The sequence below is a fragment of the Solanum lycopersicum genome, chromosome 12 (assembly GCF_036512215.1).
Source record: "Solanum lycopersicum chromosome 12, SLM_r2.1".
In the NCBI taxonomy this organism is placed as follows: Eukaryota; Viridiplantae; Streptophyta; class Magnoliopsida; order Solanales; family Solanaceae; genus Solanum; species Solanum lycopersicum.
The window spans coordinates 43829339-43973517 of NC_090811.1; positions in this window are offsets into that span (position 1 = coordinate 43829339).

The following is a 144179-nucleotide window of genomic DNA, read 5'->3' on the forward strand; positions in this document are numbered from 1 at the left end:
CATGAACATATCCCATCTTATGGTGCATGAATGAAGGGTTGAGGAGGCAAGGGTTAAGAAAAAGATTAGAGTTGTTAAGAGAACAAAGTAATATGATGGAGGTTCTTCAAAGAATAGGCTTGAAATACAAGAAAAACCTAGATTTGAGAAGTGAGTTTCTAATAAAGTACCTTAAAAAATCTCAAAAACTAGTGGTTATTGGGTGTCTAACCCTAAATTCATGAAGGAAAAAGGTACTAACTCACCAAATGGGAAGCCAATTTATTGAAAGTGTGGTAAAAAGCACTATGGTGATTGGCTTAAGGGGACGGGTAATTTGTTTAGTTGTGGCAAGAGTGGAGTGGTCAAGACAAGGTTAGCTGTCAAGCTCAAGAAAGTGGTTCAAGTGACGCTCCAAAGAAGAGCCGCTTCTATGATCTCCGCTCTAGGGGTGAGAAACAGACTTCTCCGAACATGGTGCCTGGTGTGTTTAAAGTTTTTTCTATTGGTGTATATGTCTTATTTGATCCCAACCTAACTTTATCATTTGTTAAACCTCTAGTAGCTAAATTTTTTTATATTTTACCCTATATTTTGCATGACCCTTTGTCCTGTGGGTTGCAAAAAGAACGTATAACAATTGTCCAACAATGTTTCCCAATAGGGTTTCGTATGTTGATCTAGTAGAACTCGATATGCTTGACTTTAATATTATATTTTGTATGGATTAGTTACATGCATGTTTGGCCTCTATTGATTTTAGAACTAGAGTTGTGAGGTTTAACTTCCTTAATGAACCTGTTGTTGAGTGGAAAGGGGGAAATTCTATTCCTAGAAGTTGTATCATCACGTTTCTAAAAACATGCAAAATGATCAAACGTTTGTCTATATTACATAGTAAGAGTCAAATATTTAGACTTTTAAATTGCTCACATTGAGGTCTTCTCTAATGACCTTCCCGATATTCCTCCTGAATGAGAAATTGTCTTTGGCATTGATTTTCTACCGAATACAAATCCTATATCAATTACTCCTTATTGGATGGCTCCGGTCGAATTAAAAGAATTAAAGGATCAACTCAAGTATTTAATAGATTAGAGTTGTATTAGGCCTAGTTTTTCTCTTTTTGTTGCTTCGGTTTCTTTTGTGAAGAACAAAGAAAGGTTCTGGAGGATGTGTTTTGATCACCGCAACCTCAACAAGGTCACCATTAAGAATAAGTACCCTCTCCCTCGGATTGATAACTCATTTTATCAACTCCAAGGGACCAGCTACTTTTAATAGATTGACATGAGGCCTGGTTATCACAAACATTGGGTGAGAGGTGAGGATATACAAAAGACGAATTTTTGGAATAGGTATGGGCACTATGAGCTCCAGGTCCGTATATGGACCTAATGAATATAGTTTCTCGTAATTACCTAGATTAATTTGTTATTGTCTTCATAACGATATCTTGGTATATTCAAAGAATGAAGGTGATCATATGGTTCATTTGACGGTGGTATTGAGGTCAATGACTTTTCTTGGGCACATCATCTTTAGAAAGGGAGTTGACGTAGACCCAAGGAAAATGGAATCGGTGAAAAAGTGGCCTAGACCATTGACTCCAATAGACATTTGGATTTTCTTGCGTCTAGCGGGTTATTATAGAGGGTTCGTAGATATTTTTGCATCTATCCTTTGACTACTTTGACCCTAAAATTTAAGAAGTTTGAGTGGTCGGAGGCATGTGAGAAAAGTCTCTCATTGGTAAAAGATAAGCTCACTTCTGCTACAGTTTTTACATTACCGAAGGGTACAAAGGGTTTTGTACTTTATTCTGACGCATCCCGAGTGGGTTTTTGGTGTGTGCTTATGCAACACGGAAAAATGATAGTATATGTCTCTAGGCAACATAAGGTACATGAGAGAACATATCCCACTCATCACCTTAAGCTAGCGGTCGTGGTGTTTTGATGTGAATATTTGGATGCATTACTTGTATATAGTTCATGGTGATGTATTTACTGACCATAAGAGTCTCCAATATGTGATTACCCAAAAAGAGTTGAATCTCTGCCAAAGAAGGTAGCTAGAGTTATTGAACGATTTTTATATGATTGTCCTTTAACACCCAGACAAGGCTAATGTAGGTTAGGATGCTCTAAGTCGTATGACTATGGGTAGTGTATCCCTTCTTGACGAAGCCAAGAAAGACCTAGTATGATAAGTACATAGGTTTGCTACGTTGGGGGTGAGGTTTGAAAGATGTAACAGATTGGAAATCCAAAACTCATTGTTGAGACTAACATAGGTTTCATAAATTCTATGCATTGTTTCTAAGTTTATTTTAGTTAATATAGGTCATTTAGGAGATTTAGGAACCAAAATTTCCAAAATGTCCGGGAAGTTCGTACCCAGGGATGTTAGTGTCCCATGGCCTTTTTGACTAACTTTTAGGAGTCAGAAATGTACAAACAATTGTGGTAAGACAATTAATGGGTGTTTGAGTTGCTCCATGGTTGAAACATCCGGGTATCACTCCGCAGGAAGAAACTAAGGGCCTTTGAGGAGGACCCCTACAATGTAATGTAGCACTGGCTAGTAGTGTGCATTGACAGGACAGAAGACGGCCGCCTGTGTGTGGATCAATGGAGCGCCGAGGCCACCATCGTCCAACACATAGGCTTATTCTATCATGGATTGAGTGTGGAGGTTCAGGCAACGGTCCGTGTCCATGTCTGGAGAAAATCCTCACCTTCACCTGTCTCGGACTGAACTTACGGATGTGCATCACAGACCGTTGGTGGACCAACAGTTCATTGATCCAGGTCTCATCGATGTGGTCTGCAAATTCCTGCACATTTAAATACCCTCAGCCCTCATTAACCTAAAGATAACTCTCAAAATAAACTCTCTTCCTTCTATCTTATTTCTCTCTCTACTTGAACTCACCATTGAAGGATAGCAAGAACTAGGATTTTTTGTCTGGAAAAGGGATGAATTCTTCATCAAATTGTTGGGAAACATTACTGTATGTGTTCTATTCTCATTTGAGATCCTTTCCTCAAAGGTTTCCTTTTAAATAGATTTCAAAAAGTTGACTTTTGTTATGGTATTCATTCAATTAAGCAATTGAAGTTTAGGATTGGGTTGTTAATGAATTCATAGGATTATGTTTAGTATATTAACATGTAATTCAACTTTTTTATGATAATTGTTGATGGTTTTGTCTAAATTGAAGAGTATGATCCTCTATTCAAAAGTCTAGGTAGTGCTCTTCACCTATGTTGTATTGTGATCATTGATTTTAGTGGGTTGTTTATTAGATTACTATCTCATGGCACTATTTTGATAAAATAAAGATGAATTATAAGTCTACAATGCTACTTCTTCGGATGTGATTTAAGATTATGAATTTTAACATGAAATAATCCCATGTCCATTGTATCATGTTGTGATCTAAAGATGAATTGTGTAATAGAGATGCAGTTGGAGTTGTTATCTTATTTTTTATAAGTGTGTGATGATGTTACTCAAATGTTGGGATATGATATGGGTTTATGGTAAGACATTGATGATAGACTATGAGGAAGGCTTGGTAAGTCTTAGAATTTCTATCATTAATTCCAGATGTGATTTATTGTTGTTAAGTAATGATATTGCATTTGAAATATGCCTCGTACTAGCATTATAGGGTGGTATGATATTTAATTTCAATGGATTAATGATGTTGTGAGGTTGATTAACGTGTATGTGCTATAATAATGTGAAAACTATAAATGTTCCTTTATATGTTATGTTATGCTAAAGTGTTAACCTCACTTCTACGAATTGTGATGAAAGGACTTATACTCATAAAATTCTTATCGATATGATGAAGATTATTATTATATAAGGGGTATATCATATGGTCTCAATTAAGTTATGATTGATAATAAAAGTCTTAAAGACATTTCAAAAAGGGACTCTAGCATAGCACCGATTGAACTAGATAGAGGAGTGTCCCTTCGCATAGGGAAGGTAAGAACACTACATTTCTCTTGACATTGGAGACTATAATGCATAACGCATAAAGAGGGTCCCAAAAAAATCTCCTAGTTCTTGAACTATGTTACCTTCAAAGGAATAATAGCAAGTTAATCCACGTAGTTACTATGTTTCATGTATTGGTACTACCTTTGCAAGTAGTCTGCTTTGTTTTGGTGTAGGGTTTTATGATACCGAATTCAACACTAACTCATGTTGTCTATGTCGGTTTGGACAACAGGTTCCCAAAAGGTAAAGGGAATTAAATGATTTGATCCCTAACTTGGATAACCTAAGGGGTCTAGGTTAGTCTAACTAGTGGTTGGGACTCAACCTAAATATTGAACTCGTTATCCTTGAGGGGAGTCTCAGAAAGAGGTTGTTATATGTTTATTTTATGATAATATATGATGTATATATGATGACCATGATACATTGTTTAAACTATATGGTGTTAGTTTATGTATGAATATTTCTTGGTTTATAATGATAATATATGATAAAATGCAAGCCTAAATTCCATGATAGGTAAAGTTGGACATTGGTCATGTTTTCTTATTGAGTATACTTACTTGAGTAATGCAATGTGGCTTTGCTTGGTCATTGCATTAATTGACTTGATAAGGACTTGTGAGTAGTTATCTTGCTTATTATAATATGTTTAACTCTTATTAATTCTTGTGATATTATTCGTTAATATTAGAGTTGTAGTAAATCATGGTTTAAAGTATGTTGGGGTAGGTATTGCATGTTGAGATAGTAAGCATGTTTTGGTTAGTTGATATGACTTCCATGACCTTGCATCAGGCGCCTAAAGGTTTAATTTGACATGTTTTTTTATAAAAAGACTCTTTTAGCATGTTTTACTTGTCTATGTGAATAAAATATCATGCTTAGTACATGTGAAGTACTAACTCCATTTTCCTCCCTTTTCCCAAAACATTTTAGTTTTCGATCGTTGAGGAGTTTGGGTGGAGATATTATTGAAGGCTTTGATTCTTCCTTTCATCCAAGTAGTGTAAGTCCTCAACTTTTGAGGGCAATGCCATCTTGTGGCATTGGATTTTTTTATGAGCTTATTGACTCTATTAATTCTTTCCTTGTTATTTGAATATTTTACTCTCCTATGAACCATGCATGCTCTTATTGAATTTATGTAAGGTTTATGCCCATATTGTGATATCCGTTTAGATGGTACGAGTTGAGACCATCGTTAATACTCTTTCTACATTCTTATATATGTATGTGCAATAAAATAAGAAGGCCATGTAACCTTCCTATATGAAGGGTATATGTATACTCTATATGAGTATATATATTCTCTGTATGTACAGGTCTATGTAAACCTTTAAGTAGTGAACATGAAAGTTTCAAATTTTTCCTTATTTTCCAACCTATGAATGTAATTACATGAAACTAAGAGCCTAGTCCTAGTCCTTCAAAAAGATGAAGACGCCGGGTACATCTAGGGCGTAATTCCAGTTGTGACAAACTCATGGCATGAGGTTGAATATTGTTGAGTTATGTCTCTCTCTCTACCACGTCTCTGTAGGTTAATAATTGTGATGTGTGCCACAATAATGAGCAGTAACCTATACGATGGTTAGGAATCACTCTCTTTCTTGGAAATCTTATATCGTGCAAATAGAGTATACTTATGGTGTGTGCTTGCATTTAAGACTATTGTTCTCCTTATAGGAAGCATGAACACTGAAAGGAATACAACTCGAACACTTGAGGAGGAAGTTGCTAATATGAGAGCTCCTCCTCATGTTGACCAAGTCCCTCCACTTGAGGAAAATGCTATTATTGATCAAGCCCTATCTAACCCTCCACCTATGACGGAGGTGGAGATGAGGGATAATCTTTCTCAAATAGCTCAAGCCATGACCACTCAAGCAAAAGTCGTGGCAGTTCAATCCCAAGCTACGACGGCTCAAGCCAATAGGGATTTTCTCCTCGTCCTCATCAACAAGTCACTACTATGTCTTTCCATCTAAGGGACGTCACTCGAATGAACCCTTCTAATTTCTATGGGTCTACGGTTAATGAAGACTCCTCAGAATTTCTCGATGAGCTTAAAAAGGTCCTATATGATATGGGGGTTTCTTTAAGTGAAAAGGCTGAGTTTGCCTCATATAAACTAATAGACGTGGCTCAAACTTGGTATTTACAATGGACCGATAATAGGACTTTCAGGGTTGGTCCGGTGACTTGGGAGATCTTTAAGGAAACTTTTCCACGATGGTTCCTCCCTAGAGAGATGAGGGAGGAGAATGTGACGTAGTTCATATATTTTAACCATGGTGGGAAGGGTTTTCATGAGTACTCTTAAGTTCATTAAGTTGTCCAAATATGCTCTTTCTTTAGTCTCAGATCATAGAGACCAAATGATTCATTTTGTAATAGGGGTCTTGGAGGACCTATATGAGGAGTGACAATCGGCTATGCTACATGAAAACAAGAATATTTCCCGTCTTATGGTTTATTCAAGAACGGTTGAGGAGGCAAGAGCTAAAGAAAAAAGCAGAGATGCTAAGAGGGCAAGGTCATTTGATGGAGGTTCATCAAAGAATAGGCTTGAGATACAAGACAAGCCTAAATTTACGAAGCGGGTTTGAAATCAAGTCCCTTCAAAATTCCCAAGATCTTGTGGTGATACGGTCAAGCCCTAAATTAAAGAGGGGAATAGGTTCTAATTCACCAAATGAGAAGCCGACTTGTGAAAATAGTCATAAAAATCACTATGGTTATTGCCTTAAGAGGACGGATAATTGCTTAGTTGTGGAAAGAATAGGCACAAGATGAGAGATTTTCAAACATTAAGAGTCAAAGAAACGTAGTTTCAAAGTTCAAACAAGTGGTTCTAGTGATGATCAAAAGAAAAATGGATTTTATGCTCTAAACTCTAGGGGTGGTCAAGAGACCTATCCTGATGTGGTGACCGGTGGGTTGAATGTTTTATCCCTTGATGTATCTTCCTTACTTGATCCCGTCGCTACTTTATATTTTGTTACACCTCTACTACCTAAAAGGTTTGAAATTTTACCATATATTTTGAATGAAACTTTTGTAGTTTCTACTCGGGTGGGAGAGTCGGTTGTTTCTAAAAGAGTCTATTGAAACATTCTTATTTCATTGGCTAATATATTTTCAAATGTTGATCTAGTTGAACTAGTTATGCTTCATTTTGATATCATTTTACGTATGGATTTGTGACATGATAGTTTTAATTTTATTAATTGTAGGACAAGAGTTGTGAGGTTCAATTTCCCAAATGAACCCGTTGTTGAGGGGAAGGGTGGGAATTCTATTCGTAGAGTTCGCATCTTTTTTTCTAAAAGTATGTAAAATATTCTCAAAAGGTTGTCTTTATCACATAGTAAGAGTCCAAGATATGGATTCCAAAATTCATCCTATTGAGTCAGTACCTGTAGGGAGTGATTTTACGGAAGTCATTCCTAATGACCTTCCCTATATTCCACCTGAACTAGAAATTTATTTTTGCATTGATTTGCTAAGGTATACAAATCCCATATCAATTCCTCCTTATCGGATAACACCGTCCAAGTTGAAAGAGTTGAATGGTATTTGAGAATGTATATATACTACGTCACTCGACAAAGTTACCCTTAAAAATAAATACCCTCTACCTAGGTATTAATGACTTATTTTATCAACTAGAAGGGGAGAGTTACTTTTCAAAGATAGACTTAAGGTCGGGGTATCATCAACATAGGGTGAGAGGGGAGGATATACCAATGCCGATCTTCCGTAGTAAGTACGGGCATTATGAGTTCTTGGTCATATCTTTTGGTCTCACTAATGCTTCGGCGTCATTTATGGATCTAATGAATAGAGTATTTCGAAATTACCTAGATTAATTTATCATTGTCTTCAAAGACGATATCTTGGTATATTCGAAGAATGAGGTTGGTCACACGATTTATTTGAGGGTATATTCCAAACCCTTAAACTGCATCAATTGTATGCAAAATATAGTAAGTGTACGTTTTGGTTGAGGTCAGTGACATTTCATGGGCATACCATCTCTAGTAAAAGAGTTGAGGTAGACCCAAGGAATATAGAAGCTGTCAAAAACTAGCCTAGACCATTCACTATGAAAGACATTAGGTGTTTCTTTTGTTTACTAGGTTACTATCGAAGGTTCGTGGATGGTTTCGTGTCTATTGCGTCTTCTTTCACTACTTTGACCCAAAATAATAAAAAGTTTGAGTGGTCAAAGGCATGTGAGAAGAGCTTCTGATTGTTCAAAGATAGGCTTACTTCCACTTCGGTGTTGACCTTACCAGAGGGTATAAAGAATTTTGGGGTTTATTGTGACTCATCCCGAGTGGGTTTGGGGTGTGTTCTTATTCAACACGGGAAGGTTATAGCTTATGCCTATAGGAAACTAAAGGTACATGAGAAAAACTACCCTACTCATTACATTCAATTAGCGGCCCTTGTGTTTGCTTTTAATATTTGGAGGCATTTCTTCTATGGAGTTCATGTTGAGATTTTTACTGATCAAAATACTCTCCAATATATGTTTACCGAAAAGGAGTTGAATTTCTTACAAATAAGATGGCTTGAGTTGTTGAAAGATTATGAAATAAGTGTCATTTATTACCCTTACACGGCTAATATAGTTGCGGAAGCCCAGAGTTGTCTGATTATGGCTAGTATATCCCATCTTGACAAAGCCAAGAAGGACCTAGCTTGGGAAGTATACAAGTTTTCTAGGGTGGGGGTGAGGTTATAAAGTTTTCGTACCAGGATGCTATAGTTCAATCATAACTCCGAATCATCTTTATTGGCTGAGGTGAAGTCCAAAAGTGAAGTCCAAACAACACCTTTATTTAGCCTTAATGGTGTTTAAAGAATAGGTTCTCGGAAAGTTTAATGAATTATTCTCCTAAGGGGAATGGTGTATTAAGGTACCAAAGGAGATTATATGTTCCTGATGTAGATGGGTTGAGGGATCTAATCCTAGAAGAAGCACGTAGGTCCTGCTACTCAATTCATGTAAGGTCGACACAAATGTACTATGACCTTAATGGAAATATATTAATCGGGAAGTCTAAAAGGGGACATAGCGGAACATGTCGCTAAGTGTCCAAATTGCCAACAAGTAATGGCCGAACACCTAAAGACAGCTGGCTTACTACAATAGATCCAAATTTCTACATGGGAGTGGAAAAACATCAATATGGACTTTGTAGTAGATTTACCTCGGACCCAAAAGTCCTATGACTCCATATGGTTGGTTGTGGATCGACTGACAAAATTCTCTCCCTTTAGTTCCGTCATGTTTTCATATTCGGCGGAGGATTATGCAAGAATCTTCCTAGATTTGATTATGTTCCGCCATGTCATTCCATATTCCATCATATCGGATCGGGGAGCAAAATTCACATATAGATTTTTCAGGACATTCTAAAAAGGGTTAGGTACTATAGTGAAGTTGAGCACCACTTTTTATCCCCAAACGGATGGGCAAGCGGAGCGTACGATACAAACCATTGAATATATGCTTAGAGAAAGCAATATTTATTTTAAAGGTATCCCTGATAGGCATTTTATTTTATTTAAGTTTCCCTACAATAATAGTTTTCATTTAACCATTTCCATGACTCCCTATAAAGCCTGGTATGGTAGGAGGTGTAGGTATCTTTTTGGACGGTTTGATGTGTGTTAGTCATCGCTTCATGGTCCCGAGTTGATTTATAACACTTTTAAAATGGTTCATATCATAAGGAACTGGTTGCAAATGGCCTATAGTCGGCAAAATATTTATGCCAATCACAGGAGAGGGGATTTTGAGTTTGATGAAGGTGATAAGGTGTATTTAAAAATTTCACCAATGAAAGGGGTGATTATATGGAAAATTGAGTCCTTGTTATGTGGGTCCGTACGAAATCTTGTGAATTGAAACTTTCTAGTGAATTAGATTGGTTTCATCCGATTTTCCATGTTTCTGTGTTGAAAATGTGTATTGTTGATCCGAGTCCATCCTTCATATTAAGGGTCATGGTGTAAATCATAACCTCTCTTATGAGTAAGTTCCGGTTCAAATTCTTTATAGTCAACTAAAAAAATTTAGGAATAAATAACTTTTTCTGTAAAGGTGCAAAGGAAAAATCATCTAGTTGAGGATGCAACATGGGTGGTCGAGGACTACATGATGTCCCATTACCTTCATATTTTTGAGAACTAAGGTTAGTCATTCTTTTTAATGATATAAATATGACTTGAAAATTGAAGCTTCTTGATTTTACGGTGACATTTTGCACATTATGCATTTTTGGAAAAACTTACAGTTAAGTTATTTTTTAAAAATAACTTGAAATTTTGCTTTTTGCTTGTTTTGAGTTATATTGTGCATTTTGATATGTTGAGTCTTCATGAAATGATAGGTAGCATCTTGTTAAGTTGAAGTTTGCGCTAATCAACTCATGTATTGTATGTTGAGCTCATAAGTGTTGTGAGTAGAAAATGCCTCATAATTAAGTGTTTTGAGCCTTATGTGTGGTAATATGAGTTTTTATAATTTTCTTGTTGAACTGACATGTTTTATGTTTATTTGATATTGTTGATTGGCTGGGCTTTTTGTCTTGGGTCAATTATTTCCTTCAAAAGAATTTTTGTATGATTCGGGGATGAATGATTACTATGGAGAGGATAATGTACCACCTTTAAAATCCAGGACTCGTTGTTAAGCTTAACATATTTGTAATGAATTCAAAACAAATTTTGTAAGTCCATTTTTATTGAATATATGTCATTTTGGAGATTTAATAAGGAAATTGTCTAAAACGTCCGGGAAGTTGGTGCAAAGGGATGTCGGTGTGCCTAAGCCTTTTTTACTATCTTTAATAGTCGTAAATGTACGAAAAGTGGTGGAAAGGAAAATAGTGTCTGTTTGAGTTGTTCCATAGTTTCTACGTGCAGTTACGACTCCCCAAGGTCCAACCAAGGGCCCTTGAGGAGGACCCCTGCAATTTAATGCAACACTCCTGGAACTGTGCATCGACGGGACAGACGACGGCCCATATGTTGATTGATGGGGCATCGATGCAACCATCGTCACACACTAAGAAAATTAGAGAAATACCTCTCCTGCACCAATCTCTGATAAAAATTTACGGATGTGAAGCACGGACCATCGGTGGACTAACGATCCGTCGATCGAGGTCTCATCGATGGGGTCCGCAAGTTCCTGCACGTTTTAAATTAAATTGATTTAATTAATTAACTAGTATAGGTTTAATTGGATATTAAAGGAAGAATAATTAAGTTATTTTAGTCCCACTATAAATACCCTAAACTCTCATTAACCTAAAGACAACACTCAAACTAAACTTTCTTCCTTCACTCTTATTTCTCTCTACATGAACTAACCATTCAAGGTTAGCAAGAACTAGGGTCTTGTGTATGGAAAAAGGATGAAATCTTCACAAATTTTTTTTTAAACATTATGGTATGGGTTCTATTCACTTTTAAGATATTCTCCTCAAAAGTTTCCATCAAAATAGGTTTCAAAAAGTTGAGTTCTCTTATGGATTTCATTCAATTACAAAACTGAAGTTATGAATTGAGTTTTTCATGAATTCATAGGGTTATATTGAGTATATAATTCAACTATTTTATGGTAATTGTTGATGGACTTGTCTCAATTGAAGAGTATGGTCCTTTATCCATAACCCTAGGTAGTGATCTTGACATATACTGTATTGTGATCATTCAATTGACTGGGTTGTTGATTAGATTACAATCTCATGGTGCTATTATGATCAAATTAAAATGTATTATAGGAATATAATGTTATTTCTCGATATTGGAGACTATAATCTCCTAGTTCTTTAACTATGTTGCCCCTCTAAAAATACTAGCTAGTGAATCCACATACTTGCTCTGTTTCATGCGTTTGGTACACCTTTGAAAGTAGTCCGCCTTATTTAAGCATTGGGTTTGATGACACCAGATTAAACACTAGCTCATGTTGTCTATATAGGTTAGGGAAAGATGTTCCCAAAATGTTAAAATGAATTAAAGGATTTGAACCAAAAATTTGATAACCTAAGGGGTCTAGATTAGTCTAGGTAGGGGTATGGGACTCTGCTTAAACATTGCACTAGTTAGCCCTGAGGCGAGTCTTAAGAGGAGGTTCTTATATGTTTATTTAAAAATAATATATGATGTATATATGATTACCATCACACTTTTTTGATACTATATGTTGGTTAGTTCATCTTTTAATCTGCCTTGGATTATAATGATAATATATGATAAAATGCAAGAAAAAATGCAATGATATGTAAAGTTGGACATTAGTTATGTTTTCATGTTGAGGATACTTGATTCAGTAAGTTATGGGTCTTTGCTTGGTAATTTCTCTTGTTGACTTTAAAAGTACTTCTGAGTAGTTGTCTTGCTTATTATGATATGTTTGAATAATATTCATTCTTTTTTTATTATTCCTTAATGTTAGGGTTGTAGTAAATCATGGTTCCAAGTATGTTGGGATAAGTATTACTTGTTGAGATAGTAAGCATGTTTTTGTTGGTAAATATGACTTACTTGAATTTGTATTAGACCCCTAAAGGGGTAATTTGGCATGTTTTAATACAAAGTCCCTTTTAGCATGTTTTGCTTATGTATGTGCATAAGTTTCATACTTAGTAGATGAGAAGTACTAACCCCATTCTCATCTTTTTTCAAAAACTTTTTAGGTTTCAGTGGTTGAGGAGTTTGTGTGGTGATATTATTGAAGGCTTAGATTATTTGTTTTATCCAAGTAGGGTAGGTCCTCAACTTTCGAGGAAAAATTCATCTTCTAGATTTGCATTTTGGTATGAACTTATTAACAGTTTCATGTCTTTCCGTGTTATTTGAACATTGTACTCTTGTATGACCTATACATGGTCTTTTTGAATTAATGCAAGGGCTATGACCATATTGTTATATCCGTTTAGATGGTATGAGAAGAGAAAATCATTTAGACTATTTTTATATTCTCTTATATGTATGTGCAATTAATGTAGAATTCTATGTAACCTTCCTATAGGAAGGGTCTATGTCTACTATATACGAGCATATATATTATGTGTATGTAGAAGTCTATTTAAACCTCCAAGTAGTGAAAAGGAAAGTTTCCAAAAATTTCCCCATTTTTCAACCTATAAATGTAATGCCATTAAACTAACAGGCTAGTCCGAGTCTTTCAAAAGGACGACGACGCCGATTACGTTTAGGGGGAAAAACTTAAAGTGACAAAAGTTCTATTGATGTGGGGGCTATAGTTCATCATAACTCCAAGTCTCTAGTGGTTGAAGTGAAGTAATAAAAGACTTAATGGAGTTAAACGAATCGGTTCCCGGCAGGTGGAATGAATCATTTGCCTTAGGGGGGGATGGAGTGTTAAGGTACCTATGGTGATTGTGTATTCCCAATGAAGATGGGTCGAGGGATCGTATCATAGAAAAGAGTATGGGTCCCTCTACTTAATTATCCTGGGTTTGATAAAATGTACCATGACCTAAGGGAGATATATATTTGTGAGAAGGTCTAAAAGGGACATATTTGAGTTTGTCGCTAAGTGTCAAATTCCCAACAAGTAAATGACGAACACCCAAAGTCGGGTGGCTTACTACAAGAGATCAAAATTCCTACTTGCAAGTGGGAAGACATCAAAATGGAATTTGTCGTAGGTTTACGTCGGACTCAGAAGTCATATGATTCCATATGGGTGGTTGTGGATTGATTGACTAAGTACGTTCACTATATTCCCATCAAGTCTACGTATTCAGTAGAGGATAGTGAAATAATAATCCTAGATGAGATTGTCTGCCTCCATGGCATTCAATCATCCATCATATCAAATTGGGGCGCACAATTCACATCGCGATTTAGAAGGTCGTTCCAAAAAGGGTTGGGTACGATGGTGAAGTTGAGAATCACTTTTCATCCCCAAGAAGATGGTTAAGAGGAACATTTGACAAAAACCCTTGAAAATATTCTTAGGTCATGTATTATTGAATTTAAACGAAATTGAGATAAACATTTATCTTTGGTGGAGTTTTCCTTCCATGGCTCCCTATGAATTCTTGTATGGTAGGAGGTGTAAGTCTCCTATTGGATGGTTTGAAGTAGGTGAGTAATTGCTTCTTGGTCCCAATTTGATTTATAAGACTCTGGAAAAGGTTCATATCATTAGGAACTAGTTGCAAACAGCTTAAAGTCGGATAAAGTCTTATGCTGATCAACTATATCTCCTAGTTCATGAACTATGTTGCCCTCATAGAAATACTAACTAGTGGATCCATGTAGTAGATATGTTTCATGTTTTGGTACATCCATGGCAAGTAGTTCGCCTTCTTACGCAAAATAAGGCCAGCATATAAGAATACATTATCACGTCTAAAAGGCTAACTTTAAAACATCTTGATCGTTTAAAAATAATTTTTTAACTTATATAAGGACCTCATGATCCCATGACACACACATAAGAACATAAAAACACTTAAGGCTCTTTGGTAACTAGTTATCGCACGTATTGGTCGTCCCTTGATATTTAACTTCCAAATCACCTCAAATGAATTATTCATACTACAAATAACTTTATGAACATAGTTTAAAACTTTTATACACATTTGAGGCTATAATAAACAAAATTCATTTTTGGGTCTTACAGTCCATGACGTCCTGAAGATATGCCTTATATTTTGTTTGTCTTTCTTCATGTGTTTTTTATAGTTTTATGTGTTTATTTAAATCGAAACTTGTGTGGAACGTTCATAACACATAGATGACTATATTTAGGGGTTTAATATATTGTTATGACTCCACTTAGTACATACGAGAATCCGTAGAAGAGGACCCTATGTTTTTGGAAGGGTACTACCTAATGCTGACCATCGATGACAACAAGGGATGGTCCGTTGGTCAACAAATAATCCTTCTACCTTGGGCATAAGCTGGACCTAAAAGTCTAGAAAAGACTTCAAATGTAGGAGTCTCTGTCCCAATCGACGGATCCCTAGCAACTGTGCGTCGATTGGGAAATGAACCATTTGTGGTAGCCGTTGCTGCTGCCCGCAAGAGCTCAACAAAAAACTGCCTTGGCTTGCGGTGTTTGGTATATTAAGGTTCTTCAAACCATAATACCTAATTCTATACTTGATTTCCTAAAACCCAAAATATATTGCCTCAAGAAAACTCTCTCATACATCCATAGAAGCTAGAAGTCAAGAAAAAACTAGGAGGGTTTGTTGGTTGACGTTTCTTCATAAAACATCATAGTGTTTTCTTATATTTGAGGTATGGTTGTCATCGTAAAACTCTTTTTCTATTCAAGGAGTCCTTTCTAATAGATTTTCAAAAACAGTTTTCAACCATAACTTCTTCTATCTTTAACTCTAAAATAAGACTTTCGTGAATACATTTTAAATAATTCAAATATTATATTTCTTATGTTTGGCGGTGATTTTAATATTATAACTTTAATGAAAATACTTTAAAGATTTTAATAAAATTTTGCTTACGGAATGGATTAAATGACCATGATTTTGTAGTATTTGAGGTTTTATTTCATTGGGGTAATGTTGAGGTTTAGATACTGCCCTAATGGATATTTTATGATGAATTATTAATTATAAAGAGGTATCAGAGCTTTGGAAGAATGTTAAAATGGAGTCATTATTTACCTCTCTTTATGAAATGCTCTTGACTGGTATGGTCCATATTATTGGTGGCAGTGTTTACATGATAAATTTGATACACATGGTATGCATTGTAAGTGTTTCATTGAAGGCCTTATGTGTGAAATGAAGTGATAAGGAAGAGGGTTCTTTCAATGTGTATTACGAATGTTGTATTGTATTTCTTGTTTATGTTGTGCCTAAATGAACTAAGTGTATATGTTTAGCATGCTAGTGTGTAATACATGATAAATGAAGGTATAAGCATGTACAGATCAGTTAATGTGGATCAAATGATTCTTATGTGCAAGGTGTGTTCACATGTATTGACACACACACATGAATGAATGAATAAATCTAGGTTAAGTCAAAAGGAGAATTAGGGGGTGAACACTCTTCGTGATTTGAAACGATGTGTTTAGTAGAAAACTCACTACATCCTAAGAGCTTTGTATGTTAGATTGGAAGATGAATGCACTTCGTCAGTTGAGATATGTTGTTCACTAGTTATCCTTAACCGATAATATATAATGTTTAGAATTCGTGGGAAAATTTGCTTAGCACAGAGTGGATATGAAGATGGGGTGATTACACTTCATGTTTAAGATATTGTATTGTAATATACCTTTTGACATGAATAGTTTTTGTTAGTAGAGAATGAGTTACTTAGTAGAAATCTCCTTATCCCTTAACTATGTGCCCTCATTGATGTAGATATTGGGAAAGCCACGTAAAACCCAAGAGAATTACCTTACTCTAGGTATATGAGGATCCCTCATCCGATAAGGGTTAATATAGAGATTCCAAGTCTAGATCTCACGGTCTATGTCGTTTAAGCTAACCCCAATAAAAAAAATGAAAGTATTAAGTCTTCTAATAGAGTGTACTACTTCGGGTAGGTGGTGGAATGGAACCCTATCTATCTATTGCACTAGGTATCAATTTTTATAGGGAAGTCTTGGTGTATCTTATATGAATTGAATGATATAAGTCTTCTAAAAGATTGTACTACCCAATGTAGGTGATGGAATGGGACGCCATTTACTCATTTCACTAAGCAGGTATTCCGCAAGGGATGTGTTGGTGTGTCTTATGTGAAGTGTTTGAGTGTTCTTCTAATGTCTTGACATTGTATGGGAACTTGTTCTCCCCAGCATAGTAAGCCTAGAATGGGTAGTCTTGAACATCACCTAGGTGTATATTGAAGGAGGTGTATGGGTTTTTACTTCATGTCTTACCATGGTGAGTCTTACGATAATCTTAGATAGGGAAATTCTACTTCCTTTAGTGTTGACTTTTGGAGGTCACTATTTTGGGATTTGAAAATAGTTCACTCTAATGCTCATATGAACTAAATGTTATTTTTGAGAGCTTACTTTCAAATTATCCTTTCTGTTAAAATTATGGAAATCCTTCTCTAAGTGTTAAATGATGACATGCAACGGGGAACAACCCTGGTTTTTGGAATAGGTTCGTTTGAACCTTAGGGGTCTTTTGTTAAAGGGATTTAGAGAGAAGATAATTCATCCCTTTTTGATGTTAAAACCTTGACTTGATTCCGAACAACTTCAACCAAGATCACGTCTACATCCCCTCAAAGTTAACACGAACTCGACGGACAAACTTCTTTTTGCCTATCTGATTGATTTCATTTGTTTTCTTATATTTTTTCTATCTAGTGCTCTTCCAGCTCGATATCAGTATAAGTATCAATCTCTTTCCTTTCCTGTGTATGAGTGGAATTTTGAGTAATCGATGAGACTAGTAAGGATTCTCGCCCTGTCATTAACTCCCATTGAATCATATGTTGGTTATGTTTTCTGGTAGAAAACTAGGGATGAAATGTGTTTTCTTGATGATTATGTGTTTTATATATGTTCAGAAATATGTGACCTATGTTAATGTATTTCAAAACTTATGTGTGCGTGTGTGCAATGTGAACCATATTTATGTGCCTAGGGTTAAGGCTTTAACAATGTGATGTTGTGGTTGTATTTTATGTACAAATAATTATGTAATTCGAGATGTTCATATGATTTAAAATATGGATGATTTGAGTGATAATCTATTGTCTAATCGAATTCATGAAAAATGCACCTAAGAATGCATTAAATGATCTATGAATTACCCTATGAAATTACATATAAATGTTGAAGAAAGTAGGCTGGAAAGGTGATTAAAATTTTCAGCATGTTGATGTTTTAATTTTGGTTAATGTTGAAGTTTAGGAAGGTTTGAAGATAACGTGTAAAATAAGTCAGGCCAGTTTGGATTTACCCAAGACCTCACTTTGAAAAAGCTATGAATGAAACAAAAATAAATGTGAGGTGTTGGAATAGAACCCATGACCTCTTGGCAGTGAAGAAGAGTTAATAAAATGAAAGAAAATAGAGGTGAGGTGTGGGAATTTAACCCACGACCTCCAAGGCAAATTCAAGGAGAAAATTAGAATAAATTAAAGAGGGGTTGTGTGGGTACGAACCCAAAACCCCTCAGCAAAAGGAGAAAAATTAAAACTAATGAAAAAAAAGTAAATGAGGTTGTGGGGGTTCGAGTCCACATCCTTTTCGTTCTATTAAACAAAAAATGTAGGGAGAAATTAAGGGAAAACAAAATGAAGGCATTGGGGCTCAAACATGGGTCCCCAAGCCATATGGATCAAATAAAGGAAATAAAAAAAAATGTATGTGTGGTTTAAGGGATTTGAAATCCGGTTCCCTTGACCAAATTCAGTTTTGATGTATAAGTCATACGTGAATTAAATATTCAAGAATAATACTGCCTACATAGATCAAAATTGAGATCTTGCCATACATACAAGATGCATAAGTCTTGTACCACATAATAAATGATTATATAAATCATTTAAACGAACTATGAATGAATCCTCAGGGTTCAATGAATATCACCATAAGTCTAACATACGTTTAGAAATAAGTGATTTTTAAATTTAAACAAAGAAATGATGAAAATAACAATTAAATGATGATACTCTATAAGGGTTTATTAAGAGTGTGAAACAGCCTAAATGTCCAAGTGCATTGGCATATGATTGAATGAACAACGAAATTATGAAATGAACAAAGAAATGATGAAATGAACAATGTAATGATTAAACCCTAGAAGGGTTAAGTAAGAGTGTGAAACACACTAAAAGGTCAAGTGCATTGGCACATGATGACATGAACATTCACGTAAAAAGAGGAGAGTAATATAAATATAAAATGTGCTAATTTTAATGAATGTGGTGACAACATGATATGAGGCTAATGTAAAAGATGAGTGCAATCTCAAATGATCCTATGTAAATATTACCAAAACATACTCACCTATGAGAAAGTAAAGTTAATGAAGAGACCAGTCTCTATGAACACTCTAATGAAAGTATTGAGATTAGCACACTTATTACTAATGATGAGATGAGAAATCGTCTTTTAAGCTATGAAGGCCTCATACTAAAAGCCAGCTTCCATGACGTATCAGTAGAATGTAATTGAACTTTATACTGAGCACCGATAGACTAGCTATGAGCGGTGATGCGTTCTTTTTTGAAGGGCATAGGTTCACGTAACTCTCATGAGATGAGACAGTGGAGCATGAAGGGCATGGTCTTCTTATATGTCCTAGTATTAGAACCTATACTACCAATATAGGGATCAGGCGGGGTTCAATTTCCATGTACGCTAGATTTTATGATGCTCACATGATATATGTCGGTTAAATTTAAAGTTCCCCGCGAATAAATGAGGCCATCCTCAAATGATGCACATAACGAAATGAATGTTACTAAAGGTGTTAGGATAGGATTATTAAGAGGTGAGCTAGACTTCAGTAATTGACACTAGGTCATTCTTGATCATTGCACAACGAACTCGATGAAAGTCTTAAACTACATCCTACATATAGAAGGTATTTACACTAGCCTATGAAATAAAGGAAATGAAGTATGTATGTATGCATGAAGCAAACTGTGTGTTTTCTAAAAAAAGGCTCCCTAGTTGAGATCCCATATGTCGAGCCATCATTTTGGGAAGTCTTAATGTCAAGTCCATGATTCCAATGTCTCATGCCATATGAATGAAAGATATGAAAGATGTTATGTGCTATATGCAATATTTATGTGTTATGTGTAAGATGATATATGTTGGGTGCAATATAATAAGTATGATGATGCATGTTATTCTCATGGCATGATTTTCGTAATCCAAATTTAGAAAGCACACTCACTTTCCTAATCCAAATCTTGAAAGCTCACTAACTTTCCCAATCCCAATTTGGCAAGTCCACTGACTTGACTTTCCATAATCATGTTGTTAGGAAAGACATATTCTTACTCATTCATGTCCATTGTGTGTGCTTGCATATACCCATACTTAGTACAAGTTTGTACTAAACCTATACGAATAAATAATTTTAGGTACACGCACAAGTGGACACTAGATCTATTGGTTGACGCTGAAAGTATCTGGACGTGGAGCATTTATCCGAACATGGTAGGCCCTTATGCTTTCGAGTATGCTTGCCAAGTATATTCTAGATTAAATATAGTATTGGGCTAGTAGAGTATGTTCCACTAGCATTTCTTTCTAATTTTGTTTAGACATTGTATTGCTGTCATTTTTGAAAGTATACATTTAATGCTTAAACTATTTCTTTGATTTAATGATTTTAATGTTAGATGGTTTATGGTTCACAATTATGAATCGAATAGAATGATTAGTATTTATAATAATAAACAAAAAGTTTCAAATTTTTGGCTAAAATTATCCAAGACGAACTAAGAATGACATAAATAGACTTATCTGCGACCTTTGAGAGGTCAACGACGCCGGTCTCGTCTATGGTTTAGACTCCGGACGTGACATAGTATGTAACGACCCGCAAGTACACCATAAAAGAACGGAGCTCTCTTGAGTCGTTACAAAGCATACTTGACCCTTAGGAGGTCTTATATAAGTCTCTTAGCAATCATTCATTACGTACAATATGAAAAGTAGTGCGGAATTTAAACTTTTAGCAGAATAATAATAATAAGATGTTTATGAATACTAGGTAGTAAGTCTCATCATCACAAGTAAACCTAAAGAAACAACTTAAATATACTAGGGTCACGTCCCTTTATATTTAAAGAAATACATAATAAGCCTTATACAAGTCTTAATGAAAAACTAAAGAAATAGAGACTATGTCCTCGAATAAATGAAGACATCCCGAGTCATGGGTGATTTAATTTCCCAAAATTTACCTTCAAGGAACCTTTATTTGCCTTCAACCTATACTTATAGAGTATAGAAAAGTATAGGGTAAGCACAAACATTATACTAAGTATGACATTATGCAAAATACATATAAAAAGGAAATTTTTGTTGAAATAAAGATTTCATACTATTTAAGTAAGACTTTCATGAATATTGTGATAAAACAACATATAAATAATTATTTAGCACATAAGATAAAAGTTCCATAATTTTAACACAAGACTAGAATTTATAGTGACTCATAACCTTATAGGGAACTATTTCCATTACAACTTATAATAAACTCATTTACCTTAAAGTGTCACTATACAAAGTAATCCTAAGACTCACTAAGATTAGACATGAATAAAAATCCACACAATCCCTTCAATAAAAACCTAAGTAATGCTCAAGACTACCGACAATAAGCTTACTTCACACAGGAAAAAAGCCCACACTAAACATCAAAGACACAACTAGAACATAATTAAATTTATGGACATCACATAAGAACCTTTATCCAAGACAACCCCCAAGTTACACATTGTGTAAGGTTAAGTAGCATCCCATACTACTACTCCCACCAAGTGCTCCTTGAAAATTCCCTTAGATTAGGCACACCACATTCATCATTCATAAATATCTTCATACAAGACATAACATTAACTTTCTTTCTTAACTTTAGATATTGAGTCACATAGCTTCACTTATTTCACATAATGACCAATTCATTACACACCAAGACTTTCTCTAAATGCCTACTTGTGAAATGAGTGGATAGCGGCCCATACGGTCACCACCTTAAGTAGTACACCCTTTGGAAGACTTAGTTCATTAAATTCTTTTGTCGGGGCTAGTTTCAACTGACAAAGACCATGAGAGATAGATATGGAAACCCGATATTAACCCCTACCGGATCAGGGATCCCCACTTGCCTAGGGTAAGGTCATTCTTGAGCCTTTACATGGATTCTCCATTAGATACCCCAATGGAGGCGCATAGTTAAGGTATGAGGATATTGCTTCTATGTAAGACATTATCTACTAACGAGGAAAACTCATCTTAATAGGTACATTAGATACAATATCTTCAAATCCTCTTAGTGACAAGAATAACTCCTCCACGGAGTCTTATAAATTCATTACTATGGGTTAAGGGATAACTACTATGAATACCACATCTCAACTCACACAGTGTGTTTATCAGCCAACCTATCTTAAAAAGCTCTTGGATATAGTGAGGTTGCTACTAAAAACATCATCTCAACTCACGAAGAGTGTTCACCCTAAAACTCCCCTTTTCATTACTAGAATCTTTTAGGAAGTGTAGGGAATGGTGTAGACACTTAATCTCTACTCACGAAGACTACCCACCCTATAAACCCCCATTAACATTCATTAACTTTATTCTTTCATTCTTAGTGTCTGTGTTTGAGTACGTATGAGCACAACTTTCACGTAATCACCATTTCTATAACATTGACTACTAAACATACTCATACCTCAATTTATCATATTTCAAACCCTCGCATGCTTCACATATACATATACTTCACTTTGACATAATCTCTACAAGATATACAATTCAAGCTTTATAAAGTATATCAACATGAACATTATTATTATCACTTTACTTCACATAATAAGCCTTCAAGTCTATATTAACAATACACATAAAAATACATATTAATATACTTCATGCAAGCGCCGCCATTAAAGGTGAACCATACTACTCAAGATCATTCAATGGAAACTAAACAAGATAGGAAAACTTACCCTTCCTCCATGATTTCACAACCTTTTATAAATATGTCCCAAAAAAAACAAAAAAATAAGCATATATAGGATGTAAATAAAAAAAATTACTGTATAAGAAGCTAAACTCTAACATTATCTAGAAAAAAGAAACAAACCCACTTCATAAACCAAAGGTTTGAAATAAATCATTAACTAAAACTAAAATAACTTATTTAAATCATTAAAAAGTCTTTTTTCAAATGCCCATGCTTATAGTAAAGAATCAATGAAGTTGGAGTTTTAGAACTCTTCTTGAAATCTCAGTGAAGTAGCTCCTTAAATGAATGTGTAAGGACCCTCAAAATTAATTAAGGTGATTAGAACCTCACATGTGTCTAAAAAGGATTACAATATGTTAAATAAGTTCTTTAAAATATTCATGCTTAATAAGATGTAATTTGGAGGTTAAAAGTCAAAGAACGTGATATGATGTTTTAAAGTTAGCCTTGAGACATGCATGTGTGTCTTTATGTGTCTTTACATGTTTTACATGTTCATTTTGGTTAAAATTTATATGGAAGGTCAAAATTTGTATATGAGTGTATTATTGTTAGACAAGTATAAGAACGACTACCCAAGGGGTCCGCAACAGTCCCTCAAGGAGGAACCAAACGTTGTTGAAGTCGTTGTTGTGTTTAAGATGTTCCAAGTTTCATTCCAGGACAAATGATCCCATGTGGGGGATATTGTAAGGACCTTCAAACTGAATTATGGTGCTTAGAGCCCCACGTCTATCTAAAAAGTATTAAAATGTGAATTATAAGTTTTATACAACATGCATGTTGATATAATGTCATTTGGAGGTCAAACGTTCAAGAACGTCGGATGATGTTTGAAAGTTAGCCTTGAGACGTGCATGTGTGTCTTGAAATATATTACATGTTCATTTTTGTTGATATTGATATGGCAGGTACTTAATTTGTATATGAGTATATTTACATTGGAAACGTTTGGGCACGTCTTCTCCAAGGACTCGCAAAAGGCCCTATAAAAAGATGCAAACACTTCCTCGAACTACCTTGGTAATGCCTACCTACGCCAAGTATCGATGGGGAGGAATAGTTCAATACATAGCCTAGGGAAAAGTCAAACCAAATGAAAACACTCAGATACAAACAATGGTTGCCAGTACGACCCGTCGATTGGTCTACTGGGTGTCATTTAGTGGCGTCGATGCAGCCTGTACTCAGCTCCTACGCACGCTGTTTCATTAAGGAGTGAATGGGAAATTCACCCAATGTTCTAACCTGGCCCTAGATGGTTTATTACGTATTTTTGGGTATATTAAGTTGGTTATTAAGATGAAATACCCAATTCATATTCAAAATTAAACTTTTCTCTCAAAAAAGAAACCTCAACTGGAGATGAAGCTCAATAAAAACATGGAGATTGGATTCCCATGAATTGTTCATCAATATTTTGTTTTCTATTTATTTAATGAGGTAATGTGATCGTTCATACTTTGTCAACGTTCCTTCTAAGGAGTTCATTCCAATGTTTTCAATTAATGTTCATGATCAAACATTCTGTATTTCAATCTAGCCTGGGGTTCTTTCTTAAGTTGATTTCAAAATCGTAGTTATGATTAATTAATTTTTATTTACAGATTTGAAAATGAATTTTCATACAATTTCATGATGAACCAATGTCTCTTCCACTTCAAAAATTAGATATTATCGGCATTGTGATCTTGACTCTATGTTAATTGAATTATGGATCTAACATATTGAATTATCTATTCCAACTGCCTATTATTTATATTGATGGTGAATTATGTGTAATTTCTCAATGTGAATCAAGGTTTGAAGATTTTGTAAGGTTGACCAATACTCTTCTACTTTCTATAGATGGCTAATGTAAAGTAATCACTGTGATCTCGATCTTATTGTAAATGAAGCATGATTTCGTCTACGTTATGATACTTTTAGATACAGCCTTATACTTGTATTATTTATTAATTATTAGTATTTATAATTGATGATAAAATCAAGGGAGATTTGGTATTATTTCTCTTTTTATCTACTTTTCTATATAATTAATATATGATAGGCCTTGAATGACATTGTGTGGTATGGTGCGCTTATGGTGGTGGTGTTTACTTTATTGTCTTCTTATATGTCATGTTATCACCGCCTTAAAGGGAATTTTGCTATGAAGGTTCGGTGGTGATGATCATCCAATTTAAAGTATTATGTCTAGTCTTCCATTTTAGTTATGATCTAGGTTGCACTTCCAACATTACACCATTTTAGGCCTAAAGCCACACTAAGTCAAGACAACACTTGTAATATAAATTCTAATTGCCAAATTTGCTCGAAAGAGAAACTTTAGTAAGATGTTCGGATTATTATATTTAACATGGAGGAAACTGAATTGAGATTGAAAAAAAATATTGTCGTTGATTATTACCCAACCTATCCGTGATTATTTAGCATTATTGAGCAAGCAGTTCTAAATCTATTTAATGTCTAGAATAACTCTCAAATCCGTAGGCGCGTAATTTTCAACCGAACATGAGATTTTACACATTTTTAGTTGTTAATTGTTTGTAATAAATTAAATTAGTTATTTTGATTTTATCTTATTTAATTATGTTAATTTTAAAATATTGAAAAACTAAAAAAATGAGTTGAATTATTAAAGTATGTTTTGATTTAATGAAACACAAAGTTTATAAATGTATGTTTCTTTTAATTTTCATTCAATAAATAATCTCGTATTTATCAATTATAATTTATTTTAGGAATTTAATTCTTTCTTAGGCCAAAAATAATTGAATAATATGCTTATTATATTATATTATATTATTTTATATAATTTTATATTATAATATATTATATTATATTATATTATATTATATTAAAAATCTAGAAAACTTATCTTAATACATATATTTTTTTAAATTCCTTTCTGAAATCACATTCACTAAGATTAACGGATCGAGTCTTAATTCAACAAAGTTTGTGAGGTGTTTCAATTATATTACGTTATAATATTAAAAATAATATCCTCAACCAACCTAACTACTCCACTTACGTTTCACTCCCACTACACCAACATATACACCCCACTACATCTACATCTACTTCTACTAGTATATAATAAGTGGTAATAGCCACACAGCAAGTCAACATAATAGCTTAGCGTTTTTAAAAATAATTTTGAGGGCAATACAACTTTATTGATTTTTGTGCATTGTGTTTGTTGGGGTATATACGTATTAACGTGGACATATATATTTTTTTAACATATATTCTTAAATATTTTAGGGATAAAAGATTTTTTATAAAATTTTAATTTGTAATAATAATTTCATCTAAAGTTGAAATATTTTTTAAACCCATTTTCCTAAATAAATTAATAACTTGACTCATTAATCACCAATTAAAATTAATTATTTAAAATTAACTCATCCACTAAACAATATTAATTAATAAATAGCTCAAAAAAATCTGAATCAATGCCATGAATTAATTAAAATTGACTCATGGAATTACCAAAATGAATAATACGTTAATTTTTATAATAATTTCCAAAAACAACTTTACGAATCATTACAAAAAGTTAGCCAAAAAAAATGATGGAACAACCATACCCTCACAAATATAAGTCATTTTGCTTCAATTATTGCAAAACAAAATACCCAACATCCACTTTCTTATAATTTTCATTGTCAATTGTCAGATTATTAATGCACTGCAACTGTCACAAAACAAAATAACAAAGACAATATAAATGTTTGGTTACAAATTAAGACTGAAGCAAAATCATCTCGTGAATCAAAAAGTAAAACAATTTCAGTCGGTAAATTTTAAATATTTTACAATTTTAAATTGATAGTGAATATGCATATTTAAGATTTAAGATTATCAGATATATCATCAATACAAACTAACATCTATCTATTTATACTAGGCAGGGATGGTCCGTACTTGCACGGGGCTAATGTCAACAAGATTTTTGCCCAATGTCCAAAAAGTGTTTTGTGTGTCTAATACCACACATAGACATATATACCCAGATGGATATGCAAATTAACAAACAAGAGATGCACATCTACGTAGAAGAGTGACCACATTAGCAGTAATGATAGTTGTTTTAAGGATAATTTAGAACTAATCCATTTGAAAAAAACAATCTAAAATTTATGAATAAATGACACTGCATTAGATCAGAGTTGAAACTTTTAAGCTGTGATAGCTCATTAATTGTGCAGGATGATAGCAAATAATATCATTGATTTCTAAAGTAACTAATATTTTTACAACCTGATTGCCAAAGGATGAATTTTTTTTAATTATATCCTGTTAGAGGTCATACCCTATATCTTTGCACACAAGTTAGAAAAATAAAGTATTCAGAGTGTTCGTTGACATCCTTCCCAGCTTTCGCTTTGGTTGCAAGAGAAAGGAAGGGGTTGATCTGATATCGCGTGCTAGTGTTGATTATATACTCCTTGCTTTCAGAGATGAAAAGAGAGTGTGAAATAGATGAAAGCAGCTGAATGAAAGATACGTATATTGTCCTAATCGCCACGTTTTCTAAATGGTGCTTGAATTTCGGTAAGTGTGTGTACATCTTCATCCGATGTTTGTCCAAAGGACAAGAGGTCAACATAAACTACTTCAATGTGCGTATTCATGTGAACCAACGTTGTCGGCTTGTGCATATAACTTATCGACAAGACAATATTAAAACACACAAAAGATACTCTTTAGGCATATGAACTAAAAACAGAACAATCCTTAGTGCAATAGATAATTAATTAACAATTTCATTAGTACTCTTTATTGAACAAGTGACTAAACAGAGAGGATACTAAATTAATAATAGATTGAAGTATACAAGATCTAAGTACATTGTGAACGTTTTAGGTTCTACCTGATGTCAATTTCTCAAAAATGGAAAGTAAAAGTGTACGCCATCAACAACATAAGTATATGCCATCAACATCTTCAAAAACATATGATATATTTGAGTGGTAACAAAAATAAAAAAGATAGATGGGAAAATAGAGTCTTGACAAATGCATGTAGTTTAGTTAATAAGTTCATGTGTGACTTATAGGTCATGAGTTTGAGTGGTGAAAGCAACCAGTAATGCTTTGATTAGGATAACCCATTTACATCACACCATAAAGCCGTGCATACGTTATGCATGGAACTACTAATTAATATTCAAATATATATACTAAATGCTAATAAAAATAGGCACTATTTTAGGTTGCAAATATAGAAGCAACATCTTAAATGTGTTGCAACTCCAATCAATTACTACTGAATTTATTCAATTTTTGTGAGAGATGGAGGGTTTGAGAAATACACAAGATGAGATGAATTTCATTATTGACATATTAATTAGAAGCATATATGCTTAGAAGCATATATAGGTTTTAAAAATCATTCATAATTATTAACTCACATCAGAGGATTAGATAATACACTACTCATGCACTACTGAATCTGGAAGAGAGTGAGTGCTAAAACAAGCAGTGTCACATAATCTAACTTGCCAATTTCACTCTAACCTTGTTTCACATGATTATATAAGCTATTATTATATTTAGAGATTTAATAATAGATATAATTTCTGGATGCATATTATTTATATTGAAGTGGAAAAGTGTTTTAGTCTTATTGACATAACATTAAACTATAGAGAAATATTAGCAATAGATAACAAAAATGAACCCTTTCAACGATTGTATACACCCCCTACACCATATCCTTATAACATGACTTAAAAATAATAGGATATCTCACAAAAATAACTGAAATTTAGTTCAAAACAAATATGCCACAAGAAAAACAACTATGTAAGAACACCTCCACTGTATTTCCTATACAAGTTGATATTATCTTGGTGCATAAAAAAAACATAGAAGATTGGAAGCTCTCCCATTTAATTGAGGTCTCAATTATCATTAACATATCAATTTGCATATCACAATATCGTATATTAAGTAAAATAAATAAGATAAAGACATTTAGGAGACAGAGATTTAGAGCTCATAATCAAGTGCCAAACACCTAGATTATGTAACTTTGATTCATTTAGAAGATTTTACTGTCTACAAAAATCAGAAACATTATAAATAATAACAAGTAGTTCACTAAATGCCAATTTGTTACTCTAAAAATCAATTATTGTTCTTGATCTTACCCTTCTAGTCAACATGATATTCAAAATTTTATCACATCATTATCTGCAAACTTCAATGGAGATAGAGAAGTGATACAAGTACTATATAATTCATGACCCTTTCAACAATTTTATATTCCTTATGAGGTTATGATTCCACCATAATTTCTCCCCAAATTAATGAAATGATGAAATATGAAAGGATTATAATTATTCTAGAGTCCTCCCTTATATTAGTTGTGGCAGAGATCAGACTCGATCAAACTTCTCAATCAATTGTGACTACTTCGTGTATGCGCCTATTTCTCGTAGCTCTGCTCCTACCCAAAAACCATTCACCATCATATGATCCTATTATGTCTGTAAGTTCATTTTTCTTTTTGTAATTTTAAGTTTATAGTTATCACTAATTACTTACATTTAAGGCTATCCAAGGATGGAACACAACATACAAATAATATACAATACTGTCACGACCCAAAACGAGCCGCGACTGGCACCCACACTTATCCTACTATGTGAGTGAATTAACCAATCCAAACCCCAACATTTTAGCATAATGAACACAATACAATGCGGAAGACTTAACTCATTAATAAAAATCAATTCCATAACCTCTAAAAACTCAATACTTATTATTATCCCCAAAATCTGGAAGTCCTCATCACAAGAACATCTATACTCAAATTACTAAAGCTAAGAGTATCTAGAAAGCTAGAATAAATAAAAAGCTAGTCCATGCCGGAACTTCAAGGCATCAAGACATGAAGAAGAAGACCCGGTCCAAGCTAGAAGCATTAGCTCACCCTGAAATCCGGTGTAATGAAGACTGGCTAGAGTTGCGATTGAGTTGAAGAGGACGGTACGTTTGATGCACTCCACAAATAACATAGAAAGAAGCATACAAGTAGGGGTCATTACAAACACAAGTACTGAGTAGGTATCATCGGCCAACTCAAAATAGAAAACAGTATATATCAGATAACATCATAAAATCATATAATATTCTTAGCATTCAGCATTTACAATTACCATAACCCTTGGTCACAACACCAAGCACATCAATGAGGACTCACGCCTCCCCATCATACTTATTTGGGAATTAGGTTCATTAAATTGAGTATAATAACATATTTCAAGATTCATTATCTTTATTTCCTCTCGTGTCGGTACGTGACACTCCGATCCATATACTATCCTTGTGTCGAAACGTGACACTCCGATCCTCATATACTATCCTGGTGTCAGAATGTGACACTCCGATCCTCATATACAATCCTGGTGTCGCAACATGACACCCGATCCATATTCTATCCTGGTGCCGGAACGAGGCACTCCAATCCTCATTCTATCCTGGTGTCGGAACGTGACACCCGATCCATATTCTATCCTGGTGTCGGAACATGACACCCGATCCCCTAATGTCACGACCCAAACCGGGTTGCGACTGGCACCCACACTTACCCTCCTATGTGAGCGAACCAACCAATCTAAACCTTAACATTTCAATATAATATAAACAGAAAGTAATGCGGAAGACTTAAACTCATTAATAAAAACCAATTCAATAACTATCAATATTCAACATCTATTATTCCCAAAACCTGGAAGTCATCATCACAAGAACATCTACTTTAAACTACTAAATCTAAGAGTTTCTAAGAAGCTAAAAATACATAAGAAGCTAGTCCATGCCGGAAGTTCAAGGCATCAAGACATGAAGGAGAAGATCCAGTCCAAGCTAGAAGCGTTAGCTCACCCTGAAGATCCGGTGTGACGAAGACTGACTTGAGTTACTGTTGAGTCGAAGATGACGGCACGTTTGCTGCACTCCACAAATAACAAGAAGAAAAACATAAAAGTAGGGGTCAGTACAAAACACGGGTAGTGAGTAGATATCATCGGCCAACTCAAAATAGGGAACAGTATATACCAATATTATCGTAAATCAAATATAAAACTCAACATGTAGCAACAACAAGTATTATAATCATCAATAAGTACCATCAAGTTCATCCATGAGGGCTCAAGCCTCAACACCATACTCATTTGAGAATTAAGTATATTAAGTTGAGTATATTATCATCTTTCAAGATTCATTATCTTTCCTCTTCTTCTGTCGGTACGTGACACTCCGATCCCCTACTACTATGTGTCGGTACGTGACACTCCGATCCCCTAATTCTATGTGTCGGAACGTGACACTCCGATCCCCTAATTCTATGTGTCGGAACGTGACACTCCGATCCCCTACATGTGTCAGAACGTGACACTCTGATCCCCTACATGTGTCGGTACGTGACACTCTGATCCCCTACATGTGTCGGAACGTGACACTCCGATCCCCTGCATTTGTCGGAACGTGACACTTCGATCCCCTACATGTGTCGGTACGTGAAACTCCGATCCCCTAATTCTATGTGTCGGAACGTGACACTCCGATCCACTAATACCATTCTGTAAATCATCAAGCCTTCTCTATTCCAAGGCATCATCAATCCCATTACTTTAATTCATCAAGCCTTCTTCTATACCAAGGCATCATCATTAATAATGTATATTAAAGTTTCTTTTCAAGATTTGGGATTCAATATTTTCATCATGCTTATCTTATCACAATCACATAATCATATTCATGCAAATAACCATTAAGCATATAGTAGGGTATACAATACTACCAATACATATTATTCACTATTAAGAGTTTACTTATGAAAGCATGAAAACCATAACCTACCTTTACCGAAGAATTGGAATCAACAAGCAATTTCCCAAGCTTTGATATTCCCTCTGCCTCTTGATCGATCAATTTCTCTCTCTCCTTGTTCTCTCTATTTTCTTTATTCAAACCCTCTTTCTTTTACCCTAGTTAACATATAATTAAGTGTAAAAGATGACAATAATACCCCACTAATTAACTTAGGGTTACCTATTTTAACCCCCAAGAATTTGAGTTATTAATATAAACCCACAAAATCTATAATTAAGGAAGGAGTAGTCCAAAAACGTCCCTTAAAACGTGTAAGGATATCCGTATAGAGAAGAAGATGGCCCAGCACAGTGAGCAAAAGATCATGCAGGTTCAGTAGTGTTGGACGCATTAGAGTTTCTGCTTCTTGCTCGGACAGCCCCTACATTTGATCATGACTCTCCAGGATTTTGTGGCGAGTGTGCGAGCCGACTTGGACACTATACTCGAGGCTCGGACTCCTGAGTCTTAGTCCCCTTTTTCAAAGCTTGCAGAGGAAATGGTGATCCTGTACACCATTACTGATGTTTACCACTTCCACCAAGAGAGAGTTCCAAGAGGCCCTGTACAAGATATGAGAATGAGCCCCGAGCTCGAAAGAAGGAGCGCCATGAGTTGAAGGCAAAGAGGAGAGCCTCGCTGATTGATGAGGAGGCCCGTGAGTTGAGGGTTATCGAGGTGGATGCTTTGGCATCTAGTTACAGAGTCGCAGAGGCTGAGATAGCACTACTTATGGTGTTATCATTGCTGAGGACACCACTGATGGTGTCCCTACTTCAAAGGGAGTGGGTTCCGAGAAACCGGACCACCAGCTGGTTGATCACCAGTGCCTTGCGCCTCAAGTTTGCTTCACCTACCACTCTTTCTTATATACTTTTATGCATTGGGGACAATTGCATATTTTTTAGGGGGTGGGGATAATGGAAAGTGAGTGCTAGGGTGAAGTCTGAGTAGACCAACTCACGATCCTCTCTTGGGTTTTCTCGCCTATGTTTTTTTTCACCAAGACACTGGTTACTTTATTGTTGAACCTACATGTTTGTATCTTTTGTACATAGTATAGAAATGGAATCTGAAGCATGATTGCTAAACAAAATGATATCATTATTTTAAGAAAATGTTTCATGACTAGCACACTAACTGATAAATGTGTGGATATAAGTATTACATAGAGATACACTACTGCATGACCCTAAATCTAAAACTCAACTAGGTTTCTGATATTTTTTTAGAGTAATGAGATGTCAAGTTAGTATGAGGAAAATTTCAATATTCCACCATTGGTACTTATATAGAACTTGCCTTGTTAGTCCTGCAAAAAGTAAGTCGTAATAGACAATTAGGAAAGGCTCATACGCCATTGTTAAATCTAGCCAATCTTTAGCCTAAATAAAAGAAAACCGAATGAAATTAATCCCTTCTTGATCCAAGTGATCTGACCTTAAAATAGACCATTCTTTTTCACCCCAACTTATCTCTTCTGGAAACATTGTGTTGGACCTTGTCCTCCTGTGAGTTGTGCCCCACAATTTATACCAAAAACATATGTTGAGGGTGGGTTATGCAGAAAACAAACTTTTGGTATTGTGTACCTTGACTCATGGCAAAGCCATGACCTGAGGGTGGCTATTATGAGGAATGCTCCGTAAAGTGGGGTTTAAATATCAAAGAAAGAAAGAAAAGAAAAGTAACACAAGAAAATTTGAAACAAATGTGGAAAAATATATTTTATAATGTGAAAAGACAAGAAAGAAAAGAAAAGAGGACCTTAAACAAAAGAAGAAATAAAGGAGAATAGCAAGGTGAAAGAATATAAGAAAATTAAGAACTAGTATGGAATAAAATAATGAACAGGTAGGACGCTTAGCCATTATGTCAATGATGGAAATAGGTCTCTAAAGTACATCATAATGTACCCTATCTGACCCTGAGCCTATGTTACAAGCTAAGAAAGTCTTATCATGATCCTAAGAGTCTATAATGGTGAACTTGAAGCAATAAAAATAAGGGCAAGCCTATGGCAATAAGTATAAAGAAGGTATAAAGTTGTTCAGAGAGAAAGTGTTGAAAAATAATCCTTATAGTCAAACTTAAATAATTGTATTAAAAATTAGGATGTTGTTTTAAAGTGAGGACACTAGTGGCAATACCGGAAAATCGGTACATTGGTGAGAGGTCAAAGAGGATACGTGTCGGTATGTGGTGAGTCTGTGTCATGGTCTCATCCTCATGAGGGATTCTAATAGTGATAACATGCATAAAAATAATAAAAATAATGGGGATTGATAGCCAGATGAATGCAAAATATAAATTAAGGATAGTCTTGTAAAAAGATTATGTGGTGGGTCATAGTGCGTCGCTTGAGGAAACAGTGAATTTAATTTCAGGGTGTTGATGTACAGGGGTTTCACGGTGCTTTCAACCCTTTTTCGTTAAGTTTAGTGTGGGTCCAAAACCTTTTTTTATTAGTTTCGATGTATATTTCTCTCAATTTGCCAAAAAATCTATCAAAATGAAAATGCAGAAGAATTGTGCTAAAACTGTAGAAGTGACTACCAACAGAGCCATCGACGGCCCGTAGGTAGACACCGTCATATAATGGAAAAGATATTGTATGAAGATTGGGGAACTCTGAATAAGTTTGTGGCTACAGAGGCTCTCGACAAACCCTAATCTCAACGACACACCATCCTGCACATCTGTTATCGTCAATAGAAAGTAGCCCCAATACCCATCATTAAAAGAAGCTAAGTGTGGAATGAAAGAGTACCACGACGTTCCTTCGTGGCCTTGACGGTCCGTCATCTAGATCGTTGACTCTGACATGGTTTTTGGGCATATATTCCTTAAATAATTTTCCCTCTTTTGTTTGAAATCTATTATTATAAATTCTTTTAAATATCTCGTTATTGGGGTTAGACTCTTGGGTATTTTTAGATTTTATTGTTCTAGTTGTAAACTTGTGATATTATGGAAAATATTCTATTTTTTGGAAATTATTTATTAGAAGCACGTTGATTAATTCATGTAATTTTCTGTGTTTTCTTCAATCTCATCAAAGTAAGTACATGAATTCTTATCAAACTAGAACGAATTGTGTTATTATTAACATGGGTAATTAAATCCATTGCTAGGGTTGTGGGAACCTCGAAAAATTAACAAGGTAAAAACTAGCTAAAATAATAATCCTAGAATAGTGTCTTGCATGTATTGATAATTCTTTTGTTTCAAAGTCTTTTTAACGAGTGTAGGCGTTAGAACTAGCCATGCTGCCACATGCTGGACCAAGGATATTGATATTACGAAAAGAATTATAAATGTAGATTTAGTATACACTATCTAATAGGCTAGTGTCGATTGGTGCGAAGTAACAACAAAGCCATACATCGATTATGATGCTTAATATGAGGTAATGGTAAGATTTAGTAAAGCATACACATAACGCCGGATCAAAGTGCGGAGTGAAGTTCCCTAGTAGCAAGACAAAGGAATTAGGGATACATAACTTACAGATTTGCATGCAAGATACTAGAAAATGATTGTTATAGCTAGAATAACCGCGTTTTGAACATGTGGGGAACACTTAAGCCTTTCAATACTTGATAAAAATCATATCTTTAAACTTGTCACTTGTTTATTTAGAATGACATAATTAATTTTTTCCTTAAAACCCCCCTGTTGTTACTTGTTTCTGAAAGGACTTGACTAAATAGAAATAATAATAGATTAAAGTTAAGTATAATTCATTTTTCTCATGGGATAGGCCCCAACCTTATACTTGGGTTCTTTACATGATACGACACCTTTTACTTCTTTTTGAGAAATAAATTTGACCATATAACTTTTGTGGCGGTGTGTGCATGAAGTATATGAATATGTATTTGTATGTGTATTGTGAGTATGTACTTGAAGGCTTAATATGTGAAGTAAAGTGATACTGATGATGTTCTTGTTGATATGTTTATTGACACTTGAATTGTATATCTTTTACAGATTATATCTATGTAAAGTATATGTATATGTGAGGCATGCTAGTGTGTGAAATATGATGACTGGAGGTATTAGAGTGTTTAGGAGTCAATGTTATGAAAATGGATAATATGTGAAAGGTATGTTCACATGTACTCACACACAATTAGAATTAATAAATGAAGTTAATGGAAGTGAATGGAGAATTATAGGGTGGACACACTTAATGACTAGATATGAAGTGCTTACACTATTCCCTACACATCCGAAAAGATTCGAGTAATAAAAAGGGGAATTTTAGCTTGAACACTTTTCGTGAGTTGAAATGAAGTGTATAATAGTAACATCCATTTCCCCAAGAACTTTCTAAGAAGGGTTTTAGGATGAACACACTTAGTGAGTTGAGATGTGTTGTTCAATAGTAAATCATTAACCTATAGTAATGAATTTTTTTAAGACTCCGTGGGGGAGTTATTCTTAGCACCGAGACAATTTGAGGAAGGGGTGGTTACACATCGTGAGTAAAAATATTGTATCTAATGTACCTCTTGAGAGGAGTACTCCTCATTAGTATAGAATGAGTTACTTAAAAGTAATCTCCTCATCCATTAATCATGCTTCTGCATAGGAGTAGGTAAGGGTGAATCTATGTAAAGAATAAAAAATGACCGTACCCTAAGCAAGTGCGGATCCCTCATCCCTTATGGGTTAATACTGGGATTCCATGTCGAAATCTCATGGTCTATATTTGTAGAAGATATCCCCCCTCAAAAAATGTAATCAATTAAGTCTTCCAAAGGGTGTAATACTCAGGGTGGTGGTGGTATGGGACGCTTTCTACACATTGCACAAGTAGGAATTTAGAAAGAGTCTTGGGGTGTCCTTATATAAACTGTATGAATGGGTCATTATGAGAAGTAAGTGAAGTTATGTTACTTAATGTCTAGAGTTTAAAAAGGATGTTAAAATTATGTCATGTATGATGAAGTTTATGAATGATGAATGTGTTTTGCCTAATCTAAGGGAGTCTTCAAGGAGCACTTGGTGGGATTAGTAGCATGGGATGCTACTTTCACATTACACTTTGTGTAACTTGGGGGTTGTGTTGTAGAAGGGTTCTTATATGTAATCCTTTAATGTCATTATGTTCCTCTAGTGTCTTTTATGTTGAGTGTGGGCTTGTTACCCGTTTGATTCAAGCTTATCATTAGTAGGCTTTAGGATCACATAGATTTGTATTGAAGGGATTTTATTGGTAATTTCTATATATCTTACATTAGTGAGTGTTAAGATAACTTTAGATTGGGAAACTTTAAGGGAGATAAGTTCACTGTAAGTTGTAATAGAAATAGGTCACTGTAAGGTTTTACCAGTCACTTTAAAGTGTAGTCTTGTGTTAAAATTATGAAAGATTTACCTTACATGTTATATGATAATTTATGTGTTATTTTATCACTATATTTATGAAGGTTTTACTTAAATAGTATGTAAGCTTTATATTACCTAAAAAGTCCCTTTTATATGTGTTTTTGCATAATGTTATACTTACTACAATGTTTGTACTAACCCCATACTTCTTATACTATATAACTATAGGTTGAAGGCAATTCAAGGTACCTAAAAATCAATGCTTGGGAAGTTGACTCTCTCACGACTCGGTATGTCCTCATGTATTCGACAACGTAGTTTTTCTTTAAGACATGTATAAGACTTATTATACATTTCTTTCAAGGTAAAGGGCCGTGACCCTAAGATATTTAAGTTTTGTCGTTAAGTTGGCTTGTGACGATGAGAGTTGCATCCTAGTATTTATAAAAGCTTCTTAATATTATTATTGTAAAAAGTTATAATTTCGCACTACTTTTCATATCTTACATAATGAATGACAGATAAGAGGCTTGTATAAGACCCCCGAAAGGTCAAATACGCAATGTTATGATTCAAGAGTGCTCCCTTCTTCTAAGGTGTACTTGTCAGTAGGGACAAACATTGTATCAGAGCATAAGCTTTAAGGAAATAGTCTAGGGTCCAAAGTCTCACATACCACATCTAGTAGAGTCTCATTTATCGGTGTGAGTTGTGACACATCCATGAGCGAGAGGCTATAAGTTGATAGAAGTTTAACATTCTTCATGATTCTATTTTTGTGCCATAGTGTTGAGTTCTAGAAGATGTCATTAGCAACCTTTTTTTTCGTTTATAGGACATTAATACAAGGAGAACACCCGCTAGAAGGGGGAGGGAGGAATAGCTAACTAGAGGATCCGTCCACATGGTGAGCAAGTCCCTATAGTTGACAAAGAGGATTTGAATAAGGTGGTTCTCCCTCAAGAACCTCAAGTACCTTAAGTGCCTCAAATGCCTCCAATGCCCCAAGGTCCTTAAGCTCCCTTTGTTAAAGGACACAGGACAAATGCGTAGATAAGGAATGCTTTTATGGTTTTGACCAAAGTCATGAAGAATCAAGATCAAATTTTCCTTAATAATAAGTTTGCCCAAGCTAACCTAGGAGTTGGACCTCAACAAAATGAAAGTACTCCCGCCTCTAGAATTTGGGATTTCATTAGTATGAACCCTTGTACATTCCATGGCACAAAGGGAGATGAAGATCCACAAGACTTCATAGAAGAGGTATTCAAGGTGGTGGATGTTATGGGTGTGACTTCTTGAGAGAGAGCAGAGCTTCTCATTTATCAACTCAAAGATGTGTCTCAAGAGTAGTTTGGGCAATGGAGGGATGAGGGACCCTTAAGGGAAGGTCCAGTAGATTGGAATTCTTCAAAGTGGCATTTCTTAATAGGTTTTCCCTCTTAGAGTTGAGGGAGAGAATGTTGGTTTAATTCATGAACCTTCGTTAAGGGAGTATGAGTGTGAATGAGTATTCTGTCAAATTTACCCAACTCTCTAAGTATGTAACAAACTTGGAAGTCAACCCGAATACCAAAATTAATAAATTTTTTATGGGGTTTATAGGTTTTGTGGAAAAGAAATGTCGCAAGGAAATGCTCCTTAATGATATGGATATCTCTAAGATCATGGTGTATGCTCAATAAATTGAGGATTCCAACATTAGGGAGATAAGCAGATACGGTAAGAGGCCTAGGTCGGATGAATTAAGTCAAATCAAGTATAAGAAAAGGTTCTATCATAAAGACTCTTCCATGAGGAACAAGGATAGGGCCTCCAACATGAATTACTAAGAAGGTGACAATGGTTTTGAGAATTTTAGGATTTGTATTTGTGGAAAGCAACACTTAATGTCTTCCCGGTATGAATGGTTTCTTTGGCTATGGTTGTAAGGGTCATAAGATAAGAGATTTCCCTAACCTCAAATCAAAATGGAAAGTGGTCAACCAAGCTCGTCATGGTGGTCCAAATCATAATTCTCCAAAGAGGAATTATTTCTATGCACTCGAATCCAAATGAGAAGACTAATACGGAATGAAGGCCCTTGTAAGTCAAAATTCCATATGGTTGTTTTGTTTTGTTTTAGTTGGGTTTAAACTAATTGTGGGAGACTTATTTGAGTAGTTAAGTGTTTTACACCTTTATCTTTTCCTTCAATTATTATTTAAGATTGAGATTTAGAATCTAAGAGTAGCATGTTGCTTGGTGTCTAGTAATCTAGTTGATGATGAATTTCATTGTTCTCCTTGCATTGTTATTTCCATGAGTTTATGTTTATTCTATAAGATAAGTTTATTTAGTCTTGTCTCTCTTACTTTCGTTCCATCGTAATGAGTTGCTTAAAAGCTGAATTATTTAATTCTAAGCATGCTTCACTGTGAGGAATTGGTGCTCACCATAATGAAATTGAATATTTCACTGAATTGTATTTTCATTAAGAATTGTTCCAATATGTTTATAAATGATCTATATAAGCATTTATAATGTTGAATAAGTTAGTTCCTCCATATATGAACAGAAAATGAAGAAATAAGTGTGTGCTTTGAATTGTTAAAATCGTTCCAAAGATTTGCCTGTTTCGCTAAAAAAATGTTTATCAATGTTTAGTTTGTGTTCCTTGTTAATTTGGTGAATTTAATATGAAGTTTTGACCATGATGTGATGTTTTATATTATGCTAGTTGAGTCTTTGGTGTCCTTAGAATTCAGTGCCATTCGAGGTTAAATGTTAAACTAAGTGGTGGAGAATGTAATGACCCTCATAATGAAATAGGTGAAACTAGATCCAATCATGTAAGTCCTGAGTTTTTTAGGAACTTAAATAGTTAATTATGGTGGTAATAGGCAATGTGCAAAGTTTTGATGAGTTTAGAATTTAAAGTCAGGGGACTACCAAAACATTCGACGACTAGGCATCTATGAGCTCTTGTCTATTCTTGTGTGCCTTGAAAGGTTTGGAGCATTGTTAGTAGTCCAAATTGATGTAGGAGGAAACTAAGACATATATGACCATATATAGGGGTTTAACATCCGGGTATGACTCCACCTAGGACCCACGAGGGGTCGTAGAAAAGGTTTACAAATCCTAACCCAAAATCTGCCAAAACTACCCCAATCAATGACTCCTATCCTAAGAACCATACACCAGTCGTGCCTCATCATCTTACGGAGTAGATACACCCTCACGTGCTGGATATTAACCCCCATGAACCAGAATTTGAATCAATCGACAACCCATAATTAGGGTCTGTTGTTTTATCCCTGTTAAAAGTTCTAAAAACACTTTTGGACTTGGGGTGTTTTCGCCAATACACGCCAAGTCTTTTATGACCATGAATGATTATAATATGGTATTTAGGATATTTTAAATGGATTTATACTCCTAAGCATAGGTTAGACCTCATTTTCAAATATCAAAACATTTCCCTCTAGAAAGCACCCTCTAAAACCCATAGAAGGCAAGACTTAAGGAAGGACTAAAAGAGAAGGTCTTGGACATTTTATTCACCAAAATTTGTGGGTTTCTTATCATTGAGGTATTGTAGTTCATCCGTGAACTTTGTTTTTGTCATGATTGGGGACCAGCCCGTAGAAGTAACATGGAGTACTATACCTCTTGGAGGTCTTATACAAGCCTATAGTTATAATTCAATGCATTGTAATACGTAAATATGGCAGAAAATTTAAAAAATTATTAGCACATCATATGCTAGAACATCACTTCTATTTATATATATATAATAACATCACTACATAGTGAAAGACTATAAGTCTCTTTGCAATCTTAGACTCAACGCCATTAGAGTATAACATGGACACGACTCTTATAATATAATTCATAACTAAGCTATTATATAAATTTACATAAAACAATGACATATACATCCTGGAGCTTAAGGATCCCTCTCCTTGAGTTTGGAAAACACATATCAAGCCCTTCACCTTGGAGACATCCTTAACCATCCATAACCTATACTTTTTTAAAAAGGTGAAGAAGACTGGTGTTATCACAAGAATGCACTATGTATGACAACCATGCAAAAAAATGCGTTTAAAAAAGGACATTTTACTTTTAAAGCATGCATCATAACTTTTTGTTGAAAACATCATAAAACATGATACCATAAGCATTATACAATTCACATACTTCATTTACACATATATAATAGTCACTACATCACATAAATACATGCATTGTATTTTAGGCACAATTAGAATCACATTACGGTAACCTCCCTTTACATTAACTTATTTTTCTCTTTACAGTGAGGTCATTTTACTTTTACTCCTTCACTTCTAAAATTACCCTGTAGTGATTCTTGGTGCAATGTATTGATAATATTTCATTACACTATCCACACTAAAGCATCACCTAAAGGCCATAAGGTAATTCCGCACATAATCTTCATTAATCAATACATACATTGATAAAACAATTTCATATAATAAGACATATTGTTAAAATTTGACCCAAATTTTTTATGGACCACATAGAAGAACTCATTACAAGAAAACCTTCAAGTAAGGACTTACTAATATCGTCATAAGAGGCATTAGTCAATTAATAGCATATTTAGACTTCACTTAACTGAGATATCATAAGAGCTTACTCATTACCCCAATCAAAGCCTTCTAATGAAATGAACATGTGAAGTCCCATAACCTTCCACAAAATTAGTTAACTCATAATGAGACCAAAAGCATACCATTCAATTCATAGATCAATTAAGACAAGTATAGACAACTTCTTACATGCAAAGCAAGACATTCATAATATGGTCAATAAGACCCACATTATGCATATAAGGTAAGACACATTATATAGACTCATTAGCACTCATATCAAGCATATCATCACAAATAGTAGAGGACACTACAAAGTCATGCATAATAATAAACATGATCATTAGATCAGCTTCCTTGAACTCCCTTCAAGAGCTACATGTGCCATTATAGTTAAAGTTCTATACCCTTACCTATACTAAGAAACTTCCCTTAGGTTATCCTAGTCAGGGTCCATTAGATTAATTCCAATGTCCATTTTACCTTAGTCAAACTATGTACTTAACCGAAACTAAGACCACGGGCTAAACATGAAATTTATTATTGTAGAACCTTACAACAAGGGAAGGTGATCTACCTTGCCATAGAACAACATCAACATCACGCTATCATATGAGGTGATATCACATGCTAGATCCAATTAGGAAAGAATAGTGTATGGAACTAACATATGTGTATCGAACGTTCTCCATTCCCATTAGCGTTGGAGTCCTCATATCATGAGAGACCCTTAGTGATTCTTCCTCCACGGAATATCAACACCTTATGCGGACCCATAGGTTAAATCATCCTCCAAGTAAAGTCAATACTTTATGCGAAGAAATTGGTTAACAAATCTTCCTCATTAGGAAGGAGAACGTCTCTCTCATTTGGTGAAGTTCACTTCGTGCTAAGATAAGGTTCTTTTATTGAAAAGTATTTATTGTTTATATCTTTATCAAAGTAGGCTTAGGAAATAAACTCCCCCATATGCTTATCTCATAGGTCATAGATGAGAATATCATTTCATCAACAAAAATCATGTGAGAAAACCTTTTATATGGACATAGGATATTCCAAGACCACCTAGTTTGGATACCCTTGAGAACACCTTTCAAGATCCCCTCTATAGACTAGATCATCAAACATGCATAATGGACATGTTTTCATGTATGTGTGTACATATATGTGAAAAACCATTCCCATAAACACCCTTACGAAACACATGTTCATAGTTGACTTCAATCATGATTAAGTGTATATGTGTAACTATATGAGCAATACTTTCATGTAATCACATTTAGACATTATCCATATACATATCATGCTCATACATTCATACACATGTAGATCTATAACAACCTAGGAACAATCCTACCAAAGAACACATGTGCAATGTATAGAACAGATCATATACCCTTTTCCATACTAGTAAACCTATCAATTCATCCTTGTAACGGACACATAACATACTCCATATACATATACTCTACATGCATGGTAGTAGACAAAAGTGCTAATGAGAATACCCTTTAATTAGACACCACGAACCTATACTACTTATAAGCATACATGAGGTATAAGTGTGTATACATTCTTCAACATAATCACATAATGGCTATTAATAGCACAATGAGGAAGCCGCCCTCTTAAGAACGTAATGCATATTAAAGGATAGACCACGCATCACGTATAAGCATAGGATACAAGACAACTTCAACATTTGCATTCAAGGCTCTTAATATTATCTAATCACACATTCATATAGGAATGCATAGGTAGGGTTTATTAACCATTATTACTTCATCAATGGCGGCACCTAAAACACACCTAACGTACTCATTCACTTTGGTAAAGTGTAGCCTAAACTAGCAAAAAGTTAATCCTTTGATAAACACTACACTTTTGGACTTTAAGCAACACTTTTCAAGGGGTGCCCAAATGAAGCGTCACCTTAAGTTTTAGGCAACTCATAAAAGTGTTACATTCTCACCTACGATTAATAGAGTAGCTTAAAAGACAAAATATAATGCTTTTATGTACCTCAAATAGCATCATTTCTATCTCATATAACTATACTTTTATATGTGGCCTTAACTTCCTTATTGTTCAAGATTTGTATGTTTTGCCTTTTCTATCTAATGTATGGCAGCAATTTTAATGCATTTCCTTTTCTATTTAATATATGACAACACTTTTAAGTGTAGTCCTTGCCCATGCGTATACACAATTTAATGTCTTATGGCTACACTTTTAAGTGTGGTCATATCATTTTAGCTATAAAATATTTATATGTCACAATTCCTAATTAAAAAACACCAATATTATTTTGAAATAAATAATCTCAAACATTAGAGTGGCTCATACATAATTCAACTATATAGATTTGCAATAAACCTTAAAAGATAGTACGTCTTGGGAAATATGCATACTTATAAAGAAATATTCTACATATGCGTACACAATAGTTCAAGAGTACTCTTACAATAGTTCAATTTATTCTATCAATCAATATATTGCACAAAATGAAATATAATGTATTCAATGCCATAAAATTAGCTACTCTTTATTCGTGCAATACATGACTAAGGAATCCAATATGCTCTCTCAAAACAATAAGACATTGCATGCGGTACTCTCGCAACATTGAACGAGAGTCACTATGAAAAATTAACAATTCATCAACATCCTCGTTTGTTTCTTGTGTTGTTTCTTATAAGTTTTGTTATTCACCTTCAGCTAGAGCACTCCAAGAATATATCAAAAACCTAATAATATAAATTAACTGTAATCTAACAGAAAGTAGTAAATGAATGAAAGATGAAATGTCTTGCTAGTCATCAATCAAGGATCGCTCACGTAAAAATGACATATAAACCTTGAAACTTTGAAAGCAATAGCAGCATTAATGCAAGTAGATGTAACTCTAGAAGCAGCCAAAACTAGAGCCTCCTCACCATTTGAATTCTTATATTCCAACGATACAGAGATAACATAAAAATTCGATGGTCCTAAGATAAACATCAATATTAACTTGGTAAGAAGTAAAGACCAACCTCAAAACCAACAGTTTGACTTATTATTCTATAGCAGCATGACAAACTACTTTAAAAGCTTCAGCATGAACATTAGATGTTTTTGATTCTCTTTCAACAATTCAAACAACTTTCTTCACTAGATGTGTGACTTATTTGGAACCGACTTTATATTCTTATAAACATTCGTCATTTTCATCCCTCTCTATCACAAAATCAAAAACATTTATTGCTCAAATTCTTCTTGTTGTCAGGTGATATTCTCAAAATATAGATCTATGGATAAAAACAGGACTTACATTTCACAGGATCATCACATCGTGATTAATTACTTTATGTCCTTATTCTGTGTGTATGAAAGAAGTGCGACTCTTTCCATTAGTAAAGATCCATTTGGGAATTGAACTTAGATGTTTCAATGCAGTGACATGATTAAAAAAAGTTCTTCTTCTCCTTGTTAAGCTAAACATGCTTATTCTTTAACATTTCGGTGACCCTTTTTTTCTATTCCTTTTGCTACTAAAAATACTACTTCTTCTCGACACACAACAACGCATTTCGCTCAGACAGACAAAGAAATTATCTGATTGAAAACAAAGCTAATAAAATGGATCTCATATATTTGATTTACTATCAAGAAAAGCAAACCAACGTTAAAATTAAAAAATCAAGAACAACAAGAAAGTTTCTTTTGGATTTAATAGATAATTAAGATCTTTATTTCCTTGGTGAAATGTCAATTAAGTCAACTGAAAAAACGGCTAAACAAAAGAAGAAGAAAATATTACTCAATACAAATGTTTGTTTAAAAGCACATAAAAAGATGGAAATGCTAGAAAGTATAGAAACCAAACTAATCAACTAAGTCATCATTTAAAGGAAATTACATAATACAAGGACAATAGACATGGGCATAAACAATCTTGTAGTCAGATACATTTAACAATAACTACAAGATAATTTTAGTCACCTTTCACTTGGATTGGCTAAAAGATTATTCCTCAATGAGTGCCCTACACTTGTTGACAAGATATTGCCGGATATCAACCACCTCCTTCATAAAAACTTTCCTCGCATAAAATTGTCTCACAACTGGCCTTATCTACTTATCTTTGTGGGAAAATGAAGACATGAGAAAGATTCTAAGAGTTAAGATTGTTCAATCCTCCTAAAAAATATTTAAAATATGATGACCAATGGCAGTGAACTTTTAATTACCAGTAAGTTGAAAAAAAATACGTTAGAACTGAACCACATGAAGAAATCCGCAAACAAGAAATTAAGTTACCAGCGAAGATCATTAAAAATCTCCACAAACAAGAAATAAATTCCTTTATAGTTTTAAGTATGAGCACGAGAGACAGAAGAAATGTAAGACAAAGAAATATAACAATGGCATTAGTTGAGTGCATCTATTAACTGTTTCTCATCAACATGATTTGGAGAAATGATCCAACAAAATTTTTAGTGTCCTCTATAAGAATACTTTTCAAAACTAGATCATGAGCATCTACAGAGGCATCCATGAGTAAACTTGATCAATTCAATAAAAATGATTATCCTATACGCTTAAACAAAGTGGCAGAGAGTCCTACAAAATATTGGATTCTTCCTATGTAGTGCATATATATCATAATGCAACTTAAAATCTAATATAGTGAGATTTAACATAATGGTAACGAAAATTAACCTCAAAAGAATCAATTATATCTACCATTTATTAGCACGGAAGCGATGCAACAAAGATATTCTCAAACATTAACAACTGCTCTGTTGAACTTCCTATTATATAATAAGAGAAGAGAACTGATGTTCTTAAAGTTTTTCAGAAGCTCATTAACCTGAATACAACAATATAAAGCAGAAACTCGAGAAACACTAGAATTCCATAATCTCAGCCCCTAAATAACTCAATGAAGTAAATTTAAATAATGTAATAAAGTGCTAACTGTTGAATGTCCTATATCATGTCCTAAAGTACTACAATTTTAGCATTTTTGAATGTGGCTTGCCACATTTTGGCCACTCTATGCTTTGTGACAAACCTCCTCCATGAAGGTTCATAAGAAGAAGAAAACAAACTCTATTGAGCAAACCTAGAATTAAATCTACTACTATTTAATTTAAGTTTATATTAGGCAAATGTAAAAACTAGTGAAAGATAAAGTTTCAAGGCTCCTCCAGGAAGGTTCATAAGTAGATAAAAACAAACTCTATTACGCTATATAGAAATCAGAAGACCTAGAATTGATTAAAACTACTAGTTCGTAATTTGAGTTTCAATTCTTCAAATATAGAAACTAGTCGAAACACATATACATAAAAATCATAGATAAATTTATCAAAATTTTTGAAAAGATTAACTCAACATTAAAATTCTTCATAAAAAATTCACACAGAGAACAACTCCTGTCACACACATATTATCATAAAAAGTTGTGAAAGAGCAAAATATTGTGAAATTGCCCAATTTTTTGGAGAAAATTGAAACACTACCTGAAGCAGAGTTAATAAAGCCAGATGTTCTTTCTCCTAAGAAATGTATTATGGGTAACACATATGAAAAAAAGATAATCGAGAATAACACAGCCGCAACCATATTCACTCTAATCTTTGGAACTAGATTCAAATTTCTAATAGGTGGGGATAATTTTCTAATCAACAAATGAAAATACTTGGGTCACTGTCGAAATATAGATTCATACGTAAAAGTGTAAAAATGATTACAGTGCAATAATGATGTGGTTCTGAAATCGCGGCAACACTTGCAAAATTTCAGACTGTAGAGATGATGGAGGAGTATAAAAAGGAACGAGAGATATGGCAAGCTCTTCTACCGCTTTCCCCATGGAGAATCAATCGCCTATACAAAAGAAACATATTGAATCTCTCAAAAATTTCAGATCTAGGTCAACTAAAATCTCTTTCAAAGACTTGGAGAGTTATTTTTATAGTTTATGATTATATTTTTTTGCAAAATAAAAATAGGAGAGGATTAAATTTGTTGAAGGAAATGAAATATTTCAGTGAAAATTGTAAGGCTACACTTGGCAAGTGCTTTTTTTATAATTATAAAATAAGATCACATTAAATGTGTATTTATTTAGATAAATAGGTGTGACCAATTATATCATGATGTGCCAACACTTATAACTGTAGTCTATACTACTAAAGAGCACGTTTTTATATGTTTTTCCAATAATCACACCCATTTTGCAATTATTATGTTATTTACGTACTTCTTTGCTCTCTTTCTAGCATCAATCAAAGATCTAATCTATGAATATGTTTGCAACATTAATCTATAAATTTTTCATATTCTTAATAACTCAAATCAATAAATAAACATCAGTACAAAAGAGTAATACAATTGATCCACAATATTAAATGAACATACAACTTCATATTCACACCGCTAGAATTGTGGTTTTAACCAAACATCATAAAGGTGAAAGAAATTATACAAATAATATTTTCAGTCATTAAAGTGCTAATTATCAACAATGATCTTCGACACTAACTTTAAATTTAACCTTCAATTCTATATTACATGATTGTTCAAAACCCAAAACTAAGAGAAGAGTAACAAAGGTCTACTTTTCAATACGAAAAAGTTAGAATGCATAAAATATACATTTTCTCTCTGATTTGGGATATTTTTATTTGATGTGCCAACTTATTGGGGACATTAATTGGGTTCGACTAACTTAATTATACAATAATTGTTTGATTCCTTAACTCACCCTTTCATGTATTCAAGCTTCACGTGTTTGAACATATTTTGACGAATTCGATGGAGTCACCCTTACAAATTTGATGAATCGCCAATTACCTCTTTGTTTGCCTTGTTTATCCCCCATTTTAACTCAATAGTCCGTAACTTTTTGTGATGGAATTAAGCTCGCAATTTCACATTCTGAGGATCAACGATGTCTACCTATTTCGCCTACTCGCTTTGATGTTTTATCATTAAACATAGTAAATTTTGGTGGAGTCCAGGCTGAATTGGCGTTTCACCCCCTATTATTGGCGATCATGACCTTAGATTGAACGTAGTCAATCATTTTGAGGTAATAAGTACAAGAGTCATAGAGATGTGAGAGCTTTTGCTTTCGCTATCGACTGACCGTCCTGTTAGCAGTGCTATACTAGATTGGCACCCTAACTTGTACCTATACAACTACTCCTTGTCAGTTGTTATATTTTTTCACCTTTAGTCTGAGAGGTTAACTTGTTCCACTCTCAACCGCCTTTGCTTATCTTACTAGTAGCTCTATATATTGGTACCAGCCAGGGAACTACCTCTTTGTGAGTTACTTACTATGTATCTGAACCCTCTACCGACAGATGCGCGAATTGCACTGGTCTGCGGAATGTCCTCTAAGCTAGTCAGTCAATGGAGGAACCAGGGCGCTAGGTATTTTGTAACTCCGTAACTAAACTAATGGCTCTGGAACATAGTGTACGCCAAGAATTGGTGATGCATATAATGAGGTATCTGTTGGAATTTGAGCGAATCCAGATGCAATTTACCAAGGGAAAGCAAGGGGTTGTCTTAAATTAAACTTTCTTCCTTCTTACTTTAGTGAAATAGGGGGCACTAACGCGACCTTCCTTCAGCTGGCTTCGCCCAATCTATTCATCTATTTTCTTTGAGACATAGCTCTTTTCAAATACAATTTACTTGGTGCTCGGTTGTAAGAAGATTCCACGCTTTGAAGTCTAGTCTTTTTTGGAGCTCCTTCCAAAGAGGTTGGAATTAAACTTTCAATTAGAGGTGTCCCGGTCAAATCGCTTGATCCATCTCTCAAACTATGTGGTCCTCGTCACCAGTCACCTAATACTGATAGTTATCATGCTACGGACCTTTGGTTTCTCTCTGTTTCCATAGTAACAAGAAAAGGCGGAGGGCATCGTCTTTTCATATGAAAGACACGAGTTTGATTCCTGTAAGGGATAGGTACTCATTCCTGGTAGCTTTCAGTTACTGTTCATTGTTGAGTGATCGCTCGCTATATGGATTGAAAAAATGGTCCGGAAGCTTCCTCTCTCAAAGTAAGAATGATCATATCACCACTACTCTCAGTAATGGACTTCATTTACTTTGTAATTTTTAGTTTTATTTTAATGCTTATCCTCTTCTGTGGGATTTCATCCTTCCTTTGTATTTTGGACATCATGAATCAAAATATATAATTTTTATTAGATAAATAAATAGAGAATAATTTAGGACACTATTTATTTAACTAAAACAACGTGGCTGACACTTGAGAAGCATTGTTGGCTCCCAAGCTGTCAAAACAAGAATGTAGGCCCTAGATGAGAACGGTGTCGTTGACCTCTCAGAGTCGATGACAAGCCTACATACGTCATTCTTACTTAATATAGGTTAATTTTAGCGAAAAATTTGAAATTTTTGTATTTTTCATGCTAAACATTTTAAACCTAACATCATGGGCGTTCACAAATAAACCATCTAATATAGTGTTAATCTAATGAAAGAAAATATTGATAATTGACTTAAACGTATTTTTGCCAAAATGACACCAATTAAAAGAAGGAAATGAATGTGGAAAGAAACACTAGTGGAACATGCTTTACTAGTTAAAGCATACATCTAAGATAGATAAAAGTTGTATATATCCTCGAAAGCATGAAGGCCTACCATGTCCAGATGAAAACTCCACGTCTGGATAGCTGCAACGTCAACCTATAAGCTCTAGCGTCCACCTGTGCCTGCACCTAAAAATATAAAGTTTTATGGATTTGTAGTTTTGTACACACTTTTAGTAAGTATGGGTGTATGCAAGCACACACCAAGGACATGCATGAGAAAGAATATCTCATTCCTAACAACATGATTTATGGAAAGTCAAGTCAGTGGATTTGCAAAATTTTGATTAGCAAAGTCAATGGACCTGCCAAATTTTGATTTGAAAATCATGACATAAGTGTAACATGCATCATAAACTTATAATTTTTCAAACATCACATAACATATTTCATATGGCACATATCATAATTCATATAACACATAACATTGTTCATAGTATTCATTTGTATGCCATGGGACCTTGGAATCATGGACTTGACATTACGACTTCCCAAAAATGAGGGCTCAACATATAGGACCTCAACGAGGGAGTCTTCTTTAGCAAACCCAGAGTCTGCTTCATTCATTCATACGTACTACATTCCATTTCTTTCATGTGCCAGTATAAACACCACTTATACCTAGGATGTAGTTAAAGACCTTCATCGGGTTTGTTGTGCAATGACCAAGAATGACCTATTGTCATTACTTGAATATAAATCATCTCTTTATTATCCTATCCTAACATGTTTGGTATCGTTCGTTTCATTATGTGCATCATTTGAGACTGGCCTCATTCATTCATTAGGAACTTTAACTTTAACCGACATAGATAATGTGAGCATCATGAAATCCAGTGTCATGAAACCCCACCCCAAAAAGAGGTGGAATCACCGGCCAACGTTATCAAAAACAATCTACCGTACGTAAGAATTGAACCCTGCTAGATCCCTATATTGGTAGTATAGGTTCGAAGACAAGGAAATGTAAGGAGTCCCACACCCAGCATGCCTTACAGTCTCATCTCATGAGAGTTACGTGAACCTTCGCCCTTCCTAAAAAAGGCATCACCACTAATAGCTAGTCTATCGGTGCTCATTATAAAGTTCCATTACATTCAACTCATATGTCATGGAAGTTGGCTTCTAGTATGAGGACATCATAGATCAGTAGATGATTTCTCATCTCATTATTAGTATTAAGTGTGTTAATCTTAATACTTTCATTAGAGTGTTAATAGAGACTGGTCTGTTTATTAACTTTACACTCTCATCGGTAAGTACTTTTTGATAGCATTTACATGGGCTCATTTAAGATTGCTCTCATCTTTGACATTAGCCTCATATCATGTTGTCACAACATTCACTAAAATTAGCACATTTTCTCTTCATAATTACTCACTCCTTTTACGTGAATGTTCATTTCATCATATGCCAATGCACTTGGCCATTTAGTCTGTTTCACACTCTTACTTAACCCTTCTAGGGTTTCATTACTTCATTTTTCATTTCATGTTTTTGTTGACACCTAATTTTGACCCGCGTCGGTATATGTTAATTATAGAGCTTCATAAATTTTCTGAATAATTTAAATTAATTAGTTTTATAAAATTTACAAATATAATAATATACATATTTACAAAATTATGTATATAATTAGTATATTTCATGATTATTCGGAAAAAAAACCATCTCAAAATATATTGAATTTAGTAAGCATCTTGGCTTAGTTTAAATTATAATCATATTTTGAATCGCTGTTCTATAATTATATTACTAAAACATAATGGGGAACTCGTTGATTAATTAATAAATTCATTTTTATTTATAGTTTTGCCAAATTCTTTATATGGGCTCAAATTAGCCATTTATTAAATAAGCCTTTTTCCCTCAATTTCTTTTCAAAGACCAATTTGGGCCTTTTCTTCAAAAGGTGAGCCCAACCTATTTGAGTTTTACTTTTCAGACCACCCCATTTCCCTTCCCCTTTTTGATTAACTCCACTCCCAGCCCACTCCTTTAACTCCCAGGCGGCCCACTCCCTCTATTCTTAACCCAAATTTCAGTAGCCCAATGCCTTTACCTAATTCTAAGGCCCAATTCTCCCACGTCTCTTCCTAAAACCGGCTCAACACCCCTTTTGATTTTTAGACCCAACCCAATTATTCCCTTTCAAGACCGTATACCTTTAAATAAAATTACCAGCCCAACGTTTCGACCCGACCCAACCCACTTTCCCCTTTCCCCTTTCTTCCTCTTCACACAACCCAACAACCTCCCCCCCTCGCCATTTCCAGAAAAAAAACGCCAAAAAACCCCAGAAAAATAGACGCCTTCAACTCCCAAAAGCGGAAACCCCCTCAGACGTAATAAATTTCCCAGAAACAGACGCGCAGCCACGCATTTCTCGTCTCTCCCACGTGAACACTACATCCCCAATGTCGCGCGTCTCCTCTCTCTCCCTTCGCGCTCGTACAGGCGCAGTTGGAGCAGCAACGGGCTCCTGCAGCCTGCCAAGGATGTACGATTCTGCAGCGCACAAGACGACGTGCGATTCATCTTTGGTTCCGGGAGATTGAGCCACGTAGCGCGAGAAGGACTATATTTCTGATCTGGGGCGTCAGTTCCTTCGTTTCCTCTTTTGGGATGTGACGAAATAGGGAGGAATTCTTCAGAATATGGTTTGCTCTGTTACAGGAAAGAATTCAAAATTTGAGTGTAGTTGAGTTTTGAACCCGATTTTCAATTCCAGGTTTCCCCATTCTTTTGACCTAATCTCTCCATCTATATAATATCGCTTTCTTCTACTTCGAGGGGGGATTTTTTTTTAGCAAAATTTTTCTAGCGACTTAAGAAAGAATCGACAAAACTGTAAAACATAAGAGGTCCCATTTCTGTTCGACGTTAGATTTTTTGTGGTTAGAAATAGGGTTGGGAGATTTTTAGGTTGGAAAATTCCGAGTTGAAATTTCTTTCGACTTTTCTGTTTGCTCCGAGAGAATTTAAAAGAATATCGGGGTTGGGAAGTTCATCTTAGGCGTCATAAGATTTTCTTCTGTTCTTCTCCTATCCTATTTTGAGAGAAACGTTCAGTTTCATTAAAAGTATTCGATCGTGGTGTTCCATCAAAACATCGTAGCAATCTCGGTGCGTTCTCTTTTGTCTGAGGGTGGATGCTCGTTCTCGTTCACGTGGTGGAGCAGCTCATATTTGCTCGTTCCTGTCTCTGTTTCGCTGATTGAAGAAGGTAACGTCTCTTCCTCAATAGTTTTTTTTATGTGCATGTTCTTGATGTAATGTTATCGACGTTTGAAAATTTTATCTTCATAGTTCTGTTTATTGTTCTTTCGATTAAACTGATGATATTTTCATGAGGTGTAACGTCGTGTATGCTTCTAAAACTAGTTCATGCTGGTGTTTATTTTCTTCTTTCTGTTTGAGGCTTGCTTCAGTGTTAGGAAAAGATAATTTTATCTTATGTTTATGAATGCGGATTTGAGTTCCCGAATAGCAAGGATGTATGCTTGTTCGACTCTCAAATGCGCGAGTTGCATATGTTAATAGTTTTACTCATTGTTAGCCACAATATAGTGATGAATTTGCCTTTGGCCATGAGATTTGGTTGTCACTATTTTCTCGTAGAATTTCGATGTTTTTCTTGGCCCCTGAATCCTTGCTTGAACATTACTTTGACCTTCTCTTTTTCTTATTGTTTTCAATTAGTAACTCGTGAAGGCTGTGAATCAATAAGGATTTCATCTTTTACATTTCAAAATGTGTCTCTACCCTTTATTTTAGTCTCGTTGACGTGCGGAAAAAGGGTCAAAACTATGCTATTTGTTTGTTTAAATTAGATTCGGCTAACTACATTTTTAAGCTTAGAAGCACAATGGATCTGAAATAGCATTGTGAGTCCGTGTAAGTTTATTTTGCTTTGAGATTATTCTCCATTCTGAGACGAACTTTGGGTGGGTTAGAGATAAGCATGTTGCTTTAGTATTGGGCGTCACTGTGTTTCGCCAAATTGTATAGTGCTTATTTCTGTCCGATTTAGACATTTTATATATTAATTATTCTTAAACAGTGGGAGTAATTGTATTTCCATTTGATTGTGTTATGACATTTCGTTGCTATTGCTGCTGATATTAGTTTGTGTTCCATTGTTTTATGTTATAAACGATGCCTGTTCATTCTGCCTATTTTCGTATTAAATTTTGTCAATCATGTTGTTAATATTTGCAATCGTTTTTTTGTCATGTTGTTGCTATTCCTCATTATTTACGGGTTGTCACTTTGTTTTCCTGGTTATTGTGGGTTGTTGCATCGTTATGTATAGCTAATTTGATTATTACTAATAGACTGTATGCCATTTTATATATTAATTCCTATCATCTTCTCTTGCATGATCCCCTTCGAATGAGTTCTACGGGCTCCAAAGGTTCTCTCTTTACCTCGAGAATAGACCCATGAAGGCTTGGAAATTCTTTTATCGAGTAAACCTGCCATGAATTGGGCGTGTGAATTCGAAGTTCTACGACGATCGAAAAGCCGAGGAAGCATGGGATGAGAAGACCCCCTTTTTCATTATGATTTTTATTTTTGCATGTTTATTTTTAACGGGCATAAGCCCTTGTTGTATATTTTTCTTCCCTTGTACTTATTTTTGTATGTTTAGACTAGGACTGGTGAATGAGTCAAAAACCCAAAAACAGGTGGGTCCAAAATTCGGTCAAGGCGGATGGAACCCGAATTTGGACCCGAAATCTCTTCCTCTTTCTCCCTCTCTCTTTACTGTTTGCTTATATGTTTGTTTAAATGCCGTTAGAATTAGGATTAGAAACTCCAAACCCCATCGAACGCCTTTTGCTTTATCAAACATAAAACTAAAAATTGAAACTTTAAAACGATAGATGTTTAAATTTGAAAGGTTCTTAGACTTATGTTTAAGAAGTTTAAGTTTAACGAAATCTTAAAATAGTAATGTTTTGCAAGTTCGTTTAGATTTGAGAAATCTAACATTAAAATTCCGAAAAAGCCTTTAAAATAGTGAAGGAGTTAATCGCCGGAACACCTTAGTTAGCGGAGTGTCTTAGGTGCTTTCAAGACCATCCTAAGACACTTATAGGAATCACGAACCCATTAAAGTATTTTCAAAACAATTTTCTGTTTTATGTTATTTGAAAATGAGTTTCTTAATTTTCCTTCAAAATTTAGTGGCGACTCCTAAAATGTCGAAAATATCTTTTAAAAAAAACAAACAAACTCTTTCCAAAATAATTATTTTTTCAATAAAACAGAATGGCGACTCCGCTGGGGAAGGAGGATTCTAATCCTAAAGATTAACTTTGTTTGACAATTTGCAATAAATGTTTATTTGCATATGTTGTTCTAATTTTTCAAGATATTGCATTATATGGCATAACTTCTTCCAAACGGCACGTAGTTTGCATTAGGAAACGGAAGTTACGCGGCTTACCACGACTTCTTTCAGATATACCCAAGAAGTCATTTGGGAGTATCGAACAAATAGTCGTAATGCGGTCATCCGGCATTGTTCGATAGCTACACCCCGATGTTTGTCCGACCCGGGTAACCGTCTATTTAAAAACAAATCTACAAAATCTAAGATAGAGGGAAACCAAAACAGAAATTAGGCATCAGCCTAGGACGACTTAATACCCAAGGCATATTAAGTCCATTTTAGTAGAAAACACGCCAAAATTGCGTCTAAGGTCTTCGACCTTACGATGCATCATATTATTTGACATTCGGGAATGTATGTGTGAAAACCAACTTCGGGGTAGGGGAAAAATCTAACGGGTTTCTGTTTTACATATATGGATCTCTTTCCCAAATTTGATATGGTCATCTCAGCGCCACCTCAGCTTAGGCGAACCCTTAACAAGTACGTAGGAGATTTGACCGAACTGATCAACATGAATGGTTGGCCAGAGCTAATTGAGGTGCTTACGGGGTACTGGAACAGTCAGAGGATGGTCTTCCATTACGGAATGGCCGAAATTACCCCTACGCTAGAAGAGAAAAGGATTGCATAGACACCGTGGGAACGGGTATAGAAAGGAGAGCCCGGAGAAAAGAGAATATTTTCATCTCCAACAAACCTTTCGTAGAGAATATCTCGGATTGGTTGGGGATAAAAAAGGACTTCACTTATTGGTGTCAAGATTCCCACGTGATGTTCAGGGACCTGTATATAAGATTCGGACACGTGAGTTTCTACTCCGCGTACAATCGGGAGTTTAAGATTTCCTACAGGGAATGGAACAAGGTCCGCCCCTTGGCATTTGCCGTGGCCTTGTTTTGAACAATGGTCTTCCCGCACGGTCCGAGTCTGAGCATCAAAACCAGAGTCATAATGCTCGTCCATACGCTGTTCAAGGGATATGAAAATCAAGGAACGACAAAGTACTACTTCATAGCTCCGGTAATATTATTAGATATATATCGAGCCTTGGGTAAGTGCAAAGAAGGACACCGATTTTTGCAGGGGTGTAATCTGCTCCTCCAATGGTGGATTCTCAGCCACTTGGTGAAGGGTGCTGGAACTCGAGAATTTCACACTCTCGACAACAAGAACACTCTCAAATATCTAAACGACTTACTATTCTGGGCAAACATGAAAAATCGAAGAACAAGAGGGAGATGGGCCCAAATTTTCTCCGTATTTAGAGAGGAGGACCTCCAATGGATGCTCGACCATTTCAGATCAAAGGAAGTTGTCGTGCAGAGTCGCAGATGTGTCGTGCTCCCTCTACCTGCCATTCCGAGTCTTGAAACAGTTCGGAAGAAAATAGACCGTTACCAGAGAAGCGTATTATGGCGCTTATATGTGCGATATTAAGGACGACAGAGTGGACGACGCTTCGGAAATGGTCAGAGAATGAAAGAACGCCAAGCGCATGGTAAAGACACTATCGCCCCTGACCGATTCAATGTTGGATATAACGAAGGTTACAAAGCATGGTTGAAGAAGGATATACAAAATATCTCCTTTGAGATTCCGTGTAGCTTTCGCAGTGTGACAGACAAAGAAGCCAAAGCAGTGGCCGAATTGCGAGAGGTAAAGGAAGAGGCCACTGAGGTCTATGCAATAATCGTAGAGAATCAAGACGCTCTTGAGAGGGCAACTCGAGAGATCGAAAGACTGAGGTAGGGGTATGACGAGTTTGACAATTGGATCCTGCAGAAAATCGAGAGGATGCGATACAAGAGTCTTGAAGACAAAGGACGTCTTGGTGAAGGTTTTCTGTTGATGCTGAGTTACATGTTTCAGCAACACAAAATCCAGAAAGTCAATGACGGAGCAGGACCATCCGGAGCAGCATAGCGGACATCACCCCTGCGTGGGTTTTTACTTGTATTTACGTTACTTTATCCCCTGCGTGGGCCTGATTTTATTGCACTTTCTAAATAGCCCCTGCGTGGGTTTGTCCTTATGTCTATTTCCTTTTTCAAACACTTTACTCATTATTAAATATTTTTTTTGGGTGGGGGGAATCATTTATTAGGTTTAAATTCACACTTACATCATTCGAATGCGCTAGGTCTACCCTTGGCACAAAAGGGTCCCCATGTATGATTAGGACGCGATATATATGTGTATTTAAAAGCTTATGTGTTATGTTGCTTTGAATGGGGATATCGTAAACCCACTCCTAGTCAAAATTCCAAAGAGTATACGGAAGCCACTATTATAAATGTCTGACCGAAATTCCCAAGTCTCAAGTTTCTCACGCCAAAATCCATCTCCCATACCACAAATCTTGAATACCGCTCTATCATCTCAGGAAAGGTGAATCATCGCTATGGACAAAGGCAAGAACGTCCAGACGGAGCTCACTTAGGAGGAATTAAGAAGAAAGATCGAGCGAGTCACTCGAGAGATTCAAAAGGTTAAGGAGAAAGGACTCAAAGTAGACATGGCCACGACAATCTACAAAGCTGTGGCCGTGACACTGGATGAGGATCTGGCGTCGCAGACAAAGAGAAAGAAAGAGGTTGAGATGGAAACCGAAAGTTTGAGGAGAAAGTTGAACTTGCTTCGTTTAAAGGTGCATGAAGGAAAGGCAAGAGAGGCGCAGATAGATATTGAGATTGTCGTACTTTTGGCTAGAAGTGCGTCACTCGACGAGGAATTGATGACCCGTGGCAACTTAAAGGGCGGAAAATACCTCGCTCGTGACCAGGGAGCAGGTAAAAGTGGCCCCGATCACAAAGTAATTGAGGAGGACGATGAGGAGGAAATCGTCTATAAGCTTCCATTTCCGACTGTTTGAAAGAAAAGGAATGACGCAACCACAAGACGAGAAATCACCAAAATGTTGTCTTCTAGGAATTTCAATGATGTTTTTCAATTCCCCTGTAATCGCAATGAAAGAATGAATGAAAAGATTTCATCCTAAATCCTGAACAACGTTGGGCCTGAATTCTCCTCGTGAAATACGTAGGCCTCCTTGCCCGGCGCGGCCCCTATCGGTGAAAATTTTCATTCTCCTCCGTGTTTCGAAGATACGAAGATAAGATCAACGGGCATCGAAAACCAACTGCAAGAAGACCATAGCTCAACGTGATTAAACCTTCCTAAGATAGCATTAAACAAACAAATTCCTATTTATTCAAAATATATTTTTCGTCCTCATTCGTTGTTTAAAATATCCTCAAACGAAGTGACGGATGTGTTTATCTGCTTTCTGTGTGATATTATGTATTTTGTACTCCGAATATGCACTAACAAATTAGCCTTTGAGTTGTTTCACCTCTCAGGTACCTTTAACTGACCTGTGTCGATAAAGCTGGCAGATCACCCCTACTTCACCATTGAAACAGCCAGGGCACTTCTTTTACAGTCCAAACTTCCTAAAAAGTACTGGGGAGAGTGCATTTTGGCAGCTACTTATATCATTAATAGACTTCCATCTACACGTTTAAACAACAAATGTCCATATGAAGTTTTGCATGGTTTAAATCCTTTTTACTCACATTTAAGAAGTTTTGGCTGCTTGTGTTATCCAACCTTCCCTAAAGTTCAAAGATCAAAGTTTTATCCTAGAACTTCTCCACATGTATTTGTGGGATATCCATTTGATATAAAAGGATACAAGGTCATGAGTCTAGCCACTAAAATATTGTATGTCTACAGGGATGTCATTTTTAATGAAAACAGTTTCCCCTTTGCAAAGAATAAAGATCCTACTTTCTTTCCTTTTTCTTCTCCTACTCATTGCTTTACTGATCAATATGATTGTCCTACTTCTAATCCATCCTTTGACTCTAATGTACAGTGTGATTCTGAGATGTCAAATGACACAAATCCTCCTCCATCTCCTGATTTTTCTAGTCCACAATCTGTTCCATGAACTTCAACAACACCTTGTCAACCTGATATAGCAACCAGAAAGTCTCACAGAACTCACAAATTTCCCACATACCTGTCAGATTATGTTCACTCTATACCTATTTCACAACACCACACATTAACTCCTACCTCATTGACAACATGTTTTTCTTCTAAACACCATATATCTTCTGCAGAATTGGATCCAAAAAGTCATGTTTTTGCTTTAAATATTACTCATGACTATGAGCCATCTAGCTATGCAGAAGCTGCTCTTGATCCTGCATGGCAAACAGCCATGACTCAGGAATTTGCTGCTTTACATGATAATAATACTTGGTCCCTTACTCTTTTACCTAATGGAAAGAAAACTATTTGTTGTCGATGGGAGTATAAAATCAAACAAAAGGCTAATGGAAGTGTGGAAAGATACAAGGCAAGACTAGTGGTTAAAGAGTACACTCAACACCTTGGCATAGACTGTACAGAAACCTATTCCCTAGTTGTTAAGATGACAACTGTTAGATAGCTACAAAGAAACAATGGAATATTTACCAACTTGATGTAAGTAATGCTTTCCTCCATGGAGATTTGAATGAAGAAGTTTATATGGATGTACCTCTTGGTCTTGTTGTATCATAAACAGGACTAGTGTGTAAACTAATCAAGTCCTTATATGGTCTGAAACAAGCGAGCAGACAATGGTATGAGAAGCTAACTGCAGCTTTGAGTTCAAGGGGCTATACTCACTCATTGTAGGACTATTCGTTGTTCTATAGGAAAAGAGGTTCTTCTACTGTGTTTTTGGGTGTTTATGTCGATGATATCATCCTCACAGGAACAGATTCTGAAGAAATTGTTAGTCTCAAAAATTTTCTTTATGATCAGTTTAAAATCAAGGATCTTGGTCGACTGCATTATTTCTTGGGACTGGAAATTTTATATAAAGATGATGAAGTTATCATATCCCAGACGAAATTTGTACATGATCTTCTCAAGGAATTCCATTGTGATAATCTAACTTCCATGACTTCACCATTGGATCCTAATGCCAAACATAAAGCTCATGAGGGCAAGTTATTAAGTGATCCTACCTTTTATAGGAAGCTGGTAGGGAAACTGAATTTTCTCACTCACACCAGACTTGATATTGCATATTGAGTTCAACATTTAAGTCAGTACATAAAAGATCCAAGAGAACCTCATCTTCAAGCTGCATTTCACATGTTGAGATACCTCAAAAATGATCCTACTCTTGGCATCTTTATGACATCTTCTGTTTATTTTGAGGTTCGGGCCTTTTGTGACTAAGATTGGGCATCATGCCCTGACTCTAGAAAATCTGTTAGTGGTTACATTGTCATGCTGGGGAATAGGAAATCTAAGAAGCAGAAGACCATTTCATTATCCTCTGATGAAGTTGAGCACAGATCATTGCCAAAGGTGGTTGGAGAATTTGTTTGGTTGCATAGATTGTTCACTGAATTGACTGTTCCTCCACTGGTCTTTTTCCAGTATATTGTGATAGTCAGGTTGCACTTCATATAGCCAAGATCCAGTTTTTCACGAGCGAACCAAACATATAGAAGTTGACTGTCATTTTGTGAGGTCCAAACTTCATGACGGTTTAATTTCATTATATCACATTAGCACAGTTGATCAATTGGCAGATATACTCACAAAGGCTCTCACAGGAATCAAACATTCTGCTATGATGGACAAGTTGGCTGTGTTTACTACACCTCCAACTTGAGGGGGGGGTGTTGAAGTTGATGAGATTATGAAGGAGTTGGTTATAGTTGGTTAGCTTTTCATTATAGTTATCAGCTTTGTTTAGTTAGTTAATTTTCTGTTAAAATTCTGTTAGTGTTAGATATTTTTTTTCTTCAATCTTCAATTGTATAAGTATGACTACTACATGTTGTTCATCACACTTTTTCTCTTCTCTTTCAATCTGAGAAATGGTTCTCTCTACCTTCAGCTTTGTATTCAGTTGCAGTCACCATTAATGTTGGTTTATCATGACTTTGAGCTTCAACAATAATTATATGTCAACTGAATGTAAAAAAGGTTTGATTATAACAAATGAAGCTTAAATTACCACCATATGTGAATGTTTGGTTTATACCAACAAATTGTCTATCAAAACTATGTCAAAAATATTATGTCCCAAAATGTGTGAAGATACACTAATCTTCATTCAAAAGATACAAACTGATACCAATCAATACATCAATCAATTCGTAACATAGGGTATACAAATCAATGGTACAAGTTCAAACATACCCTATCCACACGAACTTGTGAACGTAATAACATTAAATTAGTATTTATGTCTTTCATAAAGAATCAAAGCTAGTTCATGAATCTATAATGCCAAAACAACTTCAGTGATTTGCCAAACCAAGCCTTGAATTGTTCTTGTAAGTTAATCAACGATTTAAAGTTCAAGTGTATTTAAACTTTTGCTTATGCCAATATATTTGCCTACAATAGTAGTTCAAAAATATGTAATAGAATTGTCTAATTATTCCATGAAATTATACTTGAATGGATTGCATGCCTTATGCCAATAAAATGGCTAACAATACATTGTCTAACATTGATGAATGGAATTAGGTATAATGTTATGTATTAATAAATAAAAGAGTGTCTAATGGGTAAGGTATACCAAACTAAACATGAATTAATGTAAATTTGGCTTGTGCAAATAAATTGGATATGAAGTCATTTTCAAATTTTCCAGGCCAATCCTAATTTTTTGCAAGTCATATATAGCGAATGTATTGAAAGGACAATATAAACACATCTATGGTAATTAAATGAATCAATATCGAAAGGTATGACAATCATTTAGACAAGTCCCAACATGCCCTAATTAAATAAACTATGCACATACGTAATTCATTGAGTGAAGTTCTTATCGTCCTTAAACGATAATATGAAGCTATAAAATGAAAGTAAGCAAGTAACGTGAGTAATAACATAACTAAAGATCTATAAATTATGAAAAATTTACCCGAATGAGGTGTTAAAAGAAGTGAGAAAAGTCTCACTTACACCTAAGCTACAATTATAAAAATATTCACGAATGAAGGTGTTAGAACGTGTGAGACAAGTCTCATTAAAACCAAACATGTTATGTAAGGAAAAGTCAAATTTCAACAATCTTAATAAAAGAAATAAAGTTCATCAACAATAAATCTCAATCTAGAATAACGCTTCAATAATGTTTTAGTCAACATCAAAAGACAAGAAATTAATGAAAGTGCACAAAGCATTGATAGACTAGTTATGAGCATGTGCTTTCACGTGTAAGTCTCATGAGACGAGGCTACAACCGAGGTCGATAAGTAGTCTCCTTACGTCCCTAGTCTTTGAACTATGTCTAGCAAACATAGGAACTAGCCTGTGGTTTCCACCTAAGATAGCTACGTATGTTTCCATCTCACCTTGGCCAATGAGATCACCTTTTTCCTGTGTGGGGTAGACACTGGATGTTATGTTAGCTCGCATGAACTTACTTCTAACGATGTCTATAAGTAAGTAAGAAAGAAAGATGATGGAACGTATGTTCAAAGTGAGATATGAACGTAAGATATTAATAATGTCAATTGCCGATATAAATACCAATGAAGTTTCAACAAATAATGGGTAAAGCCAAATAAGTTTTGCTCTTAATGACATCTTATATGATGCCAATAAAGGGGAGAAGAAACATAATATCACATCAAAGCTTGAAACTTCCCTAACATGAAGATGTTGAAATAATTGGAATAGCCAATAGAGACTGCCTTTTGAAATGTTAATGAATACATAATATAATGAATGAATCATTGGAGGATAGTGAAATCATTCCTTAGTCCTAGGATTACTTACTTGATTCATTGTGGGTATGAGACTTCAATGAGTCATTCCACTTGTAAGTCTAACATAGGACCAAAGGAATTATTGAACAACACAACAAGAAGAAGAAAAAGACTAAAAAATAAATTAAGTGTGACGAATAGAGCTCTCGGGGCTTGGGGATACTAAAATCTCAAATCTTCGCCCAAGTTGTTTTAATATTATGTTGATGATACTAATGGCTTGTAATCATATATAGAAATTCAGTTGTCTGCTTTGAATGCATTAAAATACATCATATTCATTCCACAATTCACAACTAACAATTTAGGAAAGTCTAGTGACTTTTACTTTGTATAAATGACATGTTATTTAGGATGATCCATCCTTGATCATGCATAGCCTTATTTTTAAGTGTGGATACACCCATATTTAGTACAAGTGGTGTACTAACCCTATAGAATTTACTATTTATATAGGTGTAGGTTAGAGAGAAGACTGAATATTCATTGCAGGGGTTTTGAAATAAGCGTTATCCAGACCATTTGGTAGGTCCTATTGATTTCGAGGATTCTATAGGTTTAGTCTAGCCTTGCAGTAGACATAGATAGCGGATGTCATACCTAGCGTTTCTTTCATACATTCATTTCTAATCTTTGTAATAACGAAGTGTTTGGAAAACATAATTATGATGTATTCATCTTCTGTTTTGAATTGATTCTTTATGATAAATGGTTGTTCTTTACTTTGACCTTAGTATATGATATAAGTTGTAAATAATTAATTATATGAAGTCTATGTATACTTCATACATTTAATAAGTGTTAAATTTTCTGCAAATTTAAAAAGATGAATGTCATGAATGCAAGAAGGGTCTTGACTACAACCTCTGAGAGGTCAGCGACGCCGGTTGCGATTCAGATTTGAGAATTCGGGTATTGAAAGTCTCATCCTGCTATGTTTGTATATTTGGTTATGGTATGTCCTCCCGTTTTGGTATTAGTGCCTTGAGTGCTCTCATCACGAGTCATAGTATTAGGCACTGTACGGGCTGTTGTGGATGTCTCAGCCTGCACAGTCTGTATTTGTTGAAAAAGGATTCTCCCTGCTGGTTTGGATAGATTCCCAAAGATATGATGTTCTACCTATGATGCTGACAATTTCTTATAAGTCATAGTATTGGTATCTATAGCTACTGCCTCTTCAAGTTCATTGCGATTCTCTGAGGTTCTCATCAAGTCACTGAGTCAATAAATTTCAGATAATCTAAGTCTGTCCGCTGACCTTAACATCGGATTGAAAAGATATAATCTTGAGTTGTCTCCCCTGTCTGCCCACTCATGTTGCAACTCTCAAGATTAAGGCATTGACAAAGGTTTTTATAGGATCAAATGTAGTGGTTATATCTCTCTCAATCATACCGGGATGGATTCTCCAGTATAGATATCCGTGTGTCAACTGATTTGTCTAGACGCCCCATCTTAAAGAGCATGCCCTCAGTGAAGTTGATCGGCTGGATGAACATGAAAGCACCTGCATCCTTTGAAGAGGAAGAAGGAGAAGAGGTAAGTGTTGGCTAAGAGGCCATAATGGGTATTATTGTACGTACAGCTCGTATATAAATATCAATCTTAGGAGTGGTTTCAGTTGGGGCTACTACACTCCTGTAAGATGCACCACCATTGTAATCAACCTTAAACCACTGGATGTTAGTGAAGGTTGAGTTGGTAACCTCATGCTCTGCTGAGTCCTGATGCACTCCAGCTAGTCAACACAGCTGAATCACTAGAAAAGGAAACAAGAGGTAAGTCAGCTTCTATTTGACCCTCATGGCCATCTCTTGTGAAATATCGATAATCTTGTAATACACATTGTTTCCAAGTCAGGCTAGCCTTGGAAGATGCAAAACATACTCGTTCTGATATGGCATGATGTAGATGCTGAAAAAACTTAACCAAAATCTTGCATCCATGTTCAGATCTCTTTTCTCGATAAGAACTCCAACCCCGATCCATCCTTTAGTATTTTAAGAAATCATGTGACCCAACCACTCTTTCAATTCATCAAAAGTTTTTGCAAATGGCAGTCTCTCACAAGGTATTGCAGAATGCACCGACTTTCCCAATAAAGCCTTGATATAATCGTTGTACAAATCCAGCTCCGTGCTTCTGACTATAACAGATCTTACTGGTCTGAATTATTTTGCCAGCTTTTTGTTTCTTGGCATCAGTTATCCATAGGCTTCGTAGAATTCCCTAACCCAAGTAGGAATACATGTACCTTGGGCTCTGGTGAAATAATAAAAGTTATGGAAGCGAAGGGTGGTCATAACCTCAGGGTGTCTATTTTATCAAATCCCTGTATCGATAAAAGTTTTTCTACTTTTATCATCCAATTCCCTCTTCCCTTAACACGTTAAGCATATGATGTTGGGGTACGGAAGGATATGGAGGTCCCAATGGATGTGTTGTTGCTGGAGGTTGCGCATGAGGAATTGTCACCGAAGTTGTTCTGATTCTGGTGGCATAATATTATGAAGCTCTACTAGCTTAGGGTTGAGGCCTACTCCGTACCTATTTTGCGTGAAGATCAATGGATGATCATACTAAATTTTACCCCACTTAGACTTAACCTCATTGGCCTCCTTTCTTTTCTATCTGTTTCTTCCTTTTTGCACTTACTTAGTTGGATCTCTTCCACTCATTTCTTCAGAGAATTTGAGCCTTCTTCAATAATCTGTATACCTAGTGTTGTTTTCCTTTGAAGTCGAATGTTATCACTAGTGTGTACCATGTATGAAATAACTTAATATTAGATGAAATAGCAATTAAGTATAAAAACAGGAAAATCGTCGTTGACAAGTTCATCGTTTCATTTGATGGTTCACTAATAAACTTTGGTGAACTAGGTCGGCTAGCCAAAAAGACCATTTTTCTTATCTGGGAGATTAGGCGATGGAAAGTTTGACTTAGAGGATCAGCAAATACTTTTTGTGGTGCTTGATTTGTTCGATGAACTACATAATGATTGCAGAAAAATGGAACATGTAAAGGGCGATCTAGAATCAGTATACGCCCAAATCATTCGTTAAGGTCGACTTAACATGCAGTATGATACAACATGCCCATTTTAAATCAAACTCTTGAAACGTTCCTTACGATATTTTAATAAAATCAAAGCATGCAAACACGAAATTCATACAACACCTATACTTTAGATCAATTTAAAGTAGTCAAATTTGTTTCTATTTTAACAAATTTGGCCATTTGTCTACGATTATCCTTAGAAAGTTTTCATCATTCCCTTAGTGGATAAGTTTCATTTTTAGCAAAAATGTCGGGTTAATTAGACTTCACCCAAATGATATGCCAATGATTAAGCAACCCTCATTACAATTTAAATCACGACAAAGCACAAACACCAAGACATTCATATATCTAAGTAGTTAAGGCAAAAATTTCAAACAAACATATAGCATCAAAACTCCTTAGTTCTATCAATGATGCCCAACACATATCATCCTAAAACTATACTTGCGAATGGGTGCAAAAATGTCGGAAATGAATTTGGGTTTTTAAAGACTAACCTTTGATGCTGATTAGATATAATTTCTTTAAGAGTAGACAAGAAAGAAATCTAACCCAAGCACTATTGACGAACTAAAATAGTAACTAACGATAAACATTTAAGAAAACAATACCTTTGTTATTTTTTTTGGAGAGTTTGGAATGATGGAAAGTGAGAGATTCAAATATTTAACCTTTGTCGCTTATATAACTATTTTGTCGTCATCCATTTGGCGAAGTTAATTGCTCTCACCAATCCACTAGGCGATGTACCAAGCTGTCTTTTATCCGTCCCTTCCATAAAATCTTTAATTTTCTAGGCAAATGATTTGAGATTTACATCAGAATTTCCTAAAAAGTTGGACATGCGTCAATTTTCTTTTTGTGTTTGCCGAGTTTTATAGGATCTACAATACTGTTGTATTGCACCTAACGGTTGAATTCAACTGGGCTCGCCAAATTGTTTGGCATCTCACAGAATGAACCTTTGTTCTCCCATTTGAAAATTTTTACACTCTCCTCATTTTGACTTGCAACAATAACACATCATTATTTATAAAAGTAAATACTAAGTTATGACCTCAAATTATCTCACCATAAGCACCTTCATTAACTTTATGGATCGACGTAACTCCTTTCTCGCTCTATTATATTGGGGAGAGACCTAGTGTCATTAGGAAACTTCAATATATCAATAGGGGAAGCTAAGGCATGGGAAACATCAGAGGTAATATGATATGCTGGCTTTATTTTGAGTGAATCAATAAACTATTTTAGCACTTCTACATCCTCTATAATTCGTCAAGCACTCGATCATGGTTGGTGATCTTTTGGAGAATGATTTAAAACATGTCCTCAACATGAATTTTCTCATTTTATTTAGAGTTTTTCCTTGTGTGGGGAGGTTTATACTTCCCTTATAACCTTCACTGGTCATCCACATCAGATATTTTGGTGGTCAACCCATTTAGTTGAAATACCATTGCAACTAATGTGAAGTCACCCTCGACTTCGTGATATATCTCAACTGGCATCTCACCCACTCAATCTGTCATGCTTATGGGACCTGCATAAACGAACAATAGACAAAGAAAAACAAAACTAGAAATAATATTAGAAGACGTCAAAAGTAGAGTCATTTTTTATGCTTTGTTTAATTTCTAGTCAACGATACTAGCATACAGTCTAAGTGTCTACGAATCAAAGAAAGTATAATAACCTAACCAAGGATTGGGGTCATGCTCCTAGGGAGTGGTAGTGAAAAGGATAGTTACACTAGAATTCTTTTCTAAATAGTGATAGATTTTAAGACATTTTAAATTAAAGAAAACTAAATTAAATTGTTGACATCAATGTGTCAACATATATCGAAAGGTTTTTCTTTCACAAGTAGAAGAAAATAAGTAAAATAAAGGGATTTGAGTATTTGGAAGTCCTTAGGTTGTGACTGCCATATATGATTACATAAACTAGTGGGTATATGCTTTTGATTGGAAATTTTTCAAAACAATGGTAACTAGGCAAAATTTTAGTTGAGAGTAAATTCCATCATGGGAAACATATCCCATATAAAAACGGTTTCGCTCAAATACCCACTCATCTAATCTATCCATCCTTCGCCTTATCCACATCTTCTATTTCGATCATAGGTGATTGGATATGAAACTAGGGCTCACCCTCTTGGGCTGAACCTCCGGCCAGCTCACTTTTTACGATTTCAATCTATAGGTTTTTGTTTAGCGACCTCTCTCTCAATCAAGACAAAAAACATAGGTGGGTTTGTATTGGCAACTACAAACCCATTACCTTAAACCACAACTACTAGGTGAAATAACCATTATAATGCATATTATCCTATCAACAAGACCCAATATAATATCAACACATATGTACCAAATCACACCCCAAGAATGAGGGTTTAGCAATAAATCATGCAATAATCAAATACACCTAAAATTATACATAAATAAAATGGGTGATTTGAGAAAAAAGAACCTCTTTCTTCATGTCTCCTACAAAACCCTCTCCAAACATGATAGAGAAAATATCAAAACTAGAGTTCTAAAAGTGAATATAGTAGTAATATTTGGTCCTTTTAAATAATAGAAGAGTTTAATATTGATAGACTTTAGATTAAGTGCCGGCAAAATAGAGTGATTCAACGATTCTCCCTTCTTCTAGATGGTCACCGTTTGTTCTTTCCCTACATCTTTCATGCATACTATAACATTGGGCGGGAGAAATCTGTTTGGCGGAACTATTCGGTGTGACACCGATTGATATTTTTCATCATTTTTTTAATCAACATCCAGTAGTCTCCACTTAATGAAAAAAGTGAAATAAATCTCTATTTTATGGATCACCAAGCATCTTTGGCGATTCGCAGGCTTCAAATTCAGCTCTTTTTCATCCTTTTTGTTCCATTTTGCGTCTATGTGTCCATGCTCGCACTCAAACTACAAATACATTAAACCTAAAAGTTTTAATTGGACGTTGAGATAAAATGAGCAATTTAGGACACTATTTACATTAAAATTAATCCATAAACGCGTCCAATTTGAGGAATCGTTAGGATTGATGTCATTAATTATGCCTTATGATTGAGGAGTATTGAAGTTTTGAGCTATTGATGTATTGGTGTGTTGGTGAGTTGGGACCTAAATCCTTGAAGGCATATTGTGATCAATATCTTGTTGAATTGCTTATATTTATGATAGAATTGGTTATGAAATATGTCAACTGTCTTATCTACTATAGTAACATAGATAAAGGAGTCTAGACTAATTCTTATTAAGATACAAATGTGATATATATTGTCCTGTGATCCGTTTATGGTGGAGGATCTCAATTGCTAGCTATATGAATATAATCAATGAATTCAGGTGATCATGTCTTGAAGTATTTGTATATTTTGTTCTAATGATAGAATGATGATCTTGTACTGAATTTAAATGTGTTATGGTTAAAAGTATATTCTCACTAAATGCTCTTGAATTGGTAGGCTTAGGCATCCTATTCTTGTATAAATGAATGTAAAGGTCAAGGGTGTATTGAATTGGTAAGATAGTGCATCATCTTCTAGTCTGATGAATTTAGCTTTACTCAATTGCTAAATTTAAACATCGCTGTGATGCAAACCTAGGTACAATTATGTGCCCAATATTTTTTTCCTCTCGCAAACTCGACTCAAGTCGTACCAAAAGTAGTTTTATCGACCATGTTAACAAAAAATCATAAACCTAGAACAATTGAAATGAAATCCACATAAAGTATATCAACGAACTCAACTCCTTTTAAAAACTCACAAGTCAAAAACTATACAAGATTATCAATATTTGCTAAAACTCATGAACTCCTCAAGATCTTACTAATTCAATCTCAAAAAACGAATGGTTCTTCACCAGGTAGCGAGGTCCGTATGGGCTCTGTGTTGCAGAGACATCGTGCAACTGCTGCTTTGTTTGCGTGTCGTTAGTGAATCAGTCATCACCTTTTACTCAAATCTCAAAATAAAGAAAACTCAATAACATTGGAAAGAGGACAAGAATGGATTTAATTTAATATCTTAAGATGTCTCTTTACTCTTCTTGTACTAAATGTTATGGCCATTTTATGTTGACCCAACACTTAAGAAACATAGGAATGACTTGAATGTTTTATTCTTTGGTTCTTCTTAGAACTTAAGGGGCTACATCTACTGAACTTAACACTTAAGAAATATTATATTTCTCTCAAAAATCTCACTCACTATGAAGGACTGTTTGAGTCTTAGTTCAAAGCTTTTCTTGGGTTTTGCTCCAAAGGCCCGAAATGAGTCAAAATCTCCGACTTATCAACACCTCCAAATTTTAATTTTGCTTGCCCTCAAGTAAATAAATAACACAATTAGTTCAACAAGTGTGTCTTCAACACTCCTCAATTTGAGTTACCATTCAAGTGTAATACAAGAATATTATGAAATATCTCAATCATGGCGAAGAATCTTTGAATGACTATTTGTCGATATCAATTCAAGCTTAAGCTTGCTATTGCTAATTTTTAATGAAACTTCATGCTTCAAAAATTCAAGTGCCCTCACAACGAAATTTATTTAATGCTATCACAAAGAGCATTAAGAAACAAGTTAGGAATTAATAAAACCCTCTCTCCCTAAAAAAGAAATACATGCAAGTTGTAGCTCATAGTTTTGTTCATATTTTCAATTTATCTCTCTACCTTGGTTACGCATTATATCAAGGGCCTTTTAAAGCTTGTTAGAGGGCTGAGGGTAAAGGTAAGATTAATTTTTCTGATTGACTTTACATTTTAAATGCATTGTTTCATTCATCCTAAACTCTTTTCTACTTTTTGTTCATTTCATTTGGAGACTTGATCCTCAATTTTTCATTTCAATTTTCGGTAACCCCTTTTATTTTTATCATGATTTTTTTTCATTTAATGTAATTTCTTGCTCTTTTTTAAGGATGGCTTTCGCTTTTATGCTCGAAAATCCAATGTTTAGTCTAACTTTCATTCTTCTCTTTCACTTGGATTTCATTCCTCCTTCCATTTCACATTTCAAAATAAGGTCATGGACTTGCTTAACTAGTAAAAAAACAATTGACATTGAAAAGTATTTATGGGTTGGAAGTTAGGGTCATATTTGTTGAATATGTAGCAAGAATTGATGGGAAATAGAGGGAAGGAGAGGAATTTGACAAGTTGAAAACTTGAAAGGTTGAGAACTTGAAAAGTCCTCTAATACTTCAATGAAAAAAGAAATTGTCACTCATCGGTAATGGAAATGAAAATAGGAGAAATTAAATAAATAAACACTCCTATTAATTGTTAAATGTTTTGGGAAGAGGGAACCCCCTCACGCAGTCGGCGTCGCTCGCTCGCTCGCTTCGGCTTTGGCATTGGATCTTGCTTTGGCTTTGGCAAATGATCGACAGAGAGATTATTTTTTGGACAAATTTATTTTAATCATTTATTTAATTTATTAAATGGCCAGAAAAAATTATTTTCAATTAATTAGTTGATAAGAGAAGTAAACCAAAATGTTTTCAACTTTTTAGTTAACTCGACCCGACTCGGATCCACGCGCATGACCTGTTTTAATTTCCATTATATTTAATATTCCTGCCATGATTGTTGTGAAAGGTTGCAACTTTCAGTAACAGTCAATACCATTTGAAACTTTGCAACCTTTCATTAATTGTCGTGTAAATTCTGAAAGGGTTGCAACCTTTCAGAATATATTCTTCTTGCCTATAAATACCATTACGTCTTCAGAATATTTCCCTACGTATTTTACGATCTCCCTTCTTCTTCTAAACACATATTTCTTTGTGTATTTTCCTATTCTGGATTGATTCAGTGACAGTAGAGTTTTTTGGTATTTACACTCTACAGATTAAGATCATTTTACCTTGGGAGGTTATATTCCAAATCAAACCTCGTATATTAGAGGGGAATAATTTCCTTAAGGGGACATTGTGAATTCAGTGGACTTGATTTTCTTCTAAAATTAAAAAGAGTATTCCATATTCTGGTAAGTCTTTACAGATTCAATTATATTTTACAAATAAATTTATGTTCATCTTACTTACTTGTTCTATAAATCTCAGTTACTTTGTTTTTCTGAATGATTTATTACAACTAGTAATTTTTGATTTTCATAACACATATTGGCAAACAATCTTAAGGAAAATATTAAATCTGTGTTTCGGGTGGAGACAAAAATCATTGTGATTTTTTACTCCTTTAAGTGTGCATTTATAGTTTATTGCTTACTTATATTTTATCATTTTTTCATATCAGAAATGGCAAACACAGGTGTTATAGTGGCTATTGTTGCACCAACTCGTACTCTTGTACCCCAAAAAAAGAAATCGGATAAATTCACAGGTGTGAATTTCAAAGGATGGTAGCAACGAGTATTAATATGCCTTACCGCTCTTTGTCTACAGAAATTTACAAGTGAAGATACTTCAGTTCGTGCTGATGATATGGTAGACAGGGAAAAATTAATGATTGTTGAAGCATGGAAACAGTCAGACATCCTATGTAAAAGTTACATTTTTTGTACTTTAGAGGATGACTTATATAATGTGTATAGTGCAATAACAACTTCAAAAGAGTTGTGGAATGCACTTTAGAAGAAATATATGACAGATGATGCATTCTTGAAAAAGTTTGTGATCGCAAAGTTTTTAGACTATAAAATGTTAGATAGTAAAACTGTTGGATCACAAGTGCATGAACTTCAACTTATTCTCCATTATCTGATTGCTGAAGATATGGTAGTAAATGAAGCTTTTCAAGTGGCTGCAATTATCTAGAAGTTGCCTCCTTCGCGAAACAAATTCATAAATTATCTAAAGCACAAGCGTAAAGAAATGAAGCTTGAAGATCTTGTGATTCGGCTCAAGATTGAGGAAGATAATAGAAATGCCGAAAAGAAGTCGTGTAAGATTTCAATAATCATTGGAGTTAATTTTGTTGAAGAAGCTTTTACCAATGACAAAAAGAGAAAGAAGTCTAACGGGCAGAAGTAAGAACAGGCCAAGAAGAAATTCAAAGGCAACTATTATAATTGTGACAAGGCTGGTCATAGGTATTCTGATTGTCATTCTCCAAGAAAGGACAACCACATAGGCAAAGGTAAAAGTCAAGCAAACATCGTGGAAAAGATGGAAGATGCAGATGAATTGTTTGGAATGATATCAGAGGGTAACTTAGTTGGAAATCCGAAAGGAGTGGTTTCTCGACTTAGGTGCCACTAGACACATTTTCTCTGCGAAAGAATCCTTCGCAACGTACACTTCGGCTGAGTACAATGAAGATTTATTTATTGGAAACTCAGCAAAGACAAGGATTGCAAGAACTTGGAAAGTAAAGTTGAAAATGACATCCGACAACGTGTTGACTTTGAACAATCTTCTGCATGTCCCTACTAAATATGATTGTTGTTGATTGTATTAATAAAAATTATGCTTCTGTTTACTTATTGGAGTTATGTGATTTATGGCATACCCATTTGGGACATGTAAATTATAGAGCCTTGCGAAAATTGGTTAATCTAGAAGTATTGCCTGATTTTAAATGCGATATGTCAAAATGAAAAATTTGTGTGGAAAGTAAACTTGTTAAACATCCTTACAAGTTTGTTGAAAGAAATTATAGACATTTAGACTTAATTCACACAGATATATCGATATGAATTCAACACCATATCGTGGTGCAAAAAAGTATTTTATACATTTATTGATGTCTGCACTCGATTTTGTTATGTATATTTTCTTAATAGTAAGGATGAATTAATTAATGAATTTAAGTAATACAAAAAAGAAGTGGAAAACCAATTGAATATAAAGATAAAAATGATTTGGAGTGATAGGGGTGAAGAATAAGAATATCCTCTTGTAGAGATATGTTTGGAATATGGTATTATTCATCAAACTATTGCACCTTATACACCACAATCAAATGGTTTGGCAGAACGGAGGAACAGAACATTAAAGGAAATGATGAATGCCTTAATGATGAATTAAGGTTCATCGCGAAACCTTAGGGGGGAAGCAATCCTTAAACCTAATAAAAATACTCAATAGAGTACCCCATCGAAAAACACAATCAATTCCATATGAGTTGTGGAAAGGAAGAAAACCCAACTTGAAATATTTCAAAGTGTGGGGTTGTATAGCCGAGGTAGAGGTTTCCTTACCGAAGAGGGTTAAAATTGGACCCAAAACAATAGATTGTGTCTTTATTGGGTATGCTATGAATAGTAAAGCCTGTCAATTTTCGGTTCACAAATATAATAATCTTGAGATTCATGTAAATATGATAACTGAATCTGATAATGCAGAGTTTTTTAAAACATTTATCCGTATAAAGCTTAAAGTGAGTCAACAAGTGAAAGACCTAAATGACCACGAGGTAAATCAATGGAAAGTATTCTAACTAGTGAGGAACCTAGGCGGAGTACTCAACAACAAAAATTTGTTTCTTTTGGAAAAGATTTTGTAGCACTATTGCTTAAAAATGATCCTCAAACATTTAAAGCAGCTATGTTTTCGACAGAGTGATCTTATTGGAAAGAAGCGGTCAATAGTGAGATTTAATCATTTGTAAGCATTCAGACTTGGGAATTGGCTGATCTTCCTCAAGGAAATAAACCTTTAGGATCATAGTGGATCTTTAAAAGGAAAATAAAACCTGATGGGACTATTGAAAAATATAAGGCTAGACTGGTAGTCAAAGGGTACAGAAAAAAGGAAGGCCTGAACTACTTTGACACATACTCTCCAGTAACAAGGATAACATAAATTAGGATGTTAATAGAACTAGCAGCAGTGCATGATCTTAAAATCCACCTAAGGGATGTAAAGATAGTCTTCTTAAATGGAGAGTTAGAGGAAGAAATTTACATGGAACAACCTCAAGGGTTTACAGTTCCTGGTAATGAAAAGAAAGCATGAAGACTTGTGCAGTCACTTTATGGAGTCAATCAAGCACCCAAACAATGGCATGCTAAATTTTATGAAATAATGTTTACATATGGTTTCAACATTTACGAATGTGATAAATGTGTTTACATCAAAAATTTTATGAATCATGAAGTCATTGTTTGTTTGTATGTTGATGACATGTTAATAATGAGTAAAGAAATTGACGATATAAATGCTACTAAGCACATGTTGTCCAGCAAGTTCGATATGAAAGACTTAGAAGTTGCTGATTTGATCTTAGGGGTTAGTATTATCAAAACTCCCCAGGGACCAGGATTATTTCAATCTTATTATATAGAAAAAGTATTGGATAAGTTCAATTACTTGAATTTCAATGTTGTCAAAAATCAAATTGATTTAAGTTGTACATTTAAAAAGAATGAAGGTCAAAGTGACTCTCAATTGGAATATGCCAAAATGTTGGGAAGTTTGATGTATATTATGAATTGCACGTTACCAGAAATAGCATTTGCTATTATTAAACTGAGTCGGTACACTAGTAATCCGAATCAAACACACTAGATGTCTATGAAAAGTGTGTTTGGTTATATAAAATATGCACAACATTATGCTTTGCATTATAATAAATATCCTACTGTGATTAAAGGATATAGTGATGCAAATTCGATCTCCGGGTCAAATGATGTAAAAACCAAGAGGTGTTCACGTCTGAACGAAAACAACCGTAAGAATCACAAACATAGAAGGGTTAATTGTGTGACATATGGTTGTCTAGGTATACACCAAAGCTTGACGTTTCAAAGATATCACATCTACCGATTGACCCAGTATATCCGACATATGTTCACTACGGAAAGGCCAAGGGGAAACCTACTTATCCAGATGAAATAATCCTTGCTTTTAAAGTACACAATTGTCTGTGCATTCCTATGATAAAACTGTTCCCCATAAATATGGGGGATGTTGGGTATGTAGCAAGAATTTATAGGAAATAGAGTGAAGGAGAGAAATTTTAAAAGTGGAGAACTTGAAAGGTTGGGAACTTGAAAACTCCTCTAATTCTTTAATTAAAAAAGAAATTGTTCCTCATTGGTAATGGAAATTAAAATAGTAATATTTTAATAAGTAAATGCTCCTATTAATTTTTAAAAGGGTTGGAATGAATTTGAACTAATTGTGCCACAGTTGGGCGTTTCTGTCCAATCGCTACATAGACACAATACAATGTCTCACTCTCAGACGTGGCCCTTGAGTTCAGTTGCTTTTGGTTTAATATGGTATCGAAATATCTATACCTAAATATTAATCTAAAGTGACATGAATCTCAATGACAATGACCTAGAATTGACAATTGGTAACGTAAGTAAATATAGAATACACATAATCCTACAGAAAGATTTCTTTTTTTGAATTATTCATTTTGAATATTCAGTTTAAATAAGTCGTATATTTCTCAGACCAATAAATAGAGCTGAGGTTATAGTTAAAGCCGCTAATAGAAAACCGAAAGAAGCTCGAACGAAGTGAGAGGGTGGATGTAATTCAGCTCGACCTACAGGTAGAGGGAAATTCTTTTTATTGCGTTCCTGGCTCTCGGCTCTCTCTTTCCCTTTATCCCGTGCTGAATTACATCCACCCTCTAACTTCGTTCGAGCTTCCTTTTTTTCCTATCTGTTTTTGTTTCTTCAGTCATGTTCGTCCCATTGTTGCTCTTCCCAAAAGTTTTCTTCCTAATCCTGCTATTCCATAAAATATGGATCTCTTCTCCTTTTATTTTTAGGTGTAGGTATGTCGTTAAATCTCCAAGGCGGGTTTCCGCTGAGAACAGAATAGTGTTCGTGTCCAAAGGTGAACAAAGCCCTAGCTTCTAGAGTGCGCTGCTTTTCCTAGGCCGGCCGGGGAAGGGCTTATACTGCTCGCCTTTGTTTGATATGTTCATTCAGTACCAATACAAATGAAAACTACACCAATGTGGAAAGGCCAGTATAGAAGCTAGAAGTAGTTAGCCTGTAGTAGTCGGCCTAACCAAAGCCTCCCGACAACATAAAATTAGTCATGCTGGATTTGAAGAAATAGAAATGAAAGTCTAATTCTGCTAGAGAAAGTTGAATATGAAACCCTCACAAGGGTTTATGCACAAAAAACGGGCCAACCCGTGTGGGTTATACATGAAGATATGGAAAGAGATACTTCTATGTCAGCAACAGAAGCCCAAGCTTATGGAATTGTTTATTTTGTAGCGGTTCAAGGAAAAGAACATGGATTTCACGCAAATCTGTGATTTGAGATTTTATCTTCGAATTGAATATTGTATTAAATAGAAGTAATTCACCATCCTTCGGTTAGGATCAATCTAAACAAACCCATCATATTATGTATACAATTCAACATGCCAACTATTAAACAACTTATTAGAAATACAAGACAGACAATCAGAAATGTCACAAAATCCCCCGCTCTTCGGGGGTGCCCTCAGCGTCGAGGAACATGTACTAGGGTGTATGTGCGACTCGTTTAGATCATGAGCTGGCACAAAAAAGGGACCCCCTCGCGCCGTCGTTGTCGTCGCTCGAACTCTTCGATTTGAGCTTCGGCTTTTGCTTTGGCTTTGGCCATGATCGATCAAGAGATTATTTTTTGAAAAAAATTATATTAATTATTTATTTAATTAATTACATGGCAATTTTTTTTTCATTTAATTAGTTGATTACAGAAGTTAACTGAAATGTTTAAGACTGTTTAGTGAACCCGACCCGACTCAGATCCACGTGCATGACCCGTTTTAATTTCTATTATATTTAAAATTCCCGGCATGACTGTTCTGAAAGGTTGCAACTTTTAGGAACAGTCAGTACCATTTGAAAGATTGCAACCTTTCAGTAATGGTCATGTCAATTTTGAAAGGGTAGCAACCTCTCAGAATATATTCTTCTTGCCTATAAATACCATTCAGTCTTCAGAATATTTCCCTACGAATTTTCAGATCTTCCTTCTTCTTCTAAACACATATTTCTTCGTATACTTTCCTGCTGTGGATTGATTCGCTGACAGTAGAGTTTTTGGTATATACACTCTACTGATTAAGATCATTTTACCCTGGGAGGTTATATTCTAAATCGAACCTCGGATACTAGAGGGGAATAATATCCTTAAGGGGACATTGTGAATTCAGATGTATTGATTTTCTTCCAAAATTCAAAAAATTATTCCATATTCTTGTAAGTCTTTACAGATTCGAATATTTTTTACAAAAAACTGTATTTCATCTTACATACTGGTTCTATAAATCTCTCTTCGTGTTTCTTAATGATTTATTACAACTAGTAATTGTTTATTTTCATAACACAAATTATCAAACATAATTGGTTTAGGAGGCTTTAATGAGAGAAGCAACAAACTTTGCAGGCACAAATGGTACCCATATGATTGTACACCCTAGAAGGTTGTCACAAAACGTATGGAGTTTTTGGGTCCGTCAAAAAAATATTATGCAAGATCGTCTCTTGCATTCACCAACTAAACAACTAGACTAAGAATGTGAATTTTAGGAATCAACAAGCATGATTCCAAGTAGTACAACACCACACATCTCACTTCAAATTAAATCATTTCACATAACTCTACATAATTAACAAACTTGTGGGGTATATTCGTTGTAAGGATCACATCACTATGTAGTTAGTCAACATAATATTCTAAAAGATAATTCAAAAGTAAAGAAACATTGGATTTCTCATGTAACACTAATGTAAATGTTTTCGAGGTAATTCTCACTCGGCAATCTACCCTTCATGTTAGCCGATCAATAATGTTCATTTAGCATTTTTTTGGCATTTATTGCCATTCTTTGAAAGCAGTAGTCCATGCTTTTTCTAATTTTCTTCAAAGCCCTAAATAATCAATATTTCATTAGAAAAGGTAAAAGTGAGGTATTGAGAACACCAATTATATTGGCTAAATGGACATTAAATGACTGAAATCTATAGATTATAGAAGAAAAAACATCTCATCAAGAGAACTGTTCAAGATATCGATATTTGAAAAAATTGATCCTTGAATCTAATCAATGAATACACAAGCAACATCAAAAATATAAATACTAAAAAAATCTTGGGGCAAATTGTATAATTAAAAAAATGAAATCAGATGAAAACAACACGAAAGGGCTAGCACACTAAGTGCCCCTCACCCAACCAAAAAGAGTAAAATTGTTTCCTCAATGCAAAAAATGAAAAGAAAAAGAAATAGGCTGAGTGATTATCTCTAAGGTTTCAAACCAATGGTAAACAAATTATGCTAAACTCATAATTTTTTGATTGATGCCTAAGCGATTAATGACAATCAAAAGAAAAATATCATTTTTGATACTATGAAATAAATTTCGGATAACTCCTCTCTCTTTAGGGAGATTGTTGATCACATTATTAGACATAGTGTTATAGTAGTTGAGGTAATAAATCCTTGATGTTTTTCATGCATAGCCCTGAGTGGGAAAAACATGGAGGAACCAGCACAACATCCAAATTGTTGCCATCTGGATACTATTAGCATGCATTGTATCGAGAGGCAAATGATTATCAAAAGCATGGGTACAACTCAAATTTTGGAGGGCCTAGTATGGATGGATAATTCTCGATTAGACAAATAAATTTTTAAATCATTTAGATTAGATATGAAAGATACAACACCAACAAGGGGAAAAGTCAGCTCATCATAGTCTCTTATCTGTTGTTCATAAAAATTGAGCAACACCATATCCAATGATTATCCCATATAAGGTACTTCCTATATACCTAACACAATTTCATTAATTAGGTGTAAGTGAGAGATGATGCATCCAAACTTACACCTCAATTAAGAAGTATAAAGTATTGAAGTAACCTATGGAATTAAATTGGAATTGAGGTCGATCCCATAGGGAATTTACAGGAGAATAAATTTACCAATTTTTATATACGGTTGATGTAAATATTTTTAGAAGAAGTTAATTGACAAAAGAAAAGTTTGGTTTGTTTTGAATTAAAGTAAAAATTTATTGGTTGGAATAGACAGTTGCTGATGATGAAAAATAGTTCAAAGACGTAATATTTAATTAAGCGTGACAAGGATAATTTTCCTCATGACCTTTTACTCCAACTCTAATTTCATACAAATAATGATTTATTATTAATATAATAAGCTCCTAGATAGTTAGATAAGTATAAACGCTTTTTAGCCCTATGAGTTAACTTTCACTCTTTTTTTCTTGTTGGTAGAGTGTTTTTTAGCTTGCCTTTTCATACATGTTAAGAATATTATTCTCTATCGTTCTTTAATCCTTAAAACAAGTTAATAGAATTTGTTACTAGATTTCCTAATTGCCTTTTTCTCGAACAAATGATGAATACATGCATTTTCTAATGTGTGCAATCATTAGAAGTCAATCATTAAGAATGTAGAAACAACATAAGCAATTAAAAATCAAATGATACTCATGTATAAATCCATCTCTATGTTTTTGTCATGGATCCCAGAATTCTAGTTGTGGTGTTTATTATCTCATATGTCAAGTAAAACAATTGGTAATTATTATTAAATGAAAAGTAAAATAGACTTAAATTTGGAAAAACCAAAAGCTTCTTGATTTTAGACTAAATCAAGACAATAAAGTTTTATCGCAAAGTATTTGACAAAGAAATATGATAAAAAGGAAAACTTTCATTTTTTCAGGCTCAGATTGTCTTATTTTATGATGATCATTCAAGAATAAATCCTAAGTCATTAAAATAATCTGTTAAAATATCCTACATGAATTATGACAAGGTTATTTTCCGAAGCTCATTTCAGGCTTAATAATTAGTGAATTAGTGTTCATGCCTATTTTATACTCATAATTGATGTTCAGATAATAATATGAATCAATAACAATAAAGATCAAGGCAAAGGCATTACAAGGAAAATAAGTGTTAAAAAGTTGAAAATAGGGGACTCGCTGAATGGACCTTCAACCCACCCAAAGTTCCAACATGTCAACCCATAGACAAGAATGCCTTGGCGAGGATTCTCATAGTTGGGTGATGCGGGGAAGAGATAAGCGATGCCGATCAAGATCACAAATGTTTGCACAATATGTGCGGTGAAAATCTAAATCAAGAAGACAAGAAGAGGAGCACAACTCATATCACCTACCTATTCGGCAAGCCCAACATACTTCACCGAGTGGACTTCGTGCTGAATTTTTTGGAACATATAAATAAAATCTTCAATAGAAAAGAAGTAGTTCGCACACTGTTAAGTTCTAGGCTTTTGATCATTTACATTATTGAACATTGTTTTTACATTTTGTAGTAGATTTAGGGTTTGTGAAACTCTAAGCATAATTTCTAGCATTTAAAGACTTGCATGATCATTGTCAAAAGTGATTGAAAACTTTGTTGGTATCGACATAGTTTTCTTTACTATGTTTCATTAAAATCCTTATTCTTGTAGGTAAGATTATGTAGTTTAATGCTCGAATTAGATAATGGGTATTGTTAGTTATAATTTTTTTTTTGTTTTTAAATGGGTTCAATTAATTGTTCATATTTTAAATTGAGGAACTGTAGTTGCAAATGCAATTCTAGCTTAGTACTCGATTCATGCTTGAGAAAGTAGTATTAGAGTCAAACTATTAGTTGATACTTTTTTGATTTCATTGTTACTAATATACCTTCATAAAGTTGGTTTAATTGTAATCTTGCAAATCTAATTTAAAACAGTGGGTTCATTAAGGAAGTGGGTTGTTCGATTGTATTTTGCTTGTTGTGGTTTGAAAGAACTCACTTTAATCGCAATAGTTGATTCCAAAATGGCTATTGCACTTAAAACCTTGCCTACCCACAAAGAAGATACATATTTTAGTTACTAGTGATCACACATTTAAAAAAATTAGCATTTAAATTATAACACTCACAAAAACCCTTCTTTACTTGTTTAATTGTGGTTTTAGTATTCATAAATTTGATGCTTGACTCCCCCCCCCCCCATTTGATATTAAAGTTTAAATCTTTGATATTCACATAATTTTTTTGAAACATCTACCACTACACATGATTAGAACACAATCTAATATCTTAATTAAATTCTTTATTGTATCACTCTCTCTGGGATTAACCCCAACTCTTAAATAGGTATATACTTATGAGCAACCGCATACATATAGAATTTAATGAAGTGTACTTGAGCATTATAAAAAATTACTCCATTGGGCGGGAGTAGTCTTTAGAATTCATTTTATGAAGTTTAGTCGTGAGCTAATTTAGTTATAGTTTGATTAACTTATTTGTGAAATTTTTTGCTTGCTCTTAAATAGGTGAAGTGATGAGTGTAAACGATATTAATTCCTACAAACTTGGAATTAATAATGAGATACGAAATTCTCATGATGTCAATGAGGATTAGTTTAAAGATGGGTGTGCTATACAATTGTCTCTTATTGTGGGGAATGTGGTATTTCATGTGACTAGGACCAGGTTGCAGTTGTTGAAATGAAGAGCCTCTTTAGAGGACTTGCTCATATGGACCCTCATGACCACCATTTTCTTTCAAGAATATCACCCAGGAGTCTGTCAAACTTTGTTTCTTCCCATTCTCTATAATGGGGCGAACAATGAAATCGTTAGTAGATTTACAAAGGGAATGAAGTAAATGTTGGGAGGAGCTCATTGTGGTGTTATATGAAAAGTTTCTTCCTTGCTCTAAGAGGCAGTACTGGAGAGATAACAAGTAGTTTTTGAAGCGAGTGGATGGCGAACCTATTCATGAGGCATTGTTAAGGTTCAATAATTTATTCCTACAATATCCGTCTCATAAGCTACCAGATAATGTGTTGTTGCAATATTTTTACCAATGCCTCGACCTAGTAAACAAAGTAGTGGCAGACAAAATCGTTCGAGGTAGAATCATGCAACATTTTGACATAGTATTTACCGTTGTTTTTTAGATGATAAAAATCAATAGAGCTTTGTACACTAGGGAAAATAAGGTGTCTCGTTTGAACTTATGGTTGAAAAAGGAATAAATAGAAATGAACCAATAGGGAGACAATAACTTGGACAAGATGATAAATTAAATTTACATATTGAAGAAACGTGTCATTAGAAGTTGTTGAAAGGATAAGATTGTAGTTGGTACTAACTGTGGAGTTAATCCTCATCAAGCACACTTACAGACCATTTACAATGGGAGAATGCATTTATTAACAAACTAATTAGGGGGATCTCATTGGAAATATCTAAGGTAGGGTGGGAATCAAGGTTGTAGCATAGATCATGATAATGGTTGGATAGATCGAGATCGGAAATTGTATGAATTGGAGGGAGTAGGATGACAACGAAGAATGAAATGTGCCTCCCCATGAGGGTCAAAAGCCATAAGATCCAAGGGCTACTATGAAACACCTAATATATGTTTTTTTCATATACTTAACAAAGTGTAAGGATCGAATAAGGTGCTAAAGGAAATGAAAGATGAAGTATCTTCTCCAAACCAAATAGTTACTTCACAGATATGGTTAATTAAGCCCTGGTAAACATAGACGGGTCAAATATCGACTCATTCAAATCCAAGGATTAAAGGAGGTTTACCAAGTGATACATTGGTTAACCCGAAGAATGAAGATTAAAAATTTGTCTTCGTCATGCCATGACATTAAATAATGCTCTTTTGGGTAGTACACCCATATTTTAGTTTTTTTTTAATTATATTTGGTTGATCTGCAAATTGAAAAACTCAACTTTTTGAAGAATTAGACCATTTGGCGAGCTTAGGAACCATTTGTCAAATTTTTTAGTAGGACAACGAGCCCTGTGTGAATCACACTTTTGACCAACCACTGGGTTTGAATTCTGGTAACTTTTTCTAGAAAAGTGACAATCGACGCGTCCTTGAATGGGTTAGCGACATAAATAAAAACATCACCGATCGAGGTTCGTACGAAAGAGTCAAAAGTATTACAACCGTTCTAAAATTATTTATTCTCTTTATGTTGAATTTTTAAATGTTGCACTCTTTAACTTTCATATTAGATCATCTCTTTTGTTATGTTTTTGCGTGAGTGTCATTGCTTTATATTCTTTCACATTATACAAAATTGTTTATTTATCTGTGTTTGAAGCTGGTATCCTGTATTTGTTTTAATTTCTTGCCATTTCCTAAGCATGTTCATGCAACTGTTGGATTTATTGTAGCTCTTTTGTGATTTATTTATTAGTTAAATGTCGACGTGTCTTAGAGAATGTTAGATTTTTGGCCTATTTATATTAAATTTTTTGTTTAAATAGCTTGAATGGAGGTTGTGCGTATTTTGTTTGTTGTGGGTGAAGCCCGTGTTACTATAATTGCACTAACCAACTTAATTTTACCAATGATGGATAAAGTGACATTGTTGTTAAGGGCAAATGACGTTGATTTTAGATAACTTGGGGAATGTCTGAGTACCTCCTGTGTGATAATGTTATGGGATATGTATTAATTATGTAGAAAAGGCAATTTGTTATGTTGATTTTACGTTTGAAATTAGGGATTGGGGTAAATATATAGAATGAGAGAAGTCATAGAGTATAGTAGATCTCAATGAATGACTCAGAGGTTCCTCAATCGACCCCTCATATTACATTTTTGTTATAACATAAAGTTTTATTTTGTAACATCTCACGATACGTCTGAGCTCACTAAGTTTACTTAGAGACTTGCCGAATGCTTTTATTATCAGCTTTTTGTAGCCCTGCTTATTGAAAATATCTGTGTGAAAATATTTGAGGTAACTTTTGTGATGAAGTTTGGCACTTTGTGAAATTATTCTTACACTCGTCAACTTTTGCAGACACCTGTATATTTTCTTAAGAAATTTCACTGATCCCTCTAACGTTTGTCAAATGAGCTCGGCGTTTTTTTGAGTAGATCGATGAGTTTTCCTACAATTGTTATTTTCGTCACTTCATTAACCCTGTGCAAATGCATTTGTTCCATTTGTGTTTTCTTGCCGATATGGCTAGACTATAGGTCCCCAGTAAAAATCAACCACCTCAAAAGAATGAAAAGTAGGTGGTCATTGCCATAGAGGTTTCTCCTTGAAGATCTACATGAGTCCAAATCCCTTCGACAGAGTAAAAGAGTAAATACGATGATAAAACAAGAAGTATTCTTCAAAGCTGAGTTTGAGTATCTCCAACTCTGACAATACCGGTGTCTACTTTACAAACCTTACCACATATGAGTCAGACCACGAGGAATAATCAGGTCAGGATCATTGGTCTATGATTTCGAGCTTGCGTTTATGAGCCAATGTACCCCTAGGCATAACATAGAGTATAGGACCCCAAAAGGCCCCATGCAAGGCAATTAGCACTCACAACTTAATATATATAATGTAAAAATGTAAAGAACAAAAAGTTTATAAAAGTAAAGAGGAAGTCTAAACACTTGTCTCATTAGTAATCTAGTCCATACGAATAAAATCAAATATAACCCATACATCATGTGTAGAACATGAATTAAAAAAATGACATATTGAAAATCCATCCTCGAAGAATGAGGAATCATTAAAGCTCAAAATCTCTTAAATTATCCACTAGGCACGAAATTGAGAACCGTGACTTTTAGACCTTATATTTTGAGAAACATATACAAGAGTATATAGTAGTACAATCATGTACCAAGTATTATAGCCATGCATGAAAACATTCTTAAATGATTACATTTTCTTTATTGTGCAATGATTGAAAAAAAATATAAATACTAAATGTTACATAAGTCAAATAAATATCAATTCAAGTGAATATAATATTTAAACATAAAGATACTTGTTGACGTAACCTTTGTTCATCATAACTTAGCTTGATTATGGGAAGTACTTCTAACTAACATATAAGACCATGTGATATATCACCATGGAATCTGGTGCCTCCCACACCAAAAAAGTTTTTCAACATTCCATTTTAAGAACCACAAACATATAAATATTATCGATCAACTAGCTAGTTTGTATCTAGACAGCGCTAGGTCGGAATATAGTTTATGGGACACGGGTAACGACCACTTGTGAGCTCGATACTAAATTTAACTTCTACAGAATAGTTCTCTTTTATATAGTTTCTAAGACATGGGTAATCAACTATTATCATATGACATGAGAAATGGCCTCTTGTGTTTATCTAGTATGACTTATGTAATTGCCTAATGTCGTTCCATATTAACATAGATTCTTACTTATTAAATAATTTTAGGTGAGAAGACCTTTCAAACCTAACAACCCTTATTATGTGAGAAGTTATTTCACAATAATGATTTCATAAATATTAGAAATCTTTTCAACAATATAATATTAACAGCGTAATTAATACTTCCTCTCAATGTTTCCTTAAAACATTTACATAAATTTCATAAGAACATGCATGATTCCGTAATTCAGCTTTAAATGTTCAATACCAACTTTCCATCATCAACATTTGGAGTACATGGGTTAGACATGGGCTTATAGAATAGATAAAACATTGGGGATAATACACAATTACCCCCTCAGCCTATGGTCGAAATCTCATGGACACACTTATACTATACTAAGGTCATATTACCCTCTAAACCTATTTTATTAATAACTTTTTACCCCTTTTCTGCCCACGTGGAACTATCTTGTGGGCCGCACGTTGTTTGACTTTTTCTCAAGCTAGTGCCACGTAGACCAAAAAGGGTGGAAAATCACTTATAAAATACGTTCAAGGGGGGTAATAAGATCTTAGTATAGTTAAGTGTGTCTCTGAGATTATGGGTATATATTGAGGGGTACCTGTGCATTTTCCCAAAAAATTTAATGTAATTCTATTAGTTCATGCTTGATTTATTATAATCTTCTATCATAATAAAAAAACCACATTATATGATCATAACTTTGAAAATGGGAATTATATGGGTTATTGGGGAGTCAACATAAAAACATGAGATTAACTCAATTCATGCATAAAAGAACACCACTCCACTATTTAAATCAATTATCAAGAGAACTCACAAAATAGAAGAAAACTCTTGATAAAATTTGGGATTTCTAACTTAAAAAGTAGTAGATTTTGGAAACTCCATGACAATAATAATCTACGGATGAAAAATATTAAACCTCAATGCCAAAAGATTTCCTTCAATGACGGAATTGGTGATTTTATTTGAAACGATCAGTTGGACCATTCTTATTCATGTTTTCTAGAGAGAGATATACTTTTAAGAGGAAGACGTTGATCTTCTTTTATTAATTTATGATAATGACTTGAATGAGTAGATTTTGGGGTCAAATCACTAATATAGGGTCTTTAGGTAAGGGACAAATGATATCATCATAAAATAATTAGGAAATGACCCAACTGCCTTTAACTTACAAGTAACATGAACCTCCTAATGAAGGCCCACACGGGCCGTCTCAGGGTGCACCAGCCGTTTGGGCATGACCCTTGACACATTGCATATGGGATTCTACCTCATCTTCACAGCCACAACCACGACCAATTTGTATCTTCATAAATCGTCTAGGTGCTCCTGAGAGAAGACTCTTCGGTTTTCACTAATCTTGTCTGATACCCTTTAAATCTAAGACTTAGAAACCTTTATATAGAATAAATTTTCCTAATATAACCAAACAGCCTTGGGTATGAAACTGTCAACTAATTAGGGGCACCACAATAAGATGTGGTACCCTCCACGGGAAGTTAATGGCTCAATGAAGGGTGCCATGAATTAGTGGAGGACTGGTGGTTTCCTATTTGTGTCCCTTTTCTATGTTTTTGGATTGCAGGGTGTTAAATTATCTCCCCCTTAGGGACATTATTTCCCTAATGGGATTCTGGAAATCACAAAAAGAAGAGAACTCTAAACTAGAAGCCCATCATGCATTCAATCACATAAATACACATATCCAAGGAGAAAACACAAATCCTATCTAAAACATATCCAAAACATCATATCATGAGGTCTATATGAAACTCATACTCAAGTACACATAATCATGTAGAAATCAATCGAGTTGAAAAATTTACTAAAATTTATGTTATTTTTCATGAACATGCTAAATAAGGATGGTATGGAAATATCTAAGATTAATGAAACCAAAAGAGTACGCCGTGAGGAACTCATTACCTCATGATAGAGTAGGGATAGATGAAATTATGAGGATATCGGGACATCATCTCGGCCTTGGCCTCCCAAGTAAAACCCTTAACTAATTTCTCCACAACACTTTTACATAAGCAATTTCTTTATTAGTAAACTTTTTAACTTGCCAGTCAAAAACCTCAATCAGAACTTCTTCATACAAAAGATTCGTATTAACTACCAAACCTACTAACGTAACTATATACATTAGATCCCCAACATATTTCTTCAACATAAAGACAGGCAAAATGGAATGCGCTGATGCATATTCATTAGGCGATTCAAGTTCAGAATCGACCTTACAAACATGCCCCAGAAAATAATATATGCCTAGAGAAAAGGGACTAAGCTTCCCCATCTTACAAAACCTCATTATGCCCTTCATGGGTATGATTTTCAAGTAAATACAATCATGAACATCAAAATCAAGATCTCTTCTTCTCACATTGGCATATGAGTTTTGCCGACATTGGTCCATAATTCTAACTTTCTATTATATGTCAAACTTTCTCCAAAGCTTCATGAAGCAGTTTGGGAGCTATGAAAGAAAATTTACCCATCTAAAACAAGTATATATGAGATCTACTCCTCCTGAATATAGGTTCATACCAAAACTATGCAAAATCAATCAAAATCATGATAATTATAATTTCCTTTAGAATAAATCACACATGATCTTAACATATATTCCAAAGTTTGGATAGTATGCTCTGCTTTCCCAACGATTTGGGGGTGAAAGGACGTAATGAGATTTAAATAATTTCCACGACCCTTTTAAAAATATCTACAAAAATAAGAGGTGAATTGGGTGACAAAATTGGTGATAATAAATAAAGGAAATCAATGTAACTTTACCATTTCTCTCAATCATAATCTATCATAATCCTCCACCAAATTACAAACCATGAGGGGAATAAAATGAGCCAATTATTTGATTCTATCTAGTATAACCCAAATCGAGTCATGTAGTCACCGGGTGTGAGGAAAACCAATAATAAAAAGAATATGAAAATCTTCCCACATCCAAGTAGGAATGTCAATTTCATTGGATAAACCTCCCAGTTTCTGATGCTTAACTTTTACTTGTTGACAAGTAGGTTACTTGGCCAGAAATTATGCAATATCATTATCATCCTATTCCACCAATAAATATCACGCGAATAACTATACGTTTTCATGGCTCCTGAGTGAATGGAATATTTATAACTCTAAGTTTCTAACAAAATATATTCCAACAAGTCATCAATATTTGGAACTGACATATGACTTTGGTATCTAAGTAGAATACCTCCCCTTTTGTTGAAAGGTTCAATATAATTTTAAAGCACTACCTCTTTCAATTGAATGAAAGTTGGATCAAGATCTTGCTTACCTTTAGCATCCACTACGAAAGACGATTGTAAACCATTATGGAACATAACACCACCTTTGGTAGAGTAACCTAACTAGACACCAAAGTAGGATAAGAAAAGAACATCCCAGCCTTACACTTTTTAATCGTCTTTTATATGAGCCAAACAACTTATTAATTAGAGACTAAGAGAATCCTCCGCCACATTCGATTTAAGGGGTGATAAATAACACACATATCATAGTCCTTGAAAAATCAAACCACCTTTATGTACTTTTGTTTAAACACATATTCTAAACTCTTATGGTCAGTGAAAACATAGACATGAATACCATACAGTATGTGCATCAAGATCTCTATGGCAAAAACTATTTTTTGTTCAAGGTAATGGGTACGATAAATCATTTCTTGGATATTAAATATCCATGAAGCATAGAAAATAATTTCTCATTTTCCATAAGAACACATCTTTCCTAGTTCTTGAGGCATCACAATAAACAAGAAAACCATTAGTCCCATATCGTAAAGTTAGCACCTGAACGGAAGCAAGTCTATGTTTCGATTCATGAAAACTCTTCTCACATTATTCAGGCCATATGAACATAATCTTTTTTTAGTCAATTTTTTGAATGGATAGGCAATAAACAAAAATACATAATAAACCTTTAGTAGAAACAAGCCGAACCAAAGAAGATTCTAATATCCATAAGAGATACAGGTCGAGGACAAGTTTTTACTGTACATGTTTTCTTATGATTTACCTCAACTCTCTTACTTGAAATAATGTGACCAAGGAAATCCACGGACTGTATCCAAAACATAGATTTTCTAAACATTGCAAAGAGTTGTTGGTCCATGAGAATTCGCAACACAATTATTAAATAATTTATGTGTTCATCCTCACTTCTACAATAAATAAATGAATAATAATGAACAGAATCAAGGACATGTAAAGATATTTTCTAAATACCATGTTCATAAAATCCAAAAAGGTGACCAGAGTATTTATCAAACAAAAATGTTCCCTTCACTCTCAATTGGTTACAAACCGAGCAAAAGTAAATCTTTGAAAAGTAACTCGTCCCTTGAAATTGGTCACACAAGTAATCTATCCTTTAGAGAGGATACATATTTTTAGTGGTAACCTTTTTCAGCTGTCAATAGTCGATACACATCAAAAGAAAACCATCTTTCTTTCTAAAAAAATGGAGCACACCACGGAGAGATACTTGATCGGATTAAACCCTTGTCCAACAAATCTTTAAATTGCTATATCAATTCTTCTAAGTTGTACTAAATGTACTCAAAATATATTGCGTATTTGGTAGAAAGTCAATGCCAAAGTCTATTTCTTTTTCAAAAAGAATACTAGGTAAATCGTCAAGACAAAATTCTCGAACTTTGATAACAACGGGAACAAACTAAATAGTAGGAGTTTCCAAATATACATCCCTCACGCTAAGTACATGGTACATGCAACCCTTAGAAATAATTTTTCTATCTTTATGAAAATGAACCCTTAGTTATTGATTTTCCCTGTTTCCATTCTGGGACAGGCTTTTTCAAAAACTGAATATTGACTACACGAGTTCTACAATCAATAGAAGCATAAGATGAGTGCAGCTAATCAAAGTCTAGAATATACATATCTATCATATAAACAAGATTAATTCTATTGAACAAGGAAATGGGACAATTTTTACATACCCTCTTTCCCACAACATAGTATTAATAAAATTATATAAAAGTTAGCACAAAAAGGCTTTTGGACACACTAAACTTAAGGAAAAAGTATTAATAATACCGTGAAACTATGGAATATAAAAGCTTCAAACATAGACATTAGGCTTATTAATTTTCTAGAGTATAGATGAATTAGACCACACTATTGAATTTCGTAAGGACTTGTTCATCAATTCTATTGTAACAATAATTTACATGTTAGGAAGTAGCTAATTATATATTACTAAGAAAAAATAATGCTTCATCTAACCATAATTGGAAATCACATCACATACATAGACTTTTTACTTCATAGCATAAAAGGTTTTAGATTAATTTTTTCAAATAACTCTTTACTTTGATTATACGAGATTCCTATCCATAATTCTATCATTATTTAACCTAAAATAGTAGCTAGATCATGCACTAGTCATGTAGAATTTTTTATACATTGATCCTCATGAGTCATTCATCATTAATATATAATAAATTAATGTAAATTAAAGTAGATGTAGACAATTCAATGTAAGAAAATCACAATTCAACCATTAACAAGAAATGATCACAAAGCCCATGCAAGGCTAAATCGATTGGAGGAAGGAGCAAGGGTTCATCTTGCATTTGGAGTAAAATACCGTTCAAACCACTGTATTAACATCAATTTTAAATTTTAGTCACTTAAAACATTTTTAGAATGAACCCTTAGCTAGATTGAAAGAGTTGAAGATTCATCTTAGAATATACTTTGAAAACTTTGAGAAGAATTCTCCAATTTAAAGGTGACTTGGAGATGAAGGATCACCAAACTTATTTCTAGTCTAAGACCTCTAAAATTTGATGATTCATCCATCGAAATCCATGATCCAAGATTTTCTTGAGCTTCACCAATAATGGTGGTTTCTAGAGAGAATATTTTTTGTGGGAAAGACTTTAATCGTGTGAGTTGATTTGGAAATGGTTTGATCACGTTTTATATATATTATATACACCTAAAAGTATATAAATAAAACTATTAGAGTCAGTTTAGGACGTGGATTGAATTTCCCATTCACCCGTTAATTAAAACAGAGGCAGAAAACAACATACAGGCCATCATCAACAAACTAATCGACTGGGCCGTCCTTTGGATTCTGTCGATTGTTACTTGGCTGTTCTTTTCCCAACTGGCCGTTGTTTGGTCCATCGATTTAAACTTCCAAGAAGTGTCTCAACCAGCCTTGGGTCCTTCTTGTGGGGCCCTTTAGAAGTTGTACCCAGATTTTTCCAACGTAAATACAAATATTAACAAGTTTTAGACATTAAACATAAGTTTAACCCATATCAAACACCTACAGCTTGTCAAAACAGGCTAGGCCCCATCAAGACACACATTGAAAGTCTTAACGGCTATCTTTTGAACGTCTTGAATGTTCTTTGTTATTTGATGTAAAAACGTCTATAAACACCATATAAATCATTAACCATAATTATAACTCATTTTAAGACTTAATAATCTAGTGAAATACAATCTATAAACACGCATGGACACACGAGGCACATAGGCGACTAGTCGGTGAAAGTTTTGGTCGTCCCTTGATATTAGACTTCCAAATCACTTCAAATATTACACACTGCCTATAAACAATATTATATGACATTTTAATACCTTATAACCTTAATACAAACATGCTAGTCTATATACACCCTATCTTATTTTGGGTTCTTACATATGCTTAAAGAGATGATGTATTATTTACTCAGTTGGTTATATGAGTTACTTTGATTTTCATGACTTTTTGAATATGAATGATCCTTTACTACATTGTCTTCAAAATATTCCTTACTCTGAGTAGTAGTATGGGTTGCTACTCATACGTTGCACAAGTATGACTTAGGGTTGCCCTAGATGTGTTCTAGTGTGTTGCCATGACTTATGAAGAGTTTATATCTTATATATATGTATTGTTTAAAGATGCAAAGGAAGAATGGTAAGTTCACTTTTTGTGTCCTTAATGTGGTAATTATCGTTAATGGTAATTTGGGATGCTATTTATAACTTGCACATAGTACAGCATGACGTTACTTGAGGTGAAAGCTTAATGTGATGAGTGAGTTTTTTGTTCATTATGTTGAATCTTATGCGTCATATAATGATGGTCATGAATTTTTATAAAATTGTCTTAAATTCATAAATTTAAAATAAATTATCCATTTTAATCATTTTTTGGCATTGCTATCAAACTTAGTACTAAATTATGGTAACCCATATATTTTGTATCTCTACATCAAATGTAGGTTTCGGAAAGCGAGTTTCTCCTCTCTAGTTCAAAGCATTTGGTTTACTTAATCCAAGATTTAGTATTTCCTCATGGATTTGAGGACAAGTATTTGATGTTTCATGTCTTTTTTTGTAATAGAATATTTGTAGGCTTTTGTTAATTCTTTCAATTGTAAAGGATCGTGAGCCTTTTTTACTTTCAAAAACATCTTTTAAATGGTGATGTGAAATAAAAGACTTCCTGTTAGTTTGTAAATGATGTTTTGATTGAATATATTTAAAATAAAAGTTTTGATTTCGTACCATTTTTGTTATATTAAATGTTATGAATGTTATGATCCTTTTGTGAGCTCTACGGAGTCTTGTACGATGTGTGACATCCGGGGTGTAGGATAGGGCATTACAAAGCATTATCCATGAATAAGGTTTTGGAAATGGTTTTTACGATTGATGTCTCACAAGACTTATCAAGTAGACTCTTATTCATCGGTGTGAATCGCGTCACATCTTTGAGTGAGAGGTTATAAGACATAAGGAAATTTATTTTTCTTAGGTACTCTTAATTTGTTACATAGAGTTTAGAATCTATAAATGTCCTTTTCCTAACGCTTCTCTTGTGTTTGTAGGATATGAATACAAGAAGGGATGCCACAAGAAAATTTGAAGAGGATATTGTGAATGTGGGAGTTCCTCCCCATGAACTCAAAGGTCCTCAAGGTGACCAAGTTCCTTAAGGTAAACAGGTTCTGGTTGAACCTCCGACCATTACCAATGAAAAATCTAGGTCGGCTCTTGTGATGATGGATCATGCAGTAACTACTGAAACCTATGCCATGACGGCTCAAGCTACTAGGGTGTTTGAGGATCATGTCAACCCCAAACTGAGTACTAGGGCTTCAAGTGTAAGAGACGTTTTGAGGATGAAATCTCCGGCATTTCTATGTTTCTAAGATCAAAGAGGATCACTAAGAGTTTTTGGATAAGGTGTACAATGCTGTAATACTATTGAGGTGACTTCTATAGAAAAATTGGAACTTATCTCATTTTAATTCAAAGATATTTCTGAAGTTTGGTTTTGTCAACGAAAGGGTAACAGGACGTAGGAGCGGGTCCCACATAATTGGAAGTGATCATGGAAGTTTTACCTTGTAGGTATTTATCGAGTGAGAAGGGACAAGTTAAGATGGAAGATTTTATCATCCTTAAACAAGGTAGGATCATTTTGCAAAAGTACCTTGAAATTTACTATTTTTTCTATGTATGATCAATCTTTGGTGTCAAACCCAAGGGATGAGATGATTCAACTTGTAATGGGTGTCTTAGACTTATTTGATGAAGGGTTTTTTTATGGATGCTCCATGATGATATGAATATTTCTAAGCTTATGTTCTATGCTCAATGAATTGATTAGTCCAAATTTTAGAGAAGGATAAGAAGTTGAAGACGTCTATGTCCGATAAGCAAGGTCCACAAGGTTCAAAAAGATATATTTTAACCAAGATCTGCAAGAACTTCTAAGGCTTACCAATATAAGGTAGTGGAATGCATTTTTAGAGTTATTTGCACCACTTGTGGGAAGAGGTATTATCGGAAGTGCATAGCCGATAATAGTGGGTACTATGGTTGTGGAAATAATGATCACCAACTGAAAAAATTTCCTACTCTTACGGAAAAAGGTAGGGCGGCCAAAAAAATTTTCCTTGATGGTTCAGATCGTAATTCTCTTAAGAGAAACTTTTTTGTACTAACTCAAAAATGAAGGGAGCAAATGATCTATTTAGGATGAAGCCATCAGTATGTGATATTTTCTTATAGTTGTGAATATTGTATTGAGGTTCCGATGTACTTCATGTTATCCTTAGTTGAATTACTACTAAGTGAGGTATAATATATTGAATAGAAAGGTTGTTTAGAGTTTTGACATCCTTATCTCTTTCCTTCTATTCGAATTGAAGTTTAAGAGAGAGTTCCTTGTAACTTGTTTCATGTCTTGGATTCATGTGTGATTTTGTATTTCCACGTCTCCTTATTATATGCATGTTGTTGATGAGGTAACATTTAAATGAGAAAATGAGTTTTTTTATATGTGTTCCTTGTGTTGATGTTCATTTAGTATGAATGGCCTACATGCTTCATGAGATGAATTGTAAAATATGCCTAAATGTGCTTTTAAGGAAAATTTCAAAATTTGCATACTAATGTTATGTGAAGTATGGTATGAGTTTGATAAGGTAATTCGGCCAATGAAATGAGAAATGTTGAAGTTTTCATGCATAATGAAGTTGTAGATATAGTTCCTACTTTCTCGTGTTGCATTGAACATGTTAGATATGGAGTTGATATTTAGTCAATGTTTTTTGCAATTTTAAATAATTTTTCATGCATGATGGGCTTGTATTCTTGAGTCATTGATCCCTTAAATGTGTTTTATGTGTTAATCGGGGAGGAATATTCCCAACTGGTGGGATAATGTAACTACCCAGAAACCGAATAGATGAAATAGAGCCTAACTAGTATGTGTTTGAGTTTTTTGTGAGGTTATGATTTGTAAAATATTTTCTTGACCATATGTTGAGATTTTAAGTAGTTTAAATTTAACATACCACACTCGAAAAGACAACCAAGACACCATTAGGAGGATCCTAAAGCCTAACCCCTTAAGACCCCAAGGGAAAAAAAGTGCCAAATATATAATGACCTATGGATGGAGACCTAATCCCCGTAGGTCCATTCACGTGAACTGGATGGCCTTCTGAGGTCAAGAGACTAAATGAAATGTTCAATCTCCAAACCATATACCTTGTGTACAAGGTATCACCCCACCTATGGTTCGTAGGTCATGTGTAAGTGACCAATGTGACTTGAACTAATTCAACCAAGTTGAGAGGTTATTTTGTAAATTTCTAATTAAGTTATTTTAGTTGTTTAAAGATTATTATTGTTTATTGATGTATTTTTATAGATTTTTAAAGTATTAAAACTTTTTTTTAACCCGCCACTTTTCTCCAAAAGTTCTCCCTCTAAAACCCTCCCTTGGAAGTGAAGGATTGAAGCTTTCAAGCTTAATCCCTCACCGTTTTAACTCTGTTTTTGTGCAGTTCTTCCTTAAAAGTGTAAGGACACTTAAAATAAATTAAGGTGCCCACAGCCTCACATGTTACACTCTCAAAATGAGATAGGTTGAATTAGAGTCTAAGATGTTGATTATGAGTTTATTAAGTCCTAAAAAGCTTTTAATGTGGTAATGAGGCAGTGTCTAGAAATTTAGGTTAATTGGAAGTCAAATATTCAAGGGACAACGAAGATGTGCTACGACTATTAACCTATATGATCCATGTGTGTTTATGTACTTATACATGTGTTTTATGAGTTTATGAGGTTCTTATATGTTTAATAATAGTTTTTATAGGCAGTGTGATAATTTTAATGAAGTTTGAAGGTCAAACGTCCAAGACCGTACTAGATATTTCATAGTTTTGTCTTGAAATGTGCTTGCCTTCCTTAATGTGTGCCGTCATGTTTTAGGTATTTTTTTGATTTCAAATTTATATGAGAGGTTCCTAACATGTATACGAGAGAATTTGAGGTGGAAATGTTAGGGAAAAACTCCCCAAGGATCAACCAAAAGATCCTTGTTGAGGACCCAACCTTGGGCAAACAAGCTGCCCATGGAAGTAACTTTTCTTGCTTTTTGAAAAAGGTCTACATCTTGGACTAAGTCCACCAATGTGCCAAAAAAATTTTCGCTTCGCCGACTTGTTCCCGACGATAACTCTGCAAATTTATGTTCAATTTGAGTTGGTTAAAAGGTCTTATAAGTTCAAGGGTCTTTTGGGAATTTTGGGATTTAATTATAGGAGGTTATAAAATCATTGTAAACTCTAATTTACCCTTCAAATCATAACCATCAAGGTTAAAACAAAACATCTCCATAGTTTTTCTTCAAAAACCTCCCTTGATGAATCTTTGAAACTGTTCCATTCAAGGAGTTAATTTCAATGATTTCAATATTGATCAAAAAGATGAATTCTCTTATTTTGTGATCTAGCCATGTGTTCTTGCATAAAATGGTTTCAATCAATGAATTATTATTGAATTGATGTTAATTTTATTATTTTAACCTTAAAATACTATGAACCCATGTGATTCATGAACCTTAATTTTGACTATTTTGTAGGTGACTTGATTATGTCTTAATGCTATTGAATTCTTATGTAGTTTTATTAGGGCTGTTGAATTATGATATAATCATCATGAAATTGTTAGTAATATGCCCTAAATATATAAATTCATGTTGAATTATATTTTATTCATTATGTATTGTGAGTATTTAATTAAATTGATGATCATGGCCATAGGTAAGGGCCTTTGATTATTGTACTGAATGATTTAGCAATGGATTGAAGTGGTGATAATTGATTGGTGGTATACTGCCCTAATTTTATTTATTATATATAGTATAGGTCTTGAGTTGTTATTATGATTAGTATGGTCCACTTATGGTGGCAATGCTTCTGCGTTATACTTTAGATGATGTGGCCTCGCCGGCATTACCTTATGAAATATAATGAACATGGCCTTGTCGACATTACATTATGAATAGTGATATTATCATGTTAAGACTTGATTATGATCAATGTGATGGAATATATTATATATTTGTATGTGTGAGATTGAGCTTTCCTAATTGACTATGTGTGATCATGATTTAGTAGGGTGATTTCTCTAGTTGTGTTAATAGTGTAACTTGATAGGTTTAATTTGTTACTCCTACATGATACTTGAACAAAATTGAATACTTTATGTGAAGATGAATTTTTAATGGAAATATGGGATTGGTAGACCTAAGATAGTCCCTTTCAAAGCGTGACTAATATGTGGAACCTTATATATAGAAATAGGTTTAAGAACGAGCAATACTTATAGATCCATGAGTGGTAGGCCTATTTTACCCTCTTTGGTAGGTGAAATATGACTAGGTAATGAATAATAGATTGTACCTTTTCATATGCCCCTTTTTATTGATCTTACTCTACGAGAACAAAGGCTAGCACCGAGTTAATATGTTATGGGTTGTAGCTCTACTTGAGAAGGAGACTACTATGCATTGTATATCTAATTCAGAATTAGACTAAAAATCATAAAACACCTTGATTTTTCTTAACCATGTGACTACATGGGATGTATCCTAGTTCAACCCTTGGAAAGTAGAACACCTTCCATCGGAGTAGGGTAGACTCTTGTTTTCATTCCTAGCTACTATGGTGTATCTTGTTTGTTGCTTATTTTCATCATGTGGTATTTATTCTAGTATCTAATAATCTCTACACTGTTTAGGTACTGTAATGGGACAGTATCTTGACGTGTCACGAGTAGGCTTTGATAGTGATATTGTGCAGGTTCCCTAGGTCTTTCTAATACAAATATGTGAAGTACATAATGAATGAAATGTCTTCTGATTGACTTAATGAATGATTATGACTTTAGCTAATATGTGTTGACTAGAATTTCCTCTATCTAGAATAGCTTTAGTGGGTTTCTTAGGTAAGGTTGAAGAGGGTGTGGGGGGTCTTTTTGTTTCCTACTTAGGTGAATCATGGAGTAACCTTACATGGGAAGTAAGTGGAAGTACAAGGAAACAATGTTATCTCAGGTAGTCTTAATGATTGTTTAGGTACACTTTAAGAGGGTATATGGGCTTTCTCCGTTTGTCTTACTTAAGAAAGTCTTAGGATAACCTTTTGTGGGAGGTGAATATGTTACTATCGGTTGAAGTGAAGTTAATGCTATATTGTGGAATGTGACTTATATGCATATTTGTTGACTTCTCAAAAAGAGAATGTTTCATACAAAAAGTCTATTTATCATGATTTTATGCATTATGCCATGCCTAGTACATGTGTTTGTACTAATTCAAAACCTTTTATCTCTCTCTAATTATGTAGGAGGCATTATAGAGGAGTCTCAAAGTGGAATCCTTGATTAGTATTCATTCAAGAAAAAGTTGGTATGTCCTCACTAGACTCGAGCACATCATGATCTTTAGTTTTCCTTCTTGAAAGTATTTTAATAAACTTAGCTATTTTCCTATTCGATGAAGTATGGGCAGTATTTCAATATATTTGTACATCAAAGATGGGTACTTTGAGACTTAGCCTTTCATTATGTTTTTATAAAAAATACATATTTTCAAGTATCATTATTTCATGTTAAATGTTTTTATTCCACACTAGTTTTCATACATGTATGCAATGAACAATGTAAAAGGCCTTGTAAAAGATCTCCGTGAGGTCAAGTACCACGTGATGCAATTCGAGAATGCCCTCAATTATAAGGGGTACACTTAGGTCATAACATCATATGTCTTTATAAAGGTTTAAAATATGTTAATTAAGTGTTTACAATATGCATGTTTGATTTGAAGTCATTTGGAAGTCAAACATCGAAGAACGTCCAATGACCTTTGTAACTTAATCTTGAGATGTGCATGTGTGTTTTGAAATGTCTTTACATGTTTTACATGATATTTTTGGTTGAAATATATATATGGAATGTCTTTAAAATTAATACGATTCTATTTAAAGAAGAAAATTTGGGTACGACTCCCTAAGGGATGTGAAAAAGGACGTCAAGGAGGACTCAAAATACTGCGGAAACACCCTTGGAAGTTTAAAAAGACGACCAAGGAACGGCGGTCAGTAGTTATGGTGACTCCTCGTTGTGGGGAGGCATATCCCACACTTATCTTGGGAGATAAATCCTCCTAATGAAAATCCTCATACCTACAACAAGGTTGGTAGTACAGCTCATCGATAGGTCTACAGGGAGTCGATGCAGCCTGCATTCGTTTGCCAGACACACTATTTAATTATGGGGTGCATGGGATATTCACCCGACGTCCTAACTTGAATCTTGGAAAATAACTTAGGTATTTTTGGTGTACTAAGTTAGTCATTATGATCAAAACACCATACCCAATTAATTTTTCAAAATTATATCTTCCTTTTAAAAGTAACTTCTCTAGACCTCCCATGAAGATAAAGATCAAGAACAACTTGTAGATTTGGTATCCATGGATTCCTTATCAAGTACTCGTCGCTTCTTCTTGTGAAAGGTATGTTTATCCTTCATATTTAAGTATCCTTCCATCTAAAGTGTTCTTTCATATGTTTCCAATGAGAAATTATGATGAAATTGGTTATCTTTCAATCTAGCCATGGGTTCTTTCTAAAAACGTTTACAAACGCATGCTTATGTAAAATTAATCATTATATTCGATTTTTCATGTTGAATTCAATCCAATTTAATGATCAAACCCTAGTCCCTCACAACTCTCGATTTAGCCTATGTTGTGGTTAATTTAATCTTGATGCTAGAATGATTGTAATGAGATTCAATCATGATGAATTGAATGTGAGATACTGCCTAATACATATATTGATGATAAATTATGTGTAATTTATCAATGTGGATCAAGGCTTGAAGATTTTTTAAGGTTGAATTATATTCCTCCATGTTCTATAGATTGATGATGTAGTATACATGATGTGGTCTTAATTTTAGGATGATTGTAGCATGCTTTCTTCTATATTATAATATCCTTAGCTACTACCATACATTTAAATTGTTGGTGAAATATGAGTATTTATTAATTATGATCAATGGATTGTAAATTGGAAAGATTTCTCTATTCCTCTATTTTCGTAGAGAACTTCTAGTTGAATTGGCCTTATATGTCATTCTGTTGTATGGTTCACTTATGGTTGTAACACATCAAAAATCAAAGACGTTTCTTAAATCCTAACATATGTGCAATAAGGTCTAGCACTTTTTTAGAGACTATTTTAATGGTTATATGTCATTTAGAAAGTCTAGGGGCCAAAACTTCATAGAACGTTCATGAGGTTCCCAAGCTAGTTCTAGGAGGCACTAACGTGTCTTAGCCTATTTTACTAGCTTTTAGGAGTAGGAAATTCATGAAAATTCGTGGACGGGGTGGCCACTATGTGTTTAAGTCGATTTATAATCGAAACAAATGGGTACAACTTCCCAAGGACCAACCGAGGGTCGTTAAGGAGGACCCTTGCAAGTGGAGTCGTCACTTCCTGGGCAGTGTGCACCCACAAAAGGCATAGAAAGGGCTTGTGTTGATCACCAGGGAGTTGATGCAATCCGACAACTAAAATTTATCCAATTCATTTGAGGTGAGAATTTTTACAGTCTCTAAACTCATCTTTGGACGTGCAGCACGGAAGGGAGACAAGTCCATCGATTGAGCCGCCAGGCGTCGATGGGGTTCCGTCTATGAGTGGCCTGTAATTCCTTCACATTTTATCTTAGTTTAAAACAACTAATTAAGGGTTTTGGTGGTTTTATAGAGATTAAAAGAAGATTAATTATCTCAATTAAACCCCCCATATAAAGACCCCAACCCCATATATCTAATTACAAATCTCAAAAGATAACTCTTTTCCTTCTCTCTTCTTTCTTTCTCTATGGGAAGACAACATTGAAGACAAGCTGGGGGAGGGATTTGGGGGCTGTAAAGGGAAAATTCCACCAACATTTCTTCAGCAAACATTCAGTTATGAGATCTACTTCACCTTTCAGATTTCTTTCAACAAAGGGTTCCTTCAAAGTATTTTAAAACTATGTTATGAATTGGTTTCTTTATGTTTTATATCGGATAATATGACTAGATTATGACTAATTATTACTTAATTATGATATATCCTGATGGTTTTGGTCTAGTTAGTACATAATGAACCTTAACCCTTAATCTAGGTTTTGTCTCGATATGAATTAGGTTGTAGTTGGTTGAATTTACTTGGTTATTGATTGAATTACTATTTGATGATGTTTTTACATTAATCATAAAAATTTAGAGCGATTTGTAGTCTTTCATGATAGTTTTTGAGAAGATGATTTAGGTTAGAAAGTTAATTGACCTATGTATCTTTTCTTAAGCTATTATCTCGTATTGAATTGTGATGTCGTGATTCTTCTATCCTTGTTATAATGTTGATTATTTACTTATGATTATGTATACCCATAATTGGGTTGAATTGATTATTTAATGTAAGACCATGACGATGAACTATGATGGAGACTTGGTGAGTCTTGTGATCTTTATCTTTTATTTAAAATTGTATTTATTTGTGATTAAGTCATGATGTTTTATTGTAGTGTGGCTTGTATTAGGATTGATAGGGTGGTATGATGTTGAATAGGAATGTCATACATATGGTTGTGAGGTTGTTTAAGATATAAATTTTACAAGGACAGTGATGATTACCAATTTTCCTTACCATGATATGAAGATGTTAACGTGTTAAACAAACCTATGTGAATTGTTATGAAAGGATTTATAATCATGCAATCCTTATTGAGATGTTTATGATGATTATTATACAAGTGGTAGAACTTATGACCTTATCGAACCTATGATTGATAATAAAGGCTTAAATACATTTCAAAAAGGTTCTCTAGCTTAGAATTGAGTGAACTAGATTGACGAGTGTCCCTTCCCACATAGGGAAGATAGGATCACTAGTATACTCTTGAGATTGGAGACTACAATGCATGTAGCATAAAAAGGGTCCCATTATATCTCCTAGTTCTTGAACTATGTTGCCCCCATAAGATTACTAGCTAGTGGATCCACGTAGTTGCTATATTTTATGTTTTGGTACTATCTTGTCAAGTAGTCCTCCTTCCTTCAGTGTAGGGTTTTGTGACATCGGATTCCACATTCGATCATGTGGTCTATGTCGGTTAGGGCAAGATGCTCCCAAAAGATAAAAATGAACGAAATGATTGAACTCTTACAAAGATGACATAAGGGGTGTAGCTTAGTCTTGATAGGGGTATCAGAATCTATGTAAGCATTACACTAGGTCGCCTTGAGGGGTGTCTTGGGAAGATGTTCATATATATGAATATGCTTATAATACAATATGACCTGTGTATGACGAACATGCATATTCTTGATACTATAAGTTGATTAGTTCACTTATGAATATATGGTTTTTTATAATGTGAAAGTTAGATGATATGTATACCTAAATGTTATGTTATGTGAATTAGGGTGTTAGTCATGATTCTTGTATGGGTAACATGATTCAGTAAGCTTATAGGCTCTACTTGGTCATTCCACTTGTTTATATGATAAGGGTTCATGGGTAATATACTTGCGTTTTTTTATAATTAAATGTACGAATATTCATTTTTACTGTTGATATGACATGTTGATAAAGTTACTTAAACATTTATCTAATTATATGATATGTATGAATTACTTGAATAGACTTGATGATTTTATTCTTTTCATGAACATTCTTATAACTTAATGAATATGCAATATTGGTTTGATTGGTCTTGCTAAATGTGCATTAGGGTTTCTAAATGAAAAATGTATACCTTATGAAATGTCCCTTTTCTTCGCATGTATTCATATATGTGTGCATATGGTCTCACACTTAGTAAAACTTGCGTACTAACCCCGTTTGTTCCTTTTTACCAAATATTTTAGGTTCTTCTCTTTAAAGGATCTTTGAGACGACTTTAAAGAAGGCTTGGAGTTTCTAATTCTTACAAGTGGATAGATCCACACTTTTTGAGGGAGATGTCAATATCGATCTTCTGATGCTGTTTTAGATTTAATACTTTTATGTTCTATCATTTTTCATTTTAGTACGTATTGTATAAAGTCTATATTTTTCTCTCTTACATTGATGTATTGTCTATGCCCGATGTTCTAATCTTCTGAGATGGTTATGAGATGAAACAACATTTTAAGACTATCTTCTATTTTACAGATATACAATTATGTGCAATAAAAGTAGAAGGCAATGTAACCTTCCTATATGAAGGGTCTATGAATACTCGATACGAATGTGTATTATGTGTATCTAGAGGTCTATGTAAACCTCCAAGTACAAGTAATGAAAAGTTTTTAAATTTTTCCGCGATTTTAAACTATGAATGTAATGATGTATACAAAGAGGCTAGTCTTAGTCCTCTATGTGGAGGATGACGCTGGTTACGTCTATGGGGTAAACCCAGATGTGTCAAACTTTGTATCAAAGCATGAGGTTGAATATCTTTGGGTCAATACCTCTCTCAACAATGTCAGTGTAAGTTGAGATTCATAATTTTTAAGCGCGCCACACATGTGGACAGGAACATATGTGATGCTTAGGAAACCCTCACTTTCTAGGAAATCCAATATCGTGCCATTACAGTATACTTATAATGTTATTTTTTATCTAATCCTATTGTTGTTATTATAGTAAATAACGACTCGAAGGAATGCGGCAAGAAGGATTGAAGAGGAGATTTCCAATTTAGGAGCTCCTCCCCTTGGTGATCATGGTTCTCCTCTTAAGTAAATTTGTAATGTTGAACAAGCTCCGATCAGTCCTCCACCATTGAAGGATGGTGACATAAGGGTTGACCTTGTCCAATTGGACCAAGCATTCACTACACAAGTCCAAGTTATGACGGTCCAATCTAACTAGAAGGTGGTACCCAGTCAAAATCAACAAGTTGCTACCATGGCCTCCCTATCTAAGGGACTTCACTAGGATGAACCCTCCTTGTTTCTTCGGGTATATGGCTGAAAAAGACTCCCTTAGAGTTTATCAATAAAGTCCATAAGATACTGATGGATGTGGGTTTATCCACTAGTAAGAAGGCCGAGAATCCATTAATCAACTCAAGGATATGATTCAAGAAATGTATGTCAAATGGAGGGATAATAAACCATTAAGATGTTGTCCAGTAACTTGGGAGATCTTCATGAAGGATGTTCTTGATCTGTTCTTTCCTTAGGAGATGAGGGAGGCTAAAATGGTAGAGTTCATCAAAATCACCATGGATGTCTGAGTGTTAATGAATACTCGTTGAAACTCAGTAAATTATCAAAATATACTCCTTCTTTTATTTCCGATTCTAGACATAAAATAAGATTCTTTGTGATGGGGGGTGTTGGATGATTTTAAGAGGAATGTCATTCGGCTATACAAAATGAAAACATGAACATTTCTTCTCTTATGGTGCATGAAAAATATTTCAAAGAGGCAAGAGCTAAAAGGAGGAGTAAAGATGCAAAAAGGGCAAGATCTTTTGATGGTGGTTCTTCAAAGAATAGACTTGAAATATAAGACAAGCCTTGAATCAAGAAGGGGGTTACTAGTCAAGTTCCTTAAGTGTAGTTGTTATAGGGTGTCAAACCCTTAGCCTAAGACGGGAGAAAACAGTAGTTCACTAATTGAGAAGCGAACTTGTGGAAAGTGTGCGAAGAGGCACTATGGTGATTGTCTTAAGGGGACGAACAATTTTTTTAGTTGTTCCAAGAGTTTCCACAAGGTTAGGGATTAACCCAATACGAAAGGTAAATAAAAGGGTGGTCAATCTCATGCAAGTTGTTCTAGTGAGGTTCCAATGAAGAACCGCTTCTATGCTCTCCACTCTAGGTGTGAGCAATAGACTTCTCCCAACGGGGTGATGGGTATGTTGAAATTCTTCTCTATCGATGTATAATCTTTAATTGACTCCGATGCTACTTTATCATTTGTTTCCCCGCTATTAACTAAGGATTTTAAAAAAAATTCCCGATATTTTTCATGAATCTTACAGAGTGTCTATTCCGATGGGTGAGTTAGTTGTTGCAAAAAGGGTGTATAGAAATTGTCCTATGATGTTTCCCAATAGAGTTTCTTTTGTTAAACTAGTAGAACTTGATATGAATTTTTTCGATATTATTTATGCTATGGATTGGTTGAATGCTTGCTTTGCCTCTATTCATTGTAGGACAAGGGAGGTAAAGTTTAACTTCTTAATGAACCCATTGTATATTGGAAGGGGGGAACTTCTATTCCTAGAGGTCGAGTCATCTCTTATCCAAAAGCATCCAAAATGATCTCAAAAGTTTGTCTATACAGTATTGTAAGTGTCCAAGATTTAGAGTCTGAAATTCATCCCATTGAGTCGGTCCACTTAGTGTGTAAATTTCCAGAGGTCTTTCCCGATAATCTTCCTAGTATTCATCCAAAACATGAAATTGATTTTTTATCGATTAGCTATTGTATACAAATCCCATTTCAATTCCTTCTTATCGGATGGCTCTGGCCGTATACAAAGAGTTGAAGCCTCAACTCAAAGATTTACTAGACAAAGGTTTCATTGGACATAGTATTTATCCATGGGGTGATCTGGTTTTGTTTGTGAAGAAAAAGGATGGGTCCTTAAGAATGTGTATTGAACACTTCAAAAGTCATAATAAAGAATAAGTATGGTCTCCCTCAAATTGACGACGTGTTTGATCAACTCCAAGGGTCAATCTACATTTCTAATAATGACTTGAGGTCGAGGTATCACCAACTAAGGGTGAGAGGTGAAGATATACAAAAGACGACATTTGAGACTAGATATGGTCATTATGATTTCTTAGTAATTTCCTTTGGTCTAACTAATGTTCCGATGACATTTATGGACCTAATGAAGAGGTTGTTTTGAAGTTACCTAGATTCATTTGCCATTGTCTTCATTGACGACATCTTGGTATATTAAAAAATGAGGGTGATCACATGAACCATTTGATGGTGGTGTTCAAAATACTTAATGAACATTTGTTGCTTTCCAAATATAGAATATGTGAGTCTTGGATGAGGTCGGTGACATTTCTTGGTCATATCATCTGTAGTGAGGGAGTTGAGGTTTATCCACGGAAAACAGAGGCTGTAAAAAATTGGCCTAGAGCATTGACTCCAACTGATATTACGAGTTTCATGGGTTTATCGGGTTTAATTGTTGAGGTTTTTGCATCTACTGCATGTCCCTTGACTACTTTTACCCAAAAGTGAAAGAATTTTGATTGATTGGGGGCATGTGAGAGAAGCTTCCAAATGTTGAAAGGGGGTTTGTTCTCTATTGTGATGCATCCCGAGTGGGTTTGGGGTGTGAGCGTAGGCAATGGATAATTCTAAAAAATCCTACATTTATGATTCAACCATCCGTTGGATCATGCTCAAAACATTAACATTCTTGTTTCCTAGTGTTTCAATAAATTGCTCAATATGTGAAACCTTACAACTTCAAGTTTTTATGGCCAAAACATGGGTATCAATCTTTTGAAAAAGTAGTCATGTGATCAGAAAATACTTATTTCGAACTTGAATACACAATAGTGGAGAATTGGCTTGTTTTCTCATTACTTCCTTAATTGGTGACGAATTGGAAGTGACCGTATTTGTCAATTGTGATAAATCACTCTTCATCTAATGCAATATCATACTGTACCCCTACACCTTCCCAAGAATACTTTCTAGAAACTCATAGGTCCGAGCACTTTCTGGGTTGGTATGTTGTCTATTTTTTTTGTTAAGTCATAAAGTGACACATATCTTCATTTATCACATTTGCTTCCTTCCCATGTTTCACTTTTATCTGACAGATCTTCCCAAATACCATTAATACATCCTTTACAACATTGATTTTCATTTAGCCTTGGATAGCTAAAACATAAATCCCCTACTTAGTCGCTTCCCCATTTAACGTATTAATTATATGTGCTCCCACAAAACAATCAAATGGTTCAACCCTTAACTCATATCAACAACATTTACAGATCTAGTACCATCTCTAATACATGTTTTAGCAACACGTCAAGATAAACTATAATCTTAGCTATGTTTTAACTACAGTCTTTGTTGTTCTATTCTTCTTCTTTGTTCATACCTATATGTAGAGGAGATGCTTGATCTTCAATGATGTGGGATGCTAAATTGATCTTTGTCATTTCATCGAGAATCCTTGATACCACTTTAAATGGTTTTCACACTATTCCCCATTTAATTAATTTGTTGGCCCACCATTTTTTCACTGTATTAAGGTTGTTAGACAATTGGCATTTTTTCAGTTTATTATTATTTTTAGTGTTCTTACTTATTTCAGTTTAGGCCTTTCTATTTTCTATCTATACATAGTGAACTTTAGTTGCTACACTTTCTGAAGTTAGTGGCCCCATATATGGCTGTTAGTGGCCCTTTTTGTTCTAGTTAGTGTCGCATGTACTTATTTAGTTTCAACATCGAATATGTAAGTGTCCACTAGAAAGGTAATGGATATCTTTTTTCCTTCAGTAAATTCAGACTTTATACATATTTATAGACAGCTAGAATTTCATAAGCTCACTCTATTTTCATTTATCAAATCAATTTCTTGATTATTTTGTTCTAAAAGTGGTGTCAAAGCCTTTAGTTGATCTTATAGGACGAAAAAGTTTTAAACTAAAACACAAATGATATCAAACAACCTACCTTTAAATCCATCATTCACTTTCTCTGGCAAAAATTACAAAATGTGGCCTGTGAAAATGCAAGCTTTTTTGGATGCCTAAAAACATTGGGAAACTGTGACTGAAGATAAACAACTTGCTGCTCTACACGAATTCCTACCTTAATTTAGATTTAATCCAACAACAAAGTGAAGGCAAAGAAATCTAAAATCAAGTCGCTTATGCATAATATTGTTGAAGATTCTATGTTTTATAAAATCATTGCTTGGAAAACATCAAAAGAGGCTTGGGATAGGATTAAAGAAAAATATCAAGGCAGCAATAGAACACGTAAAATGTAAGTGTTGAACCTGAAAAGAGAGTTTGATTAAATGAATATCCCGGAGGATGAAACTATCAGTATGTATGTTGATCGAATCTACATGATTGTTAATAACATAAGACTTATTGGTGAAGAATTTACAGCCAAAAAACTATGGAGAATATTTTTTGCACTCTTCCTACGAGGTTTTAATCTAAGATTTCCTGTCTTATGTAATCCAAGGACCTGCGCAATCTTTCATTAGTTGAACTAATGAGTTCTCTTCAAGAACAAGAGCAAAGGAAGACTATGTGACAAGAATAGTTTAGTGAAGGAGCTTTCTATATACAAAGGCATAAAAAAAGTAATTTTCCCACCAAAAGAATGCCGACAAGTATGACACAGGAAACAATAGTGGGGATGTGAAGCAGAAGTTCCCTCCTCGCAAACACTGTAAAGGAAATAAACATTTGGAGAAGTATTGATGAGGGAGAATCGATGCTATATGTGACAACAATAAGTTGATAGGACACATATCAAAGGTCTATAAATCAATAGTATATTTTTGCTTTGCAAGCACAAGTAGCAGAAGTTGCAGATGCACATCAGAAAATCTTTAAAGTTGCATTCTTTTTTATCAATGAATACTCTGGTTCATGGCTTCTCTATAATGGTTGCACACATAACTTGTGCAATGAGGTTGATATTTTATGCTTAAAAATCTAAAGAAAATGTGGGAAATGGTAAGGCAGTAGAAGTCAAAGTCAAAGGTATAAGTTCTACCTCAATAATATCAGTGTCTACCATGCTTTTGAGAGGCGTAGGTTTGCTACTTGTGGGAAACAACACTTGATTTAATGTATTGCTATTAAGGATGATTGATTTGGGTGTGGTAATAGGAGTCATAAGATAAGGCATTGACCTAACCTCAAGACAAAAGAGAACGAGTTCAATGAAGATCCTCATAGTGGTCTGGATCCTAATACTCCAAACAGGAATATTTCTATGTAGTCATAGATAAAGAAGGAACTAATCAAGAGTAATGGCCCGAGAAATCATAAATCCTTATTGTTATTTTGATTTATCTTAGATAGGTTTAACCTATGTGGGGGATGATGAGTATAGTAGTAAGGTGTTTGATGCCATTAATTTTGCATGATATTAATTTGGTCATAGTTATATGAGTAGATTAGTAATAAATCTATAAATTTTTATGTCAATGTGTAGTAAATGATATTGCTTAATTGCTTTAAAATTGTTATATTTATGTGCCAATGTGTGATTTTGATGTTATTGCATGTTGAGCTATGAAGTTGTATGTTGAGCATGTCCGATGTTGGAGAAGTTAGTCCCTCCATAAATGAATTAAGATATGAATAAGTGATTGTATTCTTTAAATTGTGGATATAGTTCCAAAATTGGCTTATATTATTTAAAATGATTAACGATATGAGGTTTGTGTTCCTTTTAAGTTTGGTGAATCAAAAATTAATGTTATGACCATGATATTATGTGTTATATTATGCTAGAGGAGTCCTTGATGTCCTTGAAGAAGTTTACTCTAATTCGAGCGAATGTTTTTCTAAGTGGGGGAGAATGTAATGACGCTAATACTAAACTAGGTTCTACTAGAGCTTCACAACTGTTTCATGAGTCAATAATGTGTTAAAGTAGTGAATGTTAATGTTTGAAGTCAGTTTGGTATGTTTTAAAGTCAAAAGTCATAAAGAGGACCAAGTTGTTTGAAAACTATCCTTCTATTTGTGCTACTGTGTCCTCATAGTTTTTTTTTAATCTTTTATGTCTTTTCTTGTGTTTGAATGAAGTGGGATTAACCTTACACACACAAGGATATTTTTAGGGTCAAAAAGTCAGAGCACGACTCCCCAAGGAGGACCCAAACCTCTGATAAACAAGTAGCCCAACGCCGCCAAAATTGTTCCTTAGAGAAATGAGTCCGCGTCGCAGACTTGGTGCACCTTGAGAAAAAATCTTGGTCCGAATGATGGACACAACGCGTATTCTTCTTTGTCAAAATTTATTTTCAAAATAATGCGGGAACATCTCCGTGTTGCAGACTTGTTTCTCGATGATAATGCTTAATATTTAAGTAAAGTTTGACTTGTCTAAAAAGGTCCCGTTTATGTAACAGTGTTTTGGGTATTTTGTGGGTTTATTATATATTTATTTTAGGTCATAAAACACCCTTTATACTAATCAACACCCCAACCCTCAACTAGAATAAAAAAATTTCATGCTCTCCCTTCTCTGTAGAGCCTCTCTCTAAATTGAATCCTCCATCAAAGAATCTTCTAGCTCCAAGGAATAAGACCTAATCCCTCAAATTTATTCCCAAATATTGTGGATTTCTTCATATTAAGGTTTGCTAGTTTATCCTTGAACCTTCTTCCATTCAAGGAGCCGTTACAAACAGATTCCGAACTTCAAGTTCTTCTATTTTTGACTCTATGCATGAGACAATGCATAAAAACGTTTTAATGATTAAAATACGTTTGTAAAGTGTTATTTGATTATTTGAATGTGAAAACATATATGAAATAATGTTAATTGATATTTGGACATATAACTTATGAAGTTGGTTTAGTGTATATATCGATATAATGTTAGAAAATTTTAGATTTGTATTTCTCTATGTAATATTCTGATTAGCTACTGCATTAAATCTTATTTGATGATGAATTATAGGAGAAATTAAGGAAAGGTGGTGAAAGCTTAGATCAATAATATGTTGGTTACGTGATTTAGTTCTTATTTTTGAATGATATTTAGTGGTATGGTCCACCTTTGGTTCCAACATTTATTCGATCTATATGAATATATGTATTAATGTGTATAATTTTATTATTTCCTTGAAGGCATAGAATTTTAGGTTATGTGATGATTTGAATTATATGCATGTGGGTCTTTCATCAAGTTATTAATGTGCGACTTTAGATATCATGTCTAAATAAAGTATATGTATATGTGAAGCATGAGAGTGTGTGAAGCATAATAGGGTGTTAATTATAGTGGATGTAGGTATGAGTATATTTAGAAGTCAATGATATGGATTGTGGTGATTATGTGAAAGGTTGCTCAAATGTAATCACACACACACTTTGAATGTATGAATAAAGTTATAAATGAAATGGGGGATTTTGTAGGGTAGACACTCTTCTTGAGAAGAGATGAAGTGTCTAGACCATCCCTATTATTCCTAAAGTAATGAAATAGGGGATTTAGGGGTGAACACTCTTCGTGAGTTGGGATGAAGTGTTCAGTAGAAATCAGAATATTCCCAAGAGCTTTCTATGATAAGTTAGAGGTTGAGTACCCTTCATGAGTTGAGATATGGAGTTCAAAACTTACCTCTAGGGATAAGTACCCTTCGTGAGTTGCGATATGGTGTTAAATGGCTATCCCTTCGCATATAGTTAATGAATGTTTAGGACTCAGTGGGAGTTATGAGTAGAATTAGGAGAATTTGAAAAAGGGATGGATACACTTAGTGAGTGGAGCTGTTGTATCCATTGTACCTCCTGATATGAGAACTCCTCATTCGTAGGGAATGTGTTGCTTTGAAGCAATCTCCTTATCCCTAATCTATGTGCATAGGATTAGCTATTGAAAAATCCATGTAAAGGCTAAAGAATGACCCTACCTTAGTCAAGTGGGGATCCGTTATCTGGAAGGCGTTAAAACCATGATTACATGTCTAGTTCTCATGGTCTATGTCGGTTGAACTAGGCCGCACAAAAGATTATAATGTACTATGTCTTCAAAAGAGTACACTACATACGGTAGGTGGATGTATGAGACGCCATCTATCCATTGTAAAAGTAGGAATTTTGAGAGAGCCTTGGTGTGTCCTTATATGAAAATGAATGAATGGGTATTATATGATGTAAATGAAGTAATGTGACTTTATTTCAAATGAATGTGAAGCATGTTGTTTCTATGGTTAAGGTTCATGATGTAATTCATGAAGTATTATAGATTATGATTAATATTTATGAAAGTTATGTAAATTATGAATGTCATGTTCCTAGTCTAAGGGAATTCTCAAGGATAACTAAGGTTGAAGTAGTAGTATGGGATGCTACTTTCACATTGCACTAAGTGTAATTTGGGTGTTGTCTTGTAGGATGGTACTCAGGTGAAGTTCCTATGTGCAAGTATATTCCTCTAGTATATTTAGTATTGAATGTTGACTTGTTACATAAATGAAGCATGATTATCTTTGAATGTCTTGAGGATCACCTAGGTGTGTATTGAAGAGATTGTATGAGCGGTTATTCATGTCTTACCTTAATGAGTCTAAGGATAACTCCTGATAGGAAAAACTCTATAAGAAAAGTATTTACTGCAAAAGTGTGACCTTATGTTGAAATTATGGAAGTTTTATGTTCAGGACTAAATGATGATTACTATGTTTTTTCGAAACTGTATTCACGAAGGTTTTACTTAAATAGCGTGAAACCTTTATTTAAACTAAAATGTCCTCTTTAAGATGTGTTTTTCCATAATGCCATACTTATTAGAATGTTTTTACTATTTTCGCAATTTTCTATACTCTATAACTATAGGTTGAAGGAAAGTGAAGGTTCCTAGAAGGCAAAACTTTGGAAGTTGTTCTCTCAAGACATGGTATGTCCTCATAGATTCGAGGACATATTTTATGTTTTTTTAGTTCATCTTTAAGACTTATTATGTAATTTTTTTCGATGTAAAGGGCCATAAACCTATGATATTGAAGTTGTGTCTGTAAGTTTACCTATGATGATGAGACATATTCCTTAGTATTTTAGAAAAGAGTTTCTTGTTATTATTCTTCTAAAAAGTTCTAATTCCGCACTACTTTTCTTATCTTATTTAATGAAAGATTAATAAGAGTATTGTACAAGACCCTTGAAGGGTCTTGTATGCCTTGTGAAGAGTCAAAAGTGTCCCTCTATTATAGAGTGTACTTGCGGGTCATTACAAGGATCCCTAGGGCGGTTCTTATTGGGTTAGAACTGGATTGTTTAAACCTATAAACATTTTTTTATCTAATTAATGAATTTTTTTCAAGTTTATGACTCCATACCACACTCATAAACCTTCGTAATACCTAAAGTCAATTAATAATTGAATTGTACTAGTATCTAGACGTCATGGTTTTCCTTTGATGTTCAGGCTCTATTACTTTCTACTTGGTTTCAATACATTTTTTATGCATAGAAAAAATGTTTTAGAGTCTAGTTAATGATGTGAGGCTCTATATTAAGTCATGGACCTTCAGAGTGTTACACTAAACATCATCTGCGGATGAAATGTTGTGCTATGGTTAACATGAATACCACGACCTTTCTCAAATGCTTTCCAGCAATGACAGGTAAACAGAGGACCTCTACCTGAGATTATAGTCAAGGGATCCCCATGAAACATTATTATGTCATCTATGTAAAGCTTTGAGCAGTTTTTCATTGATTCAGTAGTCTTGACAACCAAAAAGCAAGAAGACTTAGTAACTCTCTCAACTATCAACAAATGGATTAATGTTGTGTACCAGTATGAGGTAACCGTAGAAAAAAATTCCACGTTGGTCTCTTCCTACTTTTATGTAGGAATATCGTTCTCTTGAGTAATACCCCTTGTTTATGATGTTTTAGTTTCACTTGCTAGCAATTGGAAGATATAGCCATAATCTTTCCTTTGTCCTTTTTCATATTTTGCTACAAATAGATTTTGGTATATCATGTTACATCTTAGTGGTGCATAAATGAATAAAATATCTTCAAGTATTGGCCTTAGTAAGAATATGTTGTCTCAACTCGCCCACATTAGGAACACATAGTAGACCCTAATAGGGAAGAACACCATAAACTCTTTGGGACAATATTATACTTTCGGTAGATGTATTGGACCCTTGAGTTCCAGAAATATGAATTAGTGTATTGGTTTTCCTTAACCTTCGCTACTAGTGAAGATTCCAATCTATTCCTAACTTTCACACCACCATCATATATGATCATGAGATGAACACCTAAACGAGCAAGCCTTTTTAACATCATTCGCTATATCTCGTATTTTTTTCTCAACATGTTCTATGCTATCCATGGATAATCTTCTATTACATTTTCGGTACCAAGATGGTTAACACACAGTCATGTTATAATTCTAGAGGATCTCAATCCATCTTTTCTGCCGAAGATTCAACTCTTTCTATAAGAACACATACTGAAGACTCTTATGGTCTGTGAACCATTTATATAAACAACATACAACTAGTTTCTCAAAATTTGTAGTGCAAAAAACACTACTGCAATCTTGAGGTCAAGAGTCGAATAGTTCTTATCATAATCGTATGAACCCTTTGGTACAGTCAAAATAGGATTTTTAGTTAACCTAGTTTTTAATTATGTGAAACTTTTAATATAATAATCTTTGCTTTAAATTAGTTAAAGGAGAGGCTATACATGAAAATACTTATATGAACCTTCCGTAATAAAACTTTATAACCAAGAAACTTATGATATCCATGGAGATGTGGGTTTAGTAAAATATTTCACTACTTCATTTTTGGGAACCTTCTAGGATCCCTTACCTGGATACTATATGCACAAGTAGAGGTGTTTACTGTAAATGAAACTCACACTTGTTGAACTTTTGAAATAATTGACGATCTTTGAGAGTTTGCAGGACAACCCTCAAAATGACTCACATGTTCTTCCTCTGTCCTATATTAAATAGGGGTATCAGTAATAAAGATGATAATGAACAAGTCCAAGTACTACTTAAGAATTCTCTTCATCATATTCATGAAAGCTTGAAGAACATTTGTTAGTCCAAATGACGTAACTACGAATTCATAATGACCGTATAGAGTTCTGAAGGATTTCATAGGAATGTCACTATCTCTTACTATAAGATGATGATAATCAGATCATAGGTCTTTATAGGAGAAATGACTATCACACAGAAGTTTGTCAAACAGGCCATCAATCCTTGGTATGGGATACAAGCTCCTTATAATGACCTTGTTAAACTACCTATTGTCAATGAACATTTGGAGAGAAGCATTTTTCATCTTGACGAACAATACTGGTGCACCCTATGTAAAAATACATGGTCATATGAATCCTTTTTCTATATGGTCATTCAATTTCTTCTTCAATTTGCTAAGCTTTGGTTGACCCATTATGCTAGGTATCTAGAAGGAGATCAATTCCAAATTCAATTTCCCTATAGGAAGGAACTCTAAGAATATCTTAGGGAAACAACTTTGGGAATCCTTAATAATTGGAGCTGACTTAAGATATGGGTTTTTGATCTTGAATCCTCAACCAAAACTAGATGATAGAGACAACACAAAGAAATCATTTTTCTGCCCTTAGGGTATGAAATGAATTGACCCTTAGGAACTATGCTACTACACTTTCATTCTAATATTGGTTCCTATTGAAATTGAAAACAAACAATATTGGTTCTTCAATCGAGTGAGGGACAACAAGAATGTAACCAATGATATCAATGTCCAATATTTCTAACTCTAAAATATCTACTAAGGTTGTGACATGAAAATTTCTATATACCTTTTGGACTTAGCTGGTTCATCGACAAGAGTAGAGACTGAGAAAGAGTTTGATAGCGTTTTGGACTAACATCAAACTTGACTTCTATATGAGGTGTTACAAAGGATAGAGTAGTCCCTGGATCTAAAAAACCATAAACATCAAGGTTAATGACTCGTACAACATTACTTACTACATCAGGATAATATTCTTGATCTTGGCGAGCCAGAAAATCATAAAGCATGTTGTTGCCTTCTTTGTCACCTGTAACAGATGAGTCACCCTTCTATGTTGGGCAAGTTGCTGGTGCTTCTCAAACCATCTCTTTATTTTTTTAGATAATATAAGAAACACTAACCATAAATAACAAATAAGAGCATCCTCCACCATATTTACCTTTTTAGAGGGGATAGAGAAAATTCAAATTATTATCTTTTGTTTAATTAAGCTACCTTCTCTGGAGAAGATTTAGATATGTCTTATCAAACACATAAAAAAAAGCTATTATAGCAGGTAAATACACTTACATGCACCCCATAAAAATAGTGCCTCAAAAACTTTAATGGTAAAATAATTGGCACTAGTTCAAGGCCATTTGTAGCATTAATTCATCTCATGAATCTTTTGCTATGTCGAGTTACAAGCGATAACTTTTCCATTTTGCATAAGAACACATCCCAACGTTATTCTTGACGGATCATAATAAAAACATATCTATGAGTCCCATCCATTAATCTCCACACTAGAGAAGGAGTGAGTCTATATTTCAACTCTTGGAAACTCTTCTCACATATTTGTACTATATGAAATTAGTCTTCTTTTGAGTTAAAGACGTCCAAGGATATCCAGTTGAAGAAAATCCCTTAATAAATCTTCTATACTAACCGTTTAAACACAAGTAAATTCTAATATCAGAAAGGATTTAGAGTTTTAGGACACTTCTTGATTGCATCTGTCTTTTTGGTATTTAACCCTATTTACCCTTACTTAAAATAATATGGCCTACGAAACCCATGGATGTTAACCAAAACCTAACAATTGCTAAGCTTTGGAAAGACTTATTGATTGTTATGATGTTTAAATAGGTTCCTAAAAAGATCAATTGCTAATTCTCACTTTTCAAATAAATCAATAAATCATTAATGGAAAAAATTAGAAACATGCAACTGTATTCTATAAAGACAATATTCTTCATGTCCATAAACACTACCGCAAAATTAGTTAACCCAAAAAACATTATTACAAAATCCTAATGACCACACCGAGTTCAAAAAAACATCTTTAAAATATCATCTCTTTCACCCTAAATAGATTATAATCTGTTTGAAGGTGAATCTTTGTGAAATAAATCACTCCTTTATGTTTGTGAAATAAATACTCTTTTAGTACGAGATGATACTTATTCTTCATGGTCACTTTATTTAACTGATAATAGTCAATACACATATGAAGTGAACCATCCTTCTCTCTAACAAATAAGATTGGAGAAGCCCATAAAGAGATACTCGGTTCGTTGAAAGTCTTACCCAATAAATCTTTCAATTGCTCGATAAACTCCTTTAGTTATTCTTGAGCCATGTGGTGCAAAGGAATATATATATATATATATATATATATATATATATATATATATATATATATGGTGTGTATTTTTAAGAAAGTCAATATTGAAATCTATTTCCCTTTCTAAATGAGTATTATGAAAATGTTAACAAAACTCATTAACAACACGGATCCACTCAAGAGCAGAGCTTTCGAAGTACATATCACTCGCCCTAACTAAGTGGTAAATGTATGCTTTAGAAATAACAAGAGACAATCTAACCCTTAGGCACAAAATTTCTTGCATGCCACTCTAGGACAGGCTCATCTAGAAATCGACATTTCACTACACGAGTTTTATAATTAATGAAAACATAACATGAGTATCATCAACCCATACAAAATAGATCCCCTTTGATTAACTTATTCAGGATTAGTGTCATGACCCGCATGTACACCCGTGAAGTTAGGTCATTAGGTAACAAAATTAGGTACTTGATCTATCGGAGGTCTTGCACAAGCCTCTTAGACATCTTTCGTTTCATATATATGAAAACTAGTATGGAATTAAAACTTTTCTTTGAAAACATAAAGCAGAAGTCTTTTTCATAAAATGTCTAACATATGTCTCAAAAACTATATCTGACATCATGAGTACAATAGTATTGGATAACAATTCACAAAAGTCTGAACATGAAAGAATATAAAAGACAATGTAGTAGTGATGTCCTCGGATGATATAAGAACTTACCAATCTTGTTCCTTGCAAGCCTTGGAAACTCTACCTTTGAAAGAAACTCAACATCCTCGAGACCCTACATCGACAACATGTACGAATTATGCGCTAGTATGACCTGTACTAAGCATGGAAACTATAATCCAAACCTAAGATATCTTAAAGGGTTAGTCAATAATAGATATAATCATAAGAGATAATGATATAAGCATAACACGAATAACATGAACATACTAAAGAATCATAAAGCATATAAGAGTTCATAAATAAATTATTGTCCTTCTTAAGTGAATGAACTACATCACAACCACCTCCATGTATACTAGTGCAAGGCTAAGGTAGAATCCCAAACTACTACTAAAGATAAGTACATCTCTTTAGTCATTCTTGATCATAGTCAACTTTCATTATTAAGACCTAAGTTGATCATATCATATGATCATTATGACCCTAGGACACTCCAAAGCATACTTGTGCAATGCATGTGAAGTATCCCATACTATGTCACACACTAACCACATCTTTAAGTCATCTTATCTTATTTCATGTCATCTTAGAAGTCATCTAATAGACATATTTCATTATTAACAAGTAACTTTCATATTATGTCAATCATATCATGGAAAGAAACTATAGAACTATTAAAGCTACTCATACATCATATAGTGGTCATTTCATACATAGGTTAAAGTCATACTTGTTCCATGTATGTATACCATCCCATACAACAATTAGTACTAAGTGTTCCTCTAGACTATCCTACTCCAAGGTAACCTGTCTTGAAACCTTGTCTATTAAGCTCAACATATAACCATTATAGACGTACTACTATGGAACACATTTAAGCATACTAATCAAGATACTAAAGGAAGCATACAACCATCCTAACAACAATGAGACCTATCATGTAGATGCACGCGAACAATAAAAGAGCATGAATACTCAACCCCTAAGTAACCATGAAAAACTAATCTCAAGCCATGACATGAAATTCACCTTGCATACAAACCAAGCTACTATGAAATAAAACTTGCATGCAAGTCAATCTACCATTAGGAGATTATAAACCTTTCCCTGAAAAGCTACCATGAAATGGATTTGGCCTAACAAAGTTAAGCTAACATGATCAAGTATCCTTAAAAAGAAAAGATTAAGATAATCACAGGAGAGATTGGTTTCTCCATCCAATGATAACATTACAACCACCATTGTCAGGCTACCATGATCAATCATCCTTGCAATACATGACAAATATAAACATGATATAGCCAACTTTTTCCATTTAAAGCTATCATGAGGTTCATCACCTCAAGCTACCCTAAATATTTCAACTCAAGCCTCCTTGAGATTTTCTATCTTAAGCTACCCTTGAGACCTACCATGTCAAGATATCATGCCTTGATCTTGTCCCACAAAGTTTAATACACAAGAAGTTACCAAACAACACATCTTCAAGTTAGTCTTAGATAATAATGTGTCTATTCATTTTAGGTTCTTAAGTCAACCTAAGGTTCATCTATATGAGAGAATATGGTTCTCCTAATCATGTTCATCTCAAGATGTAGATGACAAAGGAAACATGATCTAAACCATCCTCAACATGACTTTACCCCCAAACACCTAAAATCAATGGAATAAAATCCCATTAACGATTATTACCTTTTATGCATTATGTCTAAATTCCATTTTATGATTTATTCATTCAATTATTGGTATACATGATCGAATAGGTTCAATTCAATTATTACAAGTCAAAATAAACCTATATAAATTAAGCCTAGTTAAATTCATATATATGTGAGTCAATATTGATCAAATAGCATTGAATGCAATTGAATTAAGAAGATTAACATAAAACCTTCATCTAGCCTTTAATGGAATAAGATCACCATGATCAACTTAAAATTCAATTACACTAATTCACCATGAAAACCGCACATAATTATCATATATAAATGAGTGAATGTTACAACCTATATTGGGATCACAAACACACCTTACCACAATGCAATCACAACCGTCACTAGATTGTGTTTTTTTGGATTCACAATTGAAGAAAAACTGGGGGCCTTCATGGATAGAAGAATCCATAAATGAATAATCTTCACATACCTTATATTAGAGACCAAATACCAGGTTGAACCCTTGGAGAATTAATCCTAAGTTGCTTCTCCCAATTATTCTTCTTCTCTAATGATGTTCTTGTGAGTTCTAATATGAGAGAGATTTTTTTTTCAAGTCTAGAGTCTAAGATGGTCTTTTATTATTTAAATGCTCCTAAAATACCTAAAATAATCTAATTTAACTGCCCATGCATTTAATTAAACACGGGGTGAATTTCCCAATTCACCCCTTCATTTAACACTACGCAAAATTGCAGACTTCGTTAACAGTAGCCACCTACCGGGCGTCACCTATATATGAATTCAACTAGGCTTAATTGATCTATGTTAATTTTGATTTGTAAGATTTAATTGAACGTATGTGATCATGTATACCCATAGTTGAATCAATAAAACATGAAATTGAATATAGATCATAATCAATTAAAGGTAGTAGTCGTTTATTGGATTTTATGCCACTGATGTTAGGGATCTTGGGGTAAAGTCATTATAAAGATGATTGTGGAGATGGTTCCTTTGTCTTGAACACCAAAACATAAACATGATTAGGAGAAGCAAGTTCTCTCACATAGATGAACCCTAGGTTGACTAACCTAAATGAATCAATGCATGGTTGACTAAGATTATATTGAAAATAAGTTGAATGGTAACTTCTTGTGTAATAGACTTGGTGGGCCAATAACAATGGATCATAGCTTGAGATGATAGGTCTCAATGGTAGAATGTGATAGTAAATATCAAGGAGGCTTGAGTTGAAATACTAAGGGTAGCTTGAGGTTATGAACCTCATGTTAACTTGAGACTGAAGAAGTAGACTCTCTTATGGTTAGCTTGGGCATGTGTTGCAAGGATGCTTGGTCTTGATCATGTGTTTTAAGAATACTTGATCATGTTCATTAGACATGGTTAGGCCAAATCAATTTCATGGTAGCTTTAGGAAAAAGTCTTATACTCACCGAATGTTAGCTTGACTAGCATGAAAGTTCCATTTCGTGGTAGCTTGATTTGCATGCAAGGTGCATTTCATGTCAGAGGTTGAGAGTAGTTTCTAATTATTTCTTAGGGTTGAGGATTCATGCTCTTTTATAGTTCGCGTACATCTAAATTTTTGGTTGCATGGTTGTTATGATGTTTGTATCCTTCCTTTAGTTTCTTTTTTTGTATGTTGAGATGTCTTCCATAGTAATAAGTCTATTATTGTTGTATGTCGATTTTTATAGACAAGGTTTAAAGACAGTTTACCTTGGAGTAGGATAGCGTAGAAAAACACTTAGTATGAATGTTAATATGGGATATTATCCATACATGTCAAAAAAATGACTTTAGCCTACCTATGACATGACCACTACATGATGTATGATTACCCTTTATAGTTCTATAGTTTCCTTCCATGACTTGATTTACTTAATATGATAGCTCCTTGTCAATAATGAAGTAGGTCTATTAGATGACTTCTACGATGATATGAAATAAAATAAGATGACTTAAATACTTAGGTCTTAATTATGAATGTGGACTGTGATCAAGAATGACCAAGGATATGTACTTATCTTTGTTAGTAGTATGAGATGATATATTAACCTTGCACTAATATACTTGGAGGTGGTTTGTGATATAGTTCATTCAATAGAAGAAGGCTTTTGTGGATAGATTATTTCCTAGGGATAAGCAGGAAACTATAATTCTGTAGTTCATTAACTTTCGTCAAGGAAGTATGAGTATGGCTGAATACTCCATGAAATACACAAAATTGTGAAAATATGCTCCTTCTATGGTTTCCAAACATAGTAATGAAATGAGCCGATTTGTGACATGGTTGCCAGATAATTTACAAGAGGAGTGTTATTCAACAATTCTACATGAAAATATGAACATTTATCATCTCGTGTTTCATGATCAACAATTGGAAGAGGCAAGGGCTAAGAGTAATAGTAGAGATGCCAAGAGGGCCAATTCTTTTGATAGTGATTATTCAAAGGGTAGGCTTGAGATTCAAGAAAACTCTAGATTCAAGAAGAGGGTGACCAATAAAGTTCCTTCAAAATTCCCTAAGGCTCGTTATAATAGGGTGTCTAAACCTAACTCTATGAAGGGAAAGAATACTATTTCACTGAACAAGAAGACTACTTGTGCCAAATGTGGAAAGGGTTATCTCGGTGAATATCTAGTTGGAACGAGACTGTTATTTGGTTTTGGAAAAATCTACCACAAGGTTAGGAATTTCCCTAGTGTGAAGGGCCAAGACAAGGGTAGTGGCCCAAACCAAACAAGTGGTTCTAATTAGGATCCAAATAAGAATAGCTTCTATGCTCTCTCCTCTAGAGGGGAGCTAGAGACTTCTCTCGACGTGGTGAACGGAATGTTGAAAGTGTTCTCCATTGATGTATATGCCTTACATGATCCAGATGCTACCTTATCATTTCTTACCCCTCTAGTAGCTAAAAAGTTTGACATTTTTATTGATATATTGCACGAACCTTTTATAGTGCCTAACACGATGGGTGAGTCGGTTGTTACAAACAAGGTGTAGAGAAATTTTCTAATAATGTTGCCTAGTAGAGTTTCCTATGTTGAGATAATAGACCTTGATTCGCTTGATTTTGATCTCATTTTTGGTATGGATTGGTTGTATGCTTGCTTTTCCTCTATAGATTGTAGAACAAGGATGGTGAGTTTAACTTTCCAAATGAGCCCATTTTTTAGACAAAGGGGGGAAACTCTATTCCTAGAGGTTGTATCATCTCTTGTTTGAAAGCTTATAAAATGATCTCTAAAAGGTGCTTATACCATATAGTGAGACTCCAAGATTTATACTCTGAATTTCATCCTATTGAGTTTGTCCCCGTAGTAAGTGAATTACAGGAGGTATTTCCTAATGATCTTCCCGGTATTCCTCCCGAACGGGAACTGTATTTTGGTATCGACTATTTACTGGGTACAAATTTCATTTCAATTCCTCTTTATCTTGTGGATTTGTCCGAATTGAAAGAGTTGAATGTTGAACATAAAGATTTACTAGACAATGGCTTAATTAGACCTAGTATTTCTCCATGGGTCCTCCAGTTTTTATTGTGAAGAAGAAAGATGGGTCCCTTAAAATGGTCATTGATTATCGCCAATTCAATAAAGTCACTATTAAAAACAAGTATCCTTTCCCTCAAATTGATGACTTGATTGATCAACTCTAAGGGGAAAGCTACTTTTCTAAGATTGACATGAGATCGGGGTATCCCAAACTTAGGTTGAGAGGTGAGGATATACCAAAGACGTCATTTTGGACTAGATATGGTCACTATGAGTACTTAGTAATATCCTTTGGTCTCACAAATTCCCTAGCAGCGTTTATGGATCTCATGAAATAGGGTGTTTCTAAGTTACTAGATTCACTTATCATTGTCTTGATTGACGACATCTTGCTATATTCAAAAAATAAGGATGATCACATGAACCATTTAAGGTTGGTGTTATAAGTGCTTATGCAGAACCAATTATTTGCAAAGTATAGCAAGTGCGAGATTCGGTTAAGGTTAGTAGCATTTCTTAGTCATATAATCCCTTGACTACTTTTGCCCAAAAGAGAAAGAAATTTTATTGGCCGGAGGCATGTGAGAGAAGCTTCCAAATATTGAAAGATAGGCTTACTTCCATCCGGTGTTTACTTTACCGGAGGTTACAAAAGTTTTCGTTGTGTATTTTAATACATTCCTACTGGGTTTAGAGTGTGTGATTGTAACATGAAAAAGTGGTAGCCCATTCTTTTAGACAACTTAAGGTGCACGAGAAAAACTATGAAACTCATGATCTTGAATTAGTGGCCATAGTATTTCCTTGAAAATATGGAGGCTTTGTTTGTATGGTGTTCATGTTGATTTGCATACCAACCACTAGAATCTCCAAGATATGTTAACTCAAAAGGATTTGAATCTTTGACCAAAAACGTGGTTGTAATTATTGTAAGATTACGACATAAGTGTTCTATCACCCCAGAAATGCCAATGTGGGTACAGATGCTCTATGTCGATTATCCATGGGTATTTTTTCTCATATAGATTAAGCCAAGAAAGACCGATTGAAAGATGTTCATTGGTTAGATAGATTGGGTGTGAAGTTAGAAGATTCTCTGAATGGTCATTTTATGTACGTCATAACTCCGAGTCATATTTGGTGGTTCAGGTGAAGTCAAAAAACAACTAGATCAACGATTGATGAGTTGAAGAAATCGGTTCTTGGTAATCTTAATGTGTTATTGTCCTTAGGGGGAATGGTGTCTTGAGGTATCAAGGAATGTTATGTGTTCCCAATGTAGATTTTTTAAGGAACCGGATTCTCGAGGAAGCTCACGGGTCCCGTTATTCCATATATCCGGGTTCGACAAAGATGTACCATGTCCTTAGGGAAATTTTTTGGTGTGAAGATTTGAAAAATGACATAGCAGAATTTGTTGTTAAGTGTCCAAATTGCCCAAGTGAAAGCCTAAAACTCGAGTGGCTTACTAAAAAAAATCCAAGTTCCCACTTGAAAGTGGGAAGATATCAATATGGATTTTGTGGTAGGTTTTCCTCAGTGTCAAAAGCAATATGACTTTACATGGTTCATTGTGGATAGGTTGACCAAATCTGATCATTTCATTCCCTTCAAGTCTGCTTGTTTGGCAGAAGATTATGCAAGGATATTCATAGATTACAATGTGTGTCGCCATGGAATTCCGTTATCTATCATATGGGATCGGGGTGCACAATTCACATCTAGTTTTGGAGGTCATTCCAAGAAGGGTTAGGTACTAAAGTTAATCTAAGCACCACTTTTCATTCCTAAACGGATGACTAAGTCGAGCATACTATTCAAACCCTTGAAGATATTCTTATAGCTTGTATTATTGATTTGAAGAGAAATTGGGATAAGCATTTGCCTTTGGTGGAGATTGCTTACAATAATAGTTTACATTCATCTATATACATGGGTCCTTATGAAGCCTTGTATGGTTGGAGGTGCAGGTCTCTTATTGGATGGTTTAAAGTGGGTGAGCATTCGCTTCTTGGATTTTATTTATAGGACTTTGGAGAAAGTTCATATCATAAGGAACCGGTTGCAAACGGCCTATAGTCGGCAAAAGTCTTATGCCGATAATAGGAGAAGGGACCTACAGTTTCAAGAAGGTGAGAAAGTGTATTTAAAAATTTCTCCTATGAACAAGGTGGTTAGAGCTTGCAAGAAATGGAATTTGAGTCCTCCTTATGTGGGTCCCTATGAAATCTTTCAAAGGGTTGGTAAGGTTTCCTATGAACTGAAACTCCCTAGTGAATTGGCTTTTTTTCATTTGGTTTTCCATGTTTCTATGCTTAAGAAGTGTATCAGTGATCCCTAGTCTATTCTTCCTATTGAGGGTCTTAGTGTGAAGGATAACCTCTCTTATGAGATACTTTCGGTTCAAATCCTTGATAGGCAAGTAATAAAATTGAGGAATAAAGAGGTTGCTTCCGTAAAGGTTTTATGAAAGAATCATCTAGTTGAGGGTACAACATGGGAGGAAGAGGCCGACATGAAGTCTTCTTAACCTCATACATTTGATAAATAAGGTTAGTTGTTCTTACTAATAATGAAAATAATGACTAAAAAATGAAAATTCTTTATTTTTGGTGATGTTTTTCAAAATGTGCATTTTTGGATGTTGTTACATTGACTTATAGTGAAGTATGTTAATAATTTAAAATTGTGCTTGTTTGAGTTATGTTGCGCATTTTGATATGGTGAGTCTTTATGAAATTATATGTAGCATGTTGGTAAGTTAAACTTATGCATAATTGACTCATAAATGCTATGTTGATCTCTTGTTGTTGTGAGAAGGAAATCCCTCATAATGTGATGTTGAGTCTTATCTGTGGTAACTGAACATTTTTGAATTACCTTGTGTAAGTGATATGATTGATGTTGTAACTCATGTTGTTACGTATATTTGTTGGTTGGACTGCTAGTCTTGAGTCTATTCCTTTCTTCAAAATATTTTTTTTTGTTTCGTTTGGGAACGAATGTTCAGGAGGGATAATATAACACTTCAAAAGTACAAGACGTGTTATAGATCCTAACGTAAGTGTCATAATGTGTAGACACTTTTTTAAGGTTCATTTTGATGAATATAAGTAATTTAGGAATTCTAGAAACCAAAACGTCGAAGAACGTCCATGACTTCCGGAACCTAGTTAAGGGAGGTACTAGTGTGCCTTAGCCTATTTGACTAGCTTTTAGGAGTAAGAAATTCATGAAATTTGGTGGAAGGGTGTATAACATGTATTTAAGTTGATTCATTGTCAAAACTTCCTAGTACGACTGTCCAAAGACCAACCAAGGGCCCTTGAGAAGGACCCTTTCGTTTTGGGGTCAAATCTATAGTTTTTGATATATCACTTGTTGAAACTATCATTAGTTCATACTATCGGGAAATCTATTCTTTTATTTTCTTAAATCATACTAGAATAATGATAATGTTATGGAAAACTCCAAACACTTATTTCATCATAATTGGTTGTTGATTTTATTAAATTTTGTCAAGTGTTACTGGGTTAGCCACATCACAGCCTGACGAGATTATGTTAATTTAGTTCATATATTTTGCATTTATTGATTATGTACTCATCTGTTTAATTCTCAACTGGAGTCGTATTGATAAAATGTTATCCTCTTACGCATGTTTGTTTCTTAGTCAATTCAAAGGAAGTGATACTCCTACCTTTCGTCTTTTTCTTTGCTTAAACCTGATTCAGCACAACCTAAACTTGGTGTTTATGATAAGATCAATTGGATTGGTTTGACTTTAAGATTGATTTCTTTAGTTAAGGATAACGGCTATGACAAAATGAAGTCACTGCTCTACTTTTAGTAGACATTGTTAGCTCACAGTGATTGTTTCCTTCTTTGATTTATATCTAAATTGGGACATCGTTCAAAATTATTCTAATAAGTCTCCATTATATTCATCATTCCTTCTTTGCTTCGTTTAACTCACTACTATAGCTTTAGTACTTGCCTGTTTATAATAATTTTCTATTAGTCTGAACATAAATGATTGGGCTATTATCTGATTTGGTGGTTATCTGCTTCCTTTTTTATTTTCCTTGATTGAAAAGGATTTTAAATTTGTATAAACATCTCTTCCTATCCTATTTGGAAGATCATGGAAAAAAGCCCCCTCATGCTCTTTTTGTTTCTAACGAATAACCAAGTTAGCTGCTACAACTCTCTTTTATTTTTTACTTATCACTGGCAGCTCTCGTCCTTTCCTTGGGATATAATTTAAAATGATTCATCTTTTATTTAGCGTCAATGCTCATTATAAAAAGGTACCTTAAGCTCTCTCTCTCTCTCAAAGAATCACTAGAATTCTCTCGATTTCTCCTCCTCATCCTTGAAAACGAAAGTTTGCTTTCGTTGGCAATTTTTTTCTCTCCTTTCTATTTTACATATTACTCCAAGGATCTCTTATTGTGGTAGTGGTGAAGCAATTACTTTTTATCTCATAACTAATTTGCCTATTCCTTGTAGTTTCTCTGCACTGTGCGTTTAATAATTTAAGTTCTATCTAGCTTTATGTGATTTTATTTTATCCACTTATCTAAATAGTAGTGAAGCGCGAATGCCTTAAGCATTCTGTGAAAGCAACTTTTTATATTGAACTCATATATGTTGAATGCTATTTTTAGTTTATTACATACATCTATTTTTGTTTAATTTTAGTCCCAATTCCCTTTGTTTTAAAAGCATACATAAAGTATATTGCATAAGATGTTTGTTCCTTTATATGTTGCATCCTGAGTTAGTGTTGAATTTACCAGATGGGAAACTATATGCTAAGTCGAGAAGCTTGAAAAATCTTTATATGTTTTGTGCATATGTGTAATTTTCTATGCACAGGACATACACTTGTGCGTCGGGGTTGAAGAGTTGCAAGGGCTTTGAAAAGGATGGTGGATGTTCTATAATCCTCAAAGTAAAAACTACAATTATTATGGTCGTCAAATAGATGTATTATATGAACAACGATAGAAATTTTCCTTATATTCACTTGAGTTATTCTATTAGAGTTTGATAGCTTCTCCCTTTTAAGAGGCAATTAGGACAGGAGCAATATCTGCACTGATAGTTTGGTTAAGTTAAAAACTGTGATTTTTATAAATTGAATAGTATTTTGTGGGTAATTCTTCTATATACTAAGAAATATGGGTCGTGTTTTGTGGTCTAGTTTTTTCTTTTACATAGTAAGACAAAATTTAGCTTTGGATTTGTTGTTACAGTTACATTAGGTAATTGGTACTGTTAGCTGCACTTGCATTAATTCTACTATAAATTGGACATTAGACAATCATGGATTTTATTAATTACGATAGCTTCATGTGTTGTTATTAAGTCAACAACGAGGATTAGTATATATTTTCTTATTAATTCCCAAAAATTCAAAAGTGGAGTATTATACAAACAAGAGAAGGAAACACTTCCAAGTTTTCACCCATTATTTTTTTGTTAATCAGTCATTATTATGATTATTGTAAAAACAGTAAGAAGAAAAATATAGTAGTAGATGAAATATAGTGGTCACAGTGTAATAAATAGTATACATAACAACTGGGCCACTTCTTTAATTTTAAATTGCTAACATTTTTTAATAGTTACTTAGCTGTGGTACATTAACAACAACTATATCGGAAAATGTTGACTAAAAACAAGTTATCCATGAAAAGCTTAACAAATACATGAAATTATGACGATAAAGGTACAGGTACATATATATAGCGCTGCAAAAAAAAATATAATCTTTGTACTTTCTTCTAATTTATTTTGTTTGTTTTGACATATTTCTCAGGATTGACAACTATTGTGGCCCATGTAAACTGGCAGTTATATCATAGGGTGTTCAGGTATCAATTGCAAAAGCCACTATATAGAATTACATACCAAAAGTCTAGCGCGTTGGCTATCTCATCTTTTACTTAAAAGGAACCAATCTTTTTCCGGAACGTTGCCAGCTTCCTTTCTTCCAAGTGAAGGAAAGAAAAAAAGCAAAAAATTGAACCGAGCACTCTTCAAAAGAAACATTGAAGGCTACAAGAATTGAAGAAATATTGATTGTATTGAAGTGTTAACCTAATAAGAGAATACATGGGAGATATATATAGGAGATATAGGAAGGAGTACTAATCCTAATAGGACTAGGATTAAGGAGTACTAATCCTAATAGGACTAGGATTAGTACACAGTAAATACTAATATTATTTTATACTATTTATTTAATACTATCTGTTAATATCCCCCCTCAAGCTGAGCTGAGCGGAAGCGAACGGAAGCTTGGAACTGAGGTAATCGTGCTGTCGGCTCGGGAGAGGCTTGGTGAGAATATCAGCCGGTTGTTCTTCAGTGGGTACATACTGCACAGTCATGGTGCCGGCCTTAACTTCATCGCGAACAAAGAGACAATCGGTATCTACATGCTTCATTCTGGTGTGTAGGACGGAATTCTTGGCCACACAGATAGTTGATTTGTTGTCACAATAGAGAGCAGGAACAGTGTGAGTGGCGCGGAGTTCGCTATACGTGACCCACATGGTCTCAGCAGGAAGAAGAGCAAGGGCGCGGTATTCAGCTTCAGTCGAGGACCGAGAGACCTTGGGTTGTTTTTTTGTACACCACGGGATCAGGTTCGGCCCCAAAAAACGAGAAACCCCGATCTAGATTTTCTGTCATTTGTATCGTTCGCCCAATCTGAATCAGAGAAACCCCAAAGCTCCAAGTCCACGGGTCGAATGAGTAAACCACGACCAAGAGTGCCAAAAATGTACCCGAGAATGCGTTTTAGACAATGGTAATCATGTACACTTGATTGATGCATGCGCTGAACAACTCGGTTGACAGCAAACTGGATGTCAGGACGAGTAATGGCCAGATACTGTAGAGCTCCAATGAGGCTGCGGAAGTGGGTGATATCGGCAAAGGGGGTGTCGGCTCCATTAGTAGACGAAGAGACTGCCATCGGTGTTGGTTGACTGGTGCATTTTTCCAGTCCAGCTTTCTGCAACAGATCTCGAGTATATTTTAACTGATGAAGAAAAAAGCCGCTGCCTGTCCGAGAAACCTCCATTTCTAAAAAATAATGTAACGGGCCAAGGTCCTTCATTTTGAAGGTAGTATGCATAGCTCGAGTGACATCCTGAATGAGAGCTGCAGTAGAGCCTGTAATAATGATATCATCTACATAGACAAGAAGAATGACTGTACCGTGTGCTGAATATCGACTAAACAGACTCATGTCGTGTACGCAACACGTGAAGCCGATTCCCTGGAGGAACATTTTCACACGTGTGTACCAAGAACGGGGGTCTTTCTTGAGCCCATACAGAGACTTCTGGAGTTTGCAAACATGTTGAGGGAAGCGGGGATCAACATAGCCCGGTGGTTGCGTCATGTAGATAGTTTCATCAAGCATGCCATGAAGAAAAGCATTGGAAACATCCAACTGATTGATGAGCCAATTGTTGCGCACCGCGAGTGACAGTACCAGGCGAATGGTACCTTGCCGAATAACAGGACTGAATGTCTCGGAGTAATCAAGCCCATACTCCTGATTGTAGCCTTTAGAAACCAAACAAGCCTTGTACCTGGAAATACCGTCATCTGCATTGTGTTTAATTTTGTACACCCATTTACAGCCCACTGGGTGCCGCCCATGGGGCTTAGGTACAAGAACCCAAGTTTTCTGATCAGTCAAAGCCTTAAACTCGTCATCCATAGCATGACCCCAATAAGCATTTTTTGAGGCAACAAAGTAGGTTGTTGGTTCACTATCGGGAAGGGGTGTATTTAGTAGTATGGTAGCCTGAAAGGTTTTGGGATTAAAGATACCGTGTTTGCCACGGGTTAACATGGGATGAGTATTGGGGGGTGGCACGGGCGGTGGTTATTCGGGGGTTGCCGGGAAGGACCCAAAATGGATCGGGCTTAAGATGTTGTGGGTATAGGGTGGTTCGGGTTGGTTGTGAGTGTGGGTGGTTGTTGCGGGTGTATTGTGGATGACGGTCGAAGGGGTCATAAGGGGTGGTTGGGTAGTGGGTGGAGGTGTGGAGTAAGGTGGTGAGGGATCCTGTGAGTATGTTGGAAAAAGGGGAAGGACGCCAATGAATGATGTATTTGTGGAGGATGAAATAGACTCGTAGGGAAACTCATTGTCGACAAATTTGACAGGACGAGATATGTAAACTTTATGAGTTTGTGGGTCAAGACAGCGATAACCCTTGGAGGTAGGATGATAGCCCAAAAAAATACAAGGACGGGATCGGGGTTGTAATTTGTGAGTAATATGAGGGCGTAGCCAAGGGTAGGCAAGACACCCAAAGACGTGGAGGTTGTTATAATTGGGATGTTCTTGGTAAAGGAGTTGATAGGGTGATTTGTTGGAGAGAGTGTGACTGGGCATTCTGTTAATGAGGTAGTTTGCGGTGGCTAGAGCTTCTACCCAAAAGGAGACAGGGAGATGAGATTGATGTAGAAGAGTAACCACCGTTTCAATGAGATGGCGATGCTTACGCTCAGCCACCCCATTCTTTTCGAGAGTGTATGGACAAGAGGTTTGATGTATAATTCCCAGGGATTGCAGAAACTGGCCAAAGATGTTATTTACATATTCCTTTCTATTGTCACTTCGAAAAATTTTAACATGAGAATTGAATTGTGTTTTGACCATTTTTTCAAAAGTGACAAAGGTGGTGTATGTCTGCGATTTGTGTTTTAGTGGGTACAACCAAGTGTATTATGTAAAATCATCCACAAAAAAATATAATAACGAAAACCAGCAACTGAAGGAACAACAGTAGGACCCCATAGGTCAAAATGAATAAGTTGAAAAGGTGCAGTTGTACACTTCTCAAATAATGTAAAAGGTAATTTATGAGATTTAGCAATTGAACAGTAGTCACAATTGTTTACATGAATGGAAGAAAAACCTAATAGAGACATTAAAGAATTTATTATTTGAGTAGACGGGTGACCCAGACGACTGTGCCACAACAGACTGTGGCTATCAGCTGAAAGAGCCACTGGAGCCACAGGAACTCTTTCTGAAACTGGGTGGGCAGACGAACTTGTGCCGGGAAGAACGTACAGACCATGCTCACAGGGGCCCTGAAAAATCTCCCTCTTTGTAGTATTGTCTAGGATCTGAAAATCATTAGAGGTGACCAAGAGTGAGCAATTATTGTCTTTTGTGAATTGGTGAACTGAAAGGAGATTGGTTTTTAATAGAAGGGACGTGGGTAAGGTTACCTAGGTGAAAGATAGCGGTGGGGGTTTTAATGGTACCCGTGCCAGTGTGAGAAATATAAAGGGACTCACCGTTGCCAACAGTAATACCATTGGAGCCATGATATGGATTTGGAGCGTTAAGCTTGGATAGATTAGAAGTAACGTGCATGTTGGTCCAGTATCCAACAGCCATTCAGAGGATGGGCCGGCTTGAGATGCATAATTGGCACGGTTATCACTATTTTGGCTCTCCTCATACCGTAACCAGCAACGAACAGCGGTGTGTCCTATTTTCTGACAGATTTGACAAGTTGGACTATCCCGCTGGTAAGTGCCCTGCTCGCCGCTGGAAGATGACTGCCCGCCGCTGCCGAAGGAGTGCAGGCTGTTGTTGCTGCCATGCTGCTGATCGTCATATGGCGGACGACTGCCCTGCGGACCGCTGCGCCCGCGGCCTCCGCTGTTTCTGCCGTAGCCGCAGTGGCTCTGCTGCCGGCCGCCACCACACCCCCCGCGATAGTTCTGGCTTGCGGTGAGGGCGGTGGCCTGCTCCATAACAGCGGCTTCTCGGAGAAGAAGTTTGCTCTCCAAATCCACGTTGATTTCTTCACTTTTTAGCCACGAGGACAGAGTAGCTAGGTGAACGGGCGTTGGACTGATGTGAACCGCCTGTTTAATGGAGGAGTAAGCTGATGGGAGCCCCCGAAAGACGCACATGACGAGATCTTTTACGGGAATGATTTCGTTCACGGTGTCGAGGGCTGTGATGATGGTGGAGACCTCGTCTAAATACTCTGCCATAGTTTTCGTGCCTTTGGTAATTGTGTGGAGATGATCACGTAATTGAAAAATATGAGAGTGGGAAATTAATGCATAGCGTGTTGCGAGGGCCGTCCACAGGGCTGAAGCAGTTGTGTAGGATCAGACGTGTTTCTGAACCGTGAGAGAGATGACCGCAATCAAACATGATCAGATCTGGCCATCCACGGCTTTCCAGGCGGCATGGTCCGGATTGGTTTTTTCTGATTTGTCCGTGGCGGTGATGACTGTCGGCGGTGGTTCTGTGCTTCCATCGACGTATTTGAGAAGGTAATTGGCCTCAAGGGCTGTAAGAATGGTGATTTTCCATGTAGGGTAATTTATATCTGATAATTTTTCGGGAATCAGGGCATGAAGATGCCTGAGAAGGAGTTTAACGCCAGAAGGAAGTGAATCGAGAGGATCCACCTCGGTTGTCATGGCTGCCGCCGCCCAAGATAAGAGAGGGAACGATCGGTCCCTAAAGAGAGAAAAAAACCTAGAGAAAAGAAGATCTAGGTTTTCTGACTCTTGATACCATGAAGGAATATTGATTGTATTGAAGTGTTAACCTAATAAGGGAATACATGGGAGATATATATAGGAGATATAGGAAGGAGTACTAATCCTAATAGGACTTGGATTAAGGAGTACTAATTCTAATAGGACTAGGATTATTACATAGTAAATACTAATATTATTTTATACTATTTATTTAATACTATCTGTTATTAAGAATAAACAACTACTTCACATTTTTATGGTAACATATTTGGTATGCTCATTCTCTTATTATACATATTTGTTCTTCCGTAGGTAGTGGCAAATGAGCATTGAGTGAAATCATGCTCAATCAAATTTCATGACATGTTTAGCTGAATTTTGATCGTCCAAAGCAACCTCATAAGCCCGTCACTTCAAGGTTCTTCTGTCCCTTGTGGCGTGCATCAACATCAACATACAGTTTCAATTTAACATTCAACATCAATAGAATCTACTAGCGAGGGCTTGAAGGTGTAAACTAAAACAAGCTGTTATTTTGCGCTTTGAATGTCTCTTTCTCAGTGAAGCATACATAGCTTAGCGTTTTGCCTTTCTTTCTTGATATTTCAATAACATTATTGGGTCCACGGTGACGGGGATCTATGTTTATATAATTAAGAACTACATACTATAAAGTAGAATATATTTATCTAATATTTAATGATTGCAGTTTTTTAAATAAAATTTTAAATTTACTTAATCTATTTAATGCAAATCGTAAATAGTGTCTCTACAAATTTTATGTCGATGAAGGCTTGTATTAGTTACTATTTTATTGTAAGAAGTTTAATTTTCGAAGTTTAATTACATTTTTTCATAAAATTATGATATTTAATGATAATTGTGATTGTCATTAATTATGACATTGCATAGCGACAATTTTTTTTGTCGATAATAGAAGTATTTTCAAGATGATATATATAATTGTTTTAGCTACAAAATTGTAGAAAATAAATTTTGTCGATAATTTATGAATTTCGGGACAAAAAATTAAAGATAAAATGTAGTTTTTAGTTACAAAATAATATTTCTTCAACAAAGAAATATATATATTATTAGAGACAATAATTTCATTACTAACTGATATTTAGTGACACATCAATTTCGTAAGCCTTAATAACCTTTTAGTGACAAAAACATACTATTACCTACAAAAAAAAAATTAATTTCTAAGACGAACAAGTATGTCATAGATGTTATGCATCCAGGGAAAATATATTTTCGTAGTTAACACAACTCTATTTAGTGACAAAAGACTAAGTTATCTATGTATACATTTAGTTACTCATGCTTTATGGACGAAATATTGAAGAATTATTTTTCGTCAAAAAAATTCTTTTCAGATGAAAGATGAATTTTTAATGACACAATTTTTTGTCACTAATAACCGAATTTGTTTTAGTGTGATGTATCTTCTTATGATTTATGTCTTATATTTATATGTCATGATTGTTGAGTTTCTATACTTGAGTCGTTATCTCTTTATGTGTTTAAAAGTGTCATTAGAGGACAAATGTTTCTAAGTGGGAATAATGTAAAGACCCTTAATATGAATAGGTAAAACTAGAGCCTAACGACCTTGTGTGAAGTTTGTAATGACGTTTCTTTTTTTTTAACGTTTTTCCAAGCCTTTTTTGGTGGAGTTTAGTGAGTCAAAATCTAGGCAAATGTTAGACACTATTATAGAAAGGCATTAAGTATGTTTGTTAAGGGAGCAAGGGCTTGTGCAATGCCAAGAGAGGAAGTGCCATGGCTTCCACCTTGTCTAAACACTGCCCCAGGACTTCACGCACCACTTTACAATCAGAGGCCTTGACCACGGTCCGTAGAATTTGTCCTGGAAAACACTTGGCTATGAAGAAATCAAGGCCTTGAGGCCAAGGTTCTAGCCTCAAGTCTACTGGCCACTATGATGGCAGTGGTCATCTCCACAAAGCGTAGAGTTTTTTGTGGTGATTACTTAACCATTTGAAGGTTTTCAAGCTCACTAGGAGCCACTACTTAGGGACCACAGACACTGTCACGGGCCGTGGTCTCCCTTGACGGTCCATTGAAGTGAGCTTAGTTACTGAGGGGGCTGCCTAATTGTGGGGTTTTTAAGGAACTTTTATTTATTGTTTAACATGTGCTGCTGTTTTAATTTGTTCATATCATAAATATATATAGTCTTAAAACCTTTAATTTACTTCTTATTTTCATAACGCCCAAATCAAACACCCAAAGTTCTTCTATCTCAATATCTCTCTCTCAAACTCAAGGAAGAAGAAGAAGTAATACCTAGGGTTTTTTAGTGAAGGATTTCTTCATAAAATACCTTTGGGAATCTGAAGAAAGAAATGGTGATTCTTTATCTAGGGATATCTTTCACAATAGAGTCAATTTCAAAGAGTTTTCAAAGATTTTGAAATTCATAAAAACCAAGAGTTTTACTCAATCTCATGATTTCTTTCTTCAAATGGTTTCTAATTTAATATATTCATTGTATTTGTATTTAATTTTATGATTTTTGGTGAAAATACTCCATGAATCCATGGTTCTCTCCATTCTTAAATAATGTTTTTTATGATATGGGTTTGATGATTATAAAAGGCTATGATTGAAATGTCTCTTAACTGTTTTGTGTTATTGTATTATACCATTATGAATGTCTTCATTAAGGTGAATTCTTAGTGAATTTGTGATTGGTAAACGTGGCCTTGGATGGTAATTTGACCTTATTACATGTTATTATAGAATTGTGTATTAGTTGTTGATCCAATTTATATGTGGAGGTGTTTCCTTTTTGTATGTATAGTGAGCATGGTCTTGAAAGGATAATATGAGGAATTGAAGTGTTCGCATGATATTGTAAGTATGAATGAGACTTCACTGAAGCTAATGTGATCATGCATGAATGTGAAAATGTTATTACTGAAAGGCTGTTTCTCAATTTGACACTTATATATTTGATGATAGAATATGAAGGATTCTTCAATATATTGTGTATATTCAATTGATAGAGCTAATGAATCCTCTTCTTGAATAAATGTATGTATTGTTTATTGTTGAATACTTTCATCGATAGCCATTATTATTGGAGAATTCAATCAATGGTAGATGATCCTACCAACTTCCCTTGTAAGCAGTAACACAAGCTTTTAGTATATATTCTGGGATTTGAGTGATACGCTCTGCTTGACCATCCCTTTGGGGATAAAACGCGGTGCTAAGATTCACTTTTGTACCCAAACATTTTTGAAAAGACCTCCAAAAATGAGAAATGAATTGCGCACCTCTATCTGATATAATGGACGAAAGGATGCCATGAAACCTCACAATCTCTTTGAGGTATAACCTAGCATACTTCTCCGCATAATAAGTAGAATGAACTGGGATAAAGTTGCCAAATTTGGTCAAATAATCCACAATAACCCATATTGAGTCATTTTGCCTACATTTCCATGGAAAACCCAATACGAAGTCCATGTTAATGTCTTCCCACTTCAAACTAGGAACATGCATTACTTCCGTCAAGCCACCCGGCTTTTGTTGCTCACCTTTTACATATTGGCAATTAGGGCACCTAGCTACAAATTTTCACATCCCGAGATTACACCCTAGAAGCTATGACCCTTTAAGAGAAACACACGGCGTACTTGACCTCTTGGAGGTCTTGAACAAGACCTTGACATCATATATTGCATATATGTATGAATATTAGTGCGGAAATAAATTATTTCACACGAAATATTTTAAAATGTCTTTGATATTAAAATCATAGAAAATACTAAGTCTCAACATATGACAATGTTAGACTCAAAATTATTTGGGACAAGGCCCATACAGTACGAAATATAGTATTACTTAGTTTGTTAAAATACTTGAATAAAAGAAATCTAAAGACTATTATGCCCTCGAGTCGTGTGAGGACATACTTCAACTTTTTTTGAAAGATAACTAGATTCCAAGATTGCTCCAAGATTCATCTCACCTGCTAAACACATCTCTAGAGATAGACAAAGAGTACATAATTAGTACAAACAAATGTACTGCGTATGGCTTAATGAATATCAACATAAAAACAAAAACTTATGATATATATGATCTTTTTGATTAAAATGTTACATTAAAAGTATAAGAACCACATCTAAGCACCAAACATCATATTTAGAGCACAATATAAGTCATATACAATTTATATCAAACTAATGATCCTTACAGTGAACTTACAATGAACTTCACTGTAACATTCCATAAATACTGACATTATAAGATGTAAGTCATCTAGGACCCCTTAAAGTTGTCCGCGAATTTCATTTAAACACCTCAACTAAAGGTTGTTCCTGTTAAACACATCTAACGTCTAAATATGTACACATGAAATACGTTTTGATGACATGTCATTAGAAGTATATTACAATTGAAAGAAAACGCGTGAAGCCAGATATTTGTTTTTGGTTACCAATACAAAATGGACACTTCAACGTAAGAAAATTCTTAATCTAGACATAATTTATGTTTATTTTTTTTTAAAAAAAAACACAGTTTGCTAATCCAATTCATCTTCCCCCTTGAAATTATCAATTCAAAATTACTTAAAACCTAATTGGCCAAATTCCATTGCTACAAGCACCCATCGACACACCATTTTCCCATATAATCTTTCATTCATTGTTTCTTTGTAGAATCATTTCACTATCATCAATATCATGGTTGTTCTCTTCACCGAAAAATTATCCATGAAATAAATAACTAATAAAAACGCAAAAAGATTAAAAGAGTTCACTGTTAAAGATTTTCATTTGAGTTGTGAAGAGAATCTCATAAAAAAAAATTTCGACTAAACTCCATTTTTTCGATAAAACCAATACAAATATGAAATTATTTTCTTATATAATTAAGAATGGAAATGGAAAAATGTTGAATAAGGATGGTTATCGGAGTGTACACAATTTCGATTGTCCATTGAGGTACGTTTGTCTTCAGAAAAAAAGAAAATAGAGAAGACAGAAGTCGGGTGGGTGGTGGGTTGTTCTAGCTATGAAGAAGAAAAGGAAGAATTGTTTTGCATTTTTGGGAGGATGAAATCATACTTTTTATTTTATTTTAATTTATAATTCACCTTTAAATTGTTATTATGGGACAATGTCATGTGTCTTTTTTAATTAATTTTAATGCCACATCATCATCAAAAGTATAGAACAATATTTCTTTTTTTAGTTTACTGTAAAAAAAATGTTAAATAGGTAATTTTTAGCTAAAAAGGTGTTCAATTGGAAAAAACCTAAGATAAGGTGTTTTAGTAAAATATGCGGAAAACTTTAAGGGACCACATCAATAACACATACGAAACACATAAACATGAGATCCTCCAACGGAAGATGATTCTAAGGCTCACTTGAAAGAGTTATAAATCAACCGCTTATACAATCCCTTCACACACACCTAAGAGATCCTTTAGAGTACCTAGGATAAGGTCATTCTCATTACACAACATAACACATATATAATATGACAATCTCCTCCAAAAGGTTATCAAAAGACTTAAGTAATTCAAGAAGAGAATGCCCATAAACCCTCTCAAAGATTACATAAATAATCCTTAAGACTTAATAAGTTTAGATCACGTCTACTTATAAAATTTACTTCCCTATTTTCATTCATAAGATTTCCATAGGTAAGATATGAAGTGACCATTCCCATGCCCCCTCACACGTTAACTAGGCAACCCTTAAACTACTTTGGAGAAATAATTATTAGATTAGCATGCTTTCTAACTTAAGTCATTATCTTTACTAGTTCACTTTAGAGATATTCAATATATTAGGAAATTCAAGTAATGGTCTTAGAGAAGACCTAAGGACTCAATCACTAACATCTTCAAAGCCTAATCGTGCAATGTGTAGATAGTGTACCGTACCACCACCTTAACTTAATAGAACTTCTTCAACCCTAGAGGTATATGATATGATAAGAATAGGAAATAAACGACATATACTATACTAGCGATTCATGGAATCCGGAGTCATGAACCTACTCGAATGGAGGTTTGTTCTGCTGACCAATGGTATAACTAGGGCAAATCCAATGTAACAACATGGTTAAGGAATATGAAGGGTTTCTTTGTTCTCTAATGTCATCTTATTTTAGATCAACTCCCCTAGCCATACTCTCTCGGTGCTAGACTTAGTCCTCATAGAGAAATTCACATAAAGGTCTATATAAAGATGATCAATATCTAGTTCACAACCCAATCAGATTACACCTTTCTAGAGAGGGTCCACTACGGCTACATAGAATGGTAAAGAGGATAGATCAATGATTTTGGTCCACTAGGGCTACATAGAATGGTAAAGAGGATAGATCAATGATTTTCCTATGTATCAATTCATGACGTTGTAACCAACCAATCCTAAGTCCACAATTCCCATAAGAAGGATACCATGGCAACTTTCAACTTCAAAGATATCATAACCTTACATTTAGAATAAAGGTTCCATATAAAGGACCTTCTTAGTTATGTTGAAGGTCACATGCCAATCACATATACAAGACTGAGAATTTTTATCATACTAAGTCAAGAAGTTATATTCTCATTATACATGAATCAAGTAAGGGATATAAGTCGACTAAGACAAGACACACACATACTTCTTATATAGTATATCATTCTATAAGCACATAGACATAACCAACATAGTCTATAGGTCACCCTATTCCCTACTATAATATCATCAATGTAAATATCGTAAGACTTGCATAACCAAATAGGAAGAATAATGCATCAACCATAAGACTACACATATAAGGATATAGTCATAGTCTAAAATGCTCACCTAATGTAAATAGAAGAACGCATAATTTCACCTTACTATGATATAGATAGATATGATCATACTTCACATAAAAAAACTATACAAACCATCATAATACATCAAGTAATGTCGAGAATACCATGATCATCAAAATCATAATGTAACACCGATGAGGCCACATAATTCACAAGTAGGGGCTTTATGGTATTGAATTAGATGATTTAGCTTTGGATTGAATTAGAGAGAGTGAATTGTTGGTAATCTGCCGTAATTCACTTTATTTTATGTTAATTAGACCTTAATTATTCTATTATTGCTTATGGTGGCGTCCTATATTAATTGATGTGGCTTTGGCGGCAACTACTTGAAATATTATGATGATTTTTGTAGTTGAGTTATGTGAAGTATGATCATATCTATCTACATGTGATTAAGTTAAAGTATGTGTTGCTTCTATGTATATTAGGATATCATGTTAGACTATGACTATGTGCTTATATGTCTAGTATTAAAATTGATGCATGATTGTTCCTACTTTGCTATATGAGTTATGATGGCTATATTGATGATTATATGGTGATGTATAGGATTACATAAAGAAAATATGGGTCATTCCGAAGTTGCTCATAAAATGATATGATATATATATAATAAAGTAAAGAATGTTGTGTCTTGTTTTGGTAAACTTGTGTCCCTTACTTGATACATGTATGAATGATATGTGAATATGATATTTCTTTTCTAGGTATGATTAGTGCACCCTTGTCATGTATGAATGAATGATGTGTGAGACCTTAAAATGATGTTACGAAGGTCATGTACGTGAAACCTTAATCCTAGTGATAAGGTTTTGGATGTTGAAGTCAAGAGTCGTAATGGTATCCTTCATGTAAAGGAATGGTGGACATAGGGTTAATTGGCTTGAACGACATCATATCATCCATATGAAATTCATAATGAAAATTTATGTCTCCATTGTAAGATTTCCCTAGTGGACCTCTTTTCTAGGGTGAATGTGATTGGGTTATGAACTAGATATGGAACCCATTTGTATGAACCATTTATGTCAATTACTCTATGAGAACAAAGTCTAGCACCGAGTTATTGTGTTATGGGAAGTATCTTTACTTGAGAAGGAGAGTAGTGTACAATGTAGCTCTACTTGAGAATGAGACTAGAGTGTACAAAATCCCTTCATATTCCTTAACCATGTACCTACATGTGTTAAGTTTTAGTTCTACCCTTAGAAAGTAGAACACCCTAATAAGAGTAGGTTAAAACTCAGGATTCCATGTCTAGCTATCACTGTCAATGTCTTTATTTCCTATTCTCATCATATGGATAACTACTAGCATTAGAGAAGTTCTATGAAGTTTAGGTTGTGGTGTGTGACGCTATCTAGACATTGTACAATAGGCTTCGAAGATGTTAGTGAGAGTCCCTAGATCTTGTCCAAGACCATTACTTGAATGTCGTTATGTGATGAGTGAGTCTTAAATGAACGAACTAATGTAATGAATTAAGTTAAGAAATCATGTTAAATGAATAAGTAGTTACTAGAGTAGTTAAGGTTGTCTAGTTAAGGTGTCAAGGGACATAGGAATGGTCACTCGTATCTTACCTAGATAAGTCTTAAGAATGACTATAGTTAGGGAAGATTGTACATTAGCTAGACATAATCCATGCCTTAGGTAGTCTTAAGGATTATTTAGATAATCTTGAATAGGTCAATCATGGACGTTATCTTCTGGATTTACTTAAGTAAACTTTTGATAGACTTTGAAAAAAGAATATCATATTATCTAAATGTTGATGTATCAAGTTAGAATGGTTCTATCTTAGGTAGTCTATAGGATCATTTAAGTGTGTGTATAAGGGATTGTATGTTCAGTCGCTTCATAACTCACTCAAGTGAAACTTAAAATCACCTTTGGTAGGAGAATCTCATGTTCATGTAGTTGATGTATTGTGAGTGTGTATAACTCATTTATAAGTGGTCCTAAGAATCATTTAATAGTTCCTATAGAGGTTGTATGGGCAGTCACTCTTTGTATTACTTAAGTGGGTATTAGGATATCTTTTAGTGAGGGGATTTCATGCTAGAAGGTGTCTAAAGTGAAGTTAAGAAACTTCACTGTAACAGTGAAGGAGTTCACTGAACAATGAAATAGTTCACTGTAAAGTTGCCTCTAAAATGTGATAAATTGGTTCACTGTAAAGTTGCCTCTAAAACGTGATAAATTGGTTAACTGATTTCTTATGTGTTTCTAAGTTGTCAAATGTTGTTATTATGACTATATTATGATATTTAAATCAAAATATTCATATTTATAATGAATGTCTGTTTT